The sequence below is a fragment of the Citrus sinensis genome, chromosome 2 (genome assembly GCF_022201045.2).
Source record: "Citrus sinensis cultivar Valencia sweet orange chromosome 2, DVS_A1.0, whole genome shotgun sequence".
Taxonomy (NCBI): Eukaryota; Viridiplantae; Streptophyta; class Magnoliopsida; order Sapindales; family Rutaceae; genus Citrus; species Citrus sinensis.
Window position 1 is genome coordinate 9127907 of NC_068557.1, and position 144179 is coordinate 9272085.

The 144179-nt window shown below is 32.5% G+C and overlaps 10 protein-coding genes, 1 long non-coding RNA gene, 2 other non-coding genes and 1 pseudogene across 14 annotated transcripts in view; 2 read left to right on the top strand and 12 right to left on the bottom strand.

Annotated features, from left to right (window-relative positions):
• The window catches only part of LOC102609151 (uncharacterized protein At2g33490), a 6282-nt gene extending 6272 nt beyond the window's left edge, over positions 1-10 (bottom strand). The window contains exon 1 of the mRNA XM_006468779.4: positions 1-10. This exon is cut by the window's left edge and continues 381 nt beyond it. The gene's annotated coding sequence lies outside the window, so the exon portion shown is untranslated.
• Positions 11-6708: 6698 nt separating this feature from the next.
• Positions 6709-7967, bottom strand: LOC127900277 (uncharacterized). Its single transcript, XM_052434888.1, has 3 exons — positions 7586-7967; positions 7375-7463; positions 6709-6750 (listed from the first exon to the last, which is right to left on the bottom strand). Exons 1-3 carry the CDS (start codon positions 7959-7961, stop codon positions 6709-6711), a joined length of 507 nt encoding a protein of 168 aa, XP_052290848.1. The 5' UTR covers positions 7962-7967.
• Positions 7968-30373: 22406 nt separating this feature from the next.
• On the bottom strand, positions 30374-31815 carry LOC102608473 (NAC domain-containing protein 83-like). The gene is made up of 3 exons (XM_006468778.4): positions 31449-31815; positions 31043-31320; positions 30374-30836 (listed from the first exon to the last, which is right to left on the bottom strand). Exons 1-3 carry the CDS (start codon positions 31630-31632, stop codon positions 30561-30563), a joined length of 738 nt encoding a protein of 245 aa, XP_006468841.1. The 5' UTR covers positions 31633-31815; the 3' UTR covers positions 30374-30560.
• A 13048-nt stretch (positions 31816-44863) lies between these two features.
• LOC102608187 (glycerophosphodiester phosphodiesterase GDPD1, chloroplastic) lies at positions 44864-46809 on the bottom strand. Its single transcript, XM_006468777.4, has 3 exons — positions 46422-46809; positions 46038-46097; positions 44864-45930 (listed from the first exon to the last, which is right to left on the bottom strand). The coding sequence occupies exons 1-3, from the start codon at positions 46701-46703 to the stop codon at positions 45112-45114; spliced, it is 1161 nt and encodes a 386-aa protein (XP_006468840.1). The 5' UTR covers positions 46704-46809; the 3' UTR covers positions 44864-45111.
• An 11894-nt stretch (positions 46810-58703) lies between these two features.
• On the top strand, positions 58704-62219 carry LOC127900037 (uncharacterized). The gene is made up of 4 exons (XR_008052007.1): positions 58704-60800; positions 61104-61145; positions 61259-61300; positions 62027-62219. It is a non-coding gene; the product is annotated as an uncharacterized LOC127900037 (long non-coding RNA).
• Positions 62220-85965: 23746 nt separating this feature from the next.
• On the bottom strand, positions 85966-88098 carry LOC102607899 (double-stranded RNA-binding protein 3). 2 transcript variants are annotated; one of them, XM_025095276.2, is made up of 4 exons: positions 87922-88098; positions 87565-87812; positions 87216-87435; positions 85966-87138 (listed from the first exon to the last, which is right to left on the bottom strand). In XM_025095276.2, exons 2-4 carry the CDS (start codon positions 87808-87810, stop codon positions 86168-86170), a joined length of 1437 nt encoding a protein of 478 aa, XP_024951044.1. In that variant the 5' UTR covers positions 87811-87812; positions 87922-88098; the 3' UTR covers positions 85966-86167. The 2 variants fall into 2 exon arrangements, with proteins under 2 accessions (XP_024951044.1, XP_006468839.1); XM_006468776.4 differs by having other exon boundaries at positions 85966-87123; positions 87922-88093.
• Positions 88099-89280: 1182 nt separating this feature from the next.
• On the bottom strand, positions 89281-94090 carry LOC102607601 (probable protein S-acyltransferase 7). The gene is made up of 6 exons (XM_006468775.4): positions 93763-94090; positions 93458-93561; positions 92534-92716; positions 91210-91506; positions 90245-90478; positions 89281-90136 (listed from the first exon to the last, which is right to left on the bottom strand). Exons 2-6 carry the CDS (start codon positions 93548-93550, stop codon positions 89612-89614), a joined length of 1332 nt encoding a protein of 443 aa, XP_006468838.1. The 5' UTR covers positions 93551-93561; positions 93763-94090; the 3' UTR covers positions 89281-89611.
• Positions 94091-99500: 5410 nt separating this feature from the next.
• Positions 99501-100019, bottom strand: LOC107175616 (uncharacterized). The gene has a single exon (XM_015527218.2). The coding sequence runs from the start codon at positions 100017-100019 to the stop codon at positions 99501-99503; it is 519 nt and encodes a 172-aa protein (XP_015382704.2).
• Positions 100020-100049: 30 nt separating this feature from the next.
• LOC107175615 (uncharacterized) lies at positions 100050-101948 on the bottom strand. The gene is made up of 2 exons (XM_015527217.2): positions 101940-101948; positions 100050-101639 (listed from the first exon to the last, which is right to left on the bottom strand). The coding sequence occupies exons 1-2, from the start codon at positions 101946-101948 to the stop codon at positions 100050-100052; spliced, it is 1599 nt and encodes a 532-aa protein (XP_015382703.2).
• Positions 101949-104638: 2690 nt separating this feature from the next.
• TRNAQ-UUG (transfer RNA glutamine (anticodon UUG)) lies at positions 104639-104710 on the top strand. The gene has a single exon. It is a non-coding gene; the product is annotated as a tRNA-Gln (tRNA).
• A 54-nt stretch (positions 104711-104764) lies between these two features.
• On the bottom strand, positions 104765-104836 carry TRNAE-UUC (transfer RNA glutamic acid (anticodon UUC)). The gene has a single exon. It is a non-coding gene; the product is annotated as a tRNA-Glu (tRNA).
• Positions 104837-105381: 545 nt separating this feature from the next.
• On the bottom strand, positions 105382-108892 carry LOC102607307 (probable serine/threonine-protein kinase PBL7). Its single transcript, XM_006468774.4, has 6 exons — positions 108487-108892; positions 107617-107831; positions 107321-107510; positions 106605-106993; positions 105972-106372; positions 105382-105778 (listed from the first exon to the last, which is right to left on the bottom strand). The coding sequence occupies exons 1-6, from the start codon at positions 108563-108565 to the stop codon at positions 105769-105771; spliced, it is 1284 nt and encodes a 427-aa protein (XP_006468837.1). The 5' UTR covers positions 108566-108892; the 3' UTR covers positions 105382-105768.
• A 1190-nt stretch (positions 108893-110082) lies between these two features.
• LOC102614748 (uncharacterized) lies at positions 110083-113994 on the bottom strand. Its single transcript, XM_006484063.4, has 7 exons — positions 113013-113994; positions 112585-112747; positions 112023-112223; positions 111702-111947; positions 111014-111161; positions 110667-110898; positions 110083-110550 (listed from the first exon to the last, which is right to left on the bottom strand). Exons 1-7 carry the CDS (start codon positions 113386-113388, stop codon positions 110216-110218), a joined length of 1701 nt encoding a protein of 566 aa, XP_006484126.1. The 5' UTR covers positions 113389-113994; the 3' UTR covers positions 110083-110215.
• An 8678-nt stretch (positions 113995-122672) lies between these two features.
• On the bottom strand, positions 122673-131605 carry LOC107175614 (probable caffeoyl-CoA O-methyltransferase At4g26220; annotated as a pseudogene).
• Between the last annotated feature and the right edge of the window lie 12574 nt (positions 131606-144179).

Below are 144179 nucleotides of genomic sequence, written 5' to 3' on the forward strand. Positions count from 1 at the left end.
AAAAAATAAAAAACAAAGAAAAACATAAATTCTAAAATTTAAAACTTTTACGATCAAATTATTTAATAATGGAGTAATTTACTAAATAGGGATGTAACTTTGACTATTTGACTACTGTATTTCTTGAATTTTAGGGGGCACCAGAAAAGTAAAAACATTCAATTAAAAAGATATTTCTGTAGAATTTTTGAAAAAGTGGTATGACGTGGCAAGTTAAAAAAGGGGACGTGTAGGCGTGAGATAGTTATGGAATGGTGGTTACAGTTGTAATTGTACAAGGGAAGTCGTCAAAGTCAAAGATTGATGACAAGGAAAGAAGCAGTTATAGAAACGGAAACCATCTCATACTTTGACCGTTGGTGGTGGGTCAGATCTCCCTCGCTATTGAAATACCCTTTCTGCCCCTCCACTTTGTTCCAATTGATTACGGGTAAAACACAAAGTTTGATCCTCCGCTTATTTATATCGTGCTTGAATTTTATCCTCCGACTATCCACGTTATAATCAAAATTGTGATTTTATCTTTGACTGACCAATCTAACTTTTTTTTTTTTTTTTGTGAGGATAAGAATTAATTAATTAATCATCCTTTGGTGGGGCAGAAATTTAAGATTCATGTTAAGTCCACTATTTCCTTTGAGATAGACAACAATCATATGGGAATGTTATTTTATGAGAAAATCCTGTAAAATTTATATCTATATTTCTTAAATATATTTTTATTTTTGCTAAATTTTTACTTAAATATAAACATTCTTTTCTTATTTAACTGATTAATTGTAGCTAAATATCTTCAATTTAATTAATTGTCATTCTTTTCACAAAAGTTTACTTAAAATGTTATCTTTTCCAAATAATCTCTTTAACTTAACGTCACAATTAGTACTACGTTTTTACATATTTTTACATCCCTTCACGGTTCGATTTACTTTAAAGCCTTGTGGACATCATCATTGCGGGTATGCAATCTCATTTTTTTTTCCCGGCTTTATCATTCTATTCTGTCCTTAGTTCGATTTTATCCTTATTTCTTTCCAAATAATAGTCTTTTATATGGTTTTATTTTCTGGAGGAGGAAAAAAACGATAGCTCCTTGTTTGTTTGTAAAATTTCTATTATTGGTCTGATAGCAACTCAATTATCTTCTCCATCCAAATAAGTGGAGTCCCAAAAAATGAACTCTTTATTTGTCAGAACTATCTGCGAAGCCACAAATCTGCCTAAATCTATCTGCAAAATTCCACCTACTACTTGTAATTTTACGAGTTACGGGCAGATTTGACACTTTAAATTTAATTCTACTGCTAATTGCAAGTGAGTTTGGCGTTAAGAAAAAATCTGGTACATGCCTGCGACTATATTTGCCAACTAGCATCTTTTTTTTAAAAAAAAAATATTTATGTTTTTTATTTTAATCATAAAAATTACACTAAATAAATATAATCATAAATATATATATAAGCTGAAATTATTACTCATGTCCTAATCTTCCTAATTTTTAAACATAATACAGTAAGCTTTTAATAAATAAAATTTTATAATTTTCAAGTTTATTATTATTGATATTCTATTATAATTTGATAAATTTTATTTGTCTTGGTTTAATGACTTGAACCTAATGATTGCTTACTAAAATTGAATTTTTATCTATTTAATTAATCATTAATGGGACTTGTCCAAAATTTACTTGTTAATATTATCGACAGTACTTGTATATTGATTAAAAGACGGAGCAATACATTGATCTGAGTGATGATGATTTTCCTACAAAAAGAAACATTTTCTATCAAATTTATATATTTTTTGTATTTATTTTAATGTTGAAACTTTAATATCTCATTTACATTAATAAAATCTAAATCTAAGTACTTTATGTGAATTTTTTAGGTTATTGTTATAAATTTATAGTTTGAATTATATAATTTGAATTTTTATGTATTATTGAAAGTATTTTTTTTAATATTTGTGATTTTAAATATGAGAACCTACAAAAAAAACTTGTTGTGGGGTACGGGTGGGTTTGATAATTATTAAAACTTGCAACAAGCAAGTTCTTTTTTAAAAAATAAAAGCCCATGGTAGGTTGCAAAGCGGGTTTAGTAATGATAAACTCATATTGGGTGATATTCATTACCAACTCTATCTCGTACTTTAATATTATGTTGAAAGTTTTTAAACAACCTAGGAAAAAAAAGACGTGGATTTTAATTTTCTTTTTCTTTTTTCAATCTCTTAACCAAAATACTTTTATCTTACTTTAAATTTTGAAAGCCCTAACAAAAAGGAGAGGGAAAAAAAACAAAACAAAACAAAAGAAACCAGTGAAGGTCGGAAAATCCCTTGAACACTCATGGTTCGAAAATGTGTATGAGAGCATATATTTTTCTTTTCTTTGGAATGAATTTCCATGTCTGGCAAGTAATAAGAATTTGGAAAAAAATTTCCAGGTCTAAAAACCATTGAGCTAGTGTTCAAATCACGGAAGGCTTTTGATACATCTATCAATATTTATACAATGTAGCTTCAACAAAATACCGACCGAATTAGAAAAGAAAAAATGACTACAACAAATTTTGTATTTTTCTTCTTAGGTGGCGTTTGTTTTTTTGTCTGAAATCTGAATAGATCTGAATTAGTCTGAATTCTGAATAGATCTGAATGTCTGAATATGAATAATATGTTTGTTTTTTCGTCTGAATCTCAAAAAATAAGTATTAAGTTGTTTTTTTTTTCAATTTAAAAAACTGAAAATATGTACTTTTACATTTGTATCCTTATTAAATTGGAATGTCAAATAAATAATATATTAAATACCACAATATTTTAACATTTATAAGTAAAACTAATGATGAGATTATTATGTGGGGTAAATGTCTATGGGTGAGTTTTGGAATAGAAATGAAAAATAAATTATAAAGTAAGGATATTTTTTACATTAGTAAGTAATTGACTTAATTCAAATTTCTCCATTAAGTAAAAAACTAAAAATATTAGCTTATTTTATTAAGTCAAAATTATCTAAAAAGTCTCATTAAGTTATAAAAACAAACACCTTTAATTAACTTAATTAATTAAGTTAAGCACTTTAAGTCATTAAGTTAAAAAACAAATGCCACCTTAATTATCACTTTAATTAAAATAAAGGCTTCTTCATTAGATAATTATTTATCTTAGTCATCATTTAATTAAAATTAGGGCTCGCGCATTAGATTATTTAACTCATTAAATTAATTTGACATCAAATATGAAAGAATCGACCCGATTTGTTTGATTGATAATTACTCATTTATTAAAAAATTATAATATGTACATAGTACAAGTTTCAAGTTTCCATATTCTAGATAATACATCATTTTCCCACACTTTCAAGTAACAGAAGTTTAATTTAGATTTGTTAATTTTCTTTCCCTATAAAAACAAAAATATCCAATGAATCAGATTGCATTTGATTGAATCGTACTCTAAAGTCAAACTTAATTGTTTGAAATTCTAGAAATGACCGGTTAATATTAGACCACAATGATTTTTAATTATAACAAATCTTATAATATATCTAATTGTGAGCAGTGGACCAATCAATCCCGTAGTGCAAAATCGATAACCACTTTTAGTTAGCCTAAAGAAATTAATTAAGGAATAAACGTATGCCCTTGGACCTTAACTAATCAAAATTAATAACAGATAAATGAAAGGATATATGTAAGAGTTAGGTGAAAGTCTTAGCAGTCAATTTCTTAATCCAATAATTAAGCTCACTTCTTGAAGCATGAGTCGCTGGCACAATCACGGTTGCAGTCACAAGTTGGTGAGATTTTATATGGGTTACACGAACCTAATTAATGATTGACATGTACTTAGTTTATCCCTTAAGCTAGGCTCTAATTATTAATTAATTCGTTTCTTTCGCATGCAAAATACGACTTGAAGTAATTTACTTTTTTATTAATCAATCAAACCTTGCTAGCTAGTGAGAGTTGAACAACAATTCACGCTATTTCATTTAAAATTAAGAAAATGTGTTTAACAAATAATAGCTCTTAACAAGAGTATTTTCACAGACGCTGTATGACTTTAACCGTTTGCCTAAAATCTTTAAAAAAAAAAATAACACTGAACATAGACACTGCTCTATTTAAGATAACAATAATATAGATAATAGATGATAGTGTCTAGGAAGAGAAATATAATTACAAAAGTGATGGAGACAAAAAAAGAAAGTTAAAGAGAAATAATAATGCGTAGGTACCCGATACAAGTGGCTGTTTAATTTGAATAAAGACTTTCAATTTTGAATGGTCAAAAAGAAGTGTTTCTTGAAGCTCAAGGGATATGAAGGACGATTAGGCATTAGCACAAGAAAGTGACATTTTCAAAAGCCGCCTTTTTTAAATGGGAATTTAAATCTGTTCAGACTTTAGATTCAAGACGCATTGAGTGATTGGAGGGGGGTCCTGCTGATTATGGAAGAAAAGTCTTCAGGAAAAGCCATGTATCAAACCCTATTACAGAAGTTAATAATACACCAATTTTTTTAAAAGTCTTTAAGTTTTGGTAACAGTTTGAATTTATAGCTTGAAAAAGTAAAAGATTATCGCTACATTTCTCGTTTAATATCTCAACTTTTACCAGCTCAAGTGAGGTGACAATCGATCAATTAGATGATGAAATATCAATTGATTAGATGATGAAATAAAGTAACAAATAATTTATTAGTTATAAATTTGATAATCCAATGGATGAAAGTTATATTGATACTTAAAATGAAAATATTAGTACATTACTTGGTCTACTAGTGTTACTTAAAGCAAAATTATCGGTCTTAAATGTATACTTGTAAGCTTTTAATGTATGTTAATTGAGTATTGACGTATTGACAAAGATATGTAAATGTTAGCATGAAGAAGTTTTTTGTATTTTTGTAACGAAAATTTTTCCTCTTATGACTTGTAATATGAGCTCTCTTGATCCATGGTTAGGTTTCTCGAAATTTTAGAAGCATTTTAGAATTCTCTAACTTGTACATGTGTTTATATAATAATATAAAATTAAGAACTTATTATTTTTTATTTTCTTATTCAATAATTACCAATCAGATATTGTAATCAAATAACCCCACCTATATCACAGCAAATTCCTTCAAATCGGTAGGGTTAACGCATAAATATTTTTCTTTTCCAGAGCCCAAAATAGATGTTTAGCTTAAAAATAAAAATAATCTTCTTAAACGTGGATGGTAGCTCGTCAACAGTACAAGCACAGCAACTCAATAAGTGAGATTATGTGAGAAGATTATCATTGTATTACTCCTATGTTAAAGAAAATAGAAAAAAAAAATTGAAGAAAGATTAACTTAAAGTTTTTACATTTACTATATTCACCAGAAATGATAATCTGTTGGATAATGAAATAGAGTGTGTGATGATTTCATTGGGGAATTTGTTTTCTACTTTCTTGGTCTAGTTTCTTTAATGGTTATTAGAGGGGTACATATATGTATACAAATGTAACTTTTAAAAATAAAATTATTTTATTTTATTAATGACATGGTAAACTTTCTTTTACCCCCAATTAGAATGACAATCTTTTGTTTACATTGCAAAAGTGTGAAAACATCCATTTATTGTCAAGAAAACAACAAAAAAGTTCATCAATGCACCCCCTTTCCCATCATCTTTGAAAAAAGGGTAAATGTTTGTTTAATCTTTATATTTTCAGTTAAGTGTCCCTTCATTTAAAAAAAATACTTCAAGATACCTCTATTATTAAATATACTACACTCGTATCTTTTTTCTTTTCTTTTACAATAATACCCTAATAACAATATTTTTGGTGATACTAATAAAAAGAATAAATGATAATTTATCAAATTAACCTCAAATATAACATAAAATTTTCCATAAACTTTTTTATTTTTATTTTATTTTTAAGATTAATTAGGTAAATTAATTTTTTATAAAATAATTATTGGTAAGATTTTTGTAAGAATATTAAACATTACTTTAAGTTGGCTGATATTAATTTATTCATAAATAATTATTAGTAAAATTATTGCACAAGCATAAAAAAATACTAGTTTTTTTCACATTGATATTTATTGATTAATTTTCTAATTAACTTTTTTTATAGATAAATTAATTAATGTCAAGAATATTGTTGGAAGGTTATTATTTTGAAAGAGAAGAAAAAGTAAGAGTAAGAATGTAATATATTTAACTGCAGTGATGTTTTCAGGTATTTTTTAAAATATAAGGATTAAACAAGAACTTCAGTTAAGATAAAGGGACTAAACGAATATTTATCATTTGAATAAAAATAACATAAATTGAAGTTTTTTCATGTTTTTAATAAGTAAATTAAGTATTGTCATTTCAAATAAGGAGTAAATTAAAGTTTACCTTAGTTTCCACCGGCAAGTATATGAATAATGAGCAGTTAAGCACAAACTGAAAAACAAATTACTGAGGACATGTTAATCCTCTTTTTGTCTGATACCACAAATTTTAATTAAGAAAATAACAACTGAACATTTACATGAGAGAGGAGAAGGAGGAACATTTACAAAAAGGTTCGTCTTGACTCTGTCAGTGATAATTTTCAACTGATTGATTTTAGGAGATTTAATTTGATTTAATTCTGTCTTGTTGAAGCATAAATATTTACTATTTTCTGCTTCGGCTGATCCATCCGACTGGTTTGTGTATTGCATTCCTAAACCCCTTTCTTGTGCTCTTCGTATGCCTTTGGGGAGATCTGGATTCATGCGCCTTAAAATCACAAACACAAGAATTTATGGTAAATAATTTTTTTAATTTTAAGAGCAAGAAATACAAATTTCAAAGATTATTTATTTATTATTCACAAGATTGGATTATAAATGTGACTTAAACATTATCACCAAGAACTTTAATAACGAAAGAGTTTAAGGATCTAATGAAGTAATAAATGAAGAAGTTATATACGTGTGAAAATTCATAAAGCATATTTAATCAAAATTAGTTCGAACACTTGATTTTTTTATTTTTTTTTCAAGTTCGAACACTATCATTATGAAACCTAAATATCTCATGCATGGGGCGAATTGAAGCTTTATTTTTTTGGCTATTTTAGGGGAAAAAATGGGGGGGAAAATTAAGAAACTGAAAGAAAATTTATAACAGATTCTTTTTGAAACTGCTTTCTAAAGAACCAAAAAAAAAAAAAAATCAAAGAGGAAAATTTTTTTAAATTGCGAAGTTTTGTACCTCGTAGAAAAAAATAACAGCAGAAAAATGTATAATGTAACGAAAAACTTTTACTTTCTAATTTTGTTTTTTATATATAAAACAAAGGTAACATATATTAACAAATTTGTAAGAATAAGTATGATGCACGTACCTTTCCATCAGAATTCAAAGATTTCTCTAGTGTTGATACATGAACTCTCTCTCCCTCTGAGCCGTTCTCATCTTTTGCATCATTTTCATCTAAGAAAGAAAAAAAAAAAACGAGTACTCCTCAATTCACAGAGATCGTTTATTTTTAAAAATATTGCATGTAACGTATCTTAAATAATTTTCCTTCCTACTTGTATGAGCTAGATTCTCACCGTAGCTGGAGCCACTGTCAACAATACAATATTCCCTAAAACTAGGGGAAGCAGGGCATGCAGCGATATCTTCCCCATGGTAAAATGAAGAATTTCTGGCATGTCCATCTTCATTGTAATCATCTCTTTTAACATTATCCGTTTCCTCAACGACGCCGTCGCCGACGCCTCTGTAGTTGACAGCTGCAATTACGGGGAAATTACAAGACACGCTCTTGCGGGGGCCGTTGTGATGATTGTCAGAACTCACTAAATCATGATCAGCCTCGTCTACAACAACATTTTTATTATTAACAATGTTACGTTTGTAGTGGTGGGAAAGTTTAAGTCGACCAGTCGCCTCTTCCGGGTCGATCTTGGAAATGCCACAACCCATGGAAGAGGTGATGAGACATGAAAATAAATTAAGAAAAAAATTCTAGATTATTTATTTTAAATTCTTTTAGGAGAAAAGTTGTTATCTTCGTCCAGTTTCAGTTGAATTTATTTAGCAACAAAATGATGGATAAAACGAGGCTTACGGGATCAGAAAGGTTTCAGTTAAAAGTCGTTGAGAACCATACATTTATTTTGTTTCTTCTCCACGTATATAAATATATTATGTTATTTTTATCCTCTTATTAATTGGTAATTATTTTCCATTTTGAGCTCAGAAACGACGATCTTGAATGCCGTTTCGATCACGTATCGACTTCACATGACATGCACGTGGGAGATGCTGCCATAGACGGTTAAAAGAAGTGAGAAAATTCTATGTTTTTTTTTAATTTTTGAAGCAAACCCAAGAAATTCTAGAATATATATGTTGTATCATGTCAGCCATACAACACAGTAAATAATGTCATAACATGTGTACATTTATTTTATAAGCTATCATGTAAGTGGTGGTTGTATTAAACTCAATTACACATGTCATGCATGCATTAATTAGTTGTAATACAACAAATGCATTCTAGAATTTCTCAACAAACCCAGTATGCAAGCTGGCTTCTGAGCCAACTTTTTGGACACGTTTGGACTTGTATATAAAGTCTCTTAGGTTATGTTTTGATTCAGTCGATTCCTTGAAGTTTTCTCTAGGAGCTTGTAACTTGATTTGCATCAATGAAAGAAGTCATAGCTCCGTTTCTCAAGAGGTTGTAGGCTACCATGACTGAACATCTCTAAACTTATTTGTTCTGTTTTTATTCTTCATCTCTGTTGTTTTCGACTTGATTAACTTTAATTGACTTGTAATCCAGTCTTGATCCATCAATCGGTGTGTGATGTTTAATCTTGGGTTATAGAACAGACAATTTTTTATCTTTATTTCAACACAAAATTTCAATCATTTTTATTTAAATTAAAATAAAAAATAAACAATACTTTAAGTATGTTAGTATAATTTAAAAGATAATCTGCACATGACATTACACACAAAATTGCACATGACCATTGAAACAATGAACATTTCACCCAAAAAAAAAATCATTTAGTTTATTGATTTTATGTTTATGTACAAATGTCTTATTCTATTTTACTTGTACAATTTTATGTGCAAATAACAATTTTCTTTTATCCTACCTACAAATCATAATTTAATAATTTTCACTAAAAACATATTCAATAACGGGTGAATTCATTGTTTTAGGATTTTATTACAATCTACTTATATACTAGACACAAAAAAAAAAAAAAAACTATCAATACCATGCTTGGATCATTTGTCATGGTGAAGTCATGTCTAGGCCTAAAATTAGCCAAATTGATCTCCGAATAATTAACACTCTAAGATTTGAACTTTTGCCCTTCAGTAGCTCTCTCATAGCAGCGCTCGATTGTCTTTGCTCACCCTGCTCACACGAGGGCTTAAATGCTCACTCTATATGCACGAGGGCTTAAATCATTTTTTTAGGTAGCTTTGTAATGATACAACTCAAAGAAGGACAAACCTGCCAATCTTCCTGACAACGATTGAAAGTGTAGAGATTAGCTCAAGCAGCTTATTCCATGAGTGTATTTAAAATCTCTCTAGGATTATGTAACGACATATAGAGAGCAATTGCAAGGTTTTGGTAGGGATCAAAGGAGGTTAAGAAGAGGATCCATTTGGCAAAATGGGAAAGGTGAGTTATGTCAAGATTAGAGGTGGGGTTAAGTTTTAGAGACCTTTTAAGCTTCAATCAAGCCTTAGTTGCAAAGCAAGGGTGGAGACTAATTCAATATCCAGACTCATTAGTGGCCAAAGTATTGAAAGCTAGATACTTTAGGCAAACTGATTTTCTGGAAGCTAAAACGGGCTCTAATCCATCCTTCTTCTGCGGGAGTATTTTGTGGGGCAGGTTCGTTCTATAAAAGGAAACAAGGTGGAGAGTTGAAAGTAAAGACAAAATTCAGATCCAGTCAAGCAATTGGATTTCTAGGTCAGCAACCTTTAGGCCACTTTTTGTGTCATCCTTGTCTGTAAATGTCAGAATTTTAGAGCTCGTTGATTCAAATCATCAATGCAATGAAAATTTGATTGACTAGAATTTTGTAAGGGAGGATGCAAAAACCGTAAAAAGAATCCCACTTTCGAGCACTCCTCAAGAAGATGAGTTGATATGGCACTAAGATCAAAAGGGGCAGTACACAATGAAGAGTGGCTATTAGTTAGCTCTCGAACAGTTTTCTGAGCCCCCACCAAGTTTAGCAAGTGGAGCTCATGGCTGGCACAATGTATGAACACTAGACTTGTCTGAGAAAATTAAAATTTTAGTGCAGAGAGCTGCCGAGAATTTATTAATAACTGCAGAAAACCTATAAAGAAGGAAAATTTTGCGGCAATCAATATGCCAAATTTGCAAAACTGGAAGTGAGGGTCTGTTCCATGCCCTTAAGGAATGCAAAATGGCTTGGAAAATCTGAAAATGCACTCACTTGGAGGCTAAAACTCAGGAAATTATTAGAGAAGATACATTGAGCGTTACGCACAGATTAATGGGTACGGTGGCCGAGAATGAGCTTGAGTTTGTAACAGCTATATTGTGTTACTTCAGAAGTTAAAAAAAAAAAAAAAAAAAAAACTATATGGTGGGTTAAGTGTCATGCAACGAAAAAATTCATCTTTGAGGGGAAGAAACTAAACCTTATATGTTTTTAGCTGCTAAGGCTAAAGCAGCATGATATTTGTCAAAAAGCACAAGTGAAAGAGTAAAAGTGCACAAGAAGCAAAAATGCTAGAAAGTTGCAGCAATGGAGTCCACCACTTATCAACTGCTTAAAAGTCAATGTTGATGCTATAAAGATCAGTAGGCTGCAAGTCTATAGGTGGGAAACCAGTGACGTATATTTTGATGGCCAACTCGAATGGGGACTAGATTAGAAAATTCCCAAAAAGTTTTGTGAAAACTGCGGAAGTTGTTTTGGTAAAAATTGGTCTTTCAAAATTTATATTTAACTACTTCTGTAAACATGCTGGTTAAAACACTTCTAACTCCTGACTAATGACTAATGCCCAAAAACACTTTTTCAACACATTAATGGCTAAATGGGCTAAGGGAGACCTTTTTTCAAAAAAAGCTTTCCAAAAATCAGTAGAAATTTTTACTAAATTCTTATTACTTTTGTCAAAAAAAAACAAAACCTTAATTTTCAAAAACTTTTCCTCCAAACTCTTTTCTCCTGAATGATAACATGGACCGCCTTTTGTTAATGTTTTAAATATAACTTATACTTTCGTTAATTAAGCCAGACTTCTGAACCCGAAAGCTAAATAAAAATAAAGAAGTTAAACTACTTACTTAATAGAAGCTTGCTAGTTGCTGTCTAAAGATATGAATTAAAAAATTTTATTGCTTTTGTTTTTTTATTACAAAGTGTTAACTTCACATACACCTTGCATATAAAGTATTATTGATTTTGACTAATAATTTAATAATAGTATTGGCTTGTGCTTGCTGGATAGTATTACTTTTTTAACTAAAATCTTTATAACTATAACCTATTGGATTTAGATGTGGGATTTTATGCTTTAGTTCTGCTAAAGATTCTATTAATAATTTATTTGAAGTTATTCACCAACTATTATTTTAATTGCATGTAATTGTAATTGTATATCTCGCTGTGTAAATTTAATATTTTCTATTTCTACCTTTAAACTTTCTACAAGATTTTTAATTTCTAATTCTACTGGATTAGGTGTTTTTATGTCTAATAATTGAATTAATTCTATTATCTCTTTCTTGCTAGGGAATCTTTTAACTTGACTATTAAAATCCGCAAATAATTCTTTAATATAATCTAAAATTATTCTTAATGTATTAATATTACTAGTTTCAAAAAATTTTCCTACTCCTAGTACTAGCTCTTTTATCTTTTTAATATTGACTTCTAAGTGTTGTCCTAAATTGATTAATAAGTCTACTATGAAACTTTGTTGACTATTGCTAGTATGTGGAATATGTTTAAATTGATTTTCTAAGTATTCTATATTACAACTAATTTTTATTCTTTCTATCAAATTTAATTTTTGTTTTCTATGATGGTTAATTTCTAAATCTAAATATTCTAATTTTTGAAAATTCATAAACTAATTTTCTAAATCTTCTAATTTATTTCTAATTTTGAGTGCTAGATTCTCATACTTGTCTAATAATTTTAGTTGCTTGTTAATATTATAATATTGTAAATTATACTTTCTAAAGTTAAATATAGGCAAATTTGTAAAAGCGTAATGTTTAATATTTATTTTTCTTCCTATTTCAAGAGGTAAAGGAGATGTGTAATCTACTAAAAACTTTATATTTCGTAGTCTTTTTTTCTAATAAAGTGTCTAAATGTAATTGTTCACTACTAATTCTTGCTACTCCCACCTGTTTACCTTTATCTTTCGAACTATCTTTATTGGGCTTTTGGATTAATATTCCTACCCATCCTAAGCTATTGGCATCTGTTTGTATAATTTTATAGTAATTGTCTATTGGTAATGCTAATGGTTTGAGATTTTTGACTATTCGCGCCTATCATAAGGAACTCACTAGACCAAGTGATATCTCTAGCAATCAAAAACAAATTTCAAAGGGATGTCTCTATGGTAGAAGTTGATGTTATCAAATAGGGGATGGAGTGGCAAAAGAGGCAAGTCTTTCAAATTTGATCAATGAAATAGATTACAATAAAGTGGCTAATTTAGCCAATAACAAAACCAGTAATATAACAGAAATTTGGTGGACCATATCAGAGATTCAAAGAAGCAAAAAAGATTTTCAATTGATAAAAGTCCACCATGTACCAAGACATTGTAATGTTTTTGCTCACCCTTTGAAAAGCTTAATATTTGTCATATGGCTGAATGAATTGCTGATGTAATATGTTTCTTTTCAATTACAAAGAATAAAAGGATTAGTTTTTTATCCCAAAAATAAAAAATAAAAAACTCAAATCTCTCATCTAACTCTAAATATAATAAAATCTCTCTATATTCATAATATTCGGATCAACTACTTTCATTGTTATAAGGGTGTCATAACTTAATAGAGATATGATTACAAAAAATATGCACTATATTAATTTTATACGTTTGGAACTATATAAAATCATCTTAAAAGTCTAAAGATTTGTATTCTCTTTGATGTTTTTCTCTCAATGTAAATTCCATAAATATTATAAAGTGATTTGGTAGCAACTCTAAAGAATAAATCATTATCCCAAGCAACTTTTGAAAAATATTTTATTCCATCTTAAACTTATAATGCAACATAGTATGTATGTTTTACAATATTTAGATAGTTATGATTATATAGAGGCATGTTTCTTAAAACGTGATCAAGAAATTTATAACTTTATGAGTTTTATTCTTATTTATAGCTAGTCCAAATTAGGACTATAACTTTTTTTGGGGTAAATAATCATTTAATTTTTTATATTTTAGGTTAAGTATTTACTTAGTCTCTATATTTTAAAAAAATGTCTCAAGACACCCTTGTTGTTTCATATTTGACACTCATGCACTTATATTTCATTTCCTTGTACAATAATGTTGTGTTTACTAAATAGCAATGAGAATCTAAATGAATAAATCAGAATCAATAAGTTGTTTACTTGTAAAATGAAAACTTGGAGTTAGAAATGGGAATAATGTGAGGCCCACAAGTTTGGGAATGATTACCATATACATAATTAATTATAATTCGCACTACAAGAAAATTGGGATAAAGCAACATCATTTTAACAACGTGCACAGATGGAATGTTGTCAAATTTATAATTAACAACAGACATAAACTGCATGTTGGTAAATATAAAGTTTTAGCAACATGCAAAAAGTGACCGCGGTCTAAAACCTTACGACAACGAGCGACCATTTGTTGCGGTATAGGAGTATGTAATAACAACATTCATAATTTGCATGTTGCAATTAGTTATTTAAGGCAACAATGAATTGCCTGTTGCAAAAATCATTATTTAAATAAGAACGTTTATATGTTGCATGTTGTTGAATTTTTTTTTTTGTAAAATTCTTTGTTAACTCAATTTAATATGAAATTGGTGAAAATTAAAACATAAATAGGTGCTCATAGAATTTATGCATAAAAGTATTATAATAAATAAATTTTTTGACGGTATCATTAACTACAATATTTTTTAAAAGTAAATTATAACAAATAAATTTTTTGAGGGTATCATTAACTACAATATTTTTTTAAAGTAAAGTAATAGAAAATAATGTGTAATAAATAAAAAATTTCATTTTGCGCACACGGATTAAAGCGCGGTAAAAAAAAAAAAGAGACAAATTGACTTAGTGAAACCCTCGGTTCTCTTTGCAGTACCACTTTACTCTTTCTCTGCCACTAAAGCAAAGCAAGCCTCTCAATCTTCATCGTAATGGCGGCTGCCCACCCAAGGAAATGAGTGTATCAGGTACTCTTCTTTTTAATTTCATTGATAAAGCTCACTTTCACTTCCCTAATTCCATTTAATTAATAATTTACTCTTTCCACCTATTTTGTTTTTAGAAGATTTGGGTCTTTGCCCTACACTTCTTCTCACTCAAAATCGCTCGACATCGTCCCATTGTAGATTCATTGTTTGGTAAGCGACACAATTCTTTATTGCTTGTGGGGTTCATCTGTTATGCATGAATAAAATAAATGTTACTTTTTTTGTGGTGGGTGATTGAAACCAAAAGATTATTTTCTTTTGAAACGCCTGAAGCTAAATATTTTACATGGAAAAGATAATTTTGAAGATTATATTTTATTTTCAAGATAAACTGATTTCGGTAAAAATAATTTAAATGAGTAAATATTACTAGTGAGATGGATAATGATTTTTTTTTTCAATTGAAAGGCACAATTTTAATCTCTTATTGGCGTTGTTGACTTTATGAAACAGATAAGTTACTTCTGTTAATGCCATTAATCTCCTGAATCAGCTGTGACATTTTAGAATCTGATTATAGAGCAAACTTGAGGTACTGTTTCCCCCTTGTATAATTAAAATTCAAAATGGATTTCTCTTTTGGAAAAGTTACTTACTATGGAGTTTTGAGAGATATATTAGTGCTTGTTTACAATACTTTTAGTTCCCTAGTTTCAAATATGACTGAACTAATATAGTTAATGGTGTTAAAGTTGACGAAGGATTCACTTTGGTTAACCTTCACGAGGGACAAAGCCAATTTGGATTTATTGTAAGGATAATGAAAAATCAAATTAGTATTTAGTATTGAAAAAACCACAAAGAGGGTTCTGAAATGCAAGTTATGCAACCCAAAAGGGGGGGTGAATTGAGATTTTAAAATTTATGCAATACAATTCGCACAACAATTTAATCTATTGCCTTAATCAAATCAAAACAATAAATTCAATCAAGCACAATATTAAAAGAGTAAGGGAAGAGAAAACAAACACAATGATTTTTATGTGGTTCGGCTATCCCCGCCTACATCCACGCCTCCAAGCTCACCCGGCTTGAAGATTTCACTATCCAAGTCTCCCAAGGCTTCAAATGTTTACAATTGACTTCCAAGGTTTCAATGAACCTTTACAACAAGAGATTATTTCTTCAATCTCTTCACCCCAAGTGTTTCCCATACTTGTGCACTCACAATTTGATGAGAAATGATAATCACAACAATGAAACTCTCTTTAAGAGTGGATAACGAATTATAGCTCAATAATGATTCAATAAATGATGATTTGCGAAATGGAAGCTCAATATATGTTATATGATCTTATATTTGCTTGTATTTTTTTTTAGAATGAAGTTTGAGTTGAGTTTTTATAGTGAAAGCCTGAAAACTAGCTGTTATAGGCAAATTCCCACGCCCAAGCGGTTAGTCGCTTGATTATCCGGCTAGCCACTCAGGAACAGTGATATTACTGTTATTTTTGAATTTGCTACAGTAAGAATGTTCACTGAAATTACACTTTGACTCAAAACTTTCTATAATTATACTATGGCCCAAAACGTCATAAAACTTTGCAAATAGGTCCAATTTCAGAACTTCCTAAAAATAGTTGTCTTTCCCAAACTTTCTGAAATTATGATATGGCTCCAAATATTTTATTATTTCGCACAAAGGTCCTTTTCAACATAATACCCATATTTTTCAAAGTTCTCAAAACCTTTCACTTTAGTCCAAAATATTCATAAATGATAGTATGGTCCAAAACATTTCAAATGTTTGTAAAAACGTCCAACTCCGAAATTTAATACTTATTAAAATCAAATATTTCAAATTTTAGCATTTAAGTCCAAATTACTTAAATCCACAAAATACTTTACTTTATAAAAATAAAACCTTTTAGTTTATGAAAAGAATTTAATTAAATTAATCTCTTGAGCTTCTCAAATGCTAAATCATGCATCAATTAAATCATACCGGCTTTACAAGAATTTATCACACTAATTTGTTCGTTGAGTTCTAAACTATATTTTTGATGTCGCCGTTGTCCGTTGAGTGTCTTCAATCTTGATTTCACTTAATTCACTTGCATAAATATTATCCTTAAAAAACTAGTGAAAATGTGAAATACAATATTTATTAAATTACTTAATACACATGTTTGTTATCATCAAAATTACATTATGTATAGCCCTTTAGGCTAACAGGTTCCAAGATTTATTATTGGCTAGTGAGAGTGATTACATTTTGTTCAGTATAAGTAAGAAATTTTTTTTTCCGGTTCAACTTTAAATTATACTTTTTCATGTTCATATACTTTTTTCTAGTATGTTTATTCCTACATTAATTTTGCTATGTGTTACAAAGTCTTCTAGGCAAGTCGAGATAAATTTAGAGAAAATGCAACTATTCAAGAGGAGAATGGATCATTAGCAACTAGCAATAGGGAAAATGCAAACAAACCTCAATCTGATGATAGATGCACCAAAAGACAAAAGAGGTCCAACCAAACTTGGAATGATTCAAGATTGTTTTCCATCATTAAGCATTGAATTTAACGACTATGGCCAGCCAGTAGGTGTAAACTCTTACAAATATGCACTTTTATTAGAGTTATAACATGAGAGCATGTGCTTGTGTGCATTGAAAATTAGCTTTTAGTTGACGGCGAACTATTGGCCATTGGTGCATGTTTATGGAATTACATAGTAATTATCTTTATTTAGAAATAGATTATTTATCTTGAATGCTTGGCGTTAAGAACGATGGGTGACTGTTGGAGACAATACAAATCAGAGCTAACAACTAAGATAAAGGAAACCAAAAAAGTACATGACAGAGCAGGTTGCTCTTATTAGGCCAAAAAAGTATAATTTTCAAAGAAGATTGGGCTAATATTGTCAAGTAAAGATTGTCTCCAGAATTTAAAGTAAGCTAGTCCGTTGCATTGCACTTATAGTATCCATGTTAAGTTTCATGTCTATGAAAATTATACATTTTAATATTTGTTGGACAGGCAATAAGCAAAAAGTTTAGAGAAATGAGAAATAATCAGGAAGTTGTATCAAATTGTTTTAAAAAAGGTATGTAGGCATAAAATATTCTTCTTTGGGGGGGGGGGTGTAATTATATTCCAAATGCAACAAATGAATATTGATTCAGTTAATCTTTTTGTAGGAGTTTGTGCCTTGAAGATGTTTTTGTTGGAGTGTATATATGCTCTGAACAAGTTTTTTGATGGAATTGCTAAATTGAAGAAGCTTTCGTTGGAGATGGTTTTTTTTTAAGTTGATACTTATGGAATTGCAACAGCCACTAATGTGTTTTTTTACTAACTTTTTGGGTGTTTGGCTAGATGAAATTTAAACTGATGTTGTAAATTTCTATGGATTAATTGTTATATGGTGTTTTTCATATTTGCTATGTAATAGGATTTGTATGAATACAAAAATGTTGGTGTGACCCTTAGCTATAATATGTGCTTATTACTAAATTTATGAAAACTTATTATAACAAGCCAAATTGTAGAATTAGTTCGCATGAATTTTACATATGGTGGCAGCAATAGTGTAATAAAAATGATAATATTAGTAGTCATAATAACGATAATAATAATTATTAATAATATATTGTTTTTTTTTTACAACATGCAGGATATGTGGTTTATTGTAAATAAAAATTAGAATTAATGGCGACATTTAGTTGCTTGTTGCTATATAATTTATAGCAACATTCATAGGCTTGTAGTCAAAAGTTTGGAAGCACATGATCTTTTTAACCACAATCATTGTAAGTTGTCATATGATATTTAACAACATTCATACCTTTTTCAACAACGTGAATTGCGCGTAGTCGAAAGTTTCCTACTTTTCGCTACATCAAGAACCGCAACGCTCAGATGCTTGTTGTGATATCCCTTCTACAACACTCTTTGCATGTTGTCAAATTTGGGAATGATTACCATAGTTCTGATTCCCAAGGGGGGTTGGGAATCAAAACTCCATTCCTTGGAATGATTTTTTTACCTTTAACTAAACTTCCTAATACCCATGTTATCCTTGATTTAAATAATAATTAATAATTAAAAATAATGAAATTAATAAATAATAATAATAATATTAAAATTATGGAGTAGGTCACCCCATTGGTTTGGGCTCAAAACTTTTAAAATAGTAGCCGTGGAATAGGCTGGTTCTGAATGTGATTCACTTCTTAAGCTCCCACTTAAGTCGTTTCTGTAATTTCAAATCTTGACAAATCTTTAATCCTTCTTTATTGACGAAACTGACAAGTTCACCGTAGGTAAGCTTGTCATAAGGAATACGATTATCATAAAGGGCTTTGATGGAATTTCTTACTTTTTCACCTAGAAGGGTAGGTAATCCAGCAAGAAATTTTTCTTTCCAAGTTATATGATTTGCATCATCCCTTAGAAATAGTCTGGTAAAAAATGAGGTTTTGTAACTTTGAAATTCACTAAGTTTCCTACATCTTAAATTATGTAGTAACTCAGCGTTTTTATCACGAAGGTGTGACGGGTCACCAATGAAATGGAGGGAAATGGTTAAAATTAGAGTAGCAACAGCATCCTGAATTAGATTGTTGAACTCATCAAGAATAAGGACTCCATTTTCATCGACTCTAATGGAATTTATAATGTCTAATTGTTGCTGATTAGTGAGAAGATGATCCCACCAACCTTTTAATTGACCAGTAAAACCGGCAATGAGGATTTCTGATATAGCACGATCAGAAGTTCCTGCTTGGGTTTTATAGGCATTGGCTGCCATTGTCATTTGTTGCAACAATCCTAGGATATTGTATTCGGACATGCCGTCAATATTCCACTCATAGATTGAAGATGCATTATATCGGAATTGATTTAATGCACTTGGTCTATTATCTATTGCTAGATCCGGTGGAGTCTTGACAGTGGGAAGGGCTAATTCCCAATGAATTTTGTTGGCTTTAGGAGTAGAATGTTCTTCTTTGAAGGCTTCTATATCAGAAGAGGCTATAGACATTTGGTCTTGTTCTAATACTCCAATCTTGCTAGATTGAGGAGTATCAGGGGCTATCTGAACTTTGCTAGATGAGGAAGAAGCAGCTTCTATCCTATCTAATTGTTCTCTAATGGCTTTAGCAAAATCTGATTTTGACTCTTGAACAAGCTTTTGGCTAGTTTTTGAAACCTGAAAGGGTTTGAAAATAGGTTCCTTAAGCTTTTTGTCAGAATCCGATTTTGTTGGAATAGGAGAAATTGATGGAACAGTAATGGTTGACTTCTGGATTTGGTTTTCTATCCTAGTCAATTGTTTTCCGATTGTATTTAAGTTAGTATTACAGAAATTATTCTGTTGGATAATACTACTTAAATTTGCCTCAGAATCATTTGGTTTTGAAATTTTGTAAGGTGAAGCTCGAATTTGGACAGGAGGTTCACCGTGATCAACGGTTACACTTCGAAGAGGTGGGTGTTCAGACTCTATAGTTCTATCACTATCAAGAAGTTTCCATTCAGGAACTTTCTTCCTAATAGTAATAGGGTTTGACTCTTTAAAAGGATAAGAGATGTTGTTATCAGAAGAATATATTTCAAACCAATCAAAAAACAATATATGAATTTTATGAAAATTCACAAATTCATAGTAAGTTTGTTGGATTTCTTTTCTTTGGTTTAAAAAGTGTTTGAAAAACCAAAGTCTTTTTTCTTTGTTTAAATCAGAATAAAAATCATTATGCAGAAAAGTTTTATCTAATTCAAATTCTTTTTCAATGACATTAATGACATTTTCTGTAACAGCAGAAAACATGGGGGAAGTTGGAAGAGAAGGTTCCTTCTCTTCTTGACTTTGTACATGTTGATTACTAGTGTAGATCGGATGAGGAACACTAGTGGTGTAATCAACTGATCGAATGGAGGTACTAGGTATATCTGAAGTAGAAAACCTAGGTTGACTTTTTATGGACTGAAAAGGGAGATTTATAACAGAGGGTATTTTTGTAAATTTTCTTTCTAATGAAGGAATGCTTGAACACGATGCTTTATCAGAAAATCTGGATGAGGTAGATCTCCTGAATGACAGTTTGACTTTACCATCGGAATACTGAGTCACATTTTGCAACTCTGTATTGGGCTCAAGTTGTTTCGGAATCGCTGGCGGAGCGGCTCCTTTAAGGATCCATTCCTCTGGAAGATTTACATCTTTCCATTGGATTGATTTAGGAATGACGGTGTTTGCTTTGGACAAATCAGTCTGCAAGAGAAAGGTCTCATCTCTTTTCGACTGGTATTTATGCTGTGTGCTAAATGCAGAAATCATGGCTTTGTAAGAAATTTTAAAAATTAATGCAAGTGGGATGGATCCCTTAATCATATGATAATTATGGGTTTTGATTTGTGAAATCATGCTCTTTAAAATATTTTTGATTTGTAAAATCACTACGGTGAACTTGTCAGTTTCGTCAATAAAGAAGGATTAAAGATTTGTCAAGATTTGAAATTACAGAAACGACTTAAGTGAGAGCTTAAGAAGTCTAAACAAGAATTAGGCGGTTTCTGTAAACAATTCAATTATGACCCCTTTAAAACTTATATCTCCAAAGATTGTAATGGCGAGTGTTCTACTAAACCCCGCAGGAAACATTACAAATCAAGAAATTTTAGGAAACCCTTTCGTAATTTTAGAGAACTTCTTTATAAGAAACCTTCGAGGCCTTATAAGAAACCCAAATTCTCTAAAAGAAAAGAGTTTAGAGCCAAACCAAAGACCCCTTTCAATTACAAAGAAGCTATATGTCATAAATGTGGCATGAAAGGTCATACTGCAAATTATTGCAGGATGAACAAAAAGCTTCATGAACTTGACCTCGATGAGGAAATCCTTTCCAAAATAGCCCCCCTTTTTGTCGAATCTTCTGATTCCGAATCTTCCATGTCGGGAGACAGTGATCCATATCAAGTTGATGAGCTTTTTGACTCAGATGACTCTGTATCTAGCAGTAGTAAATCTGAATCTGATTCATATTTAAAGAAAATCAATGTTTTGACTAAAGACCAAGAAACTTTTCTTGAACTTGTAAAGCATATTTCTGATCCAAATCTTCAAAAAGAATATCTTGATAAACTTTTGAAAACTTTGGATTTTAATAAAGCCGAGACTTCTAAAGTCCCAATTGTTAAAAAGAATTCTTATGATCTTACTCAAATTTTGGATAAAAAGAAAACAAAGAAAACGGTTCCTAATATCCAAGATCTTTAGAAAGAGATAAAAGAAATCAAATGTGAAATCAGAGATTTAAAAAAAAAACAAAAAAGTGATTCTGATACTATCCAACTTCTTTTACAAAAACAATTACAGGATAATTCAGACAATGAATCTAATCCTGATGATGGTGATGATATTAAAGTAGAAAACATTGAGTCAGTACCCAATGATTTTCTATTTGTTTTAAAGCAAATCACCACAAGAAAGTATTTGATTAAAGTCACTTTAATCTTTTCTGATGATTTTGCAATGGACGCCATTGCCCTTTTTGATACTGGCGCCGATTTAAATTGCATTAGAGAAGATATCGTCCCCAAAAGATTTCATGAAAAAACAAAAGAAAGACTTTCTGCCGCTAATAATTCAAAACTGAATGTCAGTTCCAAGGTTGAAGCCTCAATCCATAATAATGGTTTTGATTTTAAAACTTCTTTTATCCTCACAAATGATATTCATCATGCCATCATTTTGGGAACTCCTTTTATAAATCTTATAACTCCATATACTGTCAATTATGATAGTATATCCTTCAAAACAAAAAACAAGAAACTTGTTTTTCCTTTTATTGAAAAACCTAAAACAAGGAATTTGAATATTGTTAAAACCTGTTCTGTTTATCAAAACAGAATAAATAACTTACTTAAATCAAAACAGTGTGATCTAATGTTTTTACAAAAGGATTTAAATTTACAAAGAATTGAAAGCCAATTACAAAGTGATTTCATTAAAAGAAAGATTTCTGATTTCAAAACTCTCATTGAAAAAGAAATTTGTGCTGATCTACCTTCTGCTTTTTGGGACAGAAAACAACACATGGTAGATCTACCATATGAAACTTCTTTTAATGAAAGACAGATCCCCACTAAAGCACGTCCAATCCAGATGAACATGGAATTGGAACAACATTGCAAAAATGAAATCAAAGATTTAGAGTCAAAATGACTCATTGTTAAGTCAAGGTCCCCATGGTCTTGTGCCGCTTTTTATGTTAATAAAAATTCTGAAATTGAAAGAGGCACTCCTAAATTAGTTATAAACTACAAACCTCTTAATAACGCCCTAAAATGGATTAGGTATCCAATACCTAATAAAAAGGATTTACTTCAAAAACTATGTTCTGCTCTTATTTTTTTCAAAATTCGACATGAAATCTGGTTTTTGGCAAATTCAAATTCATCATAATGATCGTTACAAAACTGCTTTTACTGTTCCATTTGGACAGTATGAGTGGACTGTTATGCCCTTTGGTTTAAAGAATGCACCCTCAGAATTTCAAAGAATTATGAATGATATTTATAATCCTTATTCTGATTTTTGCATTGTTTACATTGACGATGTATTAATATTTTCAAATTCTATTGATCAACATTTCAAACATTTAAAGACTTTTTATTTTGCCACCAGAAAGGCTGGATTGACAATTTCTAGTTCTAAAGTTTCTTTATTTCAAACAAAAGTCAGATTCCTTGGTCATCATATTTCTAAAGGAACAATCACTCCAATCAAGAGATCTCTTTTGTTTGCTGATAAATTTCCTGATAAAATTCTTGACAAAACCCAATTACAAAGATTTATTGGGAGTTTAAATTATGTTCTTGATTTCTGTCCTAACATTAATAGGATGTCTAAACCCTTGCATGATAGATTAAAGAAAAAACATGTTCCTTGGACAGATGAACATACCAAGGTTGTAAAGCTTATAAAGAATTCTGTGAAAAGCATCCCATGTTTATATCTTGTTAATCCTACATTACCTAAAATTGTTGAAACTGATGCATCTGATTTAGGTTATGGAGGCATATTAAAGCAAAAAGAAAATGATAAAGAACAGATAGTACAATATGTTTCTGCACATTGGAATGATTGCCAGAAAAATTATTCTACTATAAAAAAAGAAATCCTTTCCATTATTTTATGCATTACAAAATTGCAAAGCTGCAAAACATGTTTTGGAAAAAGATGTTCAAAATATTGCATCAAAACAGATTTTTGCACGATGGCAAGCCATTTTAAGTGTTTTTGATTTTGATATTGAATATATTAAAGGCGATACAAATTTTATTCCTGATTTTCTAACTCGGGAATTTCTTCAAAACAGATAATGCCGCAAAAGAAAAAAGACAAAGGTAAAGTTGTTCTTAAAGATTCTGAATCTAGAGCAACCTCTAAAGGACCCCAAGCTACCCCTTCTAAAGACAAATTACTTTCCTCAGCCATGCCTATTAAATCTTGGATATAAATGGTTGAAGAACATGGTGCCCATTACAAAACCACTTCTTCTAATGACCAAGTAAAACAATGGATGAGTTCCATTACAAAGTCCCCTGAGCTTATGCTCGCCTTACAAAACCTTTCCCAAAGCCAGATTTTCTCAAAAGAAGAAAAAGAAAACCCTATCTCCAAAGAAATCTCAAAACCCTCTTCTCAAAATGTGATTGTCTCTGGTGAAAGCTCTTTTTCCCAAATTGTGCTTTCCCAACCATCACCTTCAAAGAAAACCTCCGATTGGTTTGATAAAACTCATTTTTAAAATATTCTTTCTTTAGAAGATGGATTTTACCATACTGATCCTTTCCAAGCAATTTCAAAGTCTTTCCCTAAGGGCTGATTTTTTAAACCATGGGATTTAACAAAACCTCAGTCCTACTATCAAAGCATTTTAGAAATCACTGATTCAGTTAAGTTCAAACATTTCTTTCTCAGTGAATCACATTCAGAACCAGCCTATTCCACGGCTACTATTTTAAAAGTTTTGAGCCCAAACCAATGGGGTGACCTACTCCATAATTTTAAAACTTTCCCTTTAAATTTTCAAACTCGTTTACCTCATTGTCGGACTTATTCCTATTGGGATTACCAACAAGCCTTGTATAACACATTTTTTATCCAAAATCCCAAAAAATCCCATTCTTAGTTATTTTTCTTCAACCCAAAAATAATCGTCCAAAGCCTTCCAAACTGGTTCCATCATTGGTGGAATACTTTTGGCCCAATACCAAAAATTTTAACCATGAATGCCACCCATTGTTTAAACCTCTTCAAAGCCCACTATACTCCTTCTGAATCCGAGAAAAGGTTTCCCCCCTTTCTCTGTTTCTGTACAAATTTCTTCCTTCCATGGGTATGGATGTGGAACCTTAGGCTTCATACCCAAGATTCCCAACTCATCCTTCAAAGAACCTTTAAAGTGAAATGGTGGTCCAAATTTGACGAACAGTCAAAATTGACTGAAAATTTAGTCCGAGATTGGCTCTCTGCCAAAGGCCTTCTTCAACCCACCATAAAACATTCCAAAGCCCAACAAACATTTTTGACCCAAAAGTCCAAAGCCCAATCACTATTGGCAGGTGCCAAAACAGAAGAAGAATACTTCAAAGCCATGGAACAGCTCCTCGCCTCCCGGTCAAAGTCATCAGTGGCTGACACCTCTGAAGACGAAGATGAAGATGAAGATGAAGAGCCATTCATTTCTCTTGGAGACGAAAATGAAGATGATTATTTTGGAATTTTTTCTCCTTTAAAGCATTGTAAATAACTATTTAGTTATTTAAAAAAAAATTATTTGTTCTGTATATTCGGGTGGTCCTCTGGACATAAGTGAGAGCGCACATGTCTCTTCACCCGTATCGTATTTTTGTACAAAGAATCGACTATTCAAAGATACGATCCAAATGTTACTGTGCACTTAAAACTCCGCTACAGTGAACAGTGCAGATTTTCAGAGTTTACTGTGCACTTAAAATCCCGCTACAGTGAACAGTTTAAAGATCTTTGTATAAAAACCGAGAGGAAGACTCAGACTCCTCAGGTTTTTCATTTCTAAGTTTAGAACTTCTCTCTCTTCTTCTCTCCCTTCTCTCTAGAATTCTCTCTCTCTCTCTCTCTGGGAATAGGAATCTGGAATCCGAAGACAAAAAGAAATTTCTCCTGTCTTCAGATTAATTTCCCATTATTTCTCTTTCTTCTCTACAAAGAAAACCAACTAATGTAAGCATTTCATTCCAGTTTTATTAAAGCAATTTTTAGCAATTTCAAAGTTTTTCCCTAAGGGTTGGTTTTTTAAACCATGGGATTTAACAAAACCTCAATCCTACTATCAAAGCATTTTAGAAATCACTGATTCAGTTAAGTTCAAATATTTCTTTCTCAGTGAATCACATTCAGAACCAGCCTATTCCACGGCTACTATTTTAAAAGTTTTGAGTCTAAACCAATGGGGTGACCTACTCCATAATTTTAAAACTTTCCCTTTAAATTTTCAAACTCGTTTACCTCATTTTCGGACGTATTCCTACTGGAATTACCAACAAGCCTGGTATAACACCTTTTTTATCCAAAATCCCAAAAAATCCCATTCTTGGTTATTTTTCTTCAACCCAAAAATAACCGTCCAAAGCCTTCCAAACTGGTTCCATCATTGGTGGAATACTTTTGGCCCAATACCACAAATTTTAACCCTGAATGCCACCCATTGTTTAAACCTCTTCAAAGCCCACTATACTCCTTCTGAATCCGAGAAAATGTTTCCCCCCTTTCTCTGTTTCTGTACAAATTTCTTCCTTCCATGGGTATGGATGTGGAACCTTAGGCTTCATACCCAAGATTCCCAACTCATCCTTCAAAGAACCTTTAAAGTGAAATGGTGGTCCAAATTTGACGAACAGTCAAAATTGACTGAAAATTTGGTCCGAGATTGGCTCTCTGCCAAAGGCCTTCTTCAACCCACCATAAAACATTCCAAAGCCCAACAAACCTTTTTGACCCAAAAGTCCAAAGCCCAATCACTATTGGCAGGTGCCAAAACAGAAGAAGAATACTTCAAAGTCATGGAACAGCTCCTCGCCTCCCGGTCAAAGTCATCAGTGGCTGACTTTGATAGTAATAGTATATACTATCATAATTGATACCCTTTATATTTAAATTACTACTTAGACAAAAATATATATTTCAACAATTATTATTATTATTATTTATTAATGTCGTTATTATTGTTGTTGCTTTTGTTATTACTTCTATGACCACAACCACTACCACCACTATCAAAGGAAAATAATTAACAAAGGGTATTTTAATAAAATCACAATAGTTCCTTCCGATTTCAAGACAAAGTAAATAAATCAATGGAACTGAATCTCATTCCAATTTGGATTCCTATAGCTCAAGTAAATAACTTATTTTGATTCTCATTTCTTATTTCGATTCCAGCCCATTCTGATTACTGATCAGTAAACACACTATAATACCCTTACTACAATTTTAAAATAATGTTTTATAAATTTACAATAATCTTATTAATAATTATTTATAAAAAAAATTAGCTTACTAATTAATCCTAAAAGTAAAATAATAACAAAAAATTTACATTTATTTTTATTTACTTTGGGGTTAATTTTTTATTTTTTTTATAGATAAATTAATTAATGTCCCCCAAGAATGTTGTTGTAAGGGTATACTTTTAAAAGCAAAGAGAAAAAGGCATGAGTTTCATATATTCAATAGTAGGGGTGTCATGAGGCATTTTTTAAAATATAAGAACTAAACAAATAGTTAGTTCAAAATATAAGGATTAAATAAATATTTATCTTTTTGTTTGACTATATAGAGAGGTTACACAGTATTACTATAGAGAGGTTTTACTGTGTAACCTCTCTATAGTGATATTTTATCACTATAAGGACTAAACGAACATTTACTTTTTTATTTGACTATATAGAGATTACACAGTATCATTGTAAAAATGTTTTACTATAAATGAGAAAAAATCTTTTACAAAATACAAAAAAAGATAGTAATATTTAATCCTGTCAACTTATCTCGTCAGTCTCCAATTTTCAATTAACTCTATTTATTTTCATAATTGTCCAAACTCGTATTTTTTTAAAATTTTTTATTAAACCGCCTTTGTTCAAGTTCTTTGAGTGTCCTTTCCAAAGTCCAAACCTAAATTTTCAACATAAAGTGAGATAATTTTTCAATTAGGGATGTCAAATAACATTCTTTTTAGTTAATTTGGCTTTTTTTTTAATTTGGCATTTTTTAACTCACTTGCTTAAATTGCATGTAATTGTTCTATCAGATGTTTCAAATTCTTTCAGATTATTTTCAAATGGAGATTGGCCATTCATTTTGCATCTCTAATTATCACCCAACACCAAGATTTATTGCCAATTAAAATGATGCCGTGACCTCCACAATCAAGTAATTGAAATGAATCGGGCCGATTTCCTAAAACAAGATAGTACTAGGAGTATATTTAGGAAACCCCTTTAAAAGATAAAATGGACCCCTCTTCCTTTTATATTCTCTCAAGAATGTGATCTGTGACACTAAAAGAACTCCAAAAGAAAGACATTTCTATCAAGTGAAAGAATTATATTTATTTTGTGGCCTACCACGTTGACTAGCTAGCCCTGTTCACACTCTTAGATGAACCTACAGAGTCAGAAATTTACGCTCTGCAAATGGAAACCCAATATCTTCATCTTTTCCTTTTGTCTTATATGAGAGACTATCATAGCCAAAGTGTCAATATAGCCTTAACAGTATAACACGATTATGATTCCAAAGCCACTCGTACAAGAAACCATTTGTGGTCGGCGGTTTTGTACCCACCACATGAGTAAATTGAAAGCAACTACATCTTTAATTTTCATGTTATTTCTCTTTAAAAGAATTTGTTTGTAAAGAGTAGTTATCCAAAAATTTAATTTAATGGATAAGATGAAACACGAAAAGATAAGTTCTAACAAACTACTTAGATGAAATATGAACTGAAATGAGAGCTCATTGATAAAATGAGAGATAAAAGAGTTTGACAGTGAGTTAAAAAATAAAAATTAAATAGAGTTTATGTGTCTGAAAATTTGAATTTACCTTATCTTTTGATATTGAATTAATGTTGCGTTCACTCAAAACAAAATTAAACTGATAGGTAAAAGTTTAATAATAGTATTGAAATTAAATTTCAACCTAATTCGGTAGTGTGAATTATATTCTATCAAAAACGTAAATTTTAGCATGACATGACATGACAAAGCAAATCGACTGCTTTAGTAATATTTATCTAAAGCATTAGTGTGAAAAACTGAAAATTATATGGCTCAGTGCGGCAAGCGAATAATTATTGCTAACTTTACTGTTATGTTCCTAATTTTGAAGGTTGTTAACTTGTCCATGAATCAACCTTTTCTCAATCTATATTTTTAATTCCAAAAAGGGTAATTGCATAAAAGGTTGCTTATCTTTTAGACAAATACTTTAGCATATCTATTCTAAGTTACTGAAAGTGTTTTGTTATCTCCCTTTAACTAAGAAATAAACACATTTCGTTTTCACATAACACAGACTTAATAAATCCTCTTTTTGCACAGTACAGGTGGTAGTGTTACACATGCGAGATGTATTGATTCAACTTACAATGGATCCCACAAAGAAGCTTGATGATCTATTATCGATAATGCAAATTTCTTTTCTCTTATCTATGACTGATCTATTATCGATACAATAATTTTACTCCTCTCTCTAGACTCTATGAAACTCATTTTCGTCTTTTTATGATGCTTAATTGATTTAGTTGAAAGGGCTTCACTTTCCTCTCTTCTTCTGACTTGTTACTAAATACAATTCTATTATTCGGCTTAGGTTTTGGGTGTAATATAATTGTCTTTATATCATCAATATTTCAAATTCTTTTATTTATTTATTTAACGTAATAACAATTAATTAAATTTTTTTTTTAACTATGTCAGTGAAGTTTAAACTCCATACCTTAATTTAATTTTCTACGAAAGAGATTTTATTAATGGAACAAATTATTCTATAATGCCTATTTCAAAGCGCCTATCTTACAGTTTACCTGTCTCATCCTAACTCGTCATTGAATTAGCATAAAAAGGTTGGATAAGACTATTAATTCGGAGATCGATGGATGCATTTGAAGTGGGAGAAGAATGGAATTCATAAAGTAAACATGAATGTCTCACAACTTTGGCTTCATTGGTTGACAAAAAGAATATAATTCTCGTAACCCCCATGAGAGGTTGCGTTAACCAAGCCTAGAATAACATTTTAGTTACACAACCAACACCACTCTTTAGGACAAAACATATTTTAAACAGAACAAACCAAGAGAGAAGAGAATCTCTTTGCTTTTTAAATTGATTCAATAAGTAAAAATAAATTAATGATAAAAAAAAGTCATAAAGATTCGTTAATGGAAGCATATTTTAGGTGGGTATTGATTTCTTATATTGAAATAAGGACAAGAATCGAAACCCCATGTGCAGATATGCCCTTTGATGAGCCCATGATCCTTTTTTGTGGTCATGTTCGTGTGCTATAGTGCAGCAGCACATAAGGGTATCTTCTTTTTAAATAGTACAGGATAATGATTAGATAATACAGAACCCTCTTTGCTCTTTTCATTGGATGCCTTTCTTTGATATGAATTTCTTTGTTTGCATATCTTCATTGGATTTACTTTTCCGTCTAAAAATTTATTTGCCTTTTTGGTGGTAAAGGCTTTAGATACTGAGCCTGTGAGCTATAATAAGGACCACTTCTTTCTTTCTTCTTCTTAATGAACAAGTGTTCCCACTTTCCATGTCACTATAATTGTTTTTTAACTTAGTAAATTTTGAAAGCATAATAATTAACTAAAGTGTTTGAATTTGCTTGCAAAACAAAATTTCATAACTCTTTGAAACAGTAATTAATCTGCCTTTTCTTCTCTTTTTTTCCCCCCTTCCCCATTAATTTGTCACACAATAACAAAACAACTGATACAGTAAGTCTATGATCAATTGCTGTAATTCAGTACTTTCTAATCCAATAAGCAGTTAAGCACTAGTCTCTTCCTGATCTAACACGCTAGGAGATAATTCATCGGCCGTGATTTCACTTGAACAAGATGAAGCAGGCTGAGGAGGAGGACCTAATAAATCAGTCTGATCAGCTTCAATAACACTAAAATCAATAACCTGCAGCTGATTTTTGTGGCTGTTCTTAGTGATATTGAGATTATTAGAAGAAACAACTCCACGCTTTTTAGGTTTTTTCTTCCTTTGAAATATGCGATACACAACCCAATCTCCTATGATCACCATCTTAAATACCTGCCAAACATGAATTTACAAAACAAATTAAACTTTATTGAACTAAAAGAAACGTTAATTTGTGTTTGCCAACCAGTTCAGTTGTCAAAATCTCTCGAGTAGATGTAAGAAATATGGGGTTCAAAACCTCGCTTGCGTGGGTAAAGACGAGATTTAATCACTATATGATCACATAGATTTTCCCAAAAGAAAAAAAAAGGGCTTACCGGCTGGGTTAAGTTGGTATTTGTTGCAATGGCCACAAGGTGATATTGATGCATCACCCATTGAGTTTTGGTCTCATGGCCGCGCTTGCCTTCGCAGAAAATCAGAGTCTTTCTTATTCCAACTACTTGCTTAGTCCCAGAAGCCAAAATTTGCCTATTTTTGCCAACAGGTTTCCAGTAACCAGAACCAGCAGCTATTTTGCATTTGCCGTCATTAGCAATCGCACTCTCATTTCTAATATTGCTAAAAAAATACCTCTTCTTCTCCTTCATATCACCTAAATAAATTAACCCACATAAAACGTAACAATTTAGAATAATCCGATAATCATCGATCAAGTGCAGCTAGCTAAAGCATATATTAAAGAAATGATATTAAATTAACACTAGTAGCTAGCTAATTAACCTGGCAAACCCAGAGGATGAGACTGAAACACATCAAGCTCAGGAATAATGGAAGCAGGCAATGGCAAGCCAAACACCTTACGCTTCAAGTAATGAACCACAAGCTCTTCATCTGTGGGGCGAAACCTATACCCAATAGGCAGCTTTAACCCACCATTCACAACGAAGTTGTTTTGTTTCTCCATATTTATATATGTATAAATCCCTCTCTCAAACTGAACTGATGATGGACCAAATCAAAGCAAAGAAAATGTTAACAATCCATGCTTGAAGATAAGAGAGAACGAGAGAGAGGGGGAGAAACAAAGAAAGGCTAGACTTGTGTTGTGATGGGGTGTGTTGGGAAGCTAACTAGGGAGAGAGGATGCATAAGGGTTTGTATATATATATAGAGAGAGAGAGAGAGAGCTGGAGTGAGGAAATTAATTAATTAAATGCCGAAGTTAAAAATTTTCTGCTACGACTGAGCGTTGGTGCTTGAATTTACACCAAGCATTTTCCACTTTAGAATTTTGCTTTTGTTTGACGGGTCGTTTCACAAACGTGTAGGAAATTAGAAAGACCATGAAACTTCCGTCTGCTTTGCTTTGCTTTGCTTTCGGTCAAGAAGCACGCGCTCGGGTACACTTCGCCGCACGTGTCTCACGTTTCATAATTAGTACTAAGAATTTTGAGAGATCTCGAATCAATCGATTAAATTGTACGCTAAATCATTCTATTCTTCTCATCTTTTCGATGTTATATTGTAATTTTACTAACTATTAATTAGCATTTTACAGAGCTTGCTATTATCCGCCACAATGAGCGCACCATGAAAAAGGACTCAAAAAATTAATCAAAAGAATCTGCTCAAAAATGGATTTTTAAAAAATTTACCCAATTTACCTTAACATATATAACCACTAAAAAAAGTTGAATCTCTTTCATCAATATTGTCTTCTTCTTTTTTTTTTTAAAGTATTGTAACACTAAAAATCAAAATGCTTGCTTCTGGTATGTGGGTACGATTTGAAACTCGGAACTGTTTATAGCACTTCAAAAGATCTTACAAATTAAATTAATTTGTAAAATAGAATGAAAAATGATTTAAGAGCAAAGCTACGAAAATATGAATCATTATTGATGAAAAGTAAGGAAGCAACCAACGAGGTGTTGGTTCAGCTGGCGCCGGCTGAACCCCTTAGGTGGCTCGACTGGGTTTGCTCATCAGTTCGAGCCCTTTGGGAGTCGCCCTCGTTGGGAGGGCTTTATTGGCACCCGGCCCGAATCCGGAGTAGTCGGGGCCCAATGTGGTCGCCGGACACCGGATGGTTAAGACCAAAAAAATTTAAGAAGCACATGGCTTTGCATTACTTCTATAAGAATAGAAAAACCCTAGCAAAGCATACCTCCTAGAATACCGGACATACAAGCATTCTTATTTTGTGATTTGGAAAAACTAAAAGAAATGAAATGTAAGAAACGAAAAGAAAAAATACAGTTCTATAGGGGCGGAAAAAAGAGAGAGAGAGAGAGAGAGAGAGAAATAAAATAAGCTTCTGATTAGCTCTATGAAATAATTTCTAAAGGCATTTTGGGGAACAAAGAGCGGAGTTTGGTAAAAGTAGTATGGAACTCACATCCTTTGTGTTGTATATTAAGATCTAGTAACAATGTTATGCTGTATTAACATGCACTATATTGATTTTCTTTTTCTATTTGAAAGTTAGTCTTCGCATACAATAGTTGAAGTGAGTAGATTAGGTTAGACCCGTAAAATTTTTAATGTGCTTTATTGAATTTTAGTATATGAGTTATCTTTTTTTCCTTCATATAAAGAATTCTTACTGAATGAAATTAATATCTATGTTGTTAGGTGTTGTCCTAATTGTGGCTGGAGTCTTAGACAATATCATAAGTATTGTATTTTGGGTCCAACGACATGATGTATTTTGGCCATTTAAAATGAAATTTTCATTAATTTTCCCTCATAAAAAAATACAGCAAAAAAAAAAACACTAGGGGTGGTAATACGGGTCAAGATTCGTTTATTCGATTCGATTCGATGCGAATTAAATGGGTTTGCGTTTGAAAAAATTGATTCATTTAATAAATTGGTGAATTCCATTCTATTTGCTAATTAAACGAATTAAATCCAGGTTTGAAGATATTGATTCATTTATTCGTTTAGAATTCGTATTGATTCGTTTATTCGTTTAGGATTCGTTCAATAAACATGTCATAAACGAATCGAATACAAGTCGATTCGTTTAAAAATCGTTTATTACTCGTTTAATTAAATTATTTTTTTATCCTTAAATTTATTTGAAAATTTTTTTAAATTTGAAGGTTAATATTGTAATTTAGATGACTGTGTATTTAATCCTAGAATATGGTTTGGATTATTTGTATTTTGTTGTAGGATATTAAATTTGTGGCTTTTTTATATTTTATTTCGCTTAATTTTGTTTATTAATTATATTTTTCTAAACGAATTGTAAACGAATCATGATTCGACTCGATTCGTTATGGATTCGTAATAAGATAAACGAATAATAAACGAATCCAAATTCAATTTGATTCGTTTATTAATACTATTAAACAAATTAAACGAATCAAACCGAATATTCATTTAATAAACGAATCGAATCCGAATCCTGAGATTTCAATTCGTTTAATAAACGAATAGAATCCGAATCAATAGATTTTTGACTCAATTCATTTACAATTCGATTCGAATTCGATTCATTTAGTTGTTTTGCCACTCTTAGAAAACACTACTATCATTTTGTGAAATGATTAAGAAAAATACGTTGAGAAAAGATGAGCACCGTTAAAATGTTGATAAGGGAAATGTTGACCTAGCCGGTGGATAGTGCAATCTACGTACCTAGAAGTTCAAGCACAAAAGCAAAATTTAAAATCTTCACTTCAACTAATAAATTCACTTTCTGTCTCTCATTCAGAAGCTAACATATGTACCCAATTCCAAGAAGCCAATTTCAATTTCCCATTAAAAACGACAAGCAAACCTCGGTGAACTATGCACACAATGACATTTAACTATTCCCATTTTCCTACTCAATTGGCATTAGTCAACTGCGACAACGATCGATATGAATGGACATAATTAAAAACACCATACACACATTAAATCCATGTCTTAATTAATATCGAAGTTTGAAAATTTTGAACACAACACATCTTCTTTCTCTAGATGCGTGTTTGAAGGAACGAACACATTTATCTTTTTTAATTTCTATGAATTGAATGCGACTAAACTATAAGATTAAGATAGGCCATTTTTTTATTTTTTTATTTTTTTTCATTTTCTTTATAAGCTTAAGGTCGTTGGGATTCTTTTTTGGTCCTTGAAGTTGACAATGAGCTGCGAGATTCGTTATAATGGATGGCCATGATTTAGATGTTTCAATTTAATTTTGCATTATCACTTTATGCTTATTACATAAAAATCTGACCATTTCATAAATATTAGCAGACTTGCTTTATAGCTGTCGCCTCCGCAATAATTGTTCTCTAATCTCTATCTAACAATTATTTATTTGGTTAACGCGCCCTAGTTGTTTTGTAAATTAATTATGATCTAGCTAAGCTTCGCATAAATAAAGAGGACAATTTATGAATGTTTTTATCCATAAATTCGGATGCTTTTAAAGCTTAACGTGTCCGACTCAGTCATTAATGAAGGATCTTAAAAATATAAAAAAAAGAATTACACGGAATAAGTTGTCAAAATTAAAAGAAAATTTCAACAAAATCGATTTGTTTTACGTTTTCGTATTGGAATCATTGCACTATCAATTTCCTACTATTAATATCGGTATCATTACACTTCATTGAATCGATGCCGTAAGTAACATTCACTTTTTATTTTTTGAGAGAATCAGTTCTTTGATAAGATTCACAGACGCTTAATGGGTGGCCATTACAAATGGTGAGGGGTATTTTTCCTTTTTCCTTTTTCCTTTTTAGCTCTAAGAGGGCTTTTTTTTTCTCCAATAAGAAAATTATTATTTGGACTCATTTAACAAATTTTGTGTATAAGATAACTTAGAGTATCTCTAAAAAACTCTATTAATTTTACCTTTCAAATATCTGTTTGCTTACTTATATGGTAAAAAAGAGAGTGAAAAAAATATGTTATTCTCCAAAAGACCCTTCAATTTGAAATAAGTTAATATTTTTAATCAAATAAATATTTTTTCAAAGGAAAAATAAATGGTAATTAAAACACTTATCTCTCTCTTCAATAAAAAAATAATAAAATATAAATTGAAGAGGGAAAAAGCAACTCTACAAAATTGAAGAGAGGCAATTATTTCTTATTTAAAAAATTTTAATTGGAGTATCTTTTGAAGTCTTAAATGTTGATATGACTCTTTAAATAAGTAATAAAATCTTATTTGAAGAGACTTTTTTTAAAAGTCTTTTAAAGATATTCTTATAACATAGCTTGTCTTATAGTTGACATATCTTATTTCATAACTGTTTATTTAGTGTGACGACTCTCCGTATATTATACGTTAAAGGTTTGTACGAGGATATTTGTTCACTCTCTCAGTTCGATTTTGACACATTTTTGACGATTTTGACACATTTTTGACGACTCTTACGCAATTTGATTCTCGAAGATCTTTGTAACTTTTTTTTTCCGCTCTTAATAAATTCGATATACTCATACCAAAAAGGGCAAAAAAAAAAAACTTCAGCCTTTACAACTCATGAAAGAAAAGTATCAGATTCATAATTCGAAGATAAAATATCAAAATACTCTTATTGATTTCAACGTTATAAAGTTGTCGATATGTGTCCATTATTAATGCAGAAACAAAATAAATAGAAGTTTTATCTGCCCAGAAAATTCTTTCACTTGCCACGCCCATGTTGCGGGCAGAGACTTCCTGTTAGAAGATCAGATCTGTGGAAAAAATGAACAAGACTATTGCAAGTTAAGAAAATGGCAAACATTACCCCCCATGGCTAAATTGATTTTCTCCCGAGAGGAGCTTTATTCTATTCATACATTAAAGCTTGGTTTTGGTGAGATATTTTCTATATGGATTTATTGAGCTCGATAAATGGGCTCAGATTCTGTATCAAACTTACTTGTGGGTTCAAAAGAAATTTTCGTCGACAATCGAACGAGCGTAAAGACCGTTGCTTATCAGATTTGGCCCAGTTGAGTATTGATGGAGTTTTATGGTCTACACTTGATTTCGGGGAAAAGTATGGGTTTATTTTTATTTTTATTTTTTTGGGGGTTACTAATAGTTGGAAAGATAAACTAGTCATTTAAATTATCAAAAAGGAATATTTCATCCAAACCAATTGAATTTACAAAAGGCTATGCATGTCTTTTTCAAAAAGTTTTTTTTGTTGTCTCTTTCCCTAAATATTAAAGGTTCAAGTGTCTTTTTATGATGTATTTACTTCTTAAATTGAGGAATGGAAATTATTGATAGTGTTTACTTATTAGATATGTAAAGAAATGAGAATGAATTTTGAGTAAAACCCACAAATTTAAAAATAATGAATAAGAATCTCATTCTTATGGTAGTAGGTAGAAATGGAAATAAAGAATGAATTGACATTTTTACCCTTAAAGAGAAATACATTTTTTTCCCATTTAAATATTAAATAATACTAATAATATGAATATTAATAATTGTTATACTTATAGCTACAGTAATAGTATTATTTATTATAATTCTAATAATAGTAATAATAATTACATTAATAATATTGATAGTTAATATAATAATAATAATAATGTAGTATTTTATAGGAAACATGTATATATCTCATTTAAAAGTATTTATACATACATAATTGTAAGTTTGTAATTAATGCCATTTTAATGACTTAAAACAACTCATTTTGATTGCAAGATAAAGTAAACATATCAATGGAAATACAACTTATTCGAATTCCAATTCCTACAACTCAAGTAAACTACTTATTTTGATTCTCATTATTTATTTTAATTCCAGCCGATTTTGATTATTGTCCATTTGAATTTCCAAGAAGTAAACGCACCAATGATGTAATAACACATTATAATTATGTTGAACTAATTAATAAATGAAATGTCAACTTTGAATCTATCCTCAACTTTGAAAAACATCAAAATTTATATATGCTAATAAAAGATGGTTATCCATCTATCTTCTATAAGAGTTGACCTAGGGATGGCAACCCACAAAAAATTAAATTACTAAACACGTCCGCAGCTTGCAATGAGTTTTTATTTAAAAAAAAACTGCCTGTTGCGGGTTTTAATAATTAGTAAACCAACCCGCAACCTGCAGCTGATTTTTTGTGGATTTTATCATTTAAAATCATAAATATTAAAAAATATTTTTAATAATACATAAAAATTAAAGGGAAAATATCCACCGTCCACCCATTTTTTCTAACTTTTTAAAAAATACACAATTCTTTCTTTTTTCGTCTGGAATCCACCTAAAATTACATTTTGTTTCACTTTTCCACTTCCGTTTGGAATCCATTAAGAAAACTAACGGAAACTTAAAAAATGACCATTTTACCCCCAAAACGAAAATTACAATTTCACCCTAAAAAATGCAAAAAATAATCAGATTTAATGATGAATATCATTATTGGTATGTTAATGTAGTACCAAAAAAACTTAATTACTAGAGATTATAACTCAATGAATAATAAAACTTTACTTATCTTAAATTCAATTGATGGTTTGCAAGATTGAGCTATTTTTAATACTACTGTTATAATTTAGCATTCTAATTATAGACATATTAAAAAACAAAACCCTGCATTTGATGGTTGTGGAATTAATTTCTTTATTGACCGATGGGGAAAATAATTAGATTTTGATCTGATTATTTTTTGTAATTTTTAAGGTAAAATTGTAATTTTCGCTTTGGGGGGTAAAATGGTCATTTTTTAAAGTTTCCGTTAGTTTTCTTAACGGATTCCAAACGGAAGTGGAAAAGTGAAACAAAATGTAACTTTAGGTGGATTCCAGCAAAAAAAAAAAAAATGAATTGTGTATTTTTGACAAAGTTGGAAAAAACAAGTGGACGGTGTATATTTTTTTAAAATTAAATTATATAATTCAAATTATAAATTTAAAATAACAGCCTAAAAAATCAACATACAATACTCAATTCTAGATCTTATCATTGTAAATAAGACAAAATATTTATAGTGTAGGCAAATCATCATCACCGTTATCAATGCCTTGCTCCGTCTTTTAATTAATATATAAGTATTATCAACAATATTAACAAGTAAAATTTGTATAATTATTGTTACAATTAATTAAACAAACAAAAACCCAAGTTTAGTAAGTAATCATTAGGTTCAAGTTATTAAAGTAAAACAAACAAAATCAATCAATTAAAATAAAATACAATAACATTAAACTTGAAAATCATAAAAATTTTGGTTACTAAAAGCTTATTGTTTGTGTGTGTGTGTATATATAATCCTTCTCTAGTGAAGACATCCTAACTTTGTTAAAGTAAGGATGTTATTAAAATATAAAAAATCATAAATTTCAATACATTAATAATTGTATTATTTTTACTATTTGTGGCATCTTTATTTTAACGAATTAGGAATATTCTCACTAGAGAATGATTATATGTATAGGAGACGGATCATCAGCTTCTCAAAAATATTCTTAATTTTACACTCATTAATATCTCTTGAATTTGAGTTGAATCAATAGATGAAATTTACTTAAATTAAATATTCAAAAATTTTAATAATTTCTCACTTCATATGGATCCCACATCAAATTTTTTCCAACTTATATTTTCTCTCACCTTATCATGTTCAAGTTTACCGTATGAATTGATTTCGGACTATACTATAATAGAATTACTCAGATAAATCTCGACAGATTTTTAATTATAAATATTAAGATTGTAATATATAAATGTATCAAAAAAAAAAAAAAAGTTTACCGTATGAATTGCACTTCCTCTTCTTCTGCCAAGAGCCAATTCAATATTACTTTTGAGTCTGGCGTTGTTGTTAATATTTTTCTTCTGACACTTGGTTTGTGAAATATTTGGATCTAAAAGTAATGGCTGGGAGGAATTGATGCTAAAGTAAAGATCATCTATTTGTTGGCAAACAATGGTTGGCTGGGCTGAAATATCTAAAAGCTTTTTGGCTAGCTTATTTGTACTATCCATGTAAATCAAGTACGCCTCATTTGAAGGGAGCTGGCTAAGTTACGGATTCTGTAACTTACAGATCCAGCTTTAGGCTTTAGCTAGCTCCCATACACACCCATTTGCTGGCTTTTCTCTCCCCTCATGACATGTGTGCTCCTCTCATTGGGTGTGTATGTTACCGATTCTGTAACATAGCAACCTCCCGGAGATGGCAAAACGCCGGGCTGGGTCCGGGTATTGCCATGACCGGACCCTGCCCGGGTGTAATCGGTCCGGATTTGAGTTTGGGCCGGATTTTAATTTGGATATCCGAATTTTATATTTTTTAATATTTTATGTGTATATATTTTTTTAATAATTTTTAAGTTTTAAATTTATTTCAATAAAATTTGAGATGAAAATATAAACATTAAGTGTTTAAAACTTTATATATGTATAATAATGAGTCAAATAAATATAAAATATTTAAAATAATGGATATTTTATAATTTTTTTAATAAAATCCGAGTTCCGGATTTATCAAGTGATACCCAAGACCGACCCGACTTCATACCCGGACCGGGTATTACCCGGCCCGCAACGCCTGGGGATGGTCCGGGTCCGGACCAGGCGAGTATTTTTGCCACCTCTACACCTAACAGATGCTAATTTTGTAGCTTGGTAACACATATGGCTAAGTCTCAAAGCCTCTAATTCTTCTTTGTTATCATTTTTCAAAAAACTCTTTCAAATCAATCTTTCTAAATTTATTTGCCTATTGTCTCCATCTTGGAATAATGAAATGAGTCAGCAGCTTTTCAATATCTAAATAAGGAGAGCACTACCTTACAGTATCTATAAGGTGCAGTCCTCTCACATAAACAATATTCAATTGTGAGCTTAAATGGGATTAATTGTCAAGTTTGCGAGAGAACTGCACCTTACAAATATTGTAAGATAACAAACTCCTCTAAATAAACAAAATCTTTTAGATATATCTACAAAAGTATTCCAACAAACTCAATTTTTTTTACAATCACGATTACTTTGATAAGTTTGCAAATTTAACTTCCTCTTAAACTCTTAAGATTCCCCATTTTCACAAAGAGTTGTGAGATTAAAAAAGTATTTTTTTTGGCAAAGGATTAAAAAAAAAAAGCAAATGAAAAGTCAAGAAATAAAAAAACAAGTGAAGAGAAGAAAGAGGGAGAGACAAAGTAGAGAGAGAAAATGTAGAGGGAGAAATATTTGTGTGTTGGTCTACATGAAGAGAGAAAATATTAAAAATTCTTAAATGTTTAATTTCAATAAATCTCATACATTAATTTAACTCAAATCCTATTGATATTAATTAAAGGTATTATTTAGGTGTTGTTGATCCGCTTATATATATGTAGTGAGACAAATTAAGTTTAGGAATCAAGAAATTTAACTTACACAAATTTATGATTAATTTTTTTTAATGTAATTTTTATGATTAAAATTAAATTTATAAATAATTAAATAAAGAATTGGGAGTTGGCGGATACCTATGTAGGTATCCATCAAATTTTTTCTCAATACTAAATCTACTTGTAACCCATAACATATTTCAGTTTGAAATATTAAACCCACCCACAATTCGTAAACTTATCCACAGCAGGCGAATTTTTACAAGCAAGTCCAAATGAATTGATGAGTTTTTACGAGTGAGTCTGGACGAGTTTATAGGTTGGCATGTAATTTTAGCATCCCTACCTTGCCCGAACCCCATCCCCAATATTATTTGTGCTTATTCTAACTGTTTTCAAATTGTTTATTATACTTATTAAATTGTGTTACATATATCGAGTTAAAAGTACAAATTTGTAAATGTAACCAAAAAATAAAATAAATTCAAAGTGCATTGCAAAAATTACACGATCGCGCAAGTGTAATCCAACGTTTGAAAATTATAATACAAAACTTAAATCTCAACTTAAGATATAAATTTGCAAAGTAATACTCGTAACCCCTGTAACTTGTAACATGTATTTATTTTGGTAATGCAGATAAATCATTAATCTGAAATTTGGCCATTTATGAAAATATATATATATATATACACACACACACAATCAAATGTCTACTAATATTTATATCATACTAGAATCATTTAGATCAATTTTATTATGGCACAACTTGAATTTCTACCTTACTAATAGGAGAAGTAGGGATGACAAAAAAGCCCGGACCGGCCTAGTCAATTCCCCCAGGCTTTGCACATGAGGGTCTGGACAAGGGTTTAGGAAAAAAAGTCAGGGACTGGTCCAAGCCCTCTATTTTTAAAAAAAATAAAATTATAAATTAGAATAATAAATTCAAATTTGAAAAATAATGGAAAAAAAGTAAACTTAAATTATTAATTTATATATTAATATAAATTAAAAAAACTTAAACTTATAATACTAAACTCTCTTTTAAGTGTTAATTAGTTAATAGAGTGTTTGAATTAGAAAATTTAGTACTAAAAAATTAAATATCTAAACTTTTATTTATTTTATTTTGAAATATTTATTTTCTTTAATTCATTATTGATTATAACAACTTGATTATTATTAATGCATTTCACAATTTTAACAATTTTTTTTAAAAGTAAAAGGCCAAGCCCGTAGTAGGCCCGGCCCAAGCCTAACCGTTACACTTCTTATCTAAATGGCATAACCTTGAGATTGAAAAAATCTAACCCAAACCCTTAATTTATCAATGTTAAGTAGAAGAGATATTTGCTCTACCCACAAATTAGCGGGGAGACATTACTTTCCAATTTGTAATTAGAAAAGAAAATGAGAGTTCTGCATGGGATAGTCCTCCACTAAACAAAAGGCCGAGTAGCTCTTAATAATAGTAGTAGAGAAATTTGCTCTATCCACAAACTAGTCGGAAGACATTTCTACCCAATTTCTAATTGAAAAAGGAAATGAGAGTTCTGCATGGGACAGTCCTCCACTAGATAAAAGGCCGACTGGCTCTTAATAATAGTATTTACAGTCAGCTCTACTAAAGCTGACACGTAGGAGATAGGTAGAGTAGGGTGCGATGTTGCCAATACCGTACCCATACCAACCAAAAAAATAAATAAGTAAAATTGCCAAACCTGTAGTCCCACACCATGCCCACTAGTACCCAAGGGATTTCTTCCTTGCTCCAAACCTTTAAATATAAATTACATCATTCAAATTATAAATTCATAAAATTTGCCTAAAAATATACATGACATACTTAATTCTTAATTTTAGCGATGTAAGTAAGAATAAAAAAGTTTTAACATTAAAATAAATATATAGAGTTCATTAATTTAATATAAATTCTTTAATTTAAGTACGAAATACATAAATTCTCCAGTTTAAGTAAGAAATAAATAAAGTCACTCGGCCAAAGGCCGAGTGGTTAGGGTTTTGGAGGGCAGTAGTTCGAACCCCCATAAGTGCAATGTGGAGGTATTTCCTTCCTTAATTATATTGTATAATTGAGTGAAGGTAGTCTTCTCACTTGTCCAAGAATGAGTGGAGTAAACATCCCTTGAATATTAGTAAGGGTTAAAATCTGGGCAGAGCTTTATTAACATTGATGTAAGTTGGTCCTAGTAATAATCTGATTTGTAAATATCAGTTATAATCTCATGTAATATGAGTTGTAGTTTGAGCAATAGCCTCATGTAATAAAAAAAGTGCGAAATAAAGAAGTTCATACACAAATTTTCCATAAAATATGGGAAGGGCTCCATTAGCATTGATGTAAGTTGGTCACAGTAATAGTCTGATTTGTAAATATCAGTTATAGTCTCATGTAATATGAGTTGTAGTTTGAGCAATAGTCTCATATAATAAAAAAAATACAAAATAAACAAGTCCATAATTCTCTAATTTAAGTACGGAATAAATAAGTCCATCACAAATACTTTTATTTTTTAAAAAAACAAAAATACGAAGAACCACAAACTAACATCCGAGAGTAGCACCCATGATATATCTTATTCAACATCAAGCTCCTAACTCCAAGAATTAAAATCTTTTTCTCATTCACCACTACTAATTGTACCCATCCAACATGATTTCTATAATTTTGATTAAAATTAATATTATCTAGACACAATTATAAAATAATTATGTATATTGATTTGAAAAAGCCTTGGGTGCCCCTTTTTTTGACAAAAATTATGAAAAATTTGGGAATCACAAGATTATATTTTTTTAAAAAAATGCAAATTAGCGGATACTAATTTTTTTTTTTACCTTTACAAAATTTACCCGCTTGCTGTAGCAAATTTTAGTTTATATTACAAAACTGTCAATTACCCGTAAACTTGTAATAAGCGAGTTTTCGCGGGTTTATGGGCAAAATGACCATCCCTAACATGTCCAAAATTTGAGTAATTATATTTCTATCCCTGATCCCTACCTGATTATTTTCAGTAAACGTCGTAAGTTGGTTTGCTTACCACTCAGTCAAAGGTTGAACAAGACTATTTGATTAAAGATGTCGATTTGTTCTCCTCCTTTGGTAGTACTCATCTTTCATTTAGTATGAAGTTTCTTTATTTAAATGAAAGATAATCATAACAAAATTTAATGTATAAATTTTGAGTTTCGGACTAATATCTACATTCAACTCCCCGTTAACAACATTTGAAAAGAAATCTATCTTTTTTTTGTGTGTGTGGTGTGGGGGGTGGGGGTGTGTTGAGGGGAGGGGGGGAGGAGAAAAAAAATCCCAATAAGAGCGTGAAGTGATATTATGGAACACGGTAGATCACCGTTAGGCTACAAGCCAATATAACAAAATCACTTTACCTAAAGTGATTGGATCCTCATTTATTAAAATCCTTATAATGGGATTTTGGGTTAAGATTTGTTTATTTGATTAAAATTAAGTGAATTTGGGTTTTAAAAAAATTATTTTAATAAATAAATCAAATTCAATTCATTTATCAAGCTTACCAATTCATTTATTTGTTTAAAATTCATTTATTGGATGATACAATAAAAACATAAAATTATACATATAAGTCACTTTAGTTCAACACATTTATTTTGAGAAATTTAATTCTTATTATCTTTATAGTTTAGCTTGATTTTTATTGTTTATTAATTATTATTTGATTTATAATATTATAATCATAGATTAATAAATTTAGACGAATCTAAATTTAATCAAATTATTTATTAATTAAACGAAAAAAGGTTATTTATTTATGATTCATTCAATAAACAAATCCTGAAACTAGAAATCGTTTAATAAACTATCCAAATTCGAAACTGCCAAAATTGAACCTACTTCATTTGATTAGGATTCGAGGCAATTAAGTATTGATTTTTCTTCGTAAATCGATACTTAAGAACACACTAGATTTATGTACAACTATGTAAATGGGAGGTAACGACCGATAAAGAAACTCCCATACTGGCCACAAAGGGGGTAATAAACTAATAGTTGCAAAATTGTTTGCAAAAGCCAGACTATAAAAAGAAAGCGACGCTGTAGCAATTAATGAATTAATTAATGGTGTATTAATTCGGGGATTAGCTTCAAGAGAAAGCTCAGCTCCCTCTGTGAGAATTGTGGCTTTGTTTTAACCTCCCCATCCTCACCCTCTCCGTTTAAACTCTTATTATCCTCTTTCTCCACAACCTTTGCAGGCTTAATCATATCATAAACGGCCTCAGTAATCTCTTGAACCAAATCGACAATCACCCCATCAATACCCATCAAATGTTGCATGTACACAGCCTCAGCCACATTGTTCAATCTCCCATAAGTGAGAAGAGAAAGCTTGGATTCTTTAATTTTGGTCACAGCTCCAGGGTTTCTGAAAACTCCTTTAACTTCTGAAACAATCCCTTGCAACCCACCTTCCAAACAAACTTTTACAGCCTCCTCCAACGAATTTCTCCTCACATCATAGAAGATTTCGGTCCCCCCATTTGTTAAAAAGAACACAGGGTACGTGCTCTGCAATTTCCTGATAAGCACGGCGGCGTCCGGCTGAAACGTTGAGAAGATAATGGGTCTGTTCTCAGCAAACTCAAAGACGATTTTTAAGATGGCTTGAATGACCCTGATGAGATAATCTTGCTCGTAAACAATGTGGTCATCGAATTTCAACTCGACGTTGAACCCCACATTCGGATCCACCTGTTGAAATGCCTCTTGGAGTGTGCAGAGTGAATCGTCAATTTCGACGTTCCAGTGCAGGATTTTGCCATCTTTCGTTTTTCTTAACAAAGATTTTCCAATTTTGCCCTGTTCTCTTTGGGGCCCGTAGCTGAGGAATTCTGATAAAGAGAGCTCTGTAATCCTCTTTTCAAAAATTGTACCCTGAAAATAGAAACCCAGTAATCCAGATTAGATTGGTAAACGGTTCACAAGCTCACAGGATTTAATAAAATAAAATAAAAAATTGAGAGAGTAATGGAGTAACTTACGTTATCTTCGGAGAGGATGACGTCATCATGGAAAATAACTGGCCAGCCATCTTTTGTCACCTACAAAAATCAGTGCTGTTTCTTTTTACTTTTCTGTAACTTTTTGATTTTCAATTCAAGGAATAAAACCCGAAACTGTAGAAGTGAAAAATTGAAAAGTAAAAAGAAAATCAGATCAGACGTGGAGCCGGATTTGAAAAAGGACAAAATTTGTCGTATGCGGCGAGTATACAACGACGGATAAAAACATCGCGGTCTCAAGTTGCAATACTCTAAAATCTACGTTGTTTTATCATGAAACCAAAATAGATTCCAGATCCGAAAAAAGCGGAAATCGTTTCGCAGTCGGAAAACAAGAATAAACTAAACGATAAGAGGCCTCACCTGAACGTCAAATTCGATGAAATCAAGGGGATATTTAGCGGAAGAATTGAACGAGGCGATTGAATTCTCCTTGATAGCTTGCATTCTCTTATCAGACGATTGCAGCACGTTCATTCCGTGCCCTCTATGTCCCACCACCAGAAACTTCGGTATCCTAAACGACGCCGATTTGTTCATCTCGAGACAAGATGAGAAGCTCGTGGAGAAGCGAGTGAGAGAAGGACTCTCGGGGACCTGGTCGAGAGACGGCACGTCGGAGACATGAACAGCTTTAAGAGCCATCGCAACTTTTTTGGTTTTTTTTTTTAAAGAGAAGGAGTATAATACTTAGCGGGAATTTTGAGGATTGTTGTGGAGGTGGTGTTCGGGAAGTGGTGGGTATTTATTATGGATTTTGGTGACCGAATGCAAACGGGACGGGATCTGCTATTAGAATATTCCTTTTTGATGTTATATGCTGTCGCATATTCTCGGTTTAATCTCTCTCTCTCTTCGGATACCAAGCCAATATAATTTTTGTATTTATTCCGTTTAAACTTTCTTTTTAACTCTTCGTAACAAGTAAAGTTAGCTTTATTGGTTCGAGAATTTTGATTATGGTTTAGCTAAGCAAAAAAATAAGAATAAAAACTAACGGATGTTTGACGCAGATGCTATTATCGTTAAAAAAGGAACGAAGCTTTAAAGAAGCATCGGCGCGCGCCATCATAATTTTTTGACAATTTGGAAGCGCTAAGATGTTGGAACTAGACAACACGCTCAAATCAGATACTTTTCAAGCAAATTCGGTCGCGCGATTGTGGGGTTGCGCACACGCGCACACGGACATGTGGGATAGCGTTTCCATGAATAGCATGTTTCTCGAACCAGAAGCGAATATTCACGGAATATGCGTGTTAGAATCTGGCCGCGTTTTTTATGGGGTAAAAAGAGTGGGAGTTGATAGCGAGAGCTGCTTAACGCGCAAGTGACGATGATTTTGTTCAAAGTGAATGGATGACAGCTGTACACGACTGATTGGAATGAAAGATAATCTTTAAAAATGATGTGTCTGAGTCATATGTCTGTAATGAAAGTGCGGGCAGGCGATGTGGATAAGAGAGATTGGTTGGTAATGACTGTGCATGACGTGTGGCCACATAGATGAATTGCCTAAACTATGTCGTATAAATCCAAAAAGAAGGAGAGATTCTTTGGACCCACCTCATTATGGCACAGATTTTTGCTACCATACAATGTAAGGTACAATTTCTCACAAAATTGATGGGCCCAAGTGAGATTCACAATTAAATTTGTGAGAGGTTGTACCTTACATTACATGTAAGGTAACAGCTCCCTATAGCACAATTTCAAAATAAAAGATGTATTCTTATAAAAACGGAGAATGCTAAGGTACAATATCTGTACCTCACAGCACCCTCACAAAATAGCCGTCGACCCCATTTGAGCCCACTTTTCATGTTATTGTGTAAGGGTGGCTGTAAGGTACAAATACTTTAACTTACCCTCCCTCTATAAAGACACATATAATTGTGTATGTTTTAACTTAAGAATTCATTCTTTAATGGTGTCATTTTATTTGAAAATGCATTTTTTTTATGTTGTCATTTTATTTGCAATAGTGATGGCTCGATTTAGATCATTGATTAAAATCAAATCTTAAACTAATGACTATGAATGAATGGGTATAATGAATTATGACAACCCAAATAAAAATGGCACAAATATATTTGTAAATATAGCGATAATTAAACCATTTAGACATGAAAATAATGATTTTATACTACTCTTTTCTCACTCCTCTTTTTTTAAATGAATTTCATCATATAATATTTATTTTTTATGCATCAAATAGCTAATATATTGTTTTCTGCAAGAACAATGTATTGATTTTTGGTAGGCTTGCAACATTAAAAAATATTCAAGTTTACTTTCATCGACACATAACATGAGTAAACAAATACGTGGTTCATTGTATCATTGAGGCGTATTTACTTAATCCATGTGCATCACTCAATTGGTTGGGGGCAAATAATATCTTAAAGAAATCAACATTTGTAATGTATCTTGAAATACACATTATTTTTCTACATTGCACTTATTACTATTATTTTCGTTTTATATACAGAATTATAAACACATTACTTTATACAATAAGGTTCCACAATTAGTATTGTCATTATCTACATTTGCCATTCCCCAAAAATAAATGTGTAAACTACATCAAATTATTAAATTTTATTCCTTTTTTTTAATGGATATTACTATTTAAACCCACTAAATTTTTCCCCATACCTTCACGAGTCACTTTCCCTCTCTGTCTTGCAACTGGATATTCTCTCTTTACTCTCATATTCTAAAAACTAAACACTCAATTTCACTCGTTTTGTATTCATTTCTTTGGCTCTTCATACTCTATATTTCATGCTTTCTATATATAAGAAACTTTTTTTCTTGATATTTATTAACTTTTTTCTTGATATTCATTAACTTTCATTTCTTATAAAAACTTGTTGATGTTCATTTTTAAATGGTGGGTTTTGTTTCTCTCAGATAGTAATACTTTTCATTTAGAACTAAAAGAATATATCTAAATGAATTAATAAGAATTTAAAAAATTGAGAAGAGAAAAATAAGAAATAATTAATTAAGTAATTTTTTTAAAATTACTCAAATAATGAAAGAAGATGTTTAAAAAGCCCACTCTTTTTATCTATTTAAAAATATCCAGACTAAAAAAATACAATATCTTAATCTGGAGCTACAAATGCGACCAAATATCATTGATCAGCTTTATTATTTTACTTGTTAGAGGTTTCCTAATATGTTTGTGAGTTCGAAACCTTCTTGCGTGGAGTGAAACATAATGATAAAGTGAAAATTTTGTTTTCTTTTTCCAGATTTGACTTCTCGTAAGTTAATTTATTATTATTATTATTATTATTTATAAGTTAGATTTGCTAATGTGTTCCTGCAAAAGTTGACAAAAAATTTTTTTTCTTCTTGAAAAAATGATAATATACAATGGTGGGTGTTGTGCGTATAATTTTTCGTAAAAAAAAAAAAACCATAAATTATAACATGGGCCATGTGCAGCGAGTGAGGAAGCGGTGAGAGATGTATTATTAAAAGGGGAAATTAGACGAGGATCCACGTTGTGGAGACAGGAGTGGAAGGCAGCGCGCAGCAGGCAGGTGAGACTTTTTTATTTTAATTTATTTTTTAATTACATACTATAATAAGATTATTTGAACTTATTAATTTATTTCTATACTTTTTTAATTAATATTTTTTATTACTAATTTTTTCTGATGAATTTATCTAACTAACCCTATTTTCTATTTCTTCCGTTCCATCAGTTTCTCACCAGTTTTTACATTTCTTTTTAGAGATAGATTGCCAATGATTTTTGGGAGATACATTAAATTGCTCAAAATTTTTATAGATATTATTACAAGGGTAAAAGCTTGTTTAGTCCCTATATTATGAGGTTAGTGTCTATTTAGTCCCTGTATTTTTAAAAACACCTCAAAACGTCCCTGCTACTAAATATTGACACTTATGCCATTATTTTTTATTATTTTTAACTTATTTTTACAATATTACATTTTTACAATAATATTTCTTTTTTGGATATTAATAAAAAAATTAAATTATCAAATTAAACTCAAAAATAAAATAAAAACAAAAAAGATATATATTAATTTTTGTAGAAGCTCACGTATGTCTAAAAATTTAATATCGTAAAAAATTACATTTATCAATTTTTTTAGAAAAATTAATATTTTAACTCAAGAGTGTGTTCCACAAAAATTAATATATATATTTTATTTTATTTTATTTTTTGGTGTTAAACTGGTAATTTATTTTTTTCTTTTTAATAATGTCTAAAAAAATTATTATAATAGGGTTATTTTTTTCTTTTTAATAATGTCTAAAAAATTATTATAATAGGGCAATATTATAAAAATAAGTTAAAAGGAACAAAAGATAATGGCGAAAGTGTCAATAATTTAATGGTAGGGATGATTTGAGGTATTTTTAAAAATATAAGGACTAAACGGACACTAACTTCAAAATATAGGGACTAAACGGGCTTTTACCCTTATTACAACATATCAAGAATATAGAGGAACAAAAGCCCACCATCCATATGCAATCTTCTCATACCACAAAGAAAAAAGGATTTTTTATTTTCATCTAATTTTTTAGGAAGAAAAGCTAACACCTATTTTCTATCAAAAGGTAATTATCTAAATTAACAAACATCTTGATTTTAAATTTTATCTGAAGTTAAGAAAACTCCTTTTACTGACAATGATGATAGAAAGAGAATTGTGTTATAATGAGATCAAAGAAGAAAGAGATTAGTGAGTGTTAACTTTAGAATTTTCAAAAAGTTAGAATTTGATAATGAATTTTTTTTTTCCAGATGAGTTTAAAAAAGAAATTAATGAGTTCAAATAGTCCACTCCAATATTGTACAAACAAAAAATTGTCAACATTAATTGATATCATTTTTATTATGAGAGGACTCAAGTATTATTCCTAAAATAAAGAAGAATCTACTTTCATATTAGGAAAAAAATATTACTCTTATACTGGGGAGGAATTAAGTCTTTATAATTGTTGGGACTCGAATGAGAGTGTGAGTAGTGGGACTTTAATTGGTTGTTTTTGGTTATATGTCTGTTAAGTGTTTTTATTACAATTATTGTTAGGATTGTCTTCCCAGTCACCATCCACCACTCATGTTTCTATCGTACCTCTGCTCATCTTTTAGGGGGGAAAAGATGCATAACTATATATATATATATATATATATACACACACACACACACAGACACACACACACAACTTCAAAAAATCTAGTATTTTAGAAGTCATGGATTGGGGTCGAAGAATTGATCTAGAATGTCAAAAGTTTCTTTAATTTCTGTTGGCGTCGAATTTGGTAGGCGAAATGGCCACAAGCAACTTGTCATATATAGTTATATAGTATTGCGGGTATACCAGATACTAGTCACTTTGGAAGTCAGATGTGTGAAACCTGTTGGAAATGGAGCTGCGTTGAAAATTTGTCCACAAGTAAAATTTAAGAAACTATTTTTAAAAAAGTTGACAGGAGAAAGAAAGTTCTAATGCTGTATGCAAAATGCAAACTTGCTCTCCATTAATATCTATTTTACAATGCCGTACAATGTTTTACGAGACCATAAATATTTATCTGCATTTGAAAATAATTATATATATGAGATTATGCTATTTGAACGTATTAAAGTGTGTATCTGCATACCATATATGGTTGAATAAATAAATGTATTTATTTATAGAAGAACTTTACAAAATCAAATTTGGACTTCTCTTCTTAGAGATATTCAGGATTTAGTGCACAAATGTCACAACTGTCTTTAAACTACGTAAAACTAGAAATTTTTGAAATAAATGAAATCAATTTTTCGAGAATAAAATTACAAACTATATACCCCTAGAAAGCTCTATTTGTTAGAAATTCAAGTAATTTTACAATGTTCAATTTCAATTTTTCTACATTAAGATATGACTTAAACAATATAGATTACTCAAAAGCATTGAAGCAACCAACTTAGTAGATGTCTTAGTTCTTTCTTTTAGCCTCTCTCCTTAAGGAGCACGACTAAGAGACATTATATGCTCAACAACAATATAAACATAAAAATTCTAAATATCAAATTATAAAGAATATACATAGTACTAACCTTGTTGATCAATATTCATGGCTTTCTTGTAGTGATAGCTCCCATATTTACCTTGAACATAAATTTTTTTCAAAATCAAAAAACTTTATCAATTGACAAAAAACTCTATTCAGAATTTAATTAGATTGATTAAAGAAAACTCCACTCAAATTTGATTTTTGATGAGATATTGTTTGTTGTTTACAAATATGAGTTCGAATTATGTTTCACTGCTGATAGGAAATATTCTGCCAAGGTCGAAGTGGTTAACAAATTGAGAATTCTTAGAATAAACCGAATCGTGTAGTTGGCTAAAGTCCAGAAAATTTCAGTGACCACCCCTACAATTTCAAATATTCTCATAATTTCACTTGAATAACCTATTTTCTATAATTACACAAAATTCATAGGACAATTTAATTACACTTTAAAGTTTATTTTACTATGTGTCCTACACCATTCATTATTGGCTTTTCATAATTTTATTAAATAGTAATTTCAAGCCAAACATGAAAGAGTTTTAACATTTAATTAATTTGAAGATTCAATGCGAAACTCAAACTTGCTAAAATAATACTTAAATCATAGCCTTAATGTTATAAGATATTTCGATTATCATGCAATCAAACTAATTTTAAAATATATTTTGAAAGCATGCAAACGTATATAGACTCTACTATGAGATTATTTTATTGTAATGTATGGCCATGGAAGAGTACCAGAAGATATATATTTCTCCAATGGTGAAATAAAAATACTAGCCTTCAATTTCTCATGGTATATTTTATTGGCTTACTAGCTTATAAAACTATATGCAAATGTTGAAAATTGGACTACTGCATGAAATATTATGTGATATATCTCGCTTGACCTTATATTAATGTATGAAATGCCCATAAAATATGGTTTACTTCATTAGTCTGCAAATTAATTTTTACTAATATTTATATTTAATATATGAATTCATAATACATCGAGGTGATTACGACTTTAATTTTTCTCTTATTAATAAATAGGGGTACATAGAAGTACTCAATATGTGTGAGTTTGTGGATCAATTCATATGTTTTAATAACTAAAAGAAAAATCACCTCTACTAACTCTTTCCCATACCATTTTTACTACATTTTACTAGTTGTCTTTCTATAATACTATTTTGTAAAAGGAATATACAATTGTGACGCAGGGCGGAAGCGATATTAGATTTTATTCTAGCGTACGCTCTTGAAGTTCAAAAAGGGGGCTCTCACAAAGGAGAAAATATATTATTTGAGAAATACTGAATATTATTAGTCAAAAGCTTGTGTCAAGAAACAAGCATATCAAGCCTATTTATATTAGTTAGGATTATCCTATTTCTAATAAAATTATGATTCCTTATAAGTAAAGGAATATAACTTAAACAATAAAATATAAAATAAATCGTAAAAAAAGGAAATTGAATTTATACTCTTATTATGACTAGGGTTGTCCAACATCAGTCTCCTCCTCTTCGAAAAAAAACTCGTCCTCGAGTTTTGATGAAAATAAAAGCCAATTTGGAGGATGAAGCTTTTAATGAAGAAGTAATTGATCTTGCAATGCAAACGTGTAGCACTTTGCATTAACTTTTCTTAGAACTTGAAAATACCAAAACTTCAATTTCTTCTTGCTTTTAAATGTGGCTCTCCTAAAAACTGTAGACTTGTGGGAACAAACCATTAGAAGTTCTCTTTTAATTTAAGTCACCAATAAGTTAGGTAGGATAGCTCTAGGAACAAGATTAATTTGATGTTGAACATTCCTCATAGGAGGTAATTTGTTAGAAAGTTCTTTAGGCACGACATGTTGAAATTTTGAGAGTAGCGGTTGGACTTGTTCGAGCATTGATTCTGCTTTAGCTTTCTCTTTTAGTAATAAAAGATAGGTTCCCTTGACTTTTGACTTCATCAGAGTAAGGATAATTTCATGTTGTCTTAATAGAATCTATATGTATTATCTTTCCCAAGATGTATTGTATTAAGATCAAATTGCCCGGGTCTCCCAAGTAGCATATGTCAAGCATTCATGTCGATAACATCGCAGATTACTTCACCTTGTATCTTTCGATGGAGAAAGGAATGTGGCATTGTTCAGAAACTTTAGTCTCTCCAACATCTTTTATCCATCTAATACGATAAGGAGAAGGATGTTTGTGAGTTTTAAGTTGTAGCTTGTCAACCACGGTCTTAGAAATTATATTTTCGCTACCCTAGTTATATTCTTTAAGATATAATAGTAATTATGTGTGGACTTTTTAGTAATAAAAAAATTGATTAGAAATCACATCTAAATAATATTTTAGAGGATTTAAATAGTTACACTTATATATACGTACGACTCATATTGATCTATTGGTGGCTCCAACCCTGGATTAATGATAAGATGGGATTATTTACATGGTAAAATTTACTTTGGACACTCATCTTTTAATATTTTTTTATGTCACTAAATTAACTCTACTTAATTTACTGTTAAGGAAATATAATAAAATTTAATTTAACAAAATTTTGTCTACTGTCATACTTTATGTACAATAAACTACATCAATAACGAAAAATTGAATGAATGTTCACCTCGAAACATTGTTTATAGTTATGGAATATATCTTACTTATTATTTTTGTTAAAAGAATTGCTAGAAAAACATCATGAAACATGGAGGCCATTAACCGTTGAATATATTCAATGGTTAGTACATTTCATTAACCTACCCGCAATTCTGCCCATCTCCACATGAAATCTACTTTATTTTGGCAAGAGTCCCTGCGAATCTATGCTCTCTGATATTATAAAAAATAAAATCTTTTCCTCATTTTTTGTCTCTCTGCAATTCTTTTATTATTGCTTGTACTTTTTTTCTTCTTTTTCTGTTTCTTTCAATTCTTTTACTATTGCTTGTACCTTTTTCCTCATTTTCTGTAAAATTCTTCCATATCTCTAAATTAATTACAAACTCTCTAGTTTTGCACAATTTTTCAAAAATCTTGCGTAACATTATTGTCTATCACAAGTGCAACTAGTAATATATTTATTATTATTATTTTTTAAAAGTAATTCCGTATAACACTAAAGTAAAAATTACAAATTGATATTATATCACTACTAGAAAAATGTGTTTCTATGATAGAAAATTTATGATAGATATCAGTTTGTCATGTAAGTATTATGAAAAAATGATACTTTTGTGACTAACATGCTTTTATCAAACTGTTATGACATTATCATGACTCATATATTTATGTCATGTAGTATTGATAGAAACATGTCATGTTCAGTAATATATTTTTTTAATCATTTTCAAAACATGACAGGCATTAGTCATGGGTTTAAATTACATCGTTTAAAAATTGATTTATTTAATTTTTTTTAACCTATTTACACAAATGCCATTATTTATATTTTTAATTATTTAAAAAAGCTTAAACGGTGTTGTTCAAGCTGAAGATAGAAAGTTTTGACACTTAGAAAATTTTGCATCCCATTAGTTTCATCGTCTTCTCCATTTGGAATGAACGCTTCAACTCTCATTGACAAACGGTTCAAGCATCTCTCCCTCGCAGCTCTCTCTCAGTCACTGAAGCATTTCACACACACTTCAACCCTCTCTCCCTTGCAGCCCTCTCTGTCACTGAAGCATTTCATAGACCACTATCACCCACTAAACCAGACACAACCACCGTCAATCACTGACCACTGTGTTGATCTCTGAGCCCTAACCATCACAAACACCGTCTCGCTCTCTCAGTCCTAAACCTGTCGTCATTGCTGAAGAAGAAGAAATACTCACAGCTGCCGTAATTGCTTACAATCGCAAAAAAAAATATAAATAAATAAAAGAAGCAGTCACAGCTGTAACCCTCAAATCAATTGTTGAAGAAATCAAAGACCTTAATCTCTCACTCCAGTCATACCCAACTATCACTGAAAATCAGCCGTGAGGTAATGAAACCCTATGTATTCAGTAAAAACTAATTTTCAATTAGTATGTTGTAATCGTTGAAACCATAGGTGTTGCATGTCATGTTAATGCTTCGCTTAGAGAATTAGACACTGATTTTTTTGCTTTAGGTAAAAATGTGTTATTTTTTTGTTTCATGTCATATTTAGTAGTTGATTATACTGTTGATTCTTCTTTTGGATTTATTGTAAGTGAAATTTGTCATTATGTGCATGTTGTTATACTAATTTGTATGTGGATTATGGTAAGGCTAACATTCTTTTTGAAACTGTCTTTTCCTTTTCAAGAAAGGTTGTTTTGTTTGTGGTCCTTGAAAACATTGTGGCCTTCGAAATGACATAAAGGCTACAATGTCTGGTGCACCATCATTTTTTTTCTTCAATCATTATTTGTTAACATTATTATCCAGGTAAATTGTTTTGTTTAGTGCACTGTTTTGGTTAGTTTAATTATTGCAGGCCATCCATTCAACATTCATTTGTTTTTGAATTTAGGGTGCGTTTGACATACTGTATTGTATTATGTTATATTGCATTATTTTAATACTGGTATATTATATTATACTGTATTACATTAGCACTGTATTATAATAATGTTGTACAATGCTTGGTGCTATACTATACTGTATTATTTTTTAAATTAATTTAATTTAATTTAAATATTATATTATATTATATTAATGTTTTATATTATATTAATATATTTAAATTGCATTAATATTTTATTTATATTATTTATATTATTATTAATTTTAAATTAATATTATTCAAATTTATTCATATTTAAATATTTTTATTAGTTATAATAAGTTATAAATTTATTAATAAATTATAATGTAAAAATAAAAAAAATACTATTATTGAATGATAAATTATTTATTTATTAATTTATATTAATAATTATAATGTAAAAAAAATAAAATAAAAATATTATATTATATTAAAAACTATATTTATTTATTATTTTAATATAATAATAATAATAAAGTAAAAAGAAAAGCTAAAAGCAAAAGCAAAACGAAGAAAAAAAAAAAAGCAAAGCTAATGCGTCAGTTGACGCATTAGCCCCCCACCCCAATCCCTTGCAATTTTGTTCCAAACATGGGTTTGATATTATTTTAATATAAACAATATTTTAATACCGTATAATATAATGTACCAAACATGCCCTTATTGTTCTGTTAAAATATTGTAAGGCATCTTAGCCAACGAGGGCCTTCATGTTCTATATTTTTATAACACATGGGTCCTTTAGATTGTATATTAACATTTTTCACAACAAATGAAGATATTAACATTATTATATATATATATATATATATATATATATATATATATTTTTTTTTTTTCTTCAGATTAAAGACGATGCCATTTTAGCTAAGGTTGTTGAAGGTATAGCGACAACACACTAGGTAAAGTGATTCAACCGTACTGCCTTTTCTTATTATGTTTGTCAACTATGATCTTTTATATATTTGAATGCATGGCAGGTAGTTGATGGATGCGTGCTTTGCATATATTTGTGTTGGTTTGGTTACTATTTCTGTGGCTATGACAGTCTTATGCAACGGCTGTGATTTTTAATATGACAGATCGTTATGACTCTTTATTCATTTAACGAAAAAACTGCTCTCTACTCAGTGAATAATGATGATAATATATGTGAATATCTGTGTTTCATATTAGAAAAGGCCTTGAATCCCTACTTTGATATTATTTGTATCATGAAAAATTATATAGTTCGTACTGCATGATTTTTTAAAAATCATTTTTAGTTTTTGGTTTTTCTAAACCCACTAAACATTGAATGAGTTACTCTCAGAAATTTTGTTGGTGACGATAAATTTTCATGCATATATTGAATGTTTTGGAACTTTATTCGCATATATGTATACCACAAACACAAATAAAGCATTATTTTATGGTATTTATTTCTTTAGATTGGTAATGAGAGCATATTGAATTAAGAAAAAGCATTAAAGTTGTAGGAGCATGTACATTATTAATTAGGAAATTATCATTCATATACCTTATATTTGTTATGTTATTAAAAATACTACAACATTTTGAGAGTGTATCAATCGTCCATCCTAAGTTGACAAAATGTATCAGACGACCACCAAACCGTTAGTTGCCGTTTGAAAGTTAACGGAATTATAGCGAATTGATGATTTTACCCTTGAAACTTAAATTAAAGTAAAGAAAAATTATCACTTGTATACCCTTAAATTCTCTTTTTATCACTTGTATACCCTTAAATTTTTACTTGTATCATATGAAAAGACTAGATTACCCCTCTGACGTCATCATATTTAAACGGCAACTAACGGTTTGGTGGTCGGTTGATACATTTTGTCAACTTAGGGTGGACGATTGATACACCCTCAAAGTGTTGTAGTATTTTTGATAACAGAGTAAACTAAGGGTATACGAATGATAATTTCCCTTATTAATTCCTACTGCCTTTTCTTTTACTTAACTTACTATACAAATAATAAGTTATTAGAAATCCAGTAGAGCCCTTAATTGAGTTTATAAACTTGTGGGGAATTCACTGTATGTCGGTGGGAAACTGGTGACATAAATTCTAGTGGTTAACTCGAATGGGAACTATATCAGTCTGTACTATCGATGTAATAAGCCACGTATAAGTCTTCCCCTAATGTTTTTCATCATGTATGCTTTATTTGGATGGCTTGTGGTTCAATTTTATAGATGTTTGTTGACTATGATAGCCTTATTTAGTGGCCCTGGTATTTGATATGAAATAAGTAATTGCTGACTTTAAAATTGAATAAGTATCAACCTTTACTGAGTTCACAAACTTGTGGGGAATTAACTGTATATTGGCGGGAAACCAGTGACATAAATTTTGGTGGTTAACCTGAATGGGAACTATATCTGTCTATATTGTCGGTGTAATAAGCCATGTACAAGTCTTCCCTTCGTGTTTTTTGTCATGTATGCCTTATTTGGGTGGATTTTGGTTACATTTTGTAGATGTTTGTTGGCTAGGACAAACTTATTCAATGGCTCTGATATTTGATATGAAATAATTAATTGCTGACTTTAAATAATTTGATATGAATTAAAATTGAATAATGATGTAAGACAATAGCTAAAAAACAACCAAATTTATATAAGCCAGTCTAGAGTAACGATGATGTGTTATTTTTTGAGTTTCACTTACTTGGTCAATAGTAGATATTATGAATAAAAACAAAAAAAAAGTATATGTATGTGTTTTCTGAATTTGAATGAAGGCTTGTTTTGACATTTTGTATCAGGATCGCATCATGGTATGAAAAATGGATAAGAGTTGGATACCATATGATAAAAGGTATGTAGAGTATATTATTGGGGTGAATATGTTTATGGAGTTTGCTCTTCAAAACTTTGATACTGGTGATATTATAAGGTGTCTTTGCACTAAATGCTGAAATGTTGCATTTCATCCTTCTAGGACAATGAAACATCACTTATTTTTTTAAGGGTTTCGATGAGAGTTACACGATTTTGACTTGGCATGGGGAAAACGAACCTAACTTGAAAATTAGTGACATAGGTGACCAAGTAGACCCACCATATATGGATTTTAATCAAGATGAGGTAGTAGATATTATTCATGATGCTTACAAACATTGTGATGATGAACCTACAGCCTTCAAATCACTTTAAGAAGATGCAAAGAAACCTCTGTACCCAGGTTGTGAAAAATATACTAGGTGAAGTTCACTGGTCAAGTTATATAACTTGAAAGGGAAATATGGGTGGTGTGATTTTAGCTTAAATTATTTATTGAGTCTCTTGGGTAACATGTTACCTAAGGATAATACATCAACTAGCTCTGTATATGAGGCCAAAAAAACCATGTCTTCCTTGGGCTTGCAATATGAGATTGGACTTGCAATATAAGAAAATGCATGCATGTCCAAATGATTGCATATTATATAGAAAAGAATATGCAATTTTTTTTTTAATGTCCTACTTGTGGAGTATCTCGATTGTAAAATCTTGCGTCACATGGAATAGATAATCCTCAACAACTTAATTCTCTACATTATGTAAGTATCTTTATACAAATAAATCAGTACATGAATTTACTGTTACATTATAATATTAATTTTTTTTCTTTATTATTGATAATATTAGGTGCTTGAATGATAAGATGATAGCTGATGGGAAGCCTTTTGGTTTCATGAATCCAGCTAAGGTTATAATGGCTATATATGAAAATCTGCTAAAGTCTCGTCTACAGAGGACACAATCAATTTTTGATCATTTGGTTGTAGCTGAAAAGTGTCAGCTTATTTTCATTCCTTTCATTCCTTATAATACTGGGTAGTGTTGTTTATTTAATATTTATTTCAATTTTTTAGAAGGCTCTTTTTGAAAACCCATTAACTATACATTGCTAACTTAAAGTTGTTGCTCTATTATAGAGCCCATTAGGTTCTTGTTCTGATTGATGTGGCAGCAAAGATGAGATATTACTTGGATCCACAAGGAAATGACCCAAGCAAAGACATTAACGAGCTTGTGGTTAAATAAGTACAATAAATGTTTGATTTGATGAAATATTTGTTAAATACTGATACTATATGTATAAAATTTGTAGTGGGATCAACATGTTCACAGCCACAATTAGTAAAAGAAGATCTCACCCAGTTTTAAAAACTGTTTAGGTAACAAATAAATGATTACTTATTTTAATATATGTTTCTACACTTCATAACAAAGTATATTAGTACATCTATTTCTTTATGAACTTTTTTCACTGTTATGGCTTTATTTATTTTAGGCTCCGGTAAAACCCAGTTCATATAAGTAAATATACTATGTCATGTTGTATGTGAGAGACATGATTGCTAATGCTAGTTTATTTTTGAATAATGTAAACATTTCTTTTTTTATGGTTTTAGATAATTCATTGTATTATATGTTCTCTACTGATTTAATTAATTTTTAATGCATTTTCCAATCTGCAGTTCAATAGCAAAGCAATATACACCCAGGAAGAAATCGATGAGGTGTGGTATGAATGGGTGGATTATTATTATTATTTTTTTAGCTTTAGATAATTCATTGTATTATATGTTCTCTACTTATTTATTTAATATTTGATGCATTTTCCAATTTGCAGTTCAATAGCAAAGCAGTATACACCCAGGCAAAAATCGATGAGGTGTGGTATAAATGAGTGGATTATGTCCAATCTCTTATTTAGAAAATTGCATTGTTGCTGCTGATCCGTTGCGGTAATTAGTTTATAGGTATTGGTTTGGACCATTTGCTTTGGCAAAGTTGAGCAACTGGTAGTTAATATTTCAAAACAAAAATTTAAATTTTAGTTCAAACTTGGGAACCAATTGTATATTGTATGAGATTGTTGTGTTTAAGAGTTGTGATGATTCATGACTTGGAATGTGCATGTTGTATATGAGATTGCTTAGCTAAGGAGTTGTGGTGATGGTCAAGTTGTAACATGCATGTTATCTTCATATGGCTATGGAAATTTGTCATTAAGATTGTTGTGCTGAGGAGTTATTGCTAGGTTGATGACTCGTGATGATGAGTGATGAGTTGATGAGTGATGCGTTGTTCAAGTTATGGTATTTTCTGTGTTGATTGAGTTCTTGGGATAATTATAGTTTCTAGGTTTGCTTTAAGCATTGCTTGCTGGTTAATTTGCTTTGAAAGGTTTGCTTTGAACATTGCTTGCTGGTTAACTTGCCTTGAAAGGTTTGCTTTGAACTTTGAAAGGTTTGCTTTGAACATTGCTTACTGGTTAATTTGCTTTAAAAGGTTATTGTGACGATTGAGCTAGTGGTTAAGTACCATGCAAATTGAGCTAGTGGCTTGGTTATGTTTAATCTTAGCTTCTGATTGTAATTGTTTTTGCATTTTGCAGGTGTTGCTGATCATAAACTTGCTGATGCTAGTTTCTCTAAGTGTTAATGCTGCAGATTTGTGGACTTGCTGAAGCTTATATGTGTTATAGTAGAATTTCTTATTCAAATTTTTATTTTATAAGTTTGTTGGGGAACAATTTCTCACTTGAGTTATTACATTATAAATGATAATTAAGACAAATGTTTAGATCATTCAGATGAATGTTTAGAGTGATACTTGAATTCTCAATTATTGATGATTTTTGTGCAACTTTATATTTTTAGTAATTTAATTATATTTATATTATATATATTATTTGATAATAATAATAATAATAGAAATTGGCGCAAAAATATAAAATTGATGCCAAAAAATTTAAAAAATAAAATTATAAAATTGGTGCAAAAAATTAAAATAATGTTATTTCCCACCAAATTATTTATTAAAAGCATTCCCACAAAATTAATTAAAAGCATTCCCACTAAAAATAATTAAAAGCATTCCCACAAAATTAATTAAAAGCATTCCCACTAAAAATAATTAAAAGCATTCTCGCCAAATTAATTTTTAATTTTATATAATTTTTTTATTAATTTTATAATTATTTTAATAAAATATCTATTTTTTTATGATAACTATTAGTCATCCATGTAAAAAATAATGACAGACAATAGTCATATGTCAATAACATTTTTATGATGGATAATACATTATAAAATTCATGACATGAAAAAACCATCATCGATAATTCCTTGACACAGGCTTCAATGACGGTTGGGCAACCGTCATCTAATAGCATGTATGACAATAAAAAATTGTCATTGTTGAGCTTTTTTTTCTAGTAGTGTATATTCAATTCATGCACACATGGGAAATTCTTTACTTATTAATTTTGTACTTTTTCGCAATTTCTTTGTTTGAATAATTTTAATTAAAAATAATGGCATTGTTCTAAAATACGGGATCGGTGTGGAAAGGCCAATGAGGAGCCATTTAGTTTATATTCAAATTCTATAAACAATTTCTTCGTGCTTGAAGTAGTGGATGATAGCAAGCCAAAAAAAGGACAAGAATTTGCATCATTAGATGAAGTCCATGAGTTTTACAATAATAATGGAAGAGCAACTGGATTCACTATCAAAATTAGCATCTTGAGTTGCCACGGGCTAGGGGGTGGGGGAGGTGCGCATAGAGAGCGTTGGAATTTTTTCAAAGGATCTTCAAGAAATAAGGTGAAAGGACATGATGCAGATATGTTACATGAGCATTTTCGATCAGAACAAGAAGAGAACCATGCATGTGCTTTGACCAAAAGACAGATAATGAAGGTCGCATTACTCATTTTTCTGGGCTGATGCTTATCATGTTTATGCTGATGTTGTTTTATTTGACACTACTTACAACACCAGCAAGTGTTCAATGGTTTTTGCACCATTGACAAGTGTTAATAGTCATGGTCAAACAATCCTTTTTTGCTTCTGCAATCTTAAGTGATGAGACCAAAGGTGCTAGAGTCAGTAGAGTAATTAATGATTGTTACTATCTAAAAATTGATGTTATGCCCAATGATCTAGTCTAATTTATAAAGTACGTATTTCATGGTGTACCGAAGCCGCTGGGGCAATTACTGTGAGTTATGGCTTGGAAGATACGAATACACCAAGTTGAAGCTCAATTCACATTGAATCCTTGACTATGATTTCTTAGGGGATCTTAGCCTATGAGGGAATGTCTACTGAGATGAGCTAGTAGAGAACTAATCATTTTGAAATAATAATAATGATGATGATGATGATAATAATAATAATAATAACTTAGTTTAAAATACTAAATCCTAAATCACGCAGTGACATTTAATGAAAAACATGCATTAGAATTAATGTTAAGCATCATAAAAAAAAATTAATGTGAAGCATGCATTAGTGTTAAGCATGCACTGATATTAATGAGAAGCATGCATTAAAATTAATGAAAATGAAGACATGAATCCTATAAATAGTAAACTTTGCTATTCATTCAAGGCATCCATCATTTTAGTTAAGAAATCTGAGAGAGTTTGAAATAGAGTTAAGAGCATTTTCTAATTTTCAAAACCAATGTCCAAACACACTTCCATATTCATTTTTTTTTTTATAAATGTTTCGTTTTCTTACATTTGTCCTAATTACAATTGCTAGGCTACAATAATTTTAGAAAATTAATATTGAGCTAGTGGTGACTCTTTATTGTTCACTGGTGTACTCAACTCTAACATCATTATTCATAGTAAGTGCTATTATTATTTAAGTTCAAATATTTTATTCAACAAAACAACAGTTATAGTCAAAGTTACAGTAAGATGTTTTAGGCAATAACAACATTTGAATACGCTATTAGACCTTACTCTTAGACTATATAATAGAATCAGGTAGATCATAGACTATTAAGCTCAAATTTCAATCAAGCTCAAATCTATTTCAATCAAGAAACAACCTCGTCCTATGACATGTGGCCTGGTGAAATTCCCACCTTAAGTACTTGGCGACTCCACTGGGGAGTTTAGTTAGGACTTGGACCTTACTTTCCAGACCATACAATACAATTAGGTAGATCACATATTACTAAGCTAAATTTCTAATTGTTGGTCAATTTTACTTAATTGCTATTGATGTCAATGTGCAAGTGTACACAACAAATAATAAAGTGATAAATATTCAAGATCGTCTCCACAAGGATTGATGTTACTAGAAAGACTACAACAATCACGATAGTGCAAACTTTCTTTATTTCAAAAGAAATCTAGTTAAAGTTGATTACTGCCGAAATAAACAATTGTAAGAAAGTAAAACAAATAAATACAGTAATAAAGTAAATTAGATTAATTGCGTAAAAAGAATTCAATATGAATGAGGTAGCTGAATGATCAAACTCCCTTCATGGTCTGACTATTTTGTTCAAATTAACACTAGTTGCTACATCAATTCCTACAACCCTGGGTAGAATTAGTTTGCATCCTCAGTTGTCGCTTATTGGACTTTTCATACCCTTAAGCACTCTAACAATGACCAGTTGTTATTCCACCTAAGGTATGACATTATGAACATACACTCTCTCTACCCTACAAGGTGAATTCTTATGTCTAGTTCTTCACAAATCTTAACTCAAGTGTGGCCTTTTTGGGACTCAAGTAAATTCAATCTAGGAAACTTAAATTAAGATCAAGTATTACTCTAATAATTTCCACTAAGACAGGCTTTTTGCGGCTCTCTCTTAACTTGAACCCTTAAATGGATGGTCAATCGAAATAAAGATTATAATATAAGCTATTAGAGTAAAATGCTACAACAATCTTAAAGCAACTCATAAGAACAGTCAAAAACCTATTGAGATTGTTTGTCACTCAACTACAATCAAATTTAGTTTATACTTTGAAAAAGAAAAACAAACAGCAAAGTATCAGCCATGAAATATATCAGTTCAATCAAAGAGTAAGAAAAGGAACAAGTAAAGAACGATGAAAATTGAATCCAAAATAGTTCTGCTGATTTCTTCACTGGTGCAGACTTATTTTCCCTTGAACTCTAGTTTTTCCTTTTTTTCCTCTTGATTCCTTCGATGTTAATTCACTGCCAGCTTTTCATATGATGCGTGCTCTTTTTATATCTGAAAACTAGGGTCAACAGAAGCCTAGGGCGCGCATAAGTCAGATTAGGAAACTGCAGATCACGATTCTGTATATATCCCGCGCTAAATTTTCTCTGTCGTTGTTCCAGGATTACTATAGCAATGGTTGCTCCAGCAACGACAACAGAACTACATTGTTCCAGATTTTGTTTTAATTCTTATGTAGCCATGTTCTTCTTCATTTTTTGCAAGCCTATCACATCAGCATTCCTTCCGTGAAAAATAAGCTTCTGGACACCCACAATTATGCACACAATTTGAGCACGAACTACTCTAAATCAAGCAAAATTTATTAAGACTAAACTAAAATGAATGTTTATGCAAAATGTAACAAAAATACAATAGAAACACATCATTTACTCTCTAAGTAATCTTGATTTAAGTCTAGAATTGCCATAATAACTCTCATGTCATAGAGTTATCACTAATCAAGTCCAAATATATTTCAATCGAGAAAGAACCTCTCTTTGTGACATTTGACCAGGTGAAATTCTCACCCTGAACATTTGGTGACTTTATTGGGAGTTTGACAATGGTTTTTAGTAAAAGAAAGGGTCTTAACTTTCATAGTTTGAGCATTAGCGAACATGAAAATCTCAAAGAACTTATAGACTAAATGAAGAATTATATCTGGAAAATAGTAAAATAAATATTTGCTCAGTACAAATAGCCATGCAACAGGGGCATCCATAAGTTAGTCCACAAGATCAACCTCGAGTCATCCAATAAGATAAAGTTCGTGATTAATCACAACAAGACCAGCCAAGAGAATTTGAGCCTATTCCTCGTTCTAGACAAGTGTCTATCCCTAAAAACGAGTAGTTTACTTGACCAATTATGAATGTCTTTTTAGAATTCAACAGAGATCCTCAATTTTAAACTTAAATAGGTCTGTCAACCATGGCAAAATGCAAATGCACTTGTTACTTAACAGAGGTAACGACTCTTCTGCGATGCTAAAATTAAAATATAGAGGACATTGAATATTCTTTACTGCCATTGTATCCAGAAGAGATCATTTATAGGCCTTATGCTGAAGTCTACCTCTATCCACGGTAAAAAAGCAAACCTAGAGAACATATTAGCTATTACTTTGATGCACTTGGCCAATATGTTATTAAACTGGTGCTTTAATTAAGGGAATTATTCAAATCTCTTATTGATTGTACTTATAAATGCTATACTAATTTAAAAGTTTGTTTAATCCACTTTTAGAATGAAATAGCTTCTAAGTTTTGCTAGAAGTATTTTAGAATGAAATACCTTCTAAGTTTTGCTAGATGTATTTTCAGACTAAAGACCAAACAACTATGGAGGATTTGAATACAAATGTCTAAGGACCTAAAAAAGGTTTAGCAGACTATCTCAAACTTTTTAGAAATTTGGATTTGGATTGCTGAGTCCAAAATTGAGAAAGAATTAGTCCGTATTTGCATTCGTAACATGGTGAACAGGCGACGAGTTTTTTTGGAGAGTCATGACGTCTCAAACTTTAATTAGCTATTAGAAAAGGCCAGTAACATTACTTTATCCATGAAAGCAGCGCCTACTTTTATAAAAAAGATGAGAGACTCATTAAAGTGCTATAGTAGAAAGACATTTCATGCTATGTAAAAACAAAATGCTAAGAAAGAAAGCCCCAACATCTTCTAAGTAGCCATGCACAGAAGAAGAATTTGATGTTATTGTGGATCGGTAGATCATGGATGGACTACTCTAGCCATTCAAACCAACAAGGCGATTGAGTGAAGTAGAACAAAAAACCCAAAGCTTTATTGCCTACATCAAGCCTTAATTATCCCACAGTGCATTACCACCATATCATCAAAATAATCAAAGAAAAGGTTGCGGATGGATCGTTACAATTTAAAAAAAGTGAGCAAGATGTAGATGTTAACCCACTACCTCACCACGATGATAGATTAGCTATAACGGTTACTGTTAATTATATTACAAATGATAATAGTTCACCAATAGATGTCATGATGAAAGATATTATTGAGGAATGGCAAACACTGAAAGATCATACAATCTTCCCTGATAATAGCCTTTGGTATGTGCTTTCTCACTTAACATCAAGTTCAAGTCTTTATTAGACTAGTTAAGATACAGTTCATAGGCACGTTTAGTAAAAACCAAAGCACTAATATGAGTTTTTGCTCTATATGGATTGAAGTGCTATACAACTGAAGTAGAAGTCAATCGGGCTTATTTGGAATATACCAATGCAGTCATTTTTTGTGATGAGAATACTGAGGTAATAAATCCTGATCACTAACATCCACTATTTTTAAAAAATAAGATCAATAGAATACCAGTTAGAAGAGATCTAGTGGATACACGTTCATCAATATTATCCCTAAAGCAATGTTCAAAGCAGCCAAAATACTCATTAAAAACATTTATGGCCCACAGGTTACAATATTTAGATTTATAATCTGTCTAAATCTATAAAACGATACATTCAACTAGATTTGAAGGTTGGTCCTCTTCAAGGTCCAACTGTATTTCATGTCATGAATGCTACAACTTTATATGAAATTCTGTTTGGAAGGCCTTTGTTGAATAAACATATGATAATACCCTCTATATACCATTAGTGTGTGAAATGAAGGATTAGGATAAAACTAATTTGCATTGCTACCAATTTTACTCTATTCTATTATAAAGAAAATCATATGGCAAATGTTCGATTTTGTGAACTATTTATTGAAGAGAAAGGAACTATTATTGCTAAGCCGTAAAGGGTAAAACTTTTAAAAGACAATGAAAGAAATTGGAAACCAAACCAACATGAGCTTGCTAAAGAAAAAACAAATTAGATTTCTTAGAAGATGCTCATTCTGGTAGCCTAAGACAAATATTCAAGGGCATTCCAGTTTATGAGAAGTAAATTTTACTTAATAGAAACATATTGTACTATTTATTACAGTATATGGGCCTAGTCCTTTTCTAAGGAAAGGTCCTAACATTAATAGCATGTCATTTTTGCGTGCAAATACTGACAATGAAGTATAAAGAGAGTTTCGATCAAAAGCAATTGAAGAGAAAGTATCACTTACACCCTAAATGCATGCAACACGATTCTACAGCCACCGATGAAGAGTTAAAAGAAATAAATTTCAACAAGGAGGGAAATGTACAAAAATATGTCTCAATAAGCTCTAATTTAACTAAGAATGAGAAGAAGGGGTTGTTCGAGCTATTAAAAGAACATCATAGTATGTTTGCATGGAGTTATTAAGACATGCCATAGTTGGACATATTTACGGCCTGTCACACACTTAATATAGACTCTAATGGTAAACCACTAAAACAAATTAAAATGAAATTTTATCCAAAAATGGAGAAGAAGATAAAAAACGATGTAGAGAAATAAATTGTATCTAGATTTATTAAGTCGATCAAGCATCTTAAATGGCTAGTAAACATCGTACTAGTGAAGAAAAAAATGGACATATCAGAATTTGTGTAGAATTTTAAAATTTAAAAAAGAGTGCTGCTATTTACCCCGAATTTGCCCCGATTTTGTGCCCCGAAAAACAAAACGCTTTCCTTTTTGCTTCATTTGCTTTCCACTTAGCTTTCACTTTTGCTTTCACTTTCCACGTGTTGCTTTATTTGCTTTCGGGGAGCAAATTCGGGGTACAATTTTGAGGTAAATAACTTTTTCCTTTAAATAAAGCTCACCCAAAGGATGAATTTTCTCTGCGCAACATGGACATGCTAATTGACTCAACATTCGATCACTGATTAATTTCGTTTATGGATGGATTCAGTGCATACAATCATATCAAAATGGCACTAAAAGATGTGGACACAATTTCTTTATCTATTTACTATCTATTTTAGATATAAAAGTAATGAAAACAACCCTCAGACATGTAAGTCAGGCTTGTTGGGTGGTGGGACATGAAAATGTGGCCCACTATCCTTTATCTTGTTTAATCTTCCACTCTTATCATTTCTTTAAGCTAGTTGGTCTTTCGAATGCTACTAGATGCCCTCCTTGAACAAGTACCCGAAGATTGTTTTTTATACAATTATGGATAATTTTTACTACAGTATTATGTCTTTTGGTCTTAAAAATGCAGGAGCCACATATTTGAGGGCCATGACAGTAGTATTTCATTACATGATGGGCAAGGAGGTAGAAGACTATATTGATCACCTTGTGATCAAATTTTCTACCAAGAATACACACTAATTAACTCTAAGGAAGGTATTTGATCAAACCTTAATTATAATTTGAATATGAATCTTAAAAAGTGTGCCTTTGGTGTGTTAACTGGCAAATTTCTTAGATTTTTAGTACATTAACATGGGATTCATGTTGATCCAACCAAAGTCCAGAATATTAATTTTGTGCCACCACAAAGAAATTCAAAAGAGCTAAAAAGTTTGATTAGAAAGTTGTCTTATATTCGCCAATTTATACTAGGTTTCACAACTATGATTTCTATTTACATACTTCTTCTCAAGAAGAAAACTCAATTTACTTCACATACTTGACACTCCAGAAGATTTAAAAGATCATCATGAATTTAAGAACCCTGAAGGCACCAATAAAAGAAAAGCCAATTCAAGCCTATGCTTATTGGAAAGCTAGGTAGGTGGCTTTTACTTATTACAAAATTTGATATTGTGTGAGTAACTCTGAGTACAATCAAAGGGGAAAGGGTCATTAATATGATTGCCACATTCTCTTCAAATCGAAATACACCTTTGTCATAAGAACTTCTTGGGGATTTTTCATAACAGAACTGTTTTGTCTTAAAAACAAAAACAAATTAGTGGACAATTTATTTTGATTGTTCTTTTACTAAAAAATAACAAGAGGCGCAAGGTTGGTCATTGTTAATACTTTTGAAAGGGTTTCAGTATTATCTAACAAGTTAGATTTTCGTTGTACCAACAATGAGGTAGAATATGCAATAATTACTGGTCTATTCACAACAAAGAAACTAAAAGCCAAGAGAATCAAGCTTATCATAGATTTAAATCTAATAATCTAATAGAGTAATGGTGATTTTGCTGTAAAAGAACCAACATTAGCTTTATCTCGAACACATACTAGAAAACTTTTATCAACTCTTCAGACTTACATGGTAAAACATGTTAAAAGACAAGAGAAAAAAGTATGTTGATGCACTATCCACGCTAAGTGACAAGATCAATCTAGTAAAGAAAATAGATCAAGTCACAATCTTGTGAAAGATCAAACTAATAATCCTTATAGAAAGATTAGAGCAGGAAACATCAATAGATAAGACAGATTAGCACACTACCATTACCAAAGCATTTAGTGATCCTCAAGAGAGTCTCCACCTAAAGCAAGCAAAGGATTACTCTGTAATTCTTGAAGTTCTTTACAAGCGTATGTTAGAAGGCATCCTTATAAAATGTGTCCATGAGCAAGAAGGGGAAAAACTAACTCATAACGTCAGTCTTTATAGAAAGATACAAAGGGCAAGCTACCATTGGCCTTATATAAAAAGAAAAGCACAAGCTACACAGTTATCTTGCATCGACTGCCAAAACTTGAATCTTAGTAGAACGAGTCTTCGTAACCATCATACATGAAGACTGAAAAAGCTTTGTATTGACTATCTATAGTAAAAGCTACTGCCCCTGAATCGTACAAAAGCACATAAGATTAAATAGATAGCCAAGAGATATTTCATGAAATGTGGTATTCTATTTCAAAAAAGATTCAACGAAAATCCATTAAAGCGTCTAGGTTATTATAAGTCACAAAGGGCTTTACATGAAATCCACAATGAAAAGTGGGGAGAACATCAAGGTCAAATAAAGTTATACCGCTAGCTGTTGACTGTGGGCCATTATTAGCTTACAATGGAACAAAATGCCAAAATGTTTGTTAAGAAATGTCATATTTGATAAATCTATGGGATTATCCCGCATACTTTTCCTACCTTCTTGCAAGATTCACCATGGATCTAATAAGGCAGATTCATCCACCTACACGTTGCAATATTTGAATCATCACAGCCACAAAATACTTTACCAAATGAATCAAGCAATAAAGCCCAATATATATTATCCACAAGATAATGGCCAAGTTGAGGCTACTAATGAGATCATTCTAAAGATCCTACGCAAGATGTTGTACAAATACAAAGTTGATTAGAGTGCTCAACTCACAAATGCATGTTGGGCTAATAGAACTTCTCCAAGAGAATTAGTTGGTTTCTCTCCATATTCCCTTATATATGGCAGCAGTAACACCAATTGAACTATCTCTCCCTACAACTCGAGTTATTATAGTAAATGCTAAAGCAGAAGTATAAGCATCTTCATAGGCTTATCTAAGAAAGAAAGAGACAAACACAAGATCACAAATAAATCTACCAGCGGTGATAGATGCCTATGCTTGACGACCTTGTGCTTAAGGGTAGCCAACTATGTTAGAACATGCCTATTTACTCCAACTAAATTTTCACCACCATAAGAAAGACCATTTATAGTCCGAGGAGCCCAAGACAGTGGCTATTAATGACTCTTCACTAATAAATGTCAGGTCTTCCATGACCCTATCAATAGGAAATGGCTTAAGCAATACTACTACTGTTAAAAAAATAAATGTATAGAATAAAGGCCGATTAGCATGCTTAGGCAATAATCATAGTTTATTATAAGTCTTTCCTCATTAAAAGGCAGTGCACTCCTTATTTATAAAAGCCTACGTCATTAGCCATGTACCCGTGAATTTACAGAAGCCCTAATAAAGACTTACTAGAAATGATGCCTTTGTAATATATTTCCGCAGAGTTGTACATGTGCCCCATTACATAGATGGCCTCATGACATATGCCACATATATGTACAATACATACTGATGATGCCTTCTAATAAACATTTTTTTTTATAAAATAAACCTTGTCTAATGTATAAATAAGATGTCTTAACAGAGATCTTACCATTAAAGATGCCTCGTAAGCTGCTAGCAAACTTGTAGGCCAAAGATAAAAGTGTGATTGGGAATGAACATTTTGTTCGAGTTATTATAGTATATTCCCTTAAACCTATATTTCCTTAAGAATGATATTTCCTATGAACTACCTATATTTCTAGGCATGTAGAAGCTTGCACTATATGTAAATGTCTTACGAATACATTTTCAATTGAAACGCTTGTTTTAAAGGAAAATTTCATAAATTTTTATAGGTTAGAAAGCCTAAAAAGGGATACTCATATATTGGGTTATGTGAATGCAAAGAAACCTCATGAAAAGTCCCAATAACTGAGATTGTTAAGCTAAACTATTTACCTTGTACAAATTCAAGTAGGATTAGCCCATTGGATATAAGTCATGCAAGAATTCATAAGATTTATACGAGATGAAAATTTATAAAACAAATAATCAGAAGAACTAGGTAAATATTAAAAGTCTCTTATTCTATTTTTCTAAAAAAAGTGTGGCCTATATTACTCGAGAAATCATAATTAGGAATAGGTCATGAAAGACTTTCATCTGCTGCTTGTAATTATATGCATCATTGGGAATTTCCTCTAGTTTTGTCAGCTGTAATCTTCTTTCTAAACTAGTTGTTGGATGTCAAAGTTGAATTTTTTAATGGCCTAGTATGCACGATGCTTGAGTTCCACCGGTTGGTGCCAAGATTTTCCATACGTCACCAAAGTGTCGGGTAATGGTTTGAACTTAACATTTTCATCTAAAAAATTTTCATATCTAAAAGTTTGACAAACAACATGAAAATCATTCAAATAATTGTATGGATCTTCATTTTTTAGACCATAGAATGATGGTAGATAATTTAGTGTACTAGCTTTTAACTCAAAACTTTTAGCTGCTACATTTGGATATCTTATGTATAACGTGCTCAAATTACCTAATAGACTGAAGTAGTCCTTAAATGACCTCTTTTGTGGACTTGTGGTTGTTGTTCCAAATCTATTTCAATTTTATTCTAAATGTTAACTTTTGATGCAATTTATCTTCATATACGAAGTGTCTTTTCCAATTCAAGATCTATGGGTTATAGATTAGCTGACTGTGGCCTTCAGCCATGCATGCAAAGAACACATAAAAATTATAAACAAAACTAATAAAAATAAAGAGAAATGAAAAGCTACAATACTGACCTTATCACATTATTACACACTTACTATGAAAACACACTTAAAACCTACACGCAAAGTTATTTGCACAATATTTACAATGAATCTATTGTAGAATAGATTTATGGTGATGAGTGTCAATCTCACGGAGGCAAAATTAATTATGTGTAGGGTTAATATTCCAAGTTCATATATGTATTGCTTGGAATTGATTCATCTATCTTAAGATTTAAAATAAAATGGCAAGAATGAATTAAAGATGAAACTTTGCAAATGAGGTGCTTGAGTCTCTGGATCCACACTTAACACTTCAACATGAGCTTAATATTCCTTTTTAATTCTAATTAATTTATGGGGGGTACTTCTACTCCTCATAAATTCTCACTCTAGTAAATATGGTATCAAGCACTCATTGTGCCAAAGAGTAATGATCTGCTGCTAAATGTGGTGTCAAGAACACGTAGTGCCAAATGATAATAATCTTTCTATCGATAACGTAGTAATACCATCCACTAAATAGCTTATATGCACTCTTTATCGACACTAAGATAACCCACAAAATAATATAAGGGAGTTTTCTCTCTAATAAATATATTGTTAAGTGCTCATCGTGCCAAGCAGTAATGATATTTCATTAGGGAGCCGACATATCATGCAAAATCTAGTTGAGATACATTGTCTGTCGGCGATGAGTCAAAACAACCACTTAAATAAGAGAGATTGAGTAAATAAACTTACCAAATTAAATCATGAATAATGTTAAGGCTTCACCTTTAATCTAAACTTGAAATTAAATTAGCTATTTAATCATGTCTTAACTAGGGGTAAAATAAGAATTCGATTAAAATATATAGAAAATATAAGAACAAGAGAGAATGATAGAAAATAAAGCTCAAAAATAAATTCAGAGCTGCCAAATTATGGGGGAGCCCCGTATTTATAGATATAATGAGTAAATCTTAGCCATCAAATGAAAACAATTTAGACGCTCAAGATTGCGCCATATGGCAAGATTTAATAGGTTGGAACACATCATCAGTCAATACCACATCAATATTTCGGTCCAATAATATGCTGCCATGTCATCAGTCAACGCCACATCAGTATTTTGACCTAATATGATCTTGCCACATCATCGGTCAACGCCACATAATTAGTCAATGCCACATCATTGGGCCAATAACATGATGCCACGCCATCAAGATTGCGCCATATGGCAAGATTTAATAGGTTGGAACACATCATCAGTCAATACCACATCAATATTTCGGTCCAATAATATGTTGCCATGTCATCAGTCAACGCCACATCAGTATTTTGACCTAATAGGATCTTGCCACATCATCGGTCAATGCTACATAATTAGTCAATGCCACATAATTAGTCAATGCCACATCATTGGGCCAATAACATGATGCCATGTCATCGATCAATATCACGTCATCTATCAATGCAACGTCATCATACCGTATACGTGAACATTACTGTACATGTGAATAGTACCATATACATGAATAATATCGTATATGTGAACAATACCGTGTATCCTTTTATGCTCGTCTTAAGGCTTTCAGCTGTTCTGAGCTCAAAAATACCATCCATTTTACTATATTACTTTTTGTTAATTGTAAAACAATCAAAATGCCTCTGAAATACATAAAATACTTGAATTATAATAAAATACACACAATTAAAGTACAAGGGATTTAAATACATAAAAGTAGAGATATTAGTGAGAGTTGGAATAGGAAATGATGATTTTACCTTTTTATAAATATACATTCTCTAGCACTCAATAGCAATAATTGACAATGAACTTTGTAAATCTTTTTAACGGCATTTTGAGGGAAATAAGGAAAACACTGATGCATTTTATGTGTATTTTTTCATATTTGATTTTGGTGTTTCAATTATTGTGGGAAACAAAAGATATTGATTTAAAAAAGTCACGAAGTACCATTATCTGCCATTTATACAGGAAAATGAATCAAAGCACATCAAAGAAACGAATTAATTCGGCAAAATCAAGTCAAACATGAACGCGAACAAAATAATAAAATAAAGACACGCAATGTAAAAAATGAATATAATAAAATACTTAACTCACCTTCATCTTTTATTGAGTTAACCTCAAGTTTAAATTAGAATACCACTTTCTATTTCCCTGAGTTGTCTTTTTAGATCCTCAACATGAGATATTAATGCTGATGGTTGTAAATCCAAAGAGGGTGGGTTTTACAAAATTGTATCAGGCCTCTTATATGAAATTTCACACGTAAAAGTTGCCCAAGATGTTTGAAGAGAATCTTTCTTATTGAGGTACGCATGACGTATATTAAAAATGATTAAATGAAACACAATTGTCAAACAAACACACTTAAGCGAGAAACATCATAACATGTATCATCCAAGACATAGAAAGAAACAATAAAACAATTAAAAAATAGTAAAGTAACAATTTCAAAAAGAAAAAGAAAAAGAAAAATTACCCATTAAAAACGAAAAAGACTTAATTAAGATTTGGTGGTAACTCAAATTTATTTTGGGGTCTTCTTTACGCGGTTAGTATTCTAAATATGGTTTTAATTTTTAAACATTAACTTTAAATGTAACACCTTTTTTTGGATTCTTAATTTCTACAACCCCATATGGATATACATTTTTTTACAACAATTGGAGCACTCCATTTTGACTTTAACTTCCCTAGATGATAAAGACGAAAATTATAAAGTAACATTTTTTTATCAATCTCAAATATTTTCTAAAAAATTCTTTTATCCTGAAAAGCTTTGGTTCTTGCCTTAGTAGTTCTTGAATTTTCATATGCATCGTTTCTCAATTCCTCAAGTTCATGTTTACACATATTACTAGCATCATCAAAATTTGAATTAAAAACTTTAATAGTTAGAATAATTTATACTCAAGTTCAACCAATAACTGACAAGGTTTACCATAAACTAGCCGATAGAATGACATTCGTAAAGACATCTTAAATGTAGTGCGATAGGCATCAGTCAGTCAAAGAGACCAATTTTTGTAGCTTGATATCTCTATTTGCTAATTCAACTTGATCACTTGTTTGAGGACTTATTAAAAACTCGAATGACTTATTAAAAAAATACTTACCCCCATCACTGATAATGACTCGAGGGATTCTAAACCTACTCAAAATATGTTCTTTTAAAGATAGATCACAATTTTATGATTGTTGTGCCTACAAGGAATCGTTTTAATCCATTTTGAAACATAATCAATAGCTATTGAAATATATACAAATCCAAATGATGATGGAAAATGGCCCATAAAATCAATTCCCTGACAAGGATAGGATTTAAAAGAATCATATTTCGCCTTGAGATGGACCTAACATTTGACAGTTCTTACACATTTTACAAAATACATGTGAATCTTTAAATAATGCAGGCCAATAAAATCAATAGTACAATATTTTTGGAGTTGTCTTCTATGAAGAAAAATGGCTACCACATATTTTAGAATGACAAAATTAAATGACATTACTTACCTCGTCATTAAATATGCATCTCCAAAAACTTTGATCTAAACAATACTTGAATAAATATGGATCATCCCAATAAAAACTTTTCACCTTTGTTAAAAATTTCTTCTTATACTGGGAGTTCCAATCAGATGGCATTTCACGTATTGCAAGATAATTAACAATGTTAGTATACCAAGGTATATTGTGTATAGAAAACAAAAATTCATTAGGAAAAGAATCATTGATGGTTGTTATATTAATTGAAGACTCATTTGTAAGTCTAGAAAGATGGTCTACGACAACATTTATAGCGCCCATTTTGTCCTTGATTATCAGGTTGAATTCTTGAAGTAGCAAAATCCATCGTATATTAATCTTGGCTTAGCATCCTGTTTGGATGTTAAATATCTAATTGTATATCGGAATAAACAATAGTAAATGAACTAATTAAACACGAACAAAATTTATCCAATGTAAATATTACGGGAAGTAATTCTTTTTTAGTGGTGTTATAATTCATTTGAACACTATTCAACGTTCTACTTGCGTAATAAATGACAAAGGGCTTACCTTCCTTTTTTTGCGTTAGAACAACTTCAAAGGCATAATCACTAACATCACACATTAGCTCAAAAGACAAAGACCAACTAAGGGGTTACATTATAAGGGCTAATGTTAAAAAATTAATTATCTTCTCAAAGGCATTTTGGTAATCTTTAGTCCACATAAATGTTGTGTCTTTTATCAAGAAGTTACAAAGTGGTCTAGATATAGCACTAAAGTCTTTTATAAACCTCCTATAAAATCCAACATGTCATAAAAATGACTGAAATTCCCTAACTGTATTTGGTGAGGGTAAATTTGAGATGACTTCAATTTTAGCTTTATTAACTTCAGTTCTATTAAAAGACACTACATAAACCAAGACAAGTCCTGAAATCGTTATAAAATGACATTTTTCTCAATTTAAAACAAGTCATTTTTCTTTGCACCATTCCAAGACTCTTTCCAAATTATCAAGATATTTATCCACAGAATTTCCAAATATAGTTAAATCATCCATAAAAACTTCCAAATAATTTTCAATCATGTCACTAAAAATACTTAGCATGCATCTTTGAAATGTTGTAGGAGTATTATAGAGTCCAAAGGCATTCTCTTAAATACAAATGTTCCGAATGAGCATGTGAATATGGTTTTTTCTTGGTCTTTTCAGACTATAGGGAATTTTTTATAACAACTTGAGTAGCCATTAAAGAAGCAATAGTAAGGTGTCCTACCACTCTTTCAAGAATTTGGTTTAAAAATAAAAGGGGAAAATGGTATTTTTAGTGGTGCCATTTAATTTTCTACAGTCAATACACATGCACCAACTAGATGAGATTCGTGTTAGGATTGGTTCGTCTTTTTTATTTTTCATAACAATTATTTCATATTTCTTTATTACTACTTATGTTGGACTAATCCATTTATTATCATAGATGAGATAGATAATTCCTCCATTTAATAGTTTAAGGACCTCATTCTTTACCATTTCTTTCATATGAGAGTTTAGTCTTCTTTGTGGTTGATGAGTTATTTTGGCATTTTCCTCTAAGTGTATTTTGTGTGTGCAAATTAAAGGATTAATGCCCTTAATGTCTTTCAAGGTCTAACCAATTGCAATCTCATGCATTTTAGAACAACCAATAGCTTACCTTCTTCGTCACTTATGGGTTAGGAAAAACATTACCATTGGATAGGTTTGTTGATTTCCGACATATGCATAATTTAATTCTTCTGGTAAGTGCTTTAATTTAAGCTTTGGTGCTTCCTCTTCCTTTGTCTTTTCAAGTTGCATTAAGTCTTCAAAGTTCAATTGGCCACTGTCATCTTTAGGTGCCTATGTAGAATAGACCATATGTTAGCATTATTACATTCTAATTCCTTATTTGACTCAAAGGAACCAACAAGTTAAATTTCCATAGAGTTTGTAGAATTCTCATCTTGAATATTTTCCTCAATGATTAGTTCACGAGTTCAATACCCTCATTCTCATTATTATCATCTTCCTTTTCACTAGGTTATTTACACATGTTAAGCACATTAAGTTCCAACATCATGTTGCTGAAAGATAACTTCATCTCTTCATTTTTGCAATTAATCAAAGTGTTAACAATGGCTACAAATGATCGACCTAATATAATAGGAATTTTCTTACATTCCTCAGCATTTGATTATGTTTCTAAGAGAATAAAGTCCACAATATATATGAATTTATGGATTTGGTCTAATACATATTCAATTATCCATTTTGGTACCTTAATTGACTATTAGCAAGTAAAAGAATTGTAGAGGTTGGCTTTAATTCACCAAGATTGAGTTGTCGATATACTGAATATGGAAGCAAATTGACATTAGCATCGAGATCAAGTAAAACATGTTCAATTTTATGGTCCCCAATAATGCAAGAAATAGTTAGACAACTAGGATTTTTGCATTTCAAGGCATTATTAGTTAAGATAATAGAACTTACTCGTTTTGCTACAAAAGTTTCTTTTACACTTTATATTTCCATTTTACATTGCACAAGTCTTTCAAAAATTTAACATAAGATAGTACTTGTTTATTGACGTCTAACAAATGAATGTTGACCTTCATCTATTTGAAGACTTCATAAATCTCTAGACCATGATTTGATTTCTTTGGATTCATCAGTGCTTGAGGGAATGGGTGTACAGGAGGAGATTTTATTGGTTAAAAGTTTCATTAGACTATTCCTTACTCTATGAAATTGAATCTTACTAATTTTACCAGGATCAAGAATGTGTTTTTCGACAATTTTACCACCATAAAGGGTTATAACTGATTTAACTTGACTTATGTCTTGGTTTTCTATACTACCCGTTTGAGGGTGTTGTTGACTCTTCGAATTTAGTTCTAATTAAGAAGGAAGCTTACCTTTTTCATAAATGACGAGGGCTTATGTAAATTTAAAGATAATATCTGTCAAATTAGTCAAGGTTTGCATGGTTTGGTTATTGATAGACTATTGTTTTTTAATGAATGAATGCAATGTATCTTTAAAAAATTTTCTTAATGGTGGGACTTAAGGTGGGTAACTTTGAAAATTTTAAAAATTCGGACATGGAAGAGGCGGTTGTGAAAATTGTGTATAATTGTTATTTTTTCAACTAAAATTTGAGTGGTTTCTCCCACGAAAGTTGTAGATCAATGAGTATGGATTAAAATTCGGCTTTTTGAAATTGTCTATAAAATTTACTTGTTCATGTAAACTTTCTTTTATAGCTGGCAAGGTCGAACAATCCTGCGTAAAATGGTCAATTGAGCTACAAACATGACATGAAATATCTTGAATAGATGTAACATTATCACACTTTTTCCACTTTAATGCTTCAACGTTTCTATCTAAAGATGCAAATTTGGCTCAAAAGTCATGGTCTTCCCTAAGATTGTACATACCTCCACCAAATGGAGATGACTGGAGTTTACTTGATGACTTATAAAAACCAACAATATTTCAATGTTGTGCATTTTCAGCTAATTCGTAAAGATAATCTAATATAACTTCATGACTTTTGTCTCTAAACTCACTATTACACATCATTTCGACAACCTGTCTACCTTGGGATGTTAGACCCTTGTAATATGACACTAATCTCCATGTTTCAAAATCTTGGTGTGGGGAAATATTAAGTAATTCCTTATACCTATTCCAACACTGGTGAAGAGTCCCTTCTGCCTTTTGAGTGAAAGTGCTAATTTGTCTCTTGAAAGAATTTATTCTATGGGGTGGAAAAAAATTTTCAAAATTTGTTCTTGCATGTTATTCCAAGTTTTTATTGATCCAGATTTAAGGTTTTGTAGTCAATTCGAGCTTTTATCTTATAATGAAAAGGGGAAAAGCTTTAATGAAATTATGTTTATGCTACAATTTTGGTATGTGTATGTATTAAAAACTTGCTCAAAATCTCTTAAATGCAAATGTAGATTCTCATATTTTAAACCATGAAATATTAGTAAAAGTTGAACAATACATGATTTGAAGTTGACTCGAGATGCTTATGGAGGAAATATTGTACATGAGGGTGCTCTAGTTTTGGTTGGATTCATGTAGTCTCTCAAAATTCTTAGTTGATTCTAATCATGTGCATTATGTTGAGAATGATTGTTTCTTTGATCAATTTGAGGATTAAATTGGTCCAAAAGGTTTTATTCTTGGATTTCTTCTATGATTGATGGTGGTGATTGAGGTCTACGAATTAACCCACCACTTGAAGTTTGATACCAACATTTCATGCAATGTCAATAATGCGTGTGTGTGAAATTAAATGAACAAACAAATGAGTAATATATGAAAAAAATAAATGAAAATTACATAAAATAAAAATAAACTGAAAATTAAATAAATGAGTAATATAAATGTACAAGAATTAAAAAAAATATGAAATAAAAAATAAAAACAAACTGAAAATTTATTAACTAAAATTAAAATAACTAAATAGGCAGTTAAACTAGCCATATAAACAAAGTAATTAAACTACCCATATTAATAGAATAATAATATATTAACAAAAATTAAAGAACAATTTAGAGATTAAACCCGCCATATAAACTAACAAAAAAAAAAATAAATGCCAAAGAACAATTGCAAAGAAAAATAAAAAAAAATGAAAAGATTAAATTATAGAAATTAAGAGAAGGAAGAAAGAAAAATGAATACTTACCTCAAGATGCACTTTTTTTTTTCAAATTTTAAAAATTACTGGTCAACTAAGTGATTAATTCAAATTATCATACCATTATCATAATTTTTAAAGTCCAAGTCATTGTTCATTGTGTCCACAAAGTCTAAAAGTCAAGATTCATGTAGTTCTTAAGTCCAAAAGTCTAAATAAAAGTCTAAAGAATAAGTCATAATCCAAATATCCAAGTTCCAAATCAGTTCAGGGACTAATTTGCAAGAGGTTTTGGGTCAAAATGAAGTTTTTCATAAGTTCGATACGTAGCACTAAAATCTAACTGAAATTTTACAAAATAAAATAAAATTATGAGATCAAAACAAAGGAATGATGAAAATAAAGCAAAAGTAATAAATAAGAAAATAAAATAACAGAATAAGTACCTTTCCTCGGCAACAACACCAAAAATTTTGACATGATTCAAAAGTATTGATTACTCCTAAGTATAAGAGTATCTTGTCATAATATAATTCACTGAGTCTAAGATCGATCCACAGAGAACAAAAATTAAATTATTAAATTCCTTTAATTTTTCTAAAAACTAAAATAATATATAATTTAAATTCATGCTATTTGATTTAAGTGAAACAATGAAAATAAATTAGTTAGGGTTATGGATCCACCCTTAGTAGTAGATATAATTTAATAAATTCGTTTCTTTTTAATTTGTTTATTGCCCAAACTATTAATTGTATAAATTATCATTATCTTCTCAATAATTTTATTACATAAGTACTTGGTATGCCAAAATTCAATTTGTCTAAAATAATTCAAAATATCATTTTACCATATTTTATATAAGAGATTAAAAATTTATTGTGCCAAATTCCCTTATTTGTCTACAATAAATCAAAATTTCAAAATATAAAATATGGATAAAATCAAATAGAAATAATTTAATTTATATAATTAAAAATAGAATTTAATTAAATCATATTTTTCTACTAAGACTTTCACCTTATCTTACCTATTATTATTTAGCTAATATAATTGAAATAAAAATAATCGTTAAAATTAAATTACACATAATTATAATTAAAATAGCTGAAATTGAAAATAAAACTAAATTTATTTGTGAATTAAAATTACAAACTTCTAAAAAAAATTAAATACAAAAAAAAGAAGAAATTGTTCTAAGCTTCTGCCTTCCCTTCTCCCCCTAGTTCTCCTCTCTAATTCTACTCTCTGTGCCTCTGGCACCCCCGGATACCTCTGCTTCTCCACCTTATATAGCCAGCCAACAATCTTTATCTTCTCTTATTTTATTATTATTTATTATTTATTTATTTAAATATAAAAAAAAAATAAGGGAAAGAGTGATAGTTAAGTGACAAAGTGGCGGCTGCCTCTTAAATATGACATTACAATAATATATGACTACACTTTTATTTTATTTTATTATTTATTATTTTTATATTAATACAATCCATCTTTTTTGTCTCTTGCATTCTGCTTCGATTTCTTTTCTTCTTTATTCTTAAAATTTATCTACAATATGAAATTGAGATAAAATTAACATACTACAATTCAATTTAACATAAAATTATATTAAAGGAGTATTAAAATAATTTATAAGTTATGAGTGCATTAATCAATACTATAAATACAAATATGATAATTTTAATTTTTATTAAATATATACTTTTTAGTGTTAATCACCAATCATTTTAATGAGATGGACAGAATTGTTTCAGTTTGCTTCTGATGTAATTAACAAGGTTGTTGAAAATGCAGAGGCAACTAAGATTGTGGAAGATGGTTTTGAAATTATGCTCCAAAAAGTTGAGGCAATGGTGACTAGTGAAGAATTTTCTAACAAGAAGACTGTAACTCAGAAACGTCTCTTTAATAGGCCACTTGCAATTAGTGCAAGGGGGTGTGTAAAAGGAGGAAAAGAGAAAAACAAAGGTAAAGTGAATGGAAGGAGTTGTCATGGATAAGGAAAAGTTGGCGACAAGATGATAAAAGAAATTGTCCAATACTCAATGATTGGTAAGGATATTTGTTTTAATTTCAGTAGTGTATTTTTAACAAGCTTTAATAGTACATAAGCGATAATTAATGTCACATGTATTTTTATTTTTATGTAGGTCTTCAATTCAAGACTATGATATTACTTAAAATAGTATTAATTCACAGATATAATACAGCCATTTTAATGAAAATATATAATATTTTGTATCACTATCACATAATGAAAATTCTTACATAAAATTCAATTATTTGCACAAATCCATTAAAAAACACTAATTCTTTATACATTTGGTATTTCATTCCCATCTCACCCCAAATTCATCGTACTTTTTTCAAATCGAACCTTGACCATTTTTTACAAAACGAAGTCAACCAAAATAAGCAATCATTTAGAGACACATCGGCTCACTTTTATAGCAGTGAGAACACCTTCGACTTATTATCAAAGCATCTATAATTGCATATCTTATCAAATTCTTAAAGTTTGCTTTGAGCGTCTCACAAAATAAAAATAAGCATAGTGATAGGATTATGCTGAGAGTACTGCATTCAAAGCTAAAGAATCTCTAACTGATGATCAAGACAACTAGAGAAGGTCATTAACATTAATTAATAATTTAACTTAAATTAAAGTGTCATTATTTAAAGCGAAGGCCACAGGGCACCTAATAGGATTCCTCATAAAGTTAGTATATATCCAAAGTTGTTTCTTTCATGTTCCCCCAATTTATATTGTCTTCTTTTAAACAATAACATGAGGCATCTTTGACACATGCGCTTACACTAATTGAGAAGGTAAAATTGAGTCTTCACATGAAGGCAATTCATTATCGCACTAAAAGTTCAGTGGTGTAATAATACGTTAAGGTTATAGAAAGAAAAAAAAAACAATTAAAAATTCCAAATTTTACAACTTGTACATGGATTCAGCTAATTAGAATTGAAGCCTTATAAAGAGAAAGGAATGAAAATAGGGCCCTTGAAAGGAGAAGTCATTCATACACTTGGGTGAGGGCATCTCTAGATATAACGTGGACAGCTTCATCATAATTTATTCATATAAATAAAATTTACTAAATTTGGAATTAATTAAATTACAGCTTTGGCTCAGCTTCTTCGCATACCAAAACTTACAAGGAGTTGCGATAACCTGTGATTCTGGTCGGTGGGTTTGATGAGTTTAGAAAATATTATTTTGGACCAGATATTATTTAGAGCGCCCGAAATGGGTTATCTGCTAGAACGCGTGGATATTATTGGGCTCAAATTGTAAGCCCAATTAATATCCTTGGGCCATTGTTCATAGTCGAAGGTTGTTATCCTAAATCTTTTATTTTCACTCGAGAGATTATTTACAGTTTTACCAACTGATCTAACTGGCACCTCATTTCAATTAATATACCTTCATTATTCTTTTAATTTTCAATAAAGTGCTTAAAACTTTAATTCTAACCACTGCCAAATAAATAAATAAATAAAGAATCAGTTGATCTACCTAAAATACCCTGAGCATAACGGCTTCTTTATATTCAAATCACAACAAAATTTTTCCTAAAGCGAAAAAAAATGACCGTACGCATGCAAAAGAAGCTCACAGAAAGGCCGCGGTCAAAACTGATGAATGGAAAAAACAAGTTGGATGAAAATGAAAAGATAAATAAACAATTGGTTGAAAGGGGGGGGGGAAGAGAGAGAGGGGCTAACAATAAATGATGAGGAAGAAATTGCAAAGAGAGCATTAATGGGGGACGACAAGGCCATTAAATAGATTGCTGAGTAGCGAGAAGGTTACTTAATTGCTTGAGTTTATCGCTGCAATTGTCTTTTTTTTTCCTGCCCTCTCTTTCATTGCTTTCTTATCTCTGCAACCCACCTCCCCATATCACATTTAATGCTCTCTCTTACTCCCTCAGTCTGTGCAGTAAATTAAATGAAAACGTAGAGGATTTAATTTTATATAAAATTAGAAGAGGGGGGGGGGGGGGGGGGAATTTTTTCACCCTTTTACAAAATTTTCATTTCACATTTTCACCGCATGTCCATCATATATCGGGCAAAACATATTTTAGTGGACACAGTTACTGAAGTGATAAAACTAGCTAGAAATGCCAATTAAGGAGAATTTGATGATGATGATATTAGATTATCTAATGATCATTGTCCTTTTTGGCCTTTTACTTCATAACTGTAGCTTCTTGTTGAACTCAGGATTCAGTTGTTGAGTTGATGATGGGTTGTTGAGTAACTTTGAGCCGCTGGCTGCTGAGACCTCTGCCGCTTCTTTCGTTGATGGTGGATTTGATGATGATGATGAGGACGATGGGGTTGTTATTGGTGGTGATGGTGGTGCTGCACAAACTGGGATCACTGACCTAATTTGAACTGCTGGGGCAATCCTTTGTGGGTTGAATCCTCCAGTGTACATGGATTTTGCTCTAATGGGAGTTGGTGTGATTGGATTTGGATTTAAAGATCCTAAGAACCTACTACTACCAACCTGGCTTGTGCTATCAAACAAACTAGTCTTAAGCATACTGGTATCGAGCTGAGGAAATGGCTTGTGTATTGAACTTTTTGTTCCATGAACAATAATACTACTTGAATCCTCCTTTTCAAAGGGTTTCTTGATGATGGCATCTTGCTTACCAAAAAGCCAATCTTCCTCATGATCCCCTTGATGATGATGCTCATCAAGTTTTGCTAATGCCTCTTGCATTTTCGCTTGTGAGCTGGCCCCAACTTTTACTGGAATAGGTATATTTGCTGGGCATAATGATGTAATTGGTGGTAAGATCTTTGAAGTTGATCTGGGTGGAGGTGGAGGAACAAGAGATACATAGCTGCTTTGTTTCTGTGTTGGAACAGCTAAAGCAGAATCCATCAGCATATCAAGCAGCCTCCAATGTTGTTGATACTGTGAAGAGTTCCCAGAAGTTGAAGAAGCTGCAGAGCAATTGTCTCTATGACTCCTGCAAACCACTCTCCTTCTTGCTTGGCTTTGATCCCTTCTTCTAGCATTGTTATTTCTGTTATCATCTTTGGCTCTAAAATTTGAAAGAACCCTTGCCACAATTGCCTGATCCTGTTCTTCAGGCTTGTCCGTTTCTTTATTTGTCAATGAATCCAAGTTTGGCACTGCACAAAATGTGGCTGCATATTTATATTGAGCAAACCAAAAAATACCAAGAATGAGAACAAGTCTATATAAATTGGAAATGGAAACATACTTCTCTTCAAAGCAGACCAAGCTGCGATAGCAGCATTTTTCTCAGCTTGCTTCTTTGTCTTAGCTGGTTCACCAGTAAAATTCATTCCAGCAAGCTCCACAGTACAAGTGAAAATTGGAACATGACCAGGACCTGATCTTACAGTGGTATATACAGGGAGGTTCAGCCCTGCCCTATGAGCAGTTTCTTGAAGAAGATTCTTGTAAATTCCCGTCTCATCCTTCATTTACATACCCAACAAATAAAAACATAAATTATAATAAGATTACATGGCAAGACTCCTCTTTTTTTTTTCTTCTATTGATTAAACCAATCAAGAAAATGAAGCAAATTAAAAGACAAAACGTACAAGAACTCTTGCAGTTAGGGACCTTGAAGGGCCTCTCGTGGACAGAACATTAAGAGCAACTTCAGCAGCTGCATGCTCAGCCTGTCTTAATGTAGTACAATAACTAGGACTTTCAAAGATCTCACCATTGAAATTCACAGAAGCTTTGAATCTTGGAGCATGATCAGGTCCTTCTCTGATACAAGTATAAGAAGGGAGATTGAAACAGCTTCTTTGTGCTAGTTCCTGAAGTTGGTTCTTATACATATCTGACAAACAAAAGAAGCAATCACAGAGAGATTGTCAAGGAGATTATATAAGTGAAAATGAGCTCAACTACTGAAATGTAAGATGATGTTTAAGACAACTGAAACTCACCTACTTCACCTGATATCTCAATCCTACATTGGCATGAAAATTGTCTCTCAAGACAAAATCATGGTTATGTCTTATGAGAGAACAAAATGAAGACAGTGAAGCGAAATTTGTTGAGCCGAACGGCTAATAAGGACATCAATTACCCTTTCCTTGTTTTTTTTTAAAAAAATAATAATAATAGAAATAAAAAACTAGTTAGGTATTAAAATTTAAAATAGGACTCTGTGAAGGTTAATAAGTTTCCAAATAGAGCACAATCTTCTAGCAATGAAGAGCCAAGAAGAATTAATTAAGTTGCCTTCGTGTTGGGGGTAATTGTGACATTTCAGTTACTATTTATTGCGGGTAGTTTTAAAATTACAGAAAACTCCCTGTGTTTTCTGGGTAGAACAATTAACAAGGAGTGCCTTCTGAAGTTTCTGGGGATTCTTTTTATTTTTAACACAAAATAACACACACAACCTTGACCGTGCTTCTTACTGGCACAGGCCTTCGATGTTGTTGACTGGACAGATGCCTTCAAACCTTTGACTTCCATATTATTATATCATGTAACTCTTGTCTGGTGTTTGCACCTTTATATTACTGCACTTGCATTGCATGTTGCAAAATCACAATGATGTTTCAATACAAATCTGTTTTCCGAAATTTGTAAAATTGTTGGTCCTAGTAGGCATTTAAAATTGGCAGTTAAGCTAGTCTAGAGTGGTCCTCTCTGGTCTCTCTGGTCCAATTTCTCTGTATTGCAGTTATATTTTTATGCGGGGGTTAATATTGTTCACTGAGACTTGAGAGCGACTTGCGTAGTAGATGGGCACCAGCCTCATTGACCGATGACCACCATCCCCAGAAAATAACCACACAAAGTTTGGCTTTTCAAGGGGAAAATAAAATTTGCAATAAACAAATAGCCAATGCTTGGATACCAAATTAACTTGCTTCTTGAAGTTGCAATTTACAATTTACAATTTGGTTCTGATGCCTTTCTGCTTCTGGATTGGGCAGAACTTGGATTGCAGCTTCCAACTTGTTTTTGTCTCTGGTCCGGTCTTCAGCTGAAAGCCAAGTAATGTCAGACGTAATTGATTGCTACAAAAGTCAACCAAATTCTGTTCAATTAGAACTTCAATTTCATTATTGACACGCACTAGTGGCTATTTTAAATCTAACAGCTCTATACTTCAACTGCTACCAAATTTTCATTACATTTACAAAACTTATTTCTTATGCCTTGACCTGAGAGGAGTACACCATAATTTAAGAATATGTCAGTGAAACACTTGTGACCGGTAATAAAACTTGATTGTAACATACTGCTGTTAAGCGGTAGACAAGCCCTAATAGAGTGGAGGCCCAGAGTAGGGGGAGGTACCAAAAAGTTTTGGGTAATCAATCACCATTCAACTATGGTGACCCTAGAGCCACACACTGGGATCTAAAGCACTAACTGAATCCACAAATACAATACAATTAGACACTAACTAATTCCACAAATACAAAATCAGAACCAAAAGAAGCTCAATCATACAACACAACAAACCATTCCTTTTTGAAATCACAATTCCCAAACCAGCACTTTCATACACCCTTTTCAAAACAAAACTCCCCATATTGCACAAGAAATAGTGGAAGTTGAATGACTAGGTATGAAATCTCAGGGATATACATCAGTAATTTGTCACAGCTTCCGCTATGTTTGTCTATTCTCAGTTGTCAAGTTGCTGCTGCTAGTACCACTCCCACCTGCACGATTTGATTCAATTCTAGCAGCCAAAGCAGTAAGCTCAGGTGACATGTCCCAGCTTCCACTTTTTCTTCCCCAACTAGATCGCCTGGGATGGATTCCAACACGATCCCCTTCCTCTACTGTAGTCCTAATATCCGGGGACAACTCAGCTAATTCACCATCTTTAACATTTATCCGATCATTGTTTGGCAGTTGTCCTTCTGTGAGATCACCTCCAGGACCAACATCTCCCCACACCGTTTTCCTACCCATTTCTATGTCATCCCCAGCTTTCCCCATATTTGGACTCATAAAACCCCCACCTACTGATCGGGTTGGTAATGCAGGTTCCCTTGGTACCATTGCTCTGAAATTGTTCTTTGATGGAGGAATGCTGGAGCAAAATATCTCCTTAAAGTTGTCCACTACCCCTTTGTTATAGGGGTTGGCTCGCCGATCATATCGGTATCTAAAATTCTCATATGTAGTCTGCAAAAACACAACAATAAACAGAAAGTCTTTATATTAATAAAACAAGAATTTACACAATGCCAGATGACAAGGATTTGAACAGCCAAAAAGGCTGAAATATTTTACCTGATTTGTACTGATGAGATATAAATGGAAGGCCGTAAGGCCACCAACAAACCACATTGCTATAAAGGTGTAAATTATTAGAACAATTGATGCAGGGGTTTTAATCATTGCTTTCCAAATTGTTGTGTACTCAGCATCCATGATCCTTCTGATGTAGACCCAGCAAAATGCAAAAACGTATATACAAAGAAGGGTCGTCGAGAATACAAACATGAAGAAGAATCGATAATTACGCTGCATACAAAAAGCAAGTTTTCAGATACAGTATCCATACACATGTCACAGGAATTTTGTGGAGATGATGATATCTGGAAAACCAAACTGTAGTATCAACTGACAAAATTGTGATGCTAGCATAACGGAATTACTTTCTTGAACTAAGCATGATGATGTTAAATCAAGTTTACAAGGCAATAAATTAGCAGTCAATTGAGATAAAACTCATCAGGATTTCAACTATATCAAGAGTGGACAAGTTCTTTTCACCCTGAATTTTATTGCTTTTAACAGCCAATTAAGAAACATGCTCAAGCTCAGAATTTCCAACCCAGTGTAGTCTCATTTTCCAATAAGGAATTCTTAAAGGACATAACCCAAATCACCCTTCCAAACCCAACTCTCTCCCCCACCAAATATAATACTTGTGTCCTTCAGAAATGATATCTTTTTTCTTATACCCGCACCAGACCCCAACCCCCTTCTCCTGCCAAACAAACAATTCAAACTAAATCCTCACCTCATCCGACCTCTTTTCCAGCCGATGCAAGGGGGTATTAATCTTTCAACATTTTGGTCCACAAAGTCTTACCAGCCAAGCTATCCCATTGGGGATAGATACAAATGAATTCAAAAAAACATGCCACTATATGTGCACATTCTACCAAAAAAGGCAGGGAACAAAATGAATAATATAAGTAAATCCTTCAGATATCATTGGCATAATTCTAAAACAAACGATCACTTACCAGTCCAATACATTGCCCAACCCAGGGGCAGTGGTGATCAAAACGTTCCACACAGTTATTGCAGATGGAACAGTGGGAGCAGCGAGGAGGTCTATAAAGCATGCAAGTATCGCAATATTTAATCTTCACTGTGATTCCATTGACCTCTACTTCCTTTATGCGAGGCAACCGTAACTGTGGAGTTTGGCCAGCACCAACATCTGCATTCCCGTCAAAGCCTTCTGGCTCAGGAGGGTGTGCATTACGTGGAATTATACCAGGATCTCTTCCTGAGGTTAGCAGGAGCAGAAGCAAATCCTGAGAAATAAAAAATGTTCATGAATTTCGGGCTCAACATACAGAAATTTTTACTGACTTCACCTCATAAATTAAAGCCATGCGGTAGAAAGCGTTACAGATCTTCTGATCTGTAACAATGTAGGACTCTTAGTTGTTGGTCCGGGCAAATAGGGTAAATCCTATGGAGAAGAATATCACAACCAATGCATAGACATGTAACCAGTATCCACATCTCAAAAAGCATGCACGCATCATGAAGTCAATGCTTATGATGGGATAGATTGACCTACATATGGTGGGATTGCAAATGTTGATTACTAAGTACAGTCCTAGAAAGGTGACGACATTGAAAACCAGCTTACTATACTATCATCTTAAAACAACAGCCACAGCAGGTTCATTTTTATTTGAAACTTCTCACTTCAGTAACAAATGCAATGTACCGGCAGACAACAAAAATGTCCTAACATTGCATAATATATTCCAACCGTTCATACAATTGTGCCCACTTCTTCCTATATGTCTATTACTGTCCATACTCCTCAGTAACAAAACATGCTCCTTCCTCTCCACTATGATTAAAGACAACAGCTATTTTGAAAGACCATCAAAATCTGCAAGCACACTCAACCTAGGTCACTGCCAACTTGCGTGGTGTATGTTTAGGTCAAAATTGCAAACTATTTCATGAATAACAAAGAGCCAAATCCTTCTCTTCTGCCACAAAAATTCTTAAAAGACGATGGAAACATGCAAGATAGAAATAACTTCATGACGAGCTTGACAGAAAGAGAAACTTACAATTTTTTGTTTTTTCTTTTGAAAGGAAACACAGAAACTTTTATAGAGTATTAGGAGGGAATAAATAGTACAAAAGTGAACCAGAGGTCCATAAACTAAAATCTTTCCAGCAGTGTAGAACAACAAAAGCTATACAAAACTTTGAAATAAGAAACCCTTGTACTCAAGACACAGAAATAAGAATCCTAACCAACAAAATACTTGCATCCCAATCAAGCAGAAAACTGTGAAAAGAGAAACTTACATAAACAGTGAAAGTCACCGCAACAACCATTATTGATATTCCCAAATGATGAGGATAATCATCCATCAATTTTCGAGCAACAAAGACGCAGAAAACTGAGATGGGAGCAACAATGAGAAATATAGTTAACCCCAGCGATCTTACATCTGGTCCAAATATAAGCCTCCCTTGAAGAAAAAATATCTGCGGCAACAAATAGAACTGATTAATGCATTTGAAGGAACATGCACAAACACTCAAATCCCCCATACACAAAAGATGGGAATATCTATGCCAAATTAAAGTCTAGGCACGACTGAAGGCTTAACACTGCACTTTGGTTCTTTGAATGGAGTTGCTCCATCAATTAATCACCTAATTTATTGGCCTTTGACATTCAATCAACTGAAACAACCACAGTTAAGCATCTTTAATTCAACAACTTCAAATATATTATTAGCTGCATAGACATGTGACCAGTATCCACATCTCAAAAAATGATTAGACCTAAATAATAATCCCTCAATCTTAGCTGTCATACACATATTTCTTAAATTTTCAATTTTTAGATAAATTTATTTATAATCATGTACACAAACACAATAATATGCAGCTCTACTGAAGCTCCTCTAAAAAGTGTCACACTCAAGTAATGGAGGGGCACATCAAAGTTTCCATTTTTAAGCTGACAGAGACAGAGTTCAGCTCAAATTCTTCTTCATTATCTTTAATTCCCCGCAAAACTCACTTACACATACGTAAAAGACTAAAAATAACAATAAAACCTAGACCGATAAAATTAGATAATTACAACTCATAATGCCCAAAAACAAAAATAAAATCCAATAAACAAAAAATAGAAAAATAACCTACTTAACCAAACTTAGAAACATTAATTACGTAGAACAAAAAAAAAATTAAAAAAAGGGGAAACAAAACACTTACATTGCTTCCTTTCCAAGTCTGATAAACCCGTAAATCACCGGACCGGCCCTCAGATCTCGGATCCGATCGCTGAGGTGGCGGCACTACATACATCCTTAGCTCCGCTTTTTTTGGAAAAAAAAAATACAATAATTAAAAAAATAAAAATAAAATATTGATCTTATGAACTGAAGATGGGGACTGAGTCAGGGGCGAGTCAGGACTCGGCGAGTCGAATGAAAATGACGACTAGACATAAGAAGGAGATTAGAAAGAGAGTTAAGGGTGAGGGAGGGAGTTTGGTTAATTAACAGAGAGATTCTGACTTCTGATTGCGTTTTTTCGTTTGTTGTCTTGTCACTCTCTCTCTCTCTCTGTTGTGGTGACTGTGCGTTGTCTGTTTCGGGTAGCTTTACAGAGGTAGCTTTACAGAGGTGTTGGGGCGACGTGGCCGGATTTGATTGGTCGGTCACTGAGAAGACCGGTTGTGGTGGGTGGACTGCTTGGCCTTTTTTATAAACTTTTAATTAACAAGATGGAGAGAGATGACCAAAAAAAAAAGAATGCGACGGCTCGCTCTACTAGTCTTCTCTGTCTCTCTTTGGGGCTGCTCTCTCCCCTAATTCTCTTCTCAGTTTTTCCTCATGGGTTTGCTTGTCACTTGTCCTGTTCTTCATTTCCCCTTCTATTTCACTTTTAATTACAATGCTGCCCCTCTATGCTTCATTTTGCTGCCATTAATCAATTAAATTTTTTTCCCCCCTTTTTTGTTTGTATATGATGTAGAGATACATCCGAATGTCAATTGTCAAGTCTATTTTTAGAAAAGAATAAATAAATTTTGTTAAAGATTTTTTTTTAATATATTATTATTGGACATTTTCCTAATAGTTTAAATTAGAACAAACTCTCATATTCGAACTCCTTTTTCTCACTTTGTGTCAATTAATTCGTAATTTTATATGAGTTTAAAAGTGGATTTATTTTTAATGTGCGGATGTATAAGCTATTTTTTTTCTTTTAATACATTGCAACCCATTCCTCCCAATTCCTAAATTGAACTCATGATCTCTAACTTTCATTTGTAAGAATTAATTCAAATGGACTATTTTGAGGATAAATTATTTAGGTCTAATCATTTTTTCTAATTAAATATATCTTATAAAATGAAGTATGGAAGAATATAAATATATTGAACAACACTGTATTTACATCTCATTCGTGCTATATTTTTATGATTTTACTTTATATATGATCCTAGGGTGAACAATATAATAATTAATAATCTTTACTATATTTTAAGACCAAAAGAAAGCAATTCGCCAACAGTAATAGAGATGGAGCCATTTAATTTTCCTAATACCCACAAAGGTCATATTGATCTTGATTTAAGTGGAGAAATAATAAGCCACTAGGCTAGTTAAGTGGTTAGAACTCATATCTCACAATAGTGAGATCATGGGTTCAAACCCCCACAATGAATTGTGTGGGTTTAATTTTCTTTCTCAATTTGAGTAAAGACAGTCTTTTATTTTTGAAATGTGAGTGGGGTGAATTGTGTGGGTTTAATTTTCTTTTTCAATTTGAGTAAAGACAATCTTTTATTTTTCGAAATGTGAGTGGAGTTGATGACCCTCGAATATCATGATTTGATGATAAATTAGTTACAGTAATTATCTAATTGTAAATATCATGATTTGAGCAATAGTCTTATGTAATGATTCGGCAATTGCATTAAAGTATTTAAGAAATATTTATCATTATAATTTGAAAATAAAATTGATTTTTATCTCATACTTTATATGGTTAAAAAAGAGAAACTATAAATTTTTTATTATCTTCATTAAAATTATTATTTAAATACTGTATGTATCACATACTATCAGTTTTTATTGTTTGGAAGCAAATTCAAGTAAAATGGGTGCAAATGCTTGCTCCATATGGTAGGAGATAAGGGATATAATAGATATAAATATCAAAAAAAAGAAAAAAGTATTTATGTCTCTCATCATTCAAAAAACTTGGGAAATTTATAGTAATAACCAAAAAATTTTTACTGTTTTTCATCTTAACCCCCCAAAAATATTTCTATCAACATTAGCCATAAAACAACATTTGAGACCAAAATGCCCCTCCCTCATCTCTCCCCCAACACTCCTTTTCACTCATCTCTCCCAAACCGATCCAACTCCCATCATCGGCGGCGACATCAACCCTCATCGGCGGCGGCTCCATCTCTCACCGGCATCCGATCTACGATCTACAACCTTCAACAAAACCTAGGTTAGTTATTTTTCTTATTTTCATTAATTTAAAATGAGATTTTAGAATAATAATAGTTATAGCTTGAGAATAATAGTGGTGGTGATGATGTTTGTGATGGTTGGTGGTGTTTGGGAGTATTGTTTTCGATTTTGGAGTGATTGCACTTAATTTTGGGGGTGGGGAGGGAGGGGGGCAGGGCGCGCGCGTGCCCATCGCTGGGCAGCAGCGCGCGCCCATGCGCGGCTTGCTGTCGCACCAGATTTGGTGCGACAGCAGGCGCTGTCGTACCAGATCTAGTGCGATAGGCGCGCGCCTGTCGCACCAGTTCGTCTGTCGCACTAAAAATTAGAGTTTTTTTTTAACGAGTCAATTTTTTTTTCTGTAAATGTAATGTAATAATTTTATAAATATTACAGATACATGGCGAAATCAGAATCACCAGATATTGAAGTAGGCAAGATGTATTTTCGTTATACTGATCACTTTCCTGGTCGAATTTCGAGCATGTGTATGTTATCTTCGGTCGTAAAAGCCATCGAGGAAAAATTAACAAAGCAGCAGTTGACTATGTTCAAAAAGGATATATTTGGGCATTTTTTGGAGTGTCGAAGTTTTCCATTTAGTGGGGTAATTTTGCACAATCTTTACTGCGGCAAGTGGCCCATGAAGAAGATAGCCGTGAGAATCAATTATGGTTTCAAATTGGTAAGCTTTTGATTCGCTTGTCAATTGTCGAATGGTGCTTGGTTACTGGACTTTCATTTGGTGTTGATACCAATCAAGAAAATGATGAAATGGAGCAGAGGCTACGGAATATGTATTTTGGTGGATGCATCGTAAGATTAATGTGAAGCAATTCGATGCAGTATTTAAGGAGTTGAAATTCGAGGAAATGGACGATATGGACGCATTAAAGATTGCGCTATTTTATTTTGCCGACAGAGTACTAAATGCAAGAAAAAATCACTGTCAAATTAATTTCGATTGGCTTGACCAAGTTGATGATATCCAGTACTTCCGAAAGCGTCCATGGGGTTTATTGTCATGGGAAATGATTTACGAGAGTCTTGACAATGCACTGTTCGAGAAAGACGAGAAATTTAAAAAGACTCAGTTGAAAAATCCAGATCATAATATTGAAAAATACAATCTTTACGGCTTTACGTCTGGGGTTCAGGTGCTTTTTTTTGGTTTATTAATAAGTTTTATAGTATTAAATATTTGATAGTTGTTTTATTTGATTTTTCACTTTGGTTATTGTAGGCTTGGATTTACGAAGCAATCGGAGGGTTGTCATCAACATGGGTCGTCAAAACGAAGAATAAGATTCCCCGCATTCTGCAATGGAAGCCCATGGCGTCTTCGAAAATCAACTTTGCGGAGGTTTATTCGTTCTTCAACGACGAATCTCGTCTTATAAGTAATATGTATTACTTATTTTTTTAACTTTACTAAATTTAATAAATGTATACTTACTTAAAATTTTCAATTGAATTTATGGCAGGGGGACGTTTTACAAACTCTTGAGCCAAATTCAAAGGAGAGTAGCAGAAAATATTGGCTCTCTGTGAAGGATTACTTGCCAAGCATTTCAGACTGGGTTCATAAGGTCGGTATACTCTAAGTACTAAAAATTTGTTAATCGAAATTTTTGACTTTTCATTTACTAATTTTAAATGATACTTTATACAGCACCAACCCTCAATCAACGCGATGCTGTCGGTTACAAGGCAATCAGACGAGCATGACGATCATGACGACATACCAAACCCAATACCAGAGCAGCGTCATGACACTTTTGAGGATGAGGTGGGTCATGACACTTTTGAGGATGAGGTACCAGCAGCAAACAGATAACTCTGATGACGCACAGGATTCTGAGGTTATAAATAATATATGATATTTTTCTGAAATATAAATTATTATTTTTTTATTGTTATTCTAAATTTATTTTTTCCTTTTGTAATAGTCGAGGACAAAGCAGTTTAATGATTACGTACGACGACGGCTGGATAAGATTGATTGTAACGTGTATGAAATAAAGTCAGAATTAAAAGATTTTAAAGAAACCGTTGTTGGCTTCATTGACACATTTTCTAAGCGTCCAAATAAGGATTCTCCCACTGCACGCTCGTATGCGGTAAGCTAATTTAAATTTAATAATTATGTTCGTTTAACTTTTAATTTGATAGTTATTTAATATGTTCTTTTTGGCGAATGTACAGGCCCCGGATGACTATGGAGTGTATACTGACGTGGGCAATGAAAATTTGTCTACGCCCACGTCATTGTATAGTTTCTACGGGGATGTTAGTGGGGAGAGCGTGCAGGTGTTCACATAGGTGCCTCCCGGCGTTAGTAAGTTCGGCCGCGCGTACATACTGTCATATGTTTATAACAGTCCTTACATGATTCCTCCGGTCAGGCGAGGACAGAACGTCCAGCCTTTACCGTGACCCCAAATCATGGACCATGCGATTGACATGAGTACGAGTGTGGATGTAAATCTACTGAGAGGATTGGAGGACTCTAGTCTGTTTGCTGAGTTTGATCGATGGTTCACTGGTGATAGTAGAGTCCGCCGGAGAGTCCAGCACCCGCGATCATTCTTTCAAATAATTTTGAATATATCTTCGATGGGATGGCTAGGCGATGAGGTATTTATATTTTCCTCGTGGTGTATTCTGTTGTGGATTTGTGTATAACATTTATTTTTTAAATCGTAATATTTTTATTTCTATACAGCATATTCACGAGTATCTCCGCTTGATTAGCGAGAAACAACAGCAGTATCCAAATGTCTTACTCCAACTTGTCACACATACTGACACATTATTTTGGATAACGTGCCGACAAAACTTATAAATACCATTTAATTTGATTTATAATTATTGTCTTTAAGTGTTGTTCATTTATGCATTTCTTGGTTATCTATGTACTAGGTGTTCTTGAATCAGTTATGGAACAACGGGGATTGTGCGGTCGATTCATTAGTATTCGACGACCGCTTGAATAGTTATCTTTGTGGGCGACAGCACACAATGTCCAAATCAATGACGGATGTCGATATGGTATGTATTTTATTACATTTCACATGCTCTATAATGAAAATATTCGAGTTGTTGCTTTTTCTTTGTTGTATTTCAATTGCATATATAACGAATATGTTTTTTAATTTTTATATGCAGTTACTTATCCCTGTTAACTTGGACGGCGCGCATTGGGTACTAGCACGAGTTGACTTTTGGAAAAATAAAGTTTGGATTTATGACTCATTACTCACATTTCGCGACGACAAAAGGTACAAGTTGAAATTCAAGCCACTTGAAGTTATATTCCCTCGGTGGTTGGAATATGTTGGCTTCTACAATATCCGACCTGAGTTGCGGAGTGAAGACCCGTGGAAAGTTATCGCAGTTAAGAGCGCGCCGCAACAAGAAAGAGGCACTGGCGATTGCAGTGTTTTTGTATTGATGGTTACGATGTATTTAATGTTCGGGCTTAGATTGAAGTTTAACGCTAGTCATGTCGAGTACTTTAGAAAGAAGATTGCCGTTGATATATTTAATGACAATATTATATTGTAGACCTATGTAGTAATTTTAATGTTGAAATTTGATTTTTTTTTAATTTGCGCACTTAAGTTTATATAATTTTAATGCCTCACATTTTGAACTTTAAAATAAAATAAAGTTTTATGAAATATAAGTGTACAATACACAAAAAACAATAACAGTTTTAACCAACCAAACACAAAAACAATAATAGTTTTAACCAACGAATAACACACAAAATACAACTAACTTCGAGTCGACGCAATAGGATTCTTACATCGCTTACGATTATGGCCTAGTTCATGACACCGGCCGCATCTTACAGTCCGCCGGTCAACGTCCTCGCCAGCCGAGGGTATTCTGAGCTCTTTACGACGGCCAAGTGGTGGTGCCTCAACTGGTGGGTATACTTGCATCTCTTGAATTTTATCTAGAACTTCCCAATCAGCCACATCACCAACTGGCTCCACTGGTTGTGCATAAGCCATCGCCAACGATTCTGTAGTGTAAAAGTCCGAGCAAAGGTTAATAAAATCCACCCGGTGTGTTAGACACGCCGCAATTGCATGAGCACACACAAGCTGATCAAGCTGAAACACTCTGCAAGAGCAAGTTCTCTTTTGCAAGTCAACCAACCCTTCCTTAAGCCCACCGCCTATAACTTGAAAGCGATGCGGAGACACCGGCTGAACTATCATTCTTTCAGCTATAGTTCTCCTCTCAGTGACTATTTCATCCGCCCATGTTGTTAGCCGAGTAGTCATTGATTCAGCCACAATTTTTCTATCATAAAACTATTGCTGCAATGTTTTCCTAAAATGATCAACAAGATGCGTAACAGGAAATTTTTTAGGTTCCCTCATGAAAGCATTAACGCTCTCCGCGATGCTGGTGGTAAGAATGCTGTACCTCCTACCTTTAAACTGAGACCTTGCCCAATTACACGTACCGACATTATTTTCTAGGTAATTAGCCGCACCCGAGTGGATCATCCACAACTCTTCAAGTTGTCTCTTAAATTCCTCGTGGCCATATGCTTTTGCTGCATTAATAAAGGCAGGATCAAATTCATCCCAAAGAGCTTTGGACATTCTAAATTGTGACTTAATGTTACCTTTGACGTGGTAAAAACAAACGCCATGAGTTGCATTGTGAAATACTTTAAGAACGGCTCTCCTTATGGCAGTGCATCGATCAGAGATAATTACCAACTCAGGTCTATCACCAATCACTCCGTGTAACTTCATCATAAACCATTCCCAAGCATCATTGTTTTCTGAATCCATGATCCTAATGGCTAACGGATACAATTGATTGTTACTATCAAGACATGTTGCCACGAACATGCTTCCACGATATAGTCCTTTCAGATGAGTACTATCTACAGCAATGACAGGCCGAATGTACTGCATAAATCCCTTGATGGAAGATCCGAGTGCTACAAAATAGTACAAGAAATTACCATCTCCATCCTGCTCGAGGTGAGTGACTGTACCCTCATTCGCTGTAGTTAGTACGTGAGAGTATTTAGGGAGCAAGTTGTATGATTCTGTAGGGTTGCCGCGAATTATTTCAAGACCAACTTCTCTCGCCCTATATGCCTGCTGGTATGTTAACTGAACACCGTATTCTTGTTGCATATATGCTCTTATGTCATTGGGAGTATAAATCCTCTTATCTTGAATATATTTTTCTGCGATAATATGACCGACAACCCGGCTCCTTACTTGACGACGTCCATAAACCAATACCTCATTATGACAAGTGTGTACATTATCAATTCTCTTCACCACCCAAGGAACATTTTGCTCGTTCGAACTTCTAGTTGCTCGAATACGCCATTTACATGATTTTGAACAACAGTGAGCCTCGAAACGTGTCGTAGTAGACCGTGCAATCTTGAAATCAAACTTATCTCTAAAGGCCACCTTGCGTAGTTGTAATATAAGCTCATTCTTCTCAGCAAATAGCTTACCCACGCCGATATCATCTGAGTCACAACTGCTAACAAAGCTTGGAGCAACCATGTTCGAAGGCAAAGTTGGAGCAAGACTTGTAAGGGGGTCAATTCTCCTTCTCGATCGAACCATAGAAGGAATAGGTCTATTGCCTCTGTTATTCACAGGAGTATTGTCTTCACACTCATCCTCATGCTGAAACGACGGAACATTCGAAGGACCGGCTCCTCCATCATCACCATCATCATTGAAACGAGTGCCCCGCCTCGTATTATTAAAAGGTTCTGCACAAACATTATCACCCTCTGTCTCATTATGAAAATCATCATTGTCCCGAAAATTATTGTTGTGATACGGAGAATATCGTTGCTCCAACGACGTTGTTATTGTGAGTTTTAACTCGACAAAGGCAGAACTAACCTCCAACTTATTGAAAATTAATGGAATATAAGTTTTTTTCTTAACAAAATTTTTTTAAGGTAATTCCCAACATTCTTATTAGTTGGATAAACCATATTAGCATACTGACGTGGGTACCACAGCCCAAAAATGTTTTTTCTCCACCTCATTTTATTCTAATAAATTTTCCTTTTACAAGTCATACGTATCTGAATATCCCATAATAATATTTTAAAATATAGTTATCTAAAGTTTGAATACCCTTAAATATTTTTAAAATTAATAAAAACTGATCATTTGGGGATACACGTGAGGTGTGAGACATACACTTGGCATTTTCGGTAAGGTGCATTTAATCAGTCCATACATAGAATCAAAACGAGCGAGTTTCAAGTTACGAAGGGATAAAAAAAAAGGAAGAAGAAAAAGATGTAAAGTGCGCTTTATCTCCCCAATGGTATAAAAACTCCAAGAAATAATAATAATTGAAGCAACATCCATGATGACTATACACTCTACAGTCTACACATTGGATTGACAGCGATGATACGTAAAGCACGCACTCAAAATCATACTAAGGTTTTCTTACATTGAAATCCCCTCCCCCCCTCTCCCGCAACAAAAAAAAAAGAAAAGGAGACGTGGGGCCCCCGCGTTGGACCTTTTTTGAACGCCAAACTCCATCAGCGTAACGCCCTAGCTTAACCTAATCCCAATTTGTTCATGCCATAATTACAGTAGTTGGTACAAAATTATTTGACATTATAATATATTATATCATATAATTTTGATCAGATGCACCCTGTCGTACATGTCATATTGCACGACATGATAAGTGTCAATTTCTCATTGATAGAACTGTATTACAAACTTAGTGTATGTTTGGGAGTTAGAATTAAGTATGAGATTAGATTAACTTGGGGATTAAATATTTTATCCCATATTTAGCTACTTTGCTTGGATTGGATTAGGAGGACTAAATTTAAATTTAGTCCTTAAATTATGGGATTAACAATCCCAATTTATAAGTGGGTTTAGATGAGGATTAGGATAAGAGAGAAAATTTATTCATATTTCTTTCATAAATAACACTATTTTTTATTTGTAACCTAAAATTTAATTACTTAATTAATTATTTTATTCATGATTTACTTGAATTTATTTTTTATTTTGTTTTTATAGTCTAATTAAATTGGTACTTTTACTCCAATAAAATTAACTGTTCACTAATTTGTACAATAATTAATTGTATTAAATTTAATAATCACCAAATAATATTAAAAATAAGCATGGAATTTACTCATACAAGTAAATAATTGATTTTATATATACATTATTTGCTAACTTTTTGATAAAATAAAAAAATATAAAATATATGATAAAAATTAATTAAATAATTAAGTAGTTTTATTAATTTATATTTGTTTATTATAATTATGACTACCCAATAACTAATTTACGACATATTTAATTCTCTTGTTAATTACCTTTAAATTAATTTTAATTATTACTATAAATATTCATAAATATTTTTTTGTATTTAAATATGATTTAACATTGTCTAATTCGATATCAAACATAATCCAGCTTAATCCAATCCAATCCTAATAATTAGTCAAGTCCAATTTCGTGTGCCAAATGTAACCTTACAACTCTGTCAATAAAATAATAACATATGTCTTATTTAGAGATGGCCAGTGGACCATGCCGTGCTAGCCTATCCCATCAAATAAAGGTTCAAGCGTGCTCATACTTATGTCGTACCATGCCCACTATGTGCTTCGAGTCGTGCCGTGCCATACTTTGCTTAATTTTTTTTTTCTTAGGCCCGGCATGGCACATGTGTCATGTTGTACCTAAGAAAAAAAGTCCGCTAAGCTTTTCTCTTTTTTGATTCTTTTTAAGAGGGCATGCCAAATTATCGACGTATTTTTTTCAAGCATGTGTACTTTTTAGGGTCCATGTGCTTTTATTCAAATTTAATAGAATCGAAAATTCAAAACTTAAGTCCATATTCAATAATAATAAACTAATAATAGTAAAAGAAAGTAATATTAATTAATAAGTTTGAACCTATGTTATTAAATTTTTTTTAATACTTAACAATAACAATAATAATACATTTTTCTTAAGGGTTAACTTAATTGTTAACTTAGACTTACATACAATCATAGATCATAGTTCATAATGATATTAATATATATTTATAAAATCATGATATTTATAATTTTATTTATTAAAATCATGATATCAATTATTTTTAATAAATTATAAAAATAAATCAATTATACTATTTTTTAAACTAAGAATTAAATGAATTAAAAAGCTTGTACTAATAAAATATATTTAAAGATTTAATTTCAAGTTATTTGTAAAATTATAAAATTTTTAGTTTACTTTCATTAAAAAATAAAACGTGTTTTTTGCAGGTTTTTTCATGTGCCGTGTTTTACCCCATCTCTAATCGTACAATGCTTTTAAGGTTTGCGTGCTTAAAATTCTAAACCCGGCATAGTCCGCGTGCATACCGTACCGTGCCGTGCGGCATGCTCTATCGAAACTTATTTGTGCCGTGCCATGCTATATGGACACATGACATGCCACGTGCCATGCTAATGGTAGCAAGGTCGTATAATCATATTCTATATACAATTGACCCTACTAGGATTTTTTTTCCTCCTTGAATTTTGTGTGCGCGTGTGTATATATATATATATATATAAATATTAAAGGAGCTCCTTTAATATTTGTATGAAATCACATATTTAGTTACATATATAATTGTTCCCAATAATCACGTAGTTAATCTTGTTGTTGGTATTTCAACTTCTATGATGGTTGTATAATAGCATGGAACAAATATTAAAGAAATAGTGAATACATAATTTCTTGTAGATTATGGGATCCGAAGATTTTACGTTAATTACTATAGACTAAAGTTTTTATCCCTTACCGAAACCATGAAAGAGACAATTCATGACTTAATACAATAAAATAAAAATGTCATGAAACAAGCAAACAAGGAAGGTTCCATGGTGTAGTGGTTAGCACTCTGGACTTTGAATCCAGCGACCTGGGTTCGACTCCCGGTGGGACCTTTATAGTGACGGTTTCTTAAAAAATTAAGATGTTAAAAGTTTTTTAAAAAATATTTCCGTTGCCGGGAATCGAACCCGGATCTCCTGGGTGAAAGCCAGGTATCCTAACCGTTGGACTACAACGGATTGATGTTAATCGTCCAATCAGTTATTTATTTAATGTATCCCAACTTTATGTTGTTACAGAGGTGAATGAATGTACTCGGGCTTTATGCTGTTACAAAGGTGAATGAATATACGACCTTGCTACCATTTTCGTGGCAACTAAATTGCTAATTTCATTGATTAGGAAAGCACAAAACTTATGGCAACTTTCACATATCCAAGCCCAGGTTCATATACAGCAACAATCAAGCCAGTTCCAAATCTTAAAACAATCAAACCATAGCTTCTTAACAACGAGGTGGCATCATTATTCTGCTAGAGAATTTTCTCAGGTAGCATGTACCATGTGATTGACCCTAATATGAATTATATGCTTTTTCTAAATTGACAAGCTTCAAAGACTGTAATGCAACAAGTTACAGCTGACTGTGAACCTGAGGGGATCAGAAGGCATTAACAATTCCTTGTTACTGGTATTTGCCATACTCAATTAGATTAGAGCATTTACAGTACAAATTATAGCTGCAATATCTAAGCCAATGAAAAAATCAACAAGACCAAGAAAATTTGAACTTAATTTCCTCTCTTTATTTTCCTGTATCATTCACAGATTCATTCTAAGAAAATAAATGTCTGCATCCGACGGACACAGCTACATATTGTCAACAGCAAAAGCCTTTAGCAAATTTTTTACACTTTTTCCCTAAAGTTCTCAAAAGTAATACTGGGATAATGTACAAGAGAAGGGAGGCCAACAACAACTAAAGTAATTAATCAAAAACCAAGTCAGTGCTTCCATTTTATCTGGTGAAGAAAATATAGTCCATCTTCTTGTTGCAGCACCTGCTTCACACTTAACCGCTTCAGCAATGACATTATGACTTTCTTCACCGTGCTAAACTCATTAACTCTCACGATGTTTCAGTATCAGTGTCAGAGAAATGTCTTCACTACTACTCCAATCTGCAAAAATAGTTATTCAAACAGATAGTCTTAAAATCTTATTCTGTTCGAAGTAAAGAAATGGATTGCAAGAATTCTCAGGCACTTAGTAGAGAATTAAGTTTTCTGAATTTTCTTCGATGGAAATTTTCTTTTACTCTACAAAATTCAGCACAATGGAAGAATTAAAGAGCATGTATTATCGTACACTTACGTCTTTTGCTCATCATTATCAGTCTTTTGCTTATCATTATTTTTCTGTTCACTCTGCATCCTTTGATCCCTCAAAGTTTCTCCCCACATTTTGGCCTCTGCAACAGCTCGTTCCCTATCTACAGCCTTGTCTAATATCCTCAGTTTTTCATTTGGAGAGCTACGGCCCTCAGTCCTTTTTTTATGAACCTTATGAACTTCATTTGGGTCATACGGATGAGCCACCAAGTATTCAAGAGCAAGAACCACATCACTGATGGAAGGACGGACACTAGGATTTTCCTGGACGCACATGCACGACACATTTAAAGCCCTCCTAAACATTGACTCTGGGAACTGACCATTCAACAGTGGATCTGCGAACTGTGGAATATTCTTTCTGTCTTTGATCCTGGGACGTACCTAAAAATGAATCAATTTGGCTACAATCAGAATATTTATTAATTGAAAAATAGACTTTGGCAATTTCAGTAAACAGAGCAGTTTTCATTCAATTATGCATAGAAGCTAAAACCATTCCCACAGTAAAACTGCAGAACTGACACTGCTATTGATCTTTTGTTATAGAAGTTTGATTGACAGAATTAGGAACCTTCAACATGAAGATCTAGTGCATACAAAAGAAGAGTGTTACCCAATCAACAAGCATTCTTTCGTGACCCTGACTATCATCCATTGCTGGACGTCCCGTAATTAGCTCCAGCAAGACTACACCAAAACTGAAGATGTCAGATTTTGCTGTCAACTTTCCAGTTGTGGCATATTCAGGGGCACAATAACCATGGGTGCCCATAACTCTCGTCGAAACATGCGATTTGTCACCAGTTGGACCGAATTTTGCGAGTCCAAAATCAGAGAGTTTTGGATGGAACCCTTTGCCCAGTAATATGTTTCCTGCTTTTAAGTCCCTATATATAACAGGAGGATCTGCTTTATTATGCAGATATTCCAATCCCCTTGCTGCACCAGCTGCTATCTTCATCCTCGTATTCCAATCCAGAGGCTTCATTTCAGGTGTAAGACCTGCACAAAGATCAATTAAAACTTTGTAGCTAAAGATATTAAATGGATGGGACAGGCTCAGTGTAGTCCATGTAATGGAATTATCAGGATGGCACATTCAATGTTAATGTAATTTGTTAATGTGATATATATTATGTCAACTTAGTTGTCTTAGACAATCAGAAGTTACAGTTTGACTTTATCAAAAATCAAAACCAGTCATGTCATTATCAGTATCATCAACTCCTTTGTCTAAATATTTCACTTCTTCCAATAGCAGATATGGTTTGATTTTGAACATCTAGGTATCATAGATAAAATAAGAACTAGGCACATTGAAAATATTACCGAGGAGGTGATCTTCCAATGATCCCAGGGGCATGTATTCGTAGACAAGAAGACGCTGGGTTCCCTCAGCACAGTAACCAATTAAATGGACAAGATTCGGGTGACGCATTAGAGAAAGCATAAGAACCTCCACAAGAAATTCTTTCTCACCTTGGAAGCCCGTATCGTCAAGTTGTTTAACAGCTACAACCTGCAAGAACCAAAACACTTGTGATCAGCAAACATAGATTAGAGGTCTAAACATCCTATTGCTAAAATAATGAGGAAAAGAAATTTGTAATTACTTGAAAACTTACCTGACCAGTTTCTGCTAGTTTCCCTTTGTAAACGGCTCCAAATCCACCCTGACCAAGAAAGTTTGTGTCCTTGAAATTATCCGTCGCAGCTACAAGCTGTCTATAGGTGAATGTATTTTCCTTATTTTTATTTTCATGAGCACTGAGGGTGTCATCGAGGGTGTTTCTTCGAGCTGGTGTTTCCTGTCTCTCAACTGTATCGATTCTCGAAGGACCTGATTCATTAAACAAAACACAGCCTTAATTAAATTTTCAGGCATGAACCATGAGATTCCAATTTGTAACAGCAGATAAAGTTCAGAGGTTTCCAGACTCAAATTCAGTACAGTGCATCAGATTATTAAAATAATAATAATAATAAAGAAAGAAAGAAAGAAAAATCATGACTTTATGAACTATTGCTAAGGTCAGCTATCAAAGATGGCGAGGCTTTTCAAGGATTAATCAACTGGACAATTCTTTTATAACCCTGTTAACTAATCTTTATGTTAATCGTTGAAGGAAATTGAATCTCGGAATACATAATTATATCAACTGGACAGTTCTCTTATAAACCTGTTGACCAATCTTTACGTTAATGGTTGAAGGGGATTGAATCTCAAAATACATAATTTTCTCTTTTGCACTTGGATTTGTTACGTAATGAGCATCATTTGTTCAAGGGCAAATTTTGATTTTTCTATTCGCAGTATGATGTCATCTTTAATTGGTTTAATATTGACCAATCAAAACTCCTCAAACCCAGAAAAGAAATTATAATTAGAAGAAACAGTTGAGGCCATTTCATATCACAATGTGCTCAAGAAACAGAAACATGAACAAAAGAATAAAATAAAACGAGAGTAAGAAAAGAAATTAACGAAGACTGACCTGGAGAATCTTTATCTTCATTGATCTTGGGTTTGGTTTTCTTCTTCCTCCAGCCAAAACAGGGGCAATTTGGACTCATTTTCTTCCTCTAACAAAGAAATCAAATACCTTTTCTCCGAAAAGCAAAAGCCAATATTGCTTTCTTGCTAAGATGCACTGAAATCCATGATGCTGAAACTTTTAGTTCTACGGTTATTAAGCTCAAAGGTCATTAAAGAAACAAAAAAGAAAAGAAAATTGATTCTGGTTTTGTACGGACGTAGATTTATGGGAGGTTTTTAAAACGGTTGCAAGAGGTGTAATTTATTTTTCCTCTTCGTCTTCGTTGTTCTTTGTTGACGAATGTGAAAGGCACACGTTGCCAATCAAACGAAAATAATTGTCATTCCAGTACGGAACCCGTTACACGTTTTCCCACAGATTCTTCTAATGTCTCTCGTTCTCACTTCTCATTTATTAACGTCATACTATTGCGTCATTCGTTCATATACAACATCGTTTTAAAGTAAGATTATATAATTATATCTCTCTTAAAAAAAGGGGTAATTTTTAAAAACCTCCCCTGAAGTTTGGGCTTGTTGCAAGTAGATGGCGAGAATTGATTTATTTGTAAAAAACCCCCTACCGTCAGTTAAGTTTAACATTGACCGTTAGTTGACCGTGCAAAGACAATATTACCCTTAACAATAGTTTATAAACGAAAATAACTAAAAAAAAATCAAAATTATTAGCTATTTTACACTTTTTAAATTATTGATATTTTCTTAAAGTTCTTATAAAAAATTAAAATTAAAAAATTAAAAAATCCTCTTTAAATTATTGATATTTCCTTAAAATTCCTACAAGAAAGATAAAATTTAAAATTAAAAAATGAAATAGTCATAATCTTTACCTATGATATTATAAATTTTTAGAATTGACAAGGATAAAATTGTCAAAAAATAGGGTTTGTGCTTTTTGCACCAATAATTTTGGTTTTTTTTTTTAGTTATTTTCGTTTATAAACTATTGTTAAGGGTAATATTGTCTTTGCACGGTCAACTAACGGTCAATATTAAACTTAACTGACGGTAGGGGGTTTTTTACAAATAAATCAATTCTCGCCATCTACTTACAACAAGCCCAAACCTCTGGGGAAGTTTTTAAAAATTACCCTAAAAAAAGATGTAAAATTATATAACCCATTATAATAGTAGTGTTTTATTGACTATGTAATCTGCTTATCAGATATTTTCTTTGCTTACTACTATTGGGGTTTGGTGATTTTTTTTTGGAGGATTTTATTTATATTACTTATTATGAATTTATGAATTATGATTGATGGGTAGTGACATGTGCTTGATGACCTGTCGACATTCTATTTGTTGAGAGCTTAATCTGTTTTTATTTGTGGATTTGATAATTAATATCTGATGCTTATCCAATACATCTCATATGAAACCATTTACTTGCCTAAAGTGTGCCCTTACTTTAAATAGAGATGATTTCATTGAATCACGATGAGAATTCAGGCAACAAATAGTTGTTACCGCTTACCATATCCAGGTCAATATAAATGGATCTTTTTTTCTTTTTCTTTTTTCCTAACCCACCAAATTGACGCAACGAATATTGGATTAATAGGGTATCAAACCCAAAAGCACACTTTGTTTTGTATGCTTCTCAACAGTTCTCATAATTATGGCCATAATTCTCAGACAAAAATTCACTAAGAAAAGTGAACGACAGTTTATATGATCAAGGACGTCTTGACACTATTTTTCTTAGAACTACAGAAAGACTGAAGCCGGTTCTCATCTACTGTGCCAAAACCTGATAGATGGACGCCGAATGCTGCCAGCCTATTGATATCTCGGGGAATTGGGGATTCCCAAAGACCATCCCACCAAGCTGGAGGCAGAAGCGGTGTGAATGCACATTGATGAGACTGGTGATGGCAACTCAATGGCCCTGCAAATCGGTTCCAGACGTGCCCCCAGCCAACCTGAAGCCTTAATCCGCCTGTTAACAAATTACTTTGAAAGCTGCTTAAGAATGAGAAACTTAAGTCCGTAGAATTATCTCCTGAAAGAAAACAAGTGTTTAGATACCTTCAGTATCACTTCAGAAATGGAATTGTTCGCAATTATAGATCAAATAATAAGAGAGGGGAAATCAAGGAATGAAGAGCATATAAGTACCAAGACTGTTGGCTGCAGCAAGTGCAGCAATCAGCTGAGCATAAGTAGTCCCAACACGCCTGAAAGCCCCAGAAACAACAGCATGTTTTGCACGTGATGCAAGAAAGAAGTCTACAAATGCAACCCATCTGGGTGCAGGGCCCCAATCCTTTGCCCTGAATTCTAAACTAGGCAATCTGTTAACATCATGAGAGATGTTTCCTCTGAAAGCTTTATAATCAAAGTAAAGAACCTGGAATCATAAATGATAAAACAGAATTAGAATCAAGTGGAGAAAATGTTTGGAGCTGTGAAGGTGATAACTTTTCCATTTACAAACAACATGATACGGTATCTCAGTTTATTACCTCAGCAAATTCACTTATATTTGGTGTAATGGTTTTTGCAAAAGAGGGGGTATCAGACACTATAACTGTCTTAGGTCTAGATGTCAGGTTCAAGCTGTTCACCACTTTTCTAATGCACTTCACTGCTGCCTGTACAGCTCGGACAGACCTGAAACATCATAAACAAGAACTTGAATCATTAATCAGATAAAGTTTCATCATTACAGGACAAGTCATAGCCATCTTAGTATGACCTATCTCAATGTATGAATTATTCCGTATAAAACATAAGAGATAACTTTCTTCAGAAGATCCATAAAAGAAATTTGAAAATCCAGCTTTTCCCCGATAACATAGTGGAAGCAGTGTGTGTATATACATATATATATATATATATATAAAGAGATCTAATCAGTTAAATCCCACAGGAGAACAGATATAACAAGTTAGGATTTTCAAGTGCACTCTTAAATTAGCCCTACATGGGCATAACAAGCAAACTTTCGCCACAATTCTTCTAGAAAAGGCACATCTATTAGGTATTTAATTCTTTTAACTTTTACCCTGGATGATATACATCACTGTAGTGCAAGTGATAGATTATGAGAAGAAACAAAATAATATTAAATTCCTTAAATAACAAACCTCAATCATAGACTTATTAAGCATGATTGTTTCCTTTGTAACAAGAAATCAGAATAAGCAATACCTATTTGTGAGCATCCGCATATGCAATGAAATATCAGGATCCACCCCATTACCAAGAACCCATTTGACAGCTTCTTCAACATCTTCTGAAGGAGAAATGAGCACTCTCATGAGCTCACCAAATACGTTAGGCCGAGCATGGAGAGACTCAGGATGTCCAAATAAATCATTAGCTGCATTTCTCATTTCAGGGTGTACATTCTTCAAGAAAAATTGAGCTGCCACAGCATCTGTTGTACCTTGAAACCTGCATCCCACAATTAAACGTTAATCAATGATACCAGAGACGAACACACTGGCATCAAAATTGTTCCCACATTACCATATGATAGGTTGCTCCCATTTCCTCCAGTTGCTACAGAGGACATTTGTTTGGGGTGGCTTCTCAAAATCATCAATCCTCATAACAAGATGCCTTCCATACTTCTTTAAACAACCATTGCGTCTCCAAAGATGCTTGACTTCTTCCAAGGTAAAGGAAACATTGGAATATGAAATATACTCCCCAAAAGGATATTTTCCCCTGAAGTAGATAAAAGAAAAGAAATAATCAGGAGATAAGAAAAAGCATTATAATATGTCTAAAGTTCCCTACTCTGCAACCACACATCAGGACGAGAAATTGATGTACTATATTTAATATCGTAAAAATCCTGGACAGAATTTTTTAGCCTACAGCCAAAACATTCAATCATAGTAAAGTGATATAAAGAGGCAGTTGAGAAGTATTCTGGTGCCTCTCATTTCACCACCAACATGCAATACTATAGAATTACTAACATGCAGATAAGCTGCAACTGTAACTTTTGCTATTGGTAGAAGTAAATATTGAAATTGCAGTGATTTAATAGATAATAGAAAGGCTTGAGAAAGGACCAATATGCCTGGTTTGCCCAATGATCAGGGACCGATTCAACATTACACTCAGCGCTGCACCAGTTAAGATCTTGTACATTTCATTCCCAAAACCTGCCTCCGAAGCCTTCCCCAACACAAACCCATGTTTGCAGAACTGCTCTGGAGGAAGATTGCGAACTCTCGAAGCCCCTGTAACAGGATTCCAACAGGTCAGCTTCCAGTTTCGGGGCACCAAAATAATAGCATGTATGTCTACAGAAATTAAAATGTTTTCATCATAATAGTTCATCAGTAACAAAGCAAGTTCATATTCCCATCAAGAAATGAACCCGTCAGAAATTATGAAAGAGCTCAATAATACGTTTAAATTGACTTCTGAGCAAGTAAAACTCAACTAAATTTCTATGGTGCACACATTTTAAATTGATAGTAGCTAGAAGCGTAGCAATAGTACCATTTAAATCAAAGTGACGCTGGATCAGTTTCCTAACTTTAAGGCTTTCTTCCCGAACACTGCCCTTGAAATCCTCGCCCATTTCTTCCACCGTAGCGCACCGTTTCGGATTCGATACCGTGCTAGTCTTTGTCTCTGACTCCGACTCCGACTCCGTCTCCGTCTCCGTCTCTGTCTCTTCGAGTAATTGAGAAGAATCGACGTCGTTTTCAACTGGAAGGAAAACATCAGCGCTTGTATTAGGAGGAGTATCAAGGGGTCTGAGGATGAGCATGGTCATCGTCATCAGCAAGCCTACGCCAGCACTACATATTACGAAAACGACGACCATTGTTTGTACAGACAGTCGTCTCCGTCTCGATCCACCGTGTTTCATCTTTTTTTATTGTCAGCTGCCGCCTGTCCTCCGTTTTCAACCGACAAATACTGCTCGCTTATCAAGTGCGTGAACAGAGCAGCAGCAGCAGTAGCCACTTTACACTCGCTTTTACTAAACTTGGCCTTGTCGGTGGATATTTTTATTAGGTCCAGCTACGTTGGATTACCTCCACCTCCAAAGTATATAATACATCTGACCGTCAGTTACTATTATCAAATAGATCTGACCATCAGGATTACATGTCCTGAAAGCACATGAAACGTACAGGATTAGAGATTACCCGTTGAGAGGGTAATTATGATCGAATACGGTGAAAATAGATTAAACTTCAGTATCGGTACAAGGGTTGAGATCTATGAATATCATTTTTCCATAATCGATCCATTTTCGACTTCGAGTGGGTTGTGAGTAATTAATTAGTGGACGCGTGTTGTAAAGCAGAGATAACAATCAAGCACGAATCCGGATTCATATAAAGATCAACAATAAGCAGCGTGCATAATTCATCGCATGGGTTCCTGGATCCGCAAACACAAGTCATGTGGTAAAGAGAATGGAAAAGAAATCGGACAATTAGGGTTAGACTCATAATTGGAAAGGAAAAACATATACGGCTTTGTTTCTTACTTGTAAGTTTGAACGCGTGTGGAAGTCAGTTTAATGAAATAAATATTACATTAATATAGCTTCTGTTGATAATGGATTTGCAATAGGAAAATGTATTCCGGAAATGATGCTAATTTTTGTGTGCAATGTATTTGTCAATTTAATGTTATAAAGGACCTGTAAGTATGTGACCTGTGACACGGTAGAAGAAGTCAGGAAAATAAAGAACAATTAGTTATAAAATCCTTTGATTTTAGTTGGCATGTTGTTTGTGTGATAATATGAGAAAACTGTAAACAGAAGTATAATTGTGTGTGATTTGTTAAAAAAAATTTCATTATTTATCAGTGGAGAGGCTGTTCGAGACATTAAAGCAAGGTATCTAAGGACGAGCATTACTAAGGAGGTGCATTGTTGAGCGAAAAAATGATTTGTCATAGAGGACATTTGTCATTTCATATAGTTTATAACTTTAAGGCATAAGTATTTTTATAGTGCATGTTTGGTTTTTTTGACACAACTTATATTAACTGTAAACAAATATAAGTATTTTGCAGATGCGGAAGGAAATAAGGATTGCATTCAAGAACCTTCCTCTGGAACAAAAGCAGAAGTATTGTAATTGGGGCAAGAAATGTGGAAAAAATGTTGGAGAGAAGGGCAATTTCATATTTAGGTATGCTCCTGATCATTTTGCTGCAATGGTGGCACAAATGAGCGACGAACAAATAGTGGCTGTAAGGGAATCGAGTTTTAGTAAAGCTAATAGATATGAACTGTGGAAGGTTACAAAATAAACTTTGTGGGTGGTTGATAAGGTAGATGTTTTGAAGTCTGCCTTATATGTCAATGGAATGCAGTTGGAGATTAATGCATAGAGTTTTTCATATAAAATAGGTATTAAGGATAGAGGACTTTTTGTGGATCTAACTACACTACAAGAAAACAGGTAATAGATGACGGGAAATAACTGTCATAAAAAGGGGTGCATGACAGACAGTTCATCCATCATTTATATCACTGTCATTAATTTATGACAGAATATTTTCTATCATAAATTCCTGATAGTATTTTACCGTCATATATCTGTCACATAATATTTTTATGTGAAAAAATAATTAAATTTGAATTTGAATTTATTATTAACGGGAAATTAAATTTATTATTGGCTGGAATTTTACTGCCATTTTTTTTAATTTTTGGCGGGAAATTAAATTGTCATTTGTAAATTTATTATTAAATTTTGGTAGAAATTTTTTTATGACAAATGTTATGGGTATTTCCCGTCATAAAGTTAATTTTTTTTAAAAAAAAATTATATGATGATTATAATTTATTTGTGAATTCTTGATTACAAATTTAATTAATTAATAAAAATGAATATCGTCAAAAAAACTAAAAGCAATTAATATTAATTAACCTCCATTCAATCCAACAAGTTAATTTTGAAAACAAATATGTCTAGTATTCAATGTCATCACAGCCAATACATAATAAAACATCCCAAATAAAAAAGAAAAAAATTCCAAAATATAAAACAATACTTAAATCCCAATTAAACTCCAAGAAAAGCAATTCAAATTCTAGTTGTTGTGCAAATTTTATTGAATTCGCAAGTGCACAAATCTATTGTAGAATAGATTAATGGTGACGAGTGTCGATCCCACGAGTAGATGTATTTTAATTATATGTAGAATTAATTTTGTATGAGGGTGGTTGGATTTGTGGTGAAAATGATTTATATTATCCTAAAATTGGAATTGAAATGGCGAGAATAAATTTAAGAAAAATCTATTAAAATGACGTACTTGGGTATCTGGATCCGCATCAACATGCACCATGGGCTAAATATTCCTTATTAATGTCAATTAAATCATGAGGGGGGTTTCCATACCTTATGAACCACACTCTAATCAATATGGTGCTAAAGGCTTATTGTGCCAAATAATAATAACCTTGTACTAAAGAGCCGGTGAAACCAGGGCGGTATCTAGACAAGATTATTATTATTTGTCGACGAAAAGTCAAAACATCCACAAAAATTAGAGGGGAAGAGAAAATAAATTTACCAAATAAAGTCCATGGCACATGTTGAGACTTTATCTTCAACCCAAACTTGAAAGAAAATTAGCTACTCATAATTGAACTAGGGGTAAAATAAAAATTTATTAAAATATGTAGAAAATACAAGATGGAGAAGGAATTATAGAAAATGAAGGTAAAAAATGAATTCAGGGATGTCAAATTAGGAGGGAGAGACCCCGTTTTTATAGATACATTGAGTAAATCATGACCATCGGATTAAAAACTGTTTGGACGCTTAGGATTGCGCCACGTCATCAGTCAACAGTATGCAGTTTGACCATGCGGTTTGAGCAGTCAACTGGCTTGAACAGTGACGCGGTTTGGATGAAAATAATCTTGTGTATATGCATATACCGTATGCACGATTTTTGGTCCACTAACATGCTGCCACGTCACCGATCAACAATGTATAAGAATTTTGTCCAATAGAATCATGACACCTCATCAGTCAATGGCACATCATCGGCCAATGCCACGTCATCATTCCGTATGTGTGAACAGTGTCGCGAATAGTAACATGGATGGTACCGTACATATGAACAACGCCATTTTTTCTTTTATGCTCCTCCGAAGGTTTTCGATTGTCCTGAGTTCAAAAGTGATGTCCGTTTTGCCATCTGAGCTCTCGTTCATTGTGAAATGACCATGATGCCCCTAAAATGCATAAAATACTTAATTAAAATAAAATACGCATAATTAAATCACAAGAAACTTAAATACATAAAAGTAGGAATGTTAGTAAAACTTGAAGTATAAAATAATGATTTTCTCCTTTATAAATATACATTTTCTAACACTCAACACCCCCCCAACCAGCTTATTGCTAGTCCCTAGTAAATAAAGTGAAAAAAAAATTCAAACCCAAATTTTTTTTTAACACTCTTGTTTATTCAATCTGATTAATGATAACAAACAAATAAAAGTATAAGCATTATCTCCAGTCTAAAGAAACATCATACCCACATCAACCATCCACATGAATCAGCCTAGTAGACTTTGTCACAGTTACTTTCAAGAATGACATGTCAAACCCCAAAATCTCACTGGAAGTAGTGACACTCTCACAAGAAAATTAAACCCAATAAAAATAGTCACTCCAATGTATGCTAAATTTGAGAGAAAATAATACAGAAGTAATATCACACGCTTTCACCAAGATGAAAGAAATTTGCCCATAGCTTAAAAATAACACGATCTAAAGTCAAAATGCTAGTCAACCCAATGTATTCATTTTTTTACTTTTTATTTTTATTATTAATTTTTATGCATCACTATATCTTTTTAGCCCATATATCTAGCTTCTACTTCAGACTATAGCTCCCTAAAATCAGGAAGAACTTTTATTAGGATGTAACGTAGGCTAAGAACATAGCTAACAAATGAAGGAAAATAGGAAAAAATATATATATTTGAGAAAAAGTAGAAATCTTTTGAAAATTACAAGGTGGATTTCACCTATTATTATTTTTTTTAAACAACAATTTTTTTTGTTTTTTTTGTTTGGCACAACTTCACTGAACAAAATAATTATTTATATTTTTCTCAAACATAAATAGGTGATGAAACTTGTAAGATATCGGGTAATACTCCAAATTGGAGTGGGTTAAGATGATAAGTTTGACAAAGAAATTTTTTTAAAAAAAGGCTCAAAAGGGTTAACTATGGATTTTTCACAAAAGGATAGCTTGAAAGGCTCAAACGAGTCAAAGATGGTATTTCCATCATCTTTTAGGGCTCTAAATAATTTTACATTTCTACTAGTTAGATGGACCTCAAGATGTAGCAACAAACATTTTTTTTCTTTTTTTATCTTAATTTTTTTTTCTTTTTAGAGGGTTGACTTAAAAGAAATCTAGAGATCGTATATAAAATAATAAACTGCTAAGCTGTATGAAGAATGGGCAAAATAGGATACTCTCCAAGAAAAATGATAGGCTAAAAAAAAAAAAACTCACTTGGTGCTTATTATGACATGTGCATTCTTTTAATCAACTCATATTTGTCTCCGACATCAACATGTAGAATAACAAATATAGTGTAACATCACTTAAGACCAAAGATAATATACATACTAAAATTTGAAAGTCATCCTGTCATCCTGTCATCCAATATAAAAAAAAATACACAATGTTTTTTTTAACGACAGTCTAACCCCCAACATATTCTAAACATGAAAAGAAAATATGCATGCAGAAAGGTGAAAATGATGTAGAAAAACTAATTAGTAAAGTTACACTTAAAATGATAGAAAAAGAAAATATTTTTTTTAAACTAAGAAGATGCGTTTCTAGAGGCACCACACTCTATATTCAGCCATCTTCGACTCAAAAATTTTAAAATGCATATTTATAAAGGAGAAATTAAAAAGAAAAGTTTTTTTTTCAAACCAAGAAGATGCGTTTCTAGAGTCACTACACTCCATATTCAGCAATCTTCAACACAAAAAGTTAGCCACGGTTAGTTTCCACAACAAAAAATTAGTAAAAACGTAACCAAGATTTCACAATTATCAACTATTCCCTCCCCTCAACCAGAACGAAACATTGCTCTCAATTTTTTAAAGGAAAAAAGTAGAGTTTAGAAGACATCACCTGAGTGGTGCAACACAGAAGAAAATATTTACAAGTGGAGAGTTAAATCTAATTTTTGCTTCTTACTGTGGCTACTGTTACCATTATTATTTGGACGCTCCAACACAAAGGTCCATGGGTCTGGTTCCAATTTATAAGTTTGTAACAGATCAAGTAGTTCATTAGCAGTGTGAGCACAAATAAAAAGTTTTTTCGCTGTGAAATGAATGAAATAATTTTTTTATTACATGGTTAAGAAATGCGATGAAGCCATCATAAAAGTTATTGACATTTAACAAACCGATGGGTTTCTGGTGAATGTGCAGATGGGCCCAAGATGTTAATGTGATAAGCGCCTCTAGAATTGAAAGATCTCCTAGCATCAACATGATTAAGCATTTCAGTTATTCTTTCTTGCATACCTGAGACGACTAACTCTTCTCCAGTCGGTGAGTCAGACAAACTGCCCAAAGTTTTTAGGGCCCTTGGAATGATGCCTAACACTTGGCTTCCTCTGACAAAAACAGCTTCTGAGACCAATTTTGATAACCCTTGGTTACCTCCTCCATACACCAAGTGTAATTTTCTCTCTGCTATACTTCGACCAAGATCTATGGCTGCATCAATGAACTCTTTATGTTTGCCATAGTTAAATCTAGAAAGCACACAAATGTTCTTGAATTGTTTGTTGGGAGTAGCTGCCATTGGGATACTTCTCAAAAATAATTTGTGAGTGCTTAACAAAAAGTCATATTTAAGAATCTTGGTGACAGTGGGTCACAGCTGTGTATGAGGTAGCATGTCAATGTCAATTAACGCGTAAAGCACATGACTCAAAAGTCAAAAAGCAAACAGTAAAAAGGAAAAAAATGAGGAAAAAAATTATTAAAGACAATAACGCAAATGATAAAACAACAGTGAAATAAAATAACAGTGAAGTAAAATGATATTTACAGGTAGTTGCGACTGTGGCTCACATCTTCCTCTAGTTTTGCGTCCAGAAACGGCTTGAACGCCCTCTATGGGTCGATGATAGGCTTCCCATCTAGTTTTCTTATAAACTGGCAAACATGGTCGTTTATAGTCAGATTCCCGAGACTATCGTGCATGCTCTTTCTTGAATAATGGCCATAATTGGAGAATCGCTCCTTGTACATATCCATTGGGATGCGTTTCAAGAGACAAAAGGATATCATCCAATGACTCCTTAATCAAGCCATCCTTAATGAATTGAATCTTATCTTCCCTGTTATCAGACACCATTCTTAAAGAATATGATTTTTTATCGCAACTCATTCTGACACACTTATGACAAGCAACAGAAATTCTTTGAGCTCTTCGTTTTCTTGCATAATTTCCTTTACCACAACCAGGCATGCATGCAATAAATTTTGGAGGTAACTCACCTGCCAATTGCACTTTGGCCTCAATTAACCAGCGGATGTCAGCAGGTATGTTATTCCTTATGAGCAATTGCATGCTTTCGGACCAAACTTTATAAATTGTAAGGAGGGCATTCTGAGGAAGTGAAGGGAATTGATAATGAAGCTTTGCTAGAATCTCATTTATGTCCATACCTTCGCCTCAGAAGATTAGTTTTTATGGGAAACTGAAGTAACCGACTTGATTGTCACGGAGTACCGTTATCCGCCACTTTGCCGGGGTAACAAACTAAAACACACAAACAAAGAAAAACAAACTAAAACATATAAAGAAAATTACAATCATCCTCTTATTGAATTGGCCTCAAGCTCCAACTGGATGTTGTAGACACATCTCTCAATGTCTTTGAGTTGGCTTTCTAAATCCTCAACATGGGATACTAACTCTGGTGGTTGTAGAGCCCAAATATGATGTGTTTTACAAAATTGAATCTGCCTTTTGAAATGAGATTTTACATGTTGAAGTGGTCTAAGAATGTCCAGGAGGAATTGTTTAGCTATGGCACTCATGATTAACAATGATAAGAGAAAACGTAATGGTTAAACAAACACACTTATGCAAAAATAATTTCAATTAGTAAAAAATAGTAAAAAGAAATAACAAAAAATCAAATCACCGAAAAGAAAAAAAATCTTAATTCAAATCTGGTGGGTCACTTAAATTTATTTCGATGTCCTCTCCATGTGGTTGGTACTCTAGATATGACTTTAATCTTTGACCATTAACTTTAAACGTGACACCATTCTTTGGGTCCTTAATTTCAATTACCCCACGTGAAAAAACAGTGTGGACAATAAAGGGGCCAAACCATCGAGAGCGTAACTTACCTAGGAATAGGTGCAAGCGAGAATTGAATAAAAGCGCTTTCTGGCCTGGAGTGAAAGATTTTCTCATAATTTGCTTGTCATGAAAGACTTTCATTCGCTGCTTGTAAATTTTGGCATTTTCGTATGCATCATTGCAAATTTCTTCAAGTTCTGCCAGTTGTAATACTAATGTTATTGGTGTCAATGTGCAAGTGTACACAATAAGTAATAAAGTGATGAGTATTCAAGATCGTCTCCACAAGGGTTGATGTTATTAGACTTGCTACAACAATCTTAACAGTGCAGATTTTATGTCTAAATTAAGATAAACAATTGATGAAACTAATTTACTAATTAAAATAAAAACACAATAAATAAAATGCAACAAAGTAGATTATCACGTCAAACTCAAGGATAAAAACAATGAAAATATAGAGTAGTTGAGTGAATAAACTCTCTTAATGGTCTTGACTATTTTCTAATGGTTGGCTCGGTTGCTGCAGTATTTGCTACAGCACTGGGCAGAATCCTTATGTATCCTCAGCCGTCGCATGTTGGATATTTTATATCTATATGCAACCTAACAGTGATCAGTTGTTATGCCAACATAAGATATAACATTACACGCTTAGGTTTTATTTACCCTACAAGCATGACCCTTTTGGGACTCAAGTAAAACTCAATTCGGGAAACTTAATTTAAGATCAAATATTGTTCTGATATGTTCCGCTAAGATAAGCCCTTTTGCGGCTCTTCATTAGCTAGTATCATTAAATAAGTGATCAACCGAAATAACGAATAAAATAAATACTATCAAAACAAACTGCTACAGCAAACATGCAGCAACACATATTTCTAGTCAATAAACCATCAAGATTGTTTATCACTTAACTACAAATAAATTTAGTTCATGGTTTGTAAAAGAAAAATAAAGAACAAAGTTTCAGCTATGAAACACACCTCCATAAATAAATAGAAAACGAGAAAACAAGAGAAGAATAAGAATGATTGAGCTCCCAATTGATTTCTATAAATTCTCCTCTTGTGCAGCCCTTAATCTCTCTCTTGAATCTTGTTTTTCTTTTGTTTCTTTGTGTTTTTCTCCTTGGGTGACGGCTCTCCTTAATCCTTATGATGTGTGCTTCTTTTATAGTTGAAAATTAGGGTAAACGGAAGCCTAGGGCGCGCATAAGTCAAATTAGGAAACTGCAGATTGCAATTCTGCAAGTATCCCGCATGGAATTTTCTCTGTCATTGTTCCAGGATTGCTATAGCAATGGTTGCTACATTAACGACTACATCAACTGCACTGTTCCAAATTTGTTTCAATTTTTTTGTAGCTAAATTCTTCCTCATTTTTGCAAGCGTATTGCATCAACATTCCTTCCATGAATTATAAGCTTCCGGAAACCTACAATTATGCACACAATTTAAGCACGCATTACTTTAAATTAAGCAAAACTCATTAAGACTAAACTAAAATAAATATTTATGTAAAATGTAACAAAAATGCAATAGAAACACATTATTTACTCTCTAAGTAATATTGATTTAAGTCTAAAAGTGCCATGATAACTCTCATTTCATAGAGTTATCACACCCCCAAACTTAAGCCATTACTTGTCCTCAAGTAATGACAATAACACTAACACTTCAATCACACAATCATGCAACAAATAACTTAGCTCTGTCATCAAATTTGTAAGGATTCTTCAACCCTCAGATCACACTCTTAATCAAGCAAAATAGCCATAGAAATTTAGTTCTAGACTTAGGCTTCATTCTGTCCAGAGTGTGTGTGTGCCACTTTGATCAAATTCCAGAGGTGCTACAACGTTACACAGACATATAATTCAGAGATAGAACACAAATATATTCACATATGGAGGAATAGAGTTCACAAATAAACTCAAACTGTGCTACAATAATAATATTTTTTTTTTTCAGTTAAACTCTTCAATGCAACATTGAGCTTTCATATGAGTGCCCATCACTTGTAATGACGACACCTAATTACTCATTCAAAGTACATGTCAGAGTTGCTACAGCAACGTATTCAAGATGTTATATCTAGGTCATACCTTTGGACGCCTTTGACTCAAGACTGAACACGGGGCTCATGAACAGACCAGGTTACTCAGTATCCTAGGTAGTAGACCTCTTTATCATCATTTTTTTTGCTTTTCTTCTTCTTTTTTTTTAATTACTGCAACACTGCTCGTAGCTCGTGTTGCCTTTGGACTAAAGTTTGCATATGGGGTGCATACTCAATCCTGGTTACTCAACAACTTGAACCATTGGAGCAGAATTTATTTCGTAACAGGGACAGTCTAACAAAAATTTTCCTCTAAACTTGGGATATTTTCTACTATTTTGGGAAACTCAATTTAAGATCAAGTATTGTTTTGATATGTTCCACTAAGATAGGCCCTTTTGCGGCTCTTCATTAGCTAGTATCATTAAATGGGTGATCAACCGAAATAACAAATAAAATAAATACTATCAAAACAAATTGCTACAGCAAACATGCAGCAACACATATTTCTAGTCAATTAAACCATCAAGATTATTTATCACTCAACTACAAATAAATTTAGTTCATGGTTTGTAAAAGAAAAATAAAGAACAAAGTATCAGCCATGAAACACATCCCCATAAATAAATAGAAAACGAGAAAGCATGAGAAGAATAAGAATGATTGAGCTCCCAATTGATTTCTACAAATTCTCCTCTTGTGCAGCCCTTAATCTCTCTTTTGAATCTTGTTTTTCTTTTGTTTCTTTGTGTTTTTCTCCTTGGGTGACAGCTCTCCTTAATCCTTATGATGTGTGCTTATTTTGTAGTTGAAAATTAGGGTAAACGGAAGCCTAGGGCGCGCATAAGTCAGATTAGGAAACTGCAGATCGCAATTTTGCAAGTATCCCGCACGGAATTTTCTCTGTCGTTGTTCCAGGATTGCTACAGCAACGGCTACAGTAATGGTTGCTACAGCAACGGCTACAACAACTGCACTATTCTAGATTTATTTCAATTTTTTTGTAGCTAAGTTCTTCCTCATTTTTGCAAGCCTATTGCATCAACATTCCTTCCATGAATTATAAGCTTCCAGAGACCTACAATTATGCATACAATTTAAGCACGAATTACTTTAAATTAAGCAAAACTCATTAAGACTAAACTAAAATGAATATTTATGTAAAATGTAACAAAAATGCAATAGAAACACATCATTTACTCTCTAAGTAATATTGATTTAAGTATCAAAGTGTCATGATAACTCTCATTTCATAGAGTTATCAGTCATCACTAAGGTTTGAAAGAAAAATATTATCAATTATTTCTTCTATTAAATTCATGTCAATAATTTCATCATCTGCATTGTGAGGTTGTTTGGCAATGTTGAAAATGTTTAGCTCTATAGTTATGTTGCTAAAGGACAACTGCATATTTCTAGTTCTGCATTGAATGTGAGCAACGACAATTGCCAAGAAAGGTCGGTCGATGATAATGGGGATGTGCTTCCTTGAATCCTGGATTGGTTGAGTATCAATTACAATGAAATCAATGTGAAAATAAAACTTGTCTACATGGATAAGCACGTCCTCCACAATACCACGAGGTATTTTCGTGGACCGATCTGCAAGTTGTAACACCACTGGAGTTGGGTGTAATTCTCCAAGTCCAAGTTTCATAAATACTGAATAAGGTAACATATTTACACTAGCTCCTAGATCCAATAAAGCATTCTCAATTGTGTGGTTCCCTATACTACATGAGATAGTGAGGGAGCCTGAGTCTTTGTATTTTAGAGAAATTTTGTGTTGGAGTATAGAACTAACGTTTTCTGTTAAAAAGACCTTATTTTGAACGTGAATGTTTCTCTTTTTAGTGCAAATGTCTTTAAGAAACTTGACATAAGATGGAACTTGTTTTATAGCATCAAGTAAAGGGATGTTAACACTTACTTGTTTGAAGATCTCAAAGATCTCATCTGTGAATTTTCCCTTATTTCCTTTAACTAACCTCTGAGGAAATGGAGCTTTGAGAATATATTCTCGTGGGTTGGTTTCTTCTTTCTCTTTTAATGGTGAGTCCTCAACATTTACATGTATAATTTGATTTTCTTTTGTTACCGGCATCTCCACTTTGTTGTCGACTTCTTTTCCTTTTCGCAAGGTCATGACTACTTTGACCTCTCCATGCTGCTGTGGTGAACTAGTACTTACTTCATGCCCTCCTTTAGGATTAGGCACTGGTTGACTTGGAAACTTGCCTTTTTCAACAGTCATTGCTAAGGTCTGAACTGAAGAAGCAAGCTGTCCCACCATCTTCTTGAGACTTGAAACTGATTTGGCTTGTGAGTTGAAGCCTGCTCTCATCTCATTTCATAGTTCATCGATGGTGCGGTTCTGTTGCTCAATCGTGGAGTGAATAAGATTCTTGAGATTCTGGAATGAATCTTCCCATGGTCTGGGTTGAGAGTAGTTCTTGTTCTGATTATATGGTCTAAATGAAGGCTGAGAGGCTTAAGGAATTTGAGGAATTGGTTACATTGGTGGAGCTGGAGCTGTTGGTCCATTCTGTTGGAATCCTTGAGACCATGAAAAATTGGGGTGGTCTCTCAATCCAGGGTTATATGTGTTGGAGTATGGGTTGTAATTTGATGGTTTTCTCATTACACCTATGACATTGACTTGATCTGAGTATGAGTCATGGTCATGTGGTTCTGTTGATTTAGCAGTCGTTAACAATGCTATTTGTCGAGAAAGATCTTCAATTATCGCTTTGACTTCTTTAATTTCTGAACTTGACTCGCCAATGTGAACTTCATTTACTCCCTTAATTCTTTTAGTATTCCTGAGTGATTGACTCTGTTGTTGGAAATATCTACTTGTCGCTGGAAGAATTCTCAAATCTCATATGCACTTTTTGACATTAGCTCTCCTCCACTTGTTGCCATTAGCCATTCTTGCACATGTGGCAATAATTCCTCCAAAAAGTACTGACATTGGTGCCATTTCTCGTACCCATGATGTAGCCACTTCAAGAGTAGCCCATTGAATCGCTCCTATGTTTCGAAAAATTGCTCGTCTTCTCTTTGGGTAAACTCTAAGATTTCCCTGCGAATAGCATTGGTTTTATGCATTGGGAAATATTTATTTAAAAATTTTGTTACCATTTGTTCCCATGATGTAATGTTATTAGCAGGCAATGTATTGAGCCATGAACGAGCTCTATTCTTTAAAGAAAATGGGAATAGTCTAAGTTTAACATCATCGTCTGAAAAAATCTCATATTTAAATGTTTGACAAATAGCATGAAAAGCATTTAAATGATTATATGTGTCCTCATTTTTTAGGCCATAGAATGTTGGGAGACAATTTAGCACACTACGTTTAGTTCAAAACTCCTATCAGCTACATTTGGGTATCTTATGCATGATGTGCTCAAATTAGCTAAAGGACTGAAATAGTCCTTAAATGGCCTCTCCTGTGGTGGTTGTTGTTGTTGCAAATCCATTTCACTTTCGTCTTTAATTACAACGTGTTTGTGTGTGCGAAGTATTTTTTCAAGTTCAAGGTCTATAGGTTCAAGATTAGGTAATAATGACCTTTGACCATGCATGGAAAGAATATAAAAAATGGGAACAAAACAAATAAAAATAACGAAGAAAGAGAAATTACGGTACTAACCTTATCACACTGTTACAACCTTTCTATAAAAGCACACTAAAACAAATACGTGAAATAAATTAACTAAAAATAAATTAATAAGATCAACAAAAAAATTACAAAGAAAAATAACTTGAAAATTAAATTATAGAATTTTAAAGAAGAGAGAAAAAAAAATTCTTAGCTCAAAATGTAAATTCACTCTTTTTTTTCTTTCTTTTTTTTAAATTAAAACAATTACAAGAAAAATAACTAAAAGAATTTTTTTTACAAAAATTAATTCTACAAATTAAAATAACTTACCTCCCTAGCAACAGCGCCAAAATGTTATTGTGCAAAATTTATGAAACTCGCAAGTGCACAAATATATTGTAGAATAGATTAATGGTGACGAGTGTCGATCCCACGAGGAGGTGGATTTTAATTATATGTAGAATTAATTTTGTATGAGGGTGTGTTGTGAAAATTTTAATATACTCGCAAACGCACAAATCTAGAGATAGAATAGTGGTAACGAGGTCGATCCCACATGGATTGTTATAAATTGAAAAGTCTAATTTAAATCTAAAATTAATATTAATTCTAACCTAGTTGACCAAATTGAGTTTCTAAGAAAATTAAACCAATTAAACTAAGGACGCAATTAAAATAAAGGAGAATTCAATAAGACAAAAATTATCAAGGTTTCAGAATCCACCACTATTCAACTAGTAATCATCTAATTATTAATTAATCCCCAATTTTAGAGTGACAACTTGAAATCAATCTATGTCATCTCATGGATATAACAATTAAGCCCAATTAATTAAATCTAATATAGGTTCTTTTTCCGCTTCATAATATGACATCTAAGTATCCCATGTGAACATATTGAATAACAAAGAGTCAAAGTTTTCCTAAGCACTTTATGTAAACAATTTAATGAAAGACATAAAATCAAAGATAATCATGTATAAACTTTATAGATCCAAGCATAGAATTAATCGAATATTAATCCTGACAATCAATAATGCATGACAGAATTGATGAAAATTTTTTAATAACATCTAATTAATTATGTAAAAATAAAAAACCATAAACATTAAAGCACATATATAGGGAATTAAATAAATAAAAAGATAATTATTTCATTAAATAAGGTTTCATCCTTAACCTCAGTATAAGAAAATTAGCTAGACATACTTGAATTGGGAGCAACAAAATAAATAAAATCACTCATGGAAGTTGAACTGCTGCTGCTGTCCAGCCTTGCGTCTTGCGTTTGCAGCTCTCTTCTTCCTCTCGCGGCTCCCTTTTCTCCAAAAGCCAAAACCCCTTTTTATAATCTTTAAAATGGGCCCCACCTCTTAAATCCTAAAGCCAAAAAGGCTTGGCGTTTTACTTGATTTGCTCTCACACACGTCCTGGGCACTTAAAATTGCTAAAGGACTCTTTTTTCCATTTATAAAAGCCAAGTGTGGGTCCTTTCTTAAAGCTAAATCAATTTCTCTCCTTTGTCCGCAAGTACATGATGAATTAACTTGTTGAATTCAATTCCGTGGCTTGATTTCCGCATGCATGTATGTCTAATTGCTTCCAAAAATCAATTAATCTTTAATGCTTACAAATTGAACTCCTTTATGCTCCTTTTATCCATAATCTCTAATTAATTTTCTATTCAATAAAATAATTTAATTAATTAAAAATAACAAATAAATATAACTAGTAATTATTTAATTAAGGGTAAAATATGTAAATAAATTATGCTCATCAGAGTGGTTGGATTTGTGGTGAAAGTGACTTAGATTATCCTAAAATTGGAATTGAAATGGCGAGAATAAATTGAAGAGAAATCTATTGAAATGACGTACTTGAATATCTGGATCCGTATCAACATGCACCATGGGATAAATATTCCTTATTAATGCCAATTAAATCATGAGTGGGGTTTCCACACCTCATGAACCACGCTCTAATCAATATGATGCTAAGAGCTTATCGTGCCAAATAATAATAACATTGTACTAGGGAGTCGGTGAAACCAGGGCGGTATTTAGACAAGATTATTATTAGGGAAATTATCCACTGTCCACCCGTTTTTTCCAACTTTTTCAAAAATACACAATTCTTTTTTTTTTTTTTACTGGAATCCACCTGAAGTTACATTTCTTTTCACTTTTCCACTTCCGTTTGGAATCTGTTAAGGAAATTAACGGAATATTGCTTAAATGACTTTTTTATCCTCAAATGTAAAAGATAATTTATCGATCGACCACTTGTTTTTTTCATACTTTTTCAGAAATACACAATTCTTAATTTTTTTTTGCTGACCTCCACTCGAAGTTGTATTATTTACACCTATCCACCACTGTGTCGTTGTAAAATGATGATTTTACCCTTATGATGTTAGCAAAGTTAAAATAGTCTCCAAACGGAAGTGGAAAAGTGAAAAGAAATGTAATTTCAGGTGGATTCGAGCAAAAAAAAAAAAAGAATTGCGTATTTTTGAAAAACGGTGAAAAAACGAGTGGACGGTGGATAATTTCCCTTATTATTATTTATCGATGAAAAGTCAAAACATCCACAAAAATTAGTGGGGAAGAAAAAATAAATTTATCAAATAAAGCTCATGGCACATGTTGAGACTTTACCTTCAACCCAAGCTTGAAAGAAAATTAGCTACTTATAATTGAACTAGGGGTAAAATATGAATTTATTAAAATATATAGAAAATACAAGATGGAGAAGGAATTACAGAAAATGAAGCTCAAAAATGAATTCAGGGATGCCAAATTAGGGGGGGAGACCCATTTTTTATAAATACATTAAGTAAATCATGGCCATCAGATTAAAAATAGTTTGGACGCTTAGGATTGCGCCACATCATCAGTCAACAGTACGCGGTTTGACCACGCTATTTGAACAGTGACACAGTTTGACCACGCAATTTGAACAGTCAACCGGCTTGAACAGTGACGTGGTTTGGTTGAAAATAATCCTGTGTATATGCATGTACCGTACGCGCCATTTTTGGTCCACTAACATGCTGCCACGTCACCGATCAACAGTGTATAAGAATTTTGTCCAATAGAATCGTGACACCTCATCAGTCAATGCCACGTCATCGTTTCGTATGTGTGAACAGTGTCGTGAACAGTAACATGGATAGTACCGTACATGTGAACAATGTCATTTTTCCTTTTATGCTCCTCTTTAGGTTTTCAACTGTCCTGAGTTCAAAAGTGATGTCTGTTTTACCGTTTGAGCTCTTGTTCATTGTGAAATGATCATGATGCCCCTAAAATGCATAAAATACTTAATTAAAATAAAACACGCATAATTAAATCATAAGAAGCTTAAATACATAAAAGTAGAAATGTTAGTAAAACTTGAAGTATAAAATAACGATTTTCTTCTTTATAAATATAGATTTTCTAACACGCAACACCAGCCACCGAGCCAAGTTACCCAACAAAACTTCCAAAAATTAATAAAATATTCAAACAACAAGACTTCTAGCAAGACTCCAGCAAAACTTCCAGCACCAATACCATCTTCCAATAGCACTCTAATTCCAGCATCAAACAAGGTAAAAGTCATAGATGAAACTTGTATGAGCAAAATCATCCACATTAATAAAGAGTAGCTGCTGCTCTTTCTCCTACTGTAAAAGAGCCGCATTACGGTCTGTCAGCTTAGCAATAATGGCAGAAGTAATTCCAGCATGTATTTTCTATCCAGCAGGGCCAAATCCTCATCCTTAAGGGCTAAGATATCGAATGAGATAATAAATAAGTAAAAGGTAAATACGAGGGATGCTAAAACAAAAGAAAACCTAAAACTGCAGGGAAAAAGAACCTCTTTTCCCACTACTAAGAGTAATATAAGATATAACTGCAATTGATGCTGCAGGCATTATTTGTCTTTTAGATTGCACATGTGATGATCATGCTTCATCCCTTTCCTTTTTAGTCTAGTAATTACACAACAAGCAACATCATGTTGAGGACAAATCAATATGCTAAGGTCAGTGAGCTGCTCAAGTAATGATTTAATTACAATTTGTACTATGGTCAAAGAGAAGAAGACATAAAATGTAAATGTGTATTTTTTTAGAGGAAGAAAAAAATGAAATTTGCTAAGGCTCAATGCGTATTTTATGGATAAATACATTTTATAGAGATAACGGCAAGCCTATAAACTAATTATCTATAAAATCAAATTATTTAGCAGCAACCTCATATTTCCATTAACTTTAGCTAGCACAATACAATATGTATACATACTGGATATTCACTGACTCACCTAAAGCAACATGAGAAAGTTGGACACGAGGATCATCCGCAAGTAATCTGTTAAGGTCCAATATTGCTTGCCTGCTGCTGCCTCTAAAATGGTCTGGAACCTACTCTTCAGGCATTGCAACTGTTCCCCTCCCAAAGTGTGTTGTCATAGACAGCTATACCGCCCACTTTGAACAACTTCATCAACCTCTCATGTAGTTACAATAGTTGTCCTTGTCGGCATCCACAAAAGCATAGTCAAAACTGACTTCATTTTCACTCTGCAGCAGATTCCAAAAAGGATATTTGTTCAAAAACAAAAGTCAATTGAATGGAAGAGTAATGGAAGGAACAAAGGTACATATTTCATAGTATTACATCTTTACATCTTTTAGTAGCTGATCAAGAACTGATAGTGCCTCGGACTCAATGAAGTTTATCTTGTGATCAACTCCAGCCTTTTTAATGATAGGTAATCATATTTCATATGTCTCACGATTCACATCAATTGTTGTAATCTGCAATATTTTGTTTCCAGTCATAAATAGCTTAGTAGTTAAGTGCATGATATGATAATAAGATGTTAACAAAATTTAACCAAAGCCATAACATATTGCTGGAACACTGCATTAATAAATTCAATTCTACAGCATCACATATGACTATGGACTATTTACCTGACCATCCTCTGGAATTGTGAGTGCAGTGAGAAGAAGGGAATATCCAGTGAAAACTCAAATTTCAATAGTTTTCTTTAATTTCAACCTCATATTTCCATTAATTTTTTATCCTTTTTTTCTATTTTAGAATGAAACACAAAATTCAAAAAATAGAGATGAATATATAGCTACACTAATGAAATCAAAATTATTGATTCAAACTAAAACATAATAAAAAGGAAATAAAAAAGTGAAGAAATGTTACCTAGGCTCAAAACTCTAGCTCCTGTTCCAGCCACCACACAATAGCCACTGCCGCCACTGCTTTTAATCTTTTATGTCGATCTCCACCACCATTAGAACCATAAAGACCCACCCATCAAATCCCAGCCGTAAATACCACCGATTTACTGCAAGAATCACAAAACACGACTACCAAATATCAGCGAAACCTGCACCATCGTTCACTATCTTCCAGCGCGATTTACCAACCACCACCAACAACACATTACTCATCATTAGTTGTATCTATCTGGTTACCTCCCTCTTCCAGCCCTTCCCTTTTTGCTGGAATTGAAGCAAAAAATCAACACCGGCGCTTTCGTAATTTTCGATCAAATGCTCGCGAATTGAAGAGAACCTCTAGCAGGATGTCGAATTGTGGCCTATGGGTGGGATTCAAAGGTCGACTTTTTTACTTGGGTTAATTGGTTGTGAATGTAGGAATTTTGTTTGATCGTGAGTGAGGAGGGTTTGAGCTTCTAGGGTTTCAATTTCTTAGGTTGAGAGAGGATTTTTAACTTAGAATATTTTGTAGTATTTTTCTAAAACTCACCGTTTGAATTCCTTCATTTACTTTTTTACATCATTTAAATTATTAATAAAATTATAACACACTGTTTTCTTTTTCTTTTAATAAAATATCACACCAAAATTTTGGTCAAATACGGTCAAATTAATATTTCTATCATAATTTCCTAATAGAAAAAATTTCATTCACAATTCTATCATAAATTCTTGATAGATAATAATTCTATCATAAATTCTTGATAGATAATAATTCTATCATAAAACCATCATCAATTCATGACAAACCAAAATTCTATCATGATTTGGTCATACTATAATGATAGAAGTCAAATCCTTCATAAATTGTCTGTCATCTATTGCCAGTTTTCTTGTAGTGCTAATGATATGGCGGATTTGACCGGGTATATAGATAAGTATGATGCAATATCGCGAGGTATAAATATCAAGACATTATCTCATATGCTGAGAAAGTCGAAGAATGAAGATGACGAATTCAATGTGACATTTACATTGTTTGCACTTTAATCACTACTTTGTCCGGTGGGTGGTGTTCATATAAGTTCCCAGATTTTGTTTTCTGTTATATATGTTAAGTCAATTAGGTCAAGGAATTGGGCAACTTTTTTGTGTTGGCTGATTGATGGAAAGATAACGAGGTATAAAGAAGAAAAAGTTGCATATATTGGTGGATGTTTGTTTTTCTTGAGGTATGATTCAATGGTCAAAGTGGCGGGTTGATGTCATATACTGTGAATGAGCTATTAATGATTGAGACGTAAAAAGTTTTGTTTTTCCTTTCTGGCAAATGATGCTTTAACTATTTGGGAACAAATAATTGGTTGATTGAAAATAAATAGCTATAGTACAATGCAAATATTTATAGTTAGGCATATGAAAATTTTATTTTTTTAATTTTAGATACTATATATCAACGTAGTTGCCTACTCAAAGATACTAAGAGACCTAAAGAATTGTTCGATTGCATTGTGGAATTCAATTGAAATAAAAAAGTTTATGAAGTGGTTCGAGAAGAATAGCGGCAACCCGAAAGAGAAGGTATTAAGATATTTTATTCACTGGCATCAATTAAAGAGTATTAATGCATGTAATATCGTGGATATTATGTTGTTGTTGGTGCAGATTGGAAAATTTCCCACTACCTAAACAGGACAAGAATAATGAATAAAGGTGTTGGGATGTGAGAATTAAGAGGATTAATGATTGGGTTGGATTTGGCTTGAGACAATTTATTTTTTGCCTCCTCTTCGGATTGAATGTGTTCACTAATTCATTGGTGACTGAGAGTGACACGAGTATTAAATTGTAACCAAAACAAATTCATAGTTGTATTGGTTAAATGCATGCATAATTTAATACAAATTTATTTTAAAGTTCCTATCATCAAGTCCAAAACCGTGGATGTGTTAAAGATTTTTTTCATTTGATTTGGGAGGATTAACATTGACAATAAGTTGAATATTTGTTAATTTGCAGTTAGACATAAAACTTTAATGGTTTTTATGTTCAATAATTTGGTAAAAATGTATCGATGATATCATTTACGTATTAACATTATTTAATTTGTGGGAAATGGGTGTGCAGATGTTTTATATAAGTCGTGGTAGTAGGTATTAAGCAAGGTAGTTAGGTGTTTGGTTTAAGGTGACATGATTACATGATTATTAAGTGGGTCGTGTCAGGTATTTCGTTATTTTGGCGACAAGACTACATGATTAAATTGAAAAGTGAATCGAACATGAATTTTTACCATCGAGCGACAACCTCTAAGGTACCACACTTGGTTTGTGTCTTGTTGTATGCGACCATATTTATATAATATTTGTAGTGTTGTTAATGATTTCTTATTCTGGGCCTTCTGGCACTAGGTTACTGTGACGAACATAGTTGGTTATAAATTTGTTGGTTAACCCATCTAAAATCATTTAATGCAACACTGGTCAAATGTTGACTATATATTATGTTATTGGTATAAGTTTTAACTTCAATAGTATGAATTACATTTATCCATGTTTGTGTACGTATCAATACTTGAAGGTATAGAGGAAGTGATGAACGAAGTAACAGACGAATGTTCAGGCGATGGCTCATGGGATGGTTTTGGTTATTGTTCCTTGGATAATCCACTGTATTGTTCAGATGAATGGCCTGTGGATAGTGTAGAGGATGGGCCCGTGGATTATTCACAGGAGGGTGTAGAAGATATGCGGTCACAAGTTCCTCTAATATATGAGAAAGTTAGTAGCATTTCAGCTTGGGTTGATCGTATAGTATTTAGAGTTGATAGTTTTGCATCTCGAGTTGATAGTAATTCATATCGACTTAAATGTCTATCTCGGATGACATATGAGATATTGGGCAGTCTGAAACAATAGAATGATGGTTCGTGTGGTAAGCATCTACATAGAAAATAAAGATATGAATTGGGATACTTAGATAGAACAATAGTTTGAGTTGCTTCAATTGGCAACGATCCGGATATTATAAACGGTGAATTGAAATTAGATGATATTTTATGTAAAATGAATGCCATTAATTATTCCGAATGGGATCTGAGCGGGAGGCATTACATTTGAATGATATGTGGTCCAAGGTAGTGTAGTGTGGTTCACTTATATAATGGTACATGTGAACGGATGACATGTGAAAAAGAACATGAGGATGTCACACATATTGGTCATTTTAGCCCAGGGCCTTTTGTTGTCCCACGACCTGTATATGATGGTGACCTCAAGTTGATTACATATATAATGAGTGAAGATCTAGATAAATGCGAATTAAAATTCAATATTGACTATAGTTTTATGTTGCAAGTTGTGTAATGTCAATTTTTTTTTTTTTGGTTTTTCTTATTGGTACCATCGGCGATATCGATTGCGTTGGTTCTTGCAATATGTAGAGAGGCCATAGTTCAGACAAGGATAAACATGGTTTATCAAAACGAAATGCTATCTCTTTGTCCCAAATGCTTAATTCACGGAGGGGGGGGTAGTAGTTTATAATGTGTATGAATTGTCAAACTTAAATTAAGTTAAATTATTTAATACCCTAAAGGTGATTTCTGGAAATTCAGATAATTTCGATTGCTGGGAAAACACTCTCTGTGAAGGATTAGCAAAAAAAAGAGAACACGCATCGCAATTGGTTTATTCCAACGTATTTTTCAATATGAGTTATTGATGTCTTTATTATGCTAAGTGCAATAAGCATGTTTGTGATGATTTAATAAAACAAATTGGGCTAACATATTAGGTTGATTGTGAACTCAGTGGATGGTGTTATCAGAGAACACTGACATGAGTAAAGTAGGCAGAGGTTTTAAGTTTCGACAATATTACATGGACAACTTAAGACACTATGTTAAGGTAATTGCATTAATGTTTGGAAGACTATGTAGAAAGTGTAGTTAGGTATATTGGATTAAATATTGGGGTTGTTCAATTTTCAAATATTCATTCCCATAAAGCATGGGCATTCCTATTGGTATGTGCTTGTTGTTGACCTTCGTTGTTGCTGTACTGAGATTTGGAATCCATTTGCCAGCATGTTGAATGAAAATGACTTACATATGGATGCAAATTGCATGGTGAGTGATAGTTATATGGAATGTGCATGTATTAAAAGGTTAAGTAACTGATACATCTTATTAATAAACAATTACATGCATTTTTTGGACATGTCATTCATATTGTGATTTGAGGTGCTTATTACTTTATAGCTCATCGAATATAATCATATTCTAGGTATGACATGTGAAGGTATTTACGTTTGTTGTGTTGCTCAGGCAGTTTTGTGGGCAATAAAGTTGTTGCGGAATTTTATTTTTACTTATAAAAAGGTTAATTTAGAAAATATGGATAATGATATCTTAGTTCGGTATTGTAAGAAATTTCTTACTGTTATAGTCATTAATATGCAGTGTGATAGTTGTAGTTTGGAACGATTGTATGTTCAATCGCCATTATCTATGTATGCATAATATTTCATTGTGGTCCGGAAGTTGTAACAACATTAGATTGAAATAAATATCGTCATAACGTAATTTTTGTAACTTAGGAATAGACAATTTTCTGTTAGTATCTGATAGAGTTGTTTGCATGGACGTGCAGCTTCGTGCACTTGATGCTTTGCTGAAAGATGAATTAAGGATTGTTTATGGTGGAGAGTATAAGTTTGAGAAATTTGTAGTTAGCGTTAGACAACAGTTACCAAGGAACCTAAAAGTTTACGACTGTGGTTTGTACATTATACGCTATATAGAGAATCAAGACACTTATATGGACTTTGATTACAAGGTTGTGCACTATAATTGTCCATCATGTTGGTTGTGATGGTAAATGTCAAGTTATGGTAACACACTTATAACATGATTTGTCTTGACATCATGAAATTAGTGTTGGCACTAGAACTCGTTAAATCTGAGATGAAGATGACAAAGAATAATGTGTTGCAGACTTTAAGGAATTTTTGTTTGGGTTATGAAGTTGTTGAAATTAGTAGGTTCGATTCATATGAAATGATGTATCACAACCAATGCATGCGATCTTAATGCATGGGACATGGCCGAATGAACTAATATTGGTTGTGTGACAGTAGAACTAGGACACTGATGAAGTCGGCTATATTGACAAAAGCTATCTGCCGACCACCAAACCATTAGCTGCCGTTTGAAAGTTAACGGAATTATAGCGAATTGACGATTTTACCCTTGAAACTTAAATTAAAGTAAATGAAAATGATCACTTGTATCATATGAAAATACCAAATTACCCCTCTGATGTCATCCTATTTAAACGGCAAGTAACGGTTTATGGACAGCATATACATTTTTTCAACTTAGGGTGGTCGATTGATACAGCCTCAAAGTGTTGTAGTATTTTTGTCAACTTAAGGTGGACGATTGATACACCCTCAAAATAGTAGTATTTTTGTCAACTTAGGGTGGACGATTGATACACCCTCAAAGTGTTATTATCATTTGTATACCTTTAAATTATCACTTGTATCATATAAAAATACTAAATTACCCCTCTGATGTCATCCTATTTAAACGGCAAGTAACAGTTTAGTGGACAGCAGATACATTTTGTCAACTTAGGGTGGACGATTGATACATCCTCAAAGTGTTATAGTATTTTTAATAACGAAGTAAATTAAGGGTATACGAATGATAACTTCCCTAAATAGTAAAACACACATTGTAACTTTGATTATGTGGTTATGAAGGTGTGATATACCTTAGAGCAGTTCGAACATAGTTAGATTATTAAATACTTTCAACCGGCATATTAATCAGCAAAATGATGGACTAGACATAGACTCAACTAACCCACATCAGATTTGCAGGCAAATGGATTGATTTGCAATCAAGTTCACCTAGCCGTACATTATATTACATTGGGTCTAAATATTATCTACAATATCGTGGATCAGAAATTGATTACTTTTCATTTCGTAAAATGTGATCTGCAAACACCCCTACGTTTGAACAGATGCACAAAACTCACTTATTATGTTACTTCAATATGGCGCGTACGAGGAGTATAAATTGGGTGGACTGCTGGAGTTTGTGTTAACCCTATTAGCAAACCATTATGTACACTCTGCTTTTGTGGAGTATATGATGCGAACTTGGAGTTAGAAGTAGTAAGTTGGCAAAATTAAGGAAGCCATAACACTCGGGGGCGATCCGAATGTGCATCCGAGGATCGAAACCATATGCTCATAACTCCACGGTACAAAACCGATCCACCCCAATTTTAACACATTTGGAAATATTTCTTTTATCCAATATCTTACTCAAAACAACTAAGATATATATAAAGTTTAACATAATGAACTGTGTTAATGGTTTTTAATATAACTAATTTTTTATTGCAAGGTCATTCATATAGTCATAAGGGAAATCGAGTGAAGAGAAGTTAGAAGCCAAAATGAAAATCCATGCCATAATATGTGTTTCTTCATAAAAGTAATTAAGGAAATAACATGTGTCGCAATATAATAACCGCTAAGGTAATGACATGTAATAATTAATGATGTAGTATTATGGACAATTTAATGTGACGCTATCTATATTAAAACACGCGAAAACCAGTTAGATAGAACTAATGACCTTATTATAATGGTTAACACTAAGATGTCAAGTTTCATAGATGCTCGAGGACGTCGAGGACGAACTAGAGCCATTTTAAACACACATAAGTTGCAACAAAATAACCGCCATCGACCTTAACAAGAATGGAAGTTTACAGCATGCAAGGTCATAAAGGCAAAACATCAAAGAAGGAACCTAAGCATTGGGTATTTCAAACCAATTACAATGGAGGGAGATCTTACAGGACATGCATAACCAATAGGAAGTTAGTAGTTCTAGTTTCCCTGTTTCGAAAGGGAATCAATGCATTGCAGACATGGAATATGCAAATCAAAAGAGAAGGTAAGATAAAGTTAATGCATACAAGACAGAAAAACATACCCCGAAGCACCAATAGGAAGTTGTCGGTTTGTGGATCGAGACTTGATAATCTGGTGAAAGATAATTATACAGGGGATGCATCTGAATTTGATAAGAGAAGGGAAAATCCAACCCACTGGGAAGATGACGAAGAGTGTGAATTGCTAAATGATTTGGATACAAGTGGAGACATGGGACATAATGGCTCGAGTGATGAAAGTAGAGCATACAAAGCACCATAAGACGCAATATTATTTGCCGTAGACAATATTGGTGTAAAGTTTGACAGCAGTTACAAGCAGGTGATGGTTATGCACGAAGGCCAGAAATTTTGTAATGGGAATCGATTCAGGAATTACGTGAAGGCAATGGCGCAACAAAGGGGTTGAAAAATGTGCATTATGGATAACGACAGGGATCGTGTATCGTACGAGTACTCTGACTTTAGATGTGATTGGCAAATCGAAGGAAAAAGAATGCTTGGGTGTCAAATTTTCATTGTCACCAAGTATAGACCAAACCATGATTGCATGCTGAAGGAACCAGAGTTTAAGAAATCAGCTTCGTGGCTGGCGCATCATTACATGCACGTATGAGACAATGATCCTGGTGGTGCAATGTTTTGGGTGGAGAAGGAAATTAACCACAAGTATAAGTGAACTGTGAAAGCAATTTACTTTTGAAAGCAGAGACAATTGCCATGGAGATGGTTGGGGAGACCATGATCAAGCGTATGGAAGATTGTACTCTTCATCTGAGACAATAATGAAGACACATAAGTTGAACCATGTTTCATCAAAATAGAGTGGTCATATTCACAATAGAGGTTTAAGGGAATTTTCTTGGGATTATTTGAAATAAAATGAAGAACAGTAGAAAGTGTTATAAACCACACTTTAAGTATAGATGTTAAGTATTTGAAACAACTAACCATAGTCACGCTTGTGGACAACTGTAGAAAGTTGGTGTGCGTCAGACCCAAAAAAGCTGTTCGGCATGTCTCGGATCAACGGCGGATCCATCCTAGAACCACACGTCTATGACTGCTTTTTTTAGGGAATTTTGTTGATGGACCACATACAACATAAGCATTTCATCAGTGATGTCGATAAATTCTAGGTTTGGAGATCTGATTGTGACATTGTGCTCATTACTAGCAAAAAAAGATGGATTGCAATTAGTTATCACTAACACCAACCTCTTCAGAGTTGTTGAAGAAATGATAAGGTTCGAGGATAGATCTTCTAAGCTAAGATAAACTATTAAGGATAGCTATTCAAGAGAACGCCATCAGGAAAACAAATTTTCAGTGATGTCATTAGAAGGCTGCCACAATAGTAGCTGACCATATGGAGGAACTGAGAGTGCACAATCTCTAACACTGGAAACATTATCGTGCATACCACGTAGCCCATCATGGAAGCGTACAATATGAATACCTCTCTAAACATGCCTTCATCGTGAAGATAGAATAAATGTGGCCACATTGTCTTTTATGGGAGGAAAACTAAGGATGTAGGACATAATAGAATTAAGTAGACCACTTATCCTATATTAGGATTTATCCCCTTCCTCTGCAGAATGATTGATGCATAGGATAAACATCGCCTCTGATGAGTTCACCATGAAAGGCCTTCTCCACACACATAAATGATAACATGAACAAACTTTGAATTATTCATAATGAAACGAATATTTGAATGACCTAAAAAGATAATATATAGAAGCATTGGAGTATTTTCTTAACCATAATTGACAATAAACACATTGACAGTTGATCTTATTTCAGTTCTTGAAACCCCAACGCATGTATTTTTACAATTCCTCTAAAAGCATACATGGTATGACATAATCATTGACTATGGGGTGGGGGAAAAAATAACGAAACAAGTTCAATAAGCAAACGAACTCTATATGGCCGTAATCAGTAGCACTCCAATACTATATGTCGCACATTATCGGATGTTGCGAGTGTGACCTTTCGTCTGGCCTTAAAGAAAAAAAGTGGAAAACTGAATAACTGTCATTTCAATTAAGAGACACACTTGTTAGTTGTTTCGGGCACTCTTCTAACAAACGTTTGTGGTTCATTGGTTGAATGCTAAACCAATCCGTAAATTGTCTCAGGTGAAAGAGTAAATAAATTACATTATACTTAATGTTGATGATATGTCATTTTTCCACAGGCTAATTAATTTATTTTAACAAGGTCGGTTCCGTGTGTCTTAAATGGGGAAATTTACCGTCAAGAAAACTTAAGGACCTGCCCACTACTTCGTTAGACCTTGAACGTAATTCTCACGGGTGATAGAAATACTTTGTTCTACTTCTCACTGGGTTTCGGTTGATAAATCTCATGGTGGAAGTGGATTCAATAGTATTACCGATACTAATGTGGACATATACTAGTGAAATTTAAATTAATAGAGTTGGGTGTACTATCAAGGCAAATTAGTTATTTATTAAATGTCATCGTTTCACCTAGTGACGATAAAATTTTATTGGTGTCAAGTGACTAAAATTTAATTCAATAAAGTTGGGTGTGATTGAGAATACAAACATTAGATGGCAAACAGTAGCATTTTAATAGTATAATTTTGGGATTAATGAGATCACGTGAGCGATGCATGACTATAACAGTCAAACAGAACAACAATATTGGGCTGCGTTTTTCACGTTACAGAAATCACAAATTCACGTGCCTAAAGCTTGTAACTTCTCAAATCTAAAGTTATTATCATCAAACGCTCCTTTAGGGATACAATGCCACAATCACACCATTTCCTAAAAATATTCATCTGCATTACGAGATAAATAAATTCAACACCAATCTCGGTGAAGCCAGAGGGGGATTTGTTCAATGACTGGTGGTAGGGGTGGGCAAAATCGGATTCGGATCGGGTTTGGATCAACCCGATCGGGTTTGGGGTAAGTCGGGTTAGATAAAAATTAATCCGAATACAACCTGAACTAATGACCCGATCCGATTCGATCTGAATATATTCGGATCGGATTAGATCGGGTCAAAAAATTGGATTAACTTCAGCTAGAATCGGGTTCAAATTATACAGATCGGGCTAATATACCATCAATTCCAAGTCTCAAACTCTCAAAGGCCAAAGCTTCATATCAAAACTTAAGGGGAGTGGGAAACTCGGGTTGGGTACTGGAATTGATTTGCACTTGTAGCAGCGGGTTGGAGTAACAGATTGGAGCAGCAGATTGGGTGGCAATAGATCAAGTGGCATCAGATCGAGTAACAGCAAAACTCAAGGGGGAAGAGAAGCTCGAGTCGGGTATTGGAATTAGTTTGTACTTGCAACAGCGGGTTGGAGTAGTGAGTTAGGTGGTAATAGATTAGGTGGCATTAGATTGGGTAGCAGTAAATCCTGCGGATGTGCGGCAGCAAACTGTTCGGCGGTGACCGTGACCATGAGTGCGATTGTTGAGTGTTAGAAAATGTATATTTATAAAGGAGAAAATCATCATTTTACATTTCAAGTCTTACTAACAGCCCTTACTTTTATATATTTAAGCTTCTTGTAATTTAATTATGTGTGTTTTATTTTAATTAAGTATTTTATGTATTTTAGGGGCATCATGGTTATTTCACAATAAACGAGAGATCAGACGGCAAAACGGACATCACTTTTGAATTCAGGACGGTCGAAAACCTTAGGAGGAGTATAAAAGGAAAAATGGCACTATTCACATGTACGGTACTATTCACGTGTACGGTACTGTCTACGTTACTGTTCATGACACTGTTCACATAGACGGATCGATGACGTGGCATTGACCGATGATGTGACATTGACTGATGAGGTTTCACGATCCTGTTGGGCTAAAATTTTTATGTATTGTTGATGGTGACATGGCAGCATATCAGTGGACAAAAAATCTCGCGTACGGTACATGCATCACATAGGATTATTTTCAACCAAACCGCGTCACTGTTCAACCCGGGTCAAACCGTGTTACTGTTCATCCGCGTGGTCAAACCGCGTACTGTTGACTGATGACGTGGCGCAATCTTGAGCGTCCAAACTATTTTTAATCCGATGGCCATAATTTACTCCATGTATCTATAAAAAGGGGGTCTCTCCCCCTTATTTTGATATTTCTGAATCTATTTTTGGGATCCATTTTCTGTAATTCCTTCTTCATCTTGTATTTTATACGTATTTTAATAAATTCCTATTTTGCCCCTAGTTCAATTATGAGTAGCTAATTTTCTTTCAAGCTTGGGTTGAAGGTGAAGTCTCAACATGTGTCATAGACTTTATTTGGTAAATTTATTTTCTCTTCCCCTCTAGTTTTTGTGGATGTTTTGACTTCTCGTCGACAAATAATACTAATCTTGTCTAGTACCGCCTTGGTTTTACCGGCCCCCTAGTACAAGGTTATTATTATTTGGCACGATAAGCCCTTAGCACCATATTGATTAGAGTGTGGTTCATGAGGTGTAGATTCCCCCCTCATGATTTAATTGGTATTAATAAAGAATATTTAGCCCATGATGCATGTTGATACAGATCCAGATACCCAAGTACGTCAATTTAATAGATTTTCACTTCAATTTATTCTTACCATCTTAATTCGAATTTTAGGATAATCCAAATCATTTTCACCACAAATCCAACCACCCATTTACAAAATTGATTCTACACACAATTAAAATCCACCTCCTCGTGGGATCGACACTCATCACCATTGATCTATACTACAATAGATTCGTGCACTTGCGAGTTCAATAAAATTTGCACAACAGCGATCCATGAAGAGACTTCTTAACTTCTTGTTCTTGAGATGTGCGTGTACCGTGTGCGTGAACCGTGACCGTGAGGGGGCATCGAGCAGGCTGTGGCCGCTACTGTTGATCAACGGCATGCTGTGAGTATGAGGGAGGTTGTGACTAATCTGTGAGGGTAGTGAGTGTTGTGACTTGTGTTGTGTGTGTTTTGCCGTTTTGTGTAATGTGTGATTGTGTATTGTCAATTGTGTAATTGATCTGTTTGTGTGTGGTGTATGGGTAATTTGATTTGTTTATGTGCTGTGTGTGATGGTGTGTGTTGATGTTCTTTTTTTTTTTAATGCAACCCGATCCGATCCGAACCCAAAATTTTTCGGATCGGTTCGGGTCAGATTGGATCGGATCGGGTATTTTGCCCACCCCTAACTGGTGGGGACTCAGAACCCACTGAAAACCTAAGAATTGTGATTGTGCAAACGTCTTCAATAAATTGTCATCATGGGCCCAATAAACAATACTCAAGAGCCAAAAAATTTTTTACCCTTAAATTCTGACCCCCAACAATTGTAAATACAAATTACAAGAGTTGGGCTTTCCACCTAAAATTTAATCCTATTTTGATTTTTAAATAAGTCACAATGGCCTAA

Excerpts from the sequence above, each read along its gene's own strand:
- LOC107175616 (XM_015527218.2), bottom strand. The coding sequence starts at position 100,019 with ATGACTACTCGGCTAACAACATGGGCGGATGAAATAGTCACTGAGAGG.
- LOC102607899 (XM_025095276.2), bottom strand. The coding sequence starts at position 87,810 with ATGTATAAGAACCAACTTCAGGAACTAGCACAAAGAAGCTGTTTCAAT. Across the intron at positions 87,436-87,564 it reads CCCTAACTGCAAGAGTTCTT|GATGAGACGGGAATTTACAA; the intron begins GTACGTTTTGTC and ends ATGTAAATGAAG. Across the intron at positions 87,139-87,215 it reads TTGGTCTGCTTTGAAGAGAA|CCACATTTTGTGCAGTGCCA; the intron begins GTATGTTTCCAT and ends ATAAATATGCAG.
- LOC102608473 (XM_006468778.4), bottom strand. The coding sequence starts at position 31,632 with ATGGAGAAACAAAACAACTTCGTTGTGAATGGTGGGTTAAAGCTGCCT. Across the intron at positions 31,321-31,448 it reads TCATCCTCTGGGTTTGCCAG|GTGATATGAAGGAGAAGAAG; the intron begins GTTAATTAGCTA and ends TAATTTATTTAG. Across the intron at positions 30,837-31,042 it reads ATACCAACTTAACCCAGCCG|GTATTTAAGATGGTGATCAT; the intron begins GTAAGCCCTTTT and ends CATGTTTGGCAG.
- LOC102614748 (XM_006484063.4), bottom strand. The coding sequence starts at position 113,388 with ATGAAACACGGTGGATCGAGACGGAGACGACTGTCTGTACAAACAATG. Across the intron at positions 110,899-111,013 it reads ATATAAGTGAATTTGCTGAG|GTTCTTTACTTTGATTATAA; the intron begins GTAATAAACTGA and ends TTATGATTCCAG. Across the intron at positions 110,551-110,666 it reads TGCTGCAGCCAACAGTCTTG|GAGATAATTCTACGGACTTA; the intron begins GTACTTATATGC and ends GTTTTCTTTCAG.
- LOC102607307 (XM_006468774.4), bottom strand. The coding sequence starts at position 108,565 with ATGAGTCCAAATTGCCCCTGTTTTGGCTGGAGGAAGAAGAAAACCAAA. Across the intron at positions 107,832-108,486 it reads TGAAGATAAAGATTCTCCAG|GTCCTTCGAGAATCGATACA; the intron begins GTCAGTCTTCGT and ends TTAATGAATCAG. Across the intron at positions 106,373-106,604 it reads AAAGAATGCTTGTTGATTGG|GTACGTCCCAGGATCAAAGA; the intron begins GTAACACTCTTC and ends ATTCATTTTTAG.
- LOC127900277 (XM_052434888.1), bottom strand. The coding sequence starts at position 7,961 with ATGGGTTGTGGCATTTCCAAGATCGACCCGGAAGAGGCGACTGGTCGA. Across the intron at positions 7,464-7,585 it reads TGACAGTGGCTCCAGCTACG|ATGAAAATGATGCAAAAGAT; the intron begins GTGAGAATCTAG and ends TTTCTTTCTTAG. Across the intron at positions 6,751-7,374 it reads CTTTGAATTCTGATGGAAAG|ATCTCCCCAAAGGCATACGA; the intron begins GTACGTGCATCA and ends GCATGAATCCAG.
- LOC102607601 (XM_006468775.4), bottom strand. The coding sequence starts at position 93,550 with ATGTATGTAGTGCCGCCACCTCAGCGATCGGATCCGAGATCTGAGGGC. Across the intron at positions 92,717-93,457 it reads AGACTTGGAAAGGAAGCAAT|ATATTTTTTCTTCAAGGGAG; the intron begins GTAAGTGTTTTG and ends TTGTTGCCGCAG. Across the intron at positions 90,137-90,244 it reads ATCTCATCAGTACAAATCAG|ACTACATATGAGAATTTTAG; the intron begins GTAAAATATTTC and ends GTGTTTTTGCAG.
- LOC102608187 (XM_006468777.4), bottom strand. The coding sequence starts at position 46,703 with ATGGCTCTTAAAGCTGTTCATGTCTCCGACGTGCCGTCTCTCGACCAG. Across the intron at positions 46,098-46,421 it reads TCATCGAATTTGACGTTCAG|GTGACAAAAGATGGCTGGCC; the intron begins GTGAGGCCTCTT and ends TGATTTTTGTAG. Across the intron at positions 45,931-46,037 it reads TCATCCTCTCCGAAGATAAC|GGTACAATTTTTGAAAAGAG; the intron begins GTAAGTTACTCC and ends TTCTATTTTCAG.